At 41.8% G+C, this 122,882-nt stretch overlaps 1 protein-coding gene across 1 annotated transcript; it reads right to left on the reverse strand.

The window, feature by feature from the left end:
- Positions 1-203: 203 nt before the first annotated feature.
- On the reverse strand, positions 204-73,701 carry PGBD5 (piggyBac transposable element derived 5). Its single transcript, XM_048296229.1, has 7 exons — positions 72,948-73,701; positions 42,971-43,398; positions 34,738-34,872; positions 23,556-23,736; positions 16,659-16,856; positions 9,468-9,573; positions 204-7,999 (listed from the first exon to the last, which is right to left on the reverse strand). Exons 1-7 carry the CDS (start codon positions 73,627-73,629, stop codon positions 7,804-7,806), a joined length of 1,926 nt encoding a protein of 641 aa, XP_048152186.1. The 5' UTR covers positions 73,630-73,701; the 3' UTR covers positions 204-7,803.
- Positions 73,702-122,882: the final 49,181 nt, after the last annotated feature.

Genomic DNA, 122,882 nt, shown 5'->3' on the forward strand with positions numbered 1-122,882 from the left:
GTCAATTCTTTCTAAAGAAAATGCCCTTGTCCCCACTGGCTGGATAAAGATGGTAGGTTTATGATTCTAATGGATTCTTAGAGTGTGAACCTATAACATATCTTGCAGTATATTCTCTACATCCTTCCACTTACATACCCAGAGCATGACCAAACATCTTTCCCACCTATTTCAAAAAAGAACAAGACAGGAAAAGCAACCGGTAATATATCTGACTGTATTTCAAAGTTGTTGGTTGTAAACAAACTTTGTTGAAGAAATAAAATCACATGACAAGATATCAGAGTGATACTATAAATCCATTTTGTTATTGTTGCCACACTTCACATTTTTGGAACTCGGAGTTTAGCTTATGGTGTACAAAACTTGTAAAAATTTATTGCAAGCGTGCCTTTGTGTAGAACAAAACTGGTGTCACAAAAGTAGTTCCCTGTCCCATGCAGAAACACAGTTGTGTGTCTCTTACTGTGAAGAGGTCACACACCTGCATTTCCTGAAAGACTTGGCTGTTATAAAATTGCTCTGAGAAGATTTTTAAAAAGAAAATAAAAAGGAAAAAAAAAAGTAATTTGCAGTGTATACTTTACCTCTGGAATTTATGCTTTTGACAGAAATCTTTAAAATTATAAAGAATATGGAACTTTGCAACAGAACCGCAGTTGCTGATGGTGTGAGCACAGCCCAGTGGTCTTGAAAGCACTCAGCTAGCTAGGGCCCATCTTCACTTTTGGAACTGTCACTGCATTTGATGCACACATTGAAAATAAATGAAAACAAAATGTCAAGGGGGAGACTCCTTCTCCGGAATCTCCATTGTTCCTACCGTGGTGCTTCCACAGTTGGTAGCTTCCATGCTGTGCTGACATGCAGCAGTGCTGTGACTCAAGGCTGATGACTACTGAACATGTATAGTCTAAGGAAAGGCATGGAGTGAGGCCAGGGATGTAGCTAAAGCAGGGTTTATGTTACTAAATCAGCTGAGCAGACTGGATATGTTAAACATCAGCCTTTTCTTTTAATCCAAAGGCAGCAGGAGAGAGGGGTTTACATGCTGGAATGATGAGAGTTAGAAGGGATCACCTGGCTCCTCTCCCTCCATGTGTCCAACCTCTGAACTTTCCTCTGCCTTCTCAAACCCACTGTTGCCCTTGAACTCTTCCTTGTGTCAGGCCATGCTGATTAGCTTCACCTTTACAGGATCAGAGTAATCTCTGGCATAAACCTGAGTTTTGTTATCTCTAATATCACCTCCAGACCATGGGATCAAGCTATTTTTTTATTTCAGTACTGAAATGCCAGGCAAAGATTTAGCTTATATCTAGAAGAAAAAAGTAAGTCGGAAAGACCTGCAAACTGTTTTCCACCAAATGAGCAATTATATTTCTAGAGACATGCAAGTTGTTCAGCAGTCACGTTTTGCAAATGCCTTGACACAGATTATTTGAGAACAAGACCACAAAGTTACTTTGACACAAGTGGGTTGGGGTTCTGGACAGCTGAACCTAGTGTACTGTGCTTTGCTTTTCAATTTCTAGGCTTTTCAGGGGGAACTAGTGGAAATAGGTCAAAATGCTCTGAAGTCTAGAGCACGCTGTAAATACTTGAAGCGTGAAAGCATTTGCCAGAGTGTTTATTTTAGAAACACAGTTGCCAGGGCTGGGAGCAAACTGCATAGGCCTGGCATCTTCCCTTCCCTAGAAAAACTTCTGAGACCAGCTTGACTATGAAGTCTGCTTGTCCAAGGAGCTTGGATTGCAAATTGCAGTCTCATATCTCCCCAGCTTCTTTTTACAGTCAGGTCCTGCACATCATGGTCCTACAGCACGGCATGACAGTCCTCTCCCACTGGGTTCCTCACCCAGGGCCTCCAGGCATCCAAGGTTGTTCAGGTACAGCAAATGATGCTTTCGTGGGTAAGGTTTTTGCACTACACATCACATGGACCACCTTGACACCCAATACAAGCAATTATTACTTCAAAAGAGTGATACAAAAGGGATTTACCACTTAAGGCCTTTTTGTGATACCTAACAGCTGTTCACCAAACCCATCAGAGTTAAAGGGCTTCAAAAAACAAAGCAAAACACAAAACAAACCCCCAGACCCTGTCAAAGGTCCCTGTATGCCAGCAATCCAGAGCTGAGGAATCTTACAGCCACTCCCATTGGAGCAGTGGTTGTGGTGCTGCTGAAACCTCTTTGGGGTCCATCTGAATCTGCTAGGGCAGCACTAATTGGGCAAAGCAGACAGCACCTTCACAGTGATTGCAATCAGAACAGGCTTCAGAAACAATACTCTGTTTCATCTGAGATTTGCAAAATAGAAGAAAGGACCAGCAAAGCAATGCTACAAAAGTAAACTGAAGGGCCAACCCTGTGTTGTCAGCTCTTCCAGACTGACCAAGAACCTGCAGGATGCTTTGGATGTGTTCTAAATGCAAGGAATGAGGGAAGCAAAGGAAAAGTGTGGGGCAGGAAGCTTCTCCAGGGCTAGATTTCCAGAGCGACAAAGCTGTCACTCAAAAGAAGAGGAAAAGATTCTTTTTACAAAGCACAACTGTTCTCAACTGTTTCCCAACAGTGAAGTGATGATACAGGCGTGCTTCAAGTTCATGATGCATCTGGAGTAAGGTAAGTTTAGGAAGAATTGTGACAAGAATGAATATATATCAAGTAGCACTGATGACAGGCTTCCTTTTGAGCAGATGATGTGATGTGTTGGTGCAAGTATCCTAGTTAACAGCAGGCCAAATATATACCTGTTTTGAGCTTAGAGTTCCTTGCCTTTATGAAACTGTGAACAGGCCTTTGACACTTGAATGTTTTTCTCAGCCAGAGATGAGCTCATTTTACAAACAACCAATCTTAAATCAATCCGAGCAGGAAGAAAGTGCCATGGCAAACTCCACAACAGAGGTGGATGGAAGACTTCATATTCCATCTAAGCCTCAGTGATTTTTCTCAACTCAGTAATTATTTGTCTGAATTTCAGACTGTTTACTGGACTAGTGCACACCTTCAGATTTTCCATTTATCTTTTCTAAGTTCCTCTAGGCTAGTTGGGCTCCTATGTTTTATCAAATTTTCTCTTACCTTTAGTGCAACTTGGTTTTGACTCGTGCCAGCCTGTATGAAGGAACCTATGCTAAGTCCCACAGCCCTTACTTGGAAATTATATTCTTTCATTTCTAGTGTGGAAAAGTGCTTTTGAACAAGAACCAAATCACTGAAAACACCAAACATGGCCTTAATCAGCAGGAGTGCAAACTCCACAGTTTCGTCACCCTTATTATCTGCGCTGTGCCTTGGTGTCTGGTAGGAAAGGAGAAGCTTTCATAAGCTAATGTCGTCTCATGAGTGCTGAGGTTGTTACAGCACTTTGCAATCCTTGCTTGGAAAGTACCAGAGATGCACAGAATTATCAGAGCAGCATAATCCCCACCTCGTCAGTGGAATCAGCTCTCACACGAGGGGACTAAGGCGTGGAAGAATGAGATACTGGAGGCTGCTTTCACTACTTCCCAGCTAAAGACAGACTTCTAAATAAATATTAGAAAAAAAATAACATCTTCAGAAAAAATAAAAGGTCACAGAAATACAGCTGGAGGTAAAAAATGGGAATGCTGTTTTGAGTTGCTAAATTCAATTTTCTTTAGGAATTACCTGAAGAAAACAAAGTTGTACTTCTATATATTATGTTTCCTAGACTACTTGTAACATAGAAGGGTTGGGGATAGAGAACAGAAACAGAAAATGGAGATGAGATTTCTTTAAATTGTGCCCTATTGTTAAGTGTACAGATGGGCTGAAGTAAAGAGTGGCAGAATTCCTGCAAGCCCTTGAAGTATTTTTCAACTGAGACAACAGTGGAAACCACTTCCCAGTGGCTTCTAAGCTCTAGCGAGTGCTGTATTACTCACTGGGAAAGGAAATGTTTTCCAAGAATGGATCGTGGCATGACAGACATTTCCTGAAAGTACTGTGCATAGAAGGTGGTTGGTATGTCTTACTGATGGTCTTGGTTCTTTGAAACAAAGTTTGCATACCATGAACAAGTAATTACCAGTTTTCAGAAGTACATGTCTCTGAAAATTCAATTCAGCAGGAGAGAAAGGAGCTGTGCTGTGTTCCCTTCACTATTTCAGTGTCAAACTTTTTTCCTGAAAAAGTTTAGAGCCATTCCTCTGTGATCTGGTTGGCATTTTGACTGCATTTTACCTACTGCTGAGTTCTCAGATCTCTTACCCAGATTGTCTTAAGGCTACAAACAACCCAAACTATCATTTCACAAGCTATTGCACAATTAGACACACACACACTATAACGAGCATCCTTGCACTACTTTGAGACTAATGTTTTTCCCCCTTTAATTAGGGAAAAGCTTTAATGTTACAAGCAGGTGGGGAACCAAATCTAAGTAAGCCAGTTTTCAGTAAAGGAAATAATCCTACACAGGCTGAGCTGCAGTTGACAAATTTTAGCCTTCAAAAAATTATTCTCTATCTTCCTTAATTACTTTGCCCTGGTTGTAGTAACAGAAAAAGTGCAAGATGCTTTTTCAACAAGGAGAAATCTTAACTTTCCCCAACCCTATCCACTTCCAGTCAATAAAAGGAAAAGATGAGGGGGAAGAGTCAGCTGTAGATTTAGACTACACTTTGGTGGCTTTTGCTTGTTGGCTTCGAGAGCCAAAATTCAGGCATTTTGTACATATAAATATATATAAATATTTTTGCTTACTTATGGAATGTTCGTGCATGATTAGAATACCAGTTCAAAATGATGAGGGATGGTTAAGGCTAAGAAAATGAAATTCATTGCAAAGCTATAATTTTGTCTTCATTTTTCTCCTTTACAAAGGAGACTAAAGCATCTTCCCTGTAATAGTCAGCCACTGTGTAATCCCCCGTCAACACCAATTCTAGGGAAAACTACTCAGGACCAAGTCCCTGAGGCAAAAAGCTAGGACCTCATGATTTGAGCTCAAGTAATCCACATAATTAACAGCATACATTAGTGAAAAATTAAATATTCTGAGGCCTCAGGCCTACTGTCACCTAAAAAAGAAAAGGCATTTTCTGTATGGGCTGGCCTAGATCCAGGCCTTTAAGCATACGTAGTTGTGTAACAATTGGCCAAGGGCTCCAGATTATCCCAGGGGCCTACAACACAGCTGGAGAGTGGTCTGCCTACTCCTCAGAAATGCCAAGTGGCTCCAAGGTGGTCTGGGAAACCATCCCATGTCTGCTGGGGCCATGGGTATCCCTGCACATACTCCAGCATGGCATGGGAGTGCAAGGAAGCAGCTACTGCTCATTTAAGCCATCCCATCAGCAAAGCTCCAGCCAGTCTTTTCCTTACTGCTCCAGTTTTAACTACCATATAAATTTATGGGATATAATAAGCTAGTAGCTACTCTTCCTGATCCGATATAGGCTGGCATTGTCTGAAGCAATGAGAACACTCTGTGAAATTTCCTGAAAAAAGAAAACTGTATGTTTCTATTGCTGAACATTTATTTTTCATGCTTCAGGCTAGCTGCTCTCTCCCTTTGAGTACTTACAAGACTGACAAGAACCAGCAATCAAACACACTCAGTCAAGAGGGGTGGTATCAGTTCTCTGCAGGGCCAAGAAATTTTGAACTCATCCTTGGGTTCCTGTGCAGATTGGCATTGCCAAGGGCTACATTAATACAAACCCACCCCCTTCTTTTGTGGTTAGGAGGCCTCAGTACACAAAGTTTTGTCCTTTCTCCCATGTTTCCTGGGTGGAGACCTTGTGGACTGAGAAGTGAAAAGGATGCTTAGGAATCCTGCTGCTGTTCACTGTGCAGCTGGCAGGCAGAGCAGGATGTGTGGGACAGGCTCCAGGCTGTAGCACAAGCAGAACCACCATGGAGTTAGCCATCCCCTTCTCTCCTTGCAACCAGGTGAGATCTGCCTCAAGGTCTACTCCAAACAGTAAGACTTTGGTGGAAACAGAAAGGTGTCACTGCAAGGATACTCCATGGGCTACTCATTCATTTACCCCTGCTGGATTCTTCCTCTGTTGTTATTTACATGGTATGCATTTGCATGTCACAGAATGATGAAATCTGAGGAGTTTCCAAATTCATGTTGGTTACCCTCTATTGCCTCTTGTCAGATAGATACATGTAACCTGGTTAGATTTACAGTGGTAAGTCAATCATTCACTACATTCCTCTTGAATCAATTCGAGTCATTCTTTGGGAGTAAAGTAAAAATTTCAGGCTTAGGGTCCTCTAATCAACATGGTTTTCTGCCCTGTAAGTTAATGCAATTCTGTTTGTGTCCATCACTGCTAACTTTCAGAATACAGAGTTTTTGGATGATTGAGTTGAGGACTGAAATCAATAAAGTGTAGAGGGCAGGGTAGTATTTCACCTCAGTATTGATTCCCTTGTTTCAGTCATACCTCTCTCTTGGCATTGTTTTCTGAAACTCTAGCGGCTTTCAGATTCCATGAGCCCCAAAACATGGCCTTGGCCACCAGCTCACGATGATGCTTGTCCTCTACAGTGTCACTCAGAACAGAAGAACTCTTTGGGCTTGCTCTGTTTTAGCAAGGTTTAAGGTTGGTTACAATTGGACTTCTTTCCTTTTGTAAGACACAATGCTACATTATTTTGCTAAACATGTAATCTGCTTAATTGCAACTACTGTGACAAGCCCTGAACTCTACCAAAAAGAAATCCTACAGAACACCCCACAGTGATAATGGGAAACACGTGGCTATTAGTGACTTTTTTTTTCTGCCAACTGTGTGCCAAACATTCTAAAGTGGACCAAAAAGGTCTTGATAGTTACCAAAGAAAAAGCAAGAAATTATTGTTCTTAAAACCTTAACAGTCCATTACATTAGCTTTTTAAGCAACATTTAAGATACAGTTGAAATCAACAAAAAATATAGTTGATATATTCTGATTTCTCACCTGTACACTGACCGTGGCAGTTAAGATATGAGGCAGTATTACTTACTGGTTTACTCACTGTTAATACTTACAGTATTAATCACTGTTTGTGTATAAAATGTTTCATCCTGGTTAAAAAAGAAAATCAGTGTAATATATTTGTCATTTTAAATTCACTAATGTATTTGGTTTCTCCTAATTTTTCTGTGTTCTAACTGGGATCAAATTGTTTTATGTTACATTAATAAAAGCAAAGGGGAAAAAAAACCACAGAAAGAAAAAATCATGACTGGTCCTCAGTTGCTGGCTGCCTGCCTGTGAAGGTCGTGTTTGTCAAGATGCCTGCTGCAGTGTTCTGTGCTGGGCTGCTCCGCCTGTCCCACCAGAGGACAGCAGCGACGCCTCGCGGGATGGCAGCCGTGTTCAGCCACAGCCCACGGTGCAGCCTCATGGTGCTCGTCCCAGAATTGAGTAGCTCCAAGGAAGGTGGAGAGTTTCCTGTAATACCCATCTAGGACTGCTGAGCTGTGCCAGCTTCTGACAAGCTCTTGGCCCAAGAGGAACTTTACAAGATGACCCTGTTCAACAAATAGCACTAAGATGACGGCTAATTTATGTCTGTTTTGGGTGTACAGATTCCCACAGGGCATTCACATATGCAATTTTGGGTCAGCTTTTCCAGTGGCACTTTCTGCACTATATGTTTACATCCAGCTGATACTAGGAACAAAGTTTGCACCTCTCTAGTGGCATCACTTGGCATTTTTGGATGACAGCACTGGTGGTGTCACACGTTCCTTGCTTTGTCGCTCCAGGTGTAGTATCTTCTGCTTTCCCTCCAGCCCCTGCCTATGCCACCAAGAGCAAAGCATCAATGGGAGGGTGAGGTGTCCTCCAAGCCCAGGAGCTCCTTTACAAGTCTTTCACCAAACTGTGCGCGGCTGTACCTTGTCACGTGGTAGGCCTCTGACATTTTGTAGAGGATGTAGGCATTATTTATAGCGATGCTTATGGCAAACCAGAACACTTGTTGCCAGGTCTTGTTTGGTTTGTGAGAAATGAAATACCTAAAAAGCCAAGAAAGGAGAGAAAAACATTGTTCAGCCAAACAATTGCAGCTGGAATGCAAGAAATCACCCCACACAAAGACCCTGCAGTCCCAAAGGAGAAGCAGACATAGGACTGGATGCCTGGTTCAAGTATTATTTTAAGAAATTTTGTACAATGTGTTTGACAGTCATTTACAGCTGATTTGCACATTTCTGGTAGTGTGTAAAAGAACAGACCTCCTGTCTCTCAGATGCAAACTTCAGCAACACTCTCACCTCCGTATCACTCCATGTAAATAAGAGTACTGATAAAGATTCCTCGAGCTCACCCATGACAAATATCCTTGTGATGGGAGATGTAGGTCTGAATCCCTTCAATTTGTCACTAAAAAAAAGCCTCAGTCACATTACATTACAGTTTTGGGAAGCTTGCTGATGCTTCTCCTCATGTTTATTGTGAGCAAAGATGATTGCTGCTGCTGTCAACAGTAGGTGGGAGGATGTGGGGGTAGAGCCATAGCATACACTGCTGGTAGGTGGAGCACAAGGCAGAACTAGAAAGGACTGACATCTTTGTATTTAGGTTCTGACTAATTCTAGGACTGCCAGAATATTCTCTCTTCAGTCATAAGATTTCCCATTTTCCTACTTTCCTACTTTCATTTTTTTAGCAACCATTTAAAACTACTACCTCAGCTCTTTTCTGCATTGATTTCCTCTGATCAGATCCCAATATCGTTCTCCAGCGACCACCTCCTCCTCTTTCATATGTTCTACTGAATTCTTGCAGCCTTGCCCAGAATCGGCTTGAAAAACCTGTGCTGCTTTTTCTCTCTTCTCAATTTTTAGTTCTTGAAATCTTCTGCACCTCATTGCTATTCCCATAGCCAAGCTTCACCGCTGCTATTCTTACTCACTTCTGTTCCTCCCTGCTACATTAAGAGCTAACACTGAGGACACCAACTGGAATTCAGGAGCTAGAAGTTCTGCATTCTGCTCTCTCAAGATCATGTAGATCAGCTTTACATGCACAACTGAAAGTCTTCTTTCTTCTGGCTCCAGGTGATGCAAATATCACCAGGATGGATTATCAACTAAACACCATCTACTGCTACAGGTGAAGAGCTGAGCCAGCCTGAGAGACTTGTGGGGATGGTAGACCCTTGTTGAATTCTCTATCAGTCTGCTGGCTCATCCTCCCATCACTTCTTGAAAGTAATTTATGAGATGCAAAGGACCTGTGTCTCAACATTTCTTTTTTTTTGACTGCTGGATGGGTAGATAGAGCCAAACCAATACCAGCAATGCAGTTCCTGCTTTGTGCAGAGCCAGCATCTGATCTTTGACTTAAACAGAAGTTTTGACAGAGACTCAGTGAAAGCAGCATTGGGCCCTCAGATGGAGCTCAACATGAAGAACTCAAACATTGCAGCAACAGAGAAGGTGTGAAAGAAGTACACACACACATGCACATCTTCTTACTTACTTGCTGTATTTATCATCATATTTGCAGATATAGCTAAGGTGAGCAGCAAAGGCTTCAACTGCCAGTGGGCATGGAATTTCTCCGCTTTTTCTCTTAATTATAACTCCTGCATCAATTAGAAACACAACAGTTTTAAATTGACATCATAAGTCTAGCAATTGAAAAATATGTTTTCTATATATGGCTTATGAAATAAACATTATTGACAATGTTTCCCCTAAAGCTGGAAACTTCTCTGTAACAGAGATGCTAATTTGATTTCTTTTCCCACAGGTAGTACATTGAATAAGTGGAAGGGGAAGAAGAGGGATAATTTTTCAGTTGAAAATGAAAAGACATCTTTGCCATACATTCAAAAAAAAGCACACATTGCTGTAGTCCCACAGTAGCTGCCTACAGACAGTATTAGTCTCTCCTCTTTTGGATCACAAGAAGTTGTGGTCACCTCTAGAGCAGTGACTTGCTGTTATATGCTTTGAATTCTGGAGGTTCCAAATTAGTCCCTTGACATTAAATCCTTTGCTTGTCTCCACCCATGGAGGCCAAGAGCAATATTACCTTCTCTTCACTGGAGGCTGACTGACACTGAGAAGAAAATACAGTAAGGAGGAGCCAAATGTCTGAACTTAGTGAAGACAGAAATGATGCTGGTTGGTGACTGCGGTCTCTCTGAAATGAAAAGCAGCCTGGTTCCTGCTGTGGGGAGCCAGAGCTCAGAAGTACTCTTAGGTTGCTCACTGGAGCTTAGTATACATTTCTCTGCCTGCAAGTGCTGCTTCCTGTCTTGCTTGGTCATCTGGCTTGGTAACTCAGCTCATCATGGGGGATGGCCACCCTGCCTACTGCAGAAATCTGTGGTAAGGCAACAGGCATCATGCTGCAGCCACCTACCAACCACTCTTTGCACAGACAAAGATGTGGTGCTAGAGCAGGTAACTCCAAAACCAGGCCCCATTCCCTCATGTGGTCTATCTTTGACCTGGCTTTATCCAACACTACAGCAGTATTTGTAAGTCAAATGATCTCCTAAGAAACTCCCCTAGCTCTTTTCTCATTTATTGCTCCTATCCTTCTTCCCCCTTCCTGGGGAAAGCTCCATGTAGGAAGGAAGGGTGAGTAAAACAAACTTATAGCATAGGAGTCTGTTCCCTAACTTTTGACCTTTTACCCCCACAGGTTTCAATCGCCGGCTCTCCAGGGTATGGACCACCACTTACTCCACGGCTGTGGCACCCTGACTAGTGTAGTGCCCTTCTCTCTGGTACAGCACTATTTCCTCCACGTCTAGAGAAGCACAGGCTTGTTTGCATCCTTTCTCAGTACAATTCTGGTGTTGGGGTTTTAGTTTAGTCTTAGGTTTTTTTCCATCCGTGGGGTTGTTTTTGCTCAGGGACCAGGTTGCACCTGGTGGGTGATGCAAAAGGATGGAGAGACCCGATGCTTACCTCAAGGGGACCTTGTTTTAGGGTGAACTACCCATGGCTCTGTACTTGTATCAGTATCAGCATGTATATTTGTATATAATTTGGGTAATGCATAGAGTTATATGGTTAAAAAAGTTAAGTTTCATGTAACATGTTAGTATGGGAAAAAATTCGGGGTGGATAATGTTGGGGTTTTAGTTTAGTCTTAGGTTTTTTTCCTGTTAAAGGAATTTTCTCCCATATGCATGTTGCTAGGGGACAAATAGCTGTACTTAAGAAAGACAAAAAGGGGAGTGGGGCGGGCCTGGCTACTCCTTTGTCTACACCTGGGTGTGGGGTCAGTTCGCTCTGAGCGTCCGGAGAGAGAAGCTGCAGAGAAAGGAGCTGCTGCTTCTTTCTTTTTGGCCGTTCTTTCTTCCTGCTGGAAGCAACGCCGGGACCCCAAAAGCCGCTTTCCCTGCCCTGCTGGAGACCGAGCTGTGGCTGCCCTGCCCCGCTGCTGCTTCGAGCTTTCGCTACGCTGTAGCCCTGCTCGCCCTGCCTGCCTGGGCCTCCGCGGGGTTCTCCCCATCTGGATACATCTCGCCTGCCACCCGGGATTTGCGTTCGTCCCTGCCATTCCAGCCTGCTGTTCCTGAGAGCCCGGGATCAGCTGCCCAGGGGTTTGTGAAGCCTTTGTTCCATCCCTTCCCGGGATCCCAGGGCACCAGAGCCGCGGGTTTCCCGAGCTCGCTCCGGAGCGCCCCCTGCAGCCGCGGGGGAACCATCGCACCTGCCCTGCTCACCGGGAGCCGCCAGCGCCCCTGCCGGCTGCGAGCAGAACTGCACCCGAGGGGAAAGGGCCCGACAGCCGAGAAGGCTGGCACTGGGTTTGTGATTGCTGTTACTGCCATAGTTGTTGTTGTTTTGTTTGACTGGTTATATACATATATATATAGAGTAAAGAACTGTTATTCCTATTTCCCACATCTTCGCCTAAAGGCTCTTGATTTCAAAATATAATAACTTGGAGGGAAAAGGGGTTATATCTGCCACTTCAAGGGGGGCCTCTGCCTTCCTTAGCAGACACCTGTCTTTCAAAACCGAGACATCTGGGCTTTCTCATTTCTCAAGCTTTCAAGAGAACTTTCTTTGCCTTCCTTCTGCCAACTCTTTTACAATCAGCCCTAAAATGCTACTCACGTTTTGATTACAGACTTCACCATTTCATTCCTCCAGCTGGAAGTCTCATTCCATCCATTATCTCTGTCAAGCCCCCTGTGCTGTCCTAGCTGGCAGGCTCTATTTTGAAGCAAGTATGCAACACATACTAAATGTCATGTTACAGCTGAGCCATGCAGAAATTTATCTGGGGTGTTTAAAGTCTGATTTTTCCAGAGTCCAAAATTATATCACCTCTGAATTGTCCAATACACTCTCCTTTCATCTCTGCCGCCTCAAGCTTGGTGTAAATGTAGCCCAAGGGGGGGGGGGGGGGAAACCAATTGAACAAATAAATTCTTCATTACATTCATGTAATTATTATAGTGTGATTTTGATTCTTTTAATGAGTCCTACAAATATCTGGCCAGCATGAGGTAAAAAGGACTGATACACCACCAGCCTGCTGCATTAGTGCTGCAAAATCACTTGCCATCTCATCAGGGCAGGCCAGGGAAGGGCTATGTTCCTGGTACAAGTGTTATACAAAAAAAAAATCCCCTTTCTCCTCTTCCTCTCTTCTCTTTCTTCCCCTTCTCTTCCTTTGGAGGATTTGTATGTCCTTTGCAATTTGCTTTGTATTCATAATCTTTAAAAGAATGCATTGAGGTGGCAGAACCATATACTCCCTATCACTTTCTATTATATTCCCCATAACATTCCCCTGTTTTGAGAATATAAATAGCTTTATAGGCATATTATTTTTAGCCTTTCCAAGCTTGTTTCGTAGCCATAACCCACCTTCCCCGGAAAGACAACTGCCAGAGCTGGGTCATTCCTAGCTGCAGGTCTCTGTGGCATGTGGTCCCGAGCCAGCTGACTCATCAGTACATCCGATGAGCCACTTCCCCTCCTGGTCCTCCCCCAGCACTGCTGTGTTCCCATCCCTGGCAGCACTCCAGGGAACACACCACCTGCACTGCAGCCACAGCTTGCCTTTGCTTCCATGTTGGAAAGCGTGCTGACTGTTAGCCTCCATCCTGTCACCATAGAAAGGCATCAGCTTTTGGGTTTGGGGTTCTTTTAAACCTTTTTCCTTTTTAATTTAAATTTTTAAGCTGTATGCTCATCGAGCAAAGCTTGGGAAATACTACCTTAAATGAAACAAGCCAAAAGACAAAGGTTTACATGTTTGTTTCCTCAAAACACTTATTCTAAACCTATCAAGAATCATGCTTTTTTAAAAATGGGAGTCTCATTAATACAAGCACTTGCATCCATCTTGGCAAACCCTGAGATTTCATAACAATATAAAAGAAGGGGCATTGCATGATCCAAGTGCTATATGGCTTTTTATCAGGACTTTGATTTCTTACAGTTCTTTGTCAGAATTTCCAATATTCAGCATTGTGCAAGGTCTGATGATTGAGGTCTTACCATCGGGGTCCTCTGGCCCCATCCCCAATCTCACCATACTTGGACACAACCTCCTCGCTGTAGTCTCAAAAAGGACATATGGAAATGGTAAGTTGAAACCCTAAGCTTACCCATCCTGAAACATGCTTTTTAACATTATGCTTCTTTCCCCAGACTTTCCAATTTTGGGCCAATCTCACAAGCTTTTTCAGGAAACTAGACTGTCACCCGTCACCCATCACTGCAGCTTCTCCTGGAGTAAGAACCACACAGGGACTCTTACAACTGCTCCATACAATTATGATGGTTCCACAACACCTTCCACCTTCTCACAAGTCACTTATGAGATGCTAACATGCCATTTGCAGCTCTTTATTCCTTGCATATGTGGCCCAAGGTTTGTTTTCTACTCTTAGTTATTGACTGTTTAGCTTCTACGTAGAGCTAGTGAAGAGCACCTGTGAAAGTTCTTCTCAGAAAGAAGCTACTTCTTAAAAAGATCTTGGGTTCAATAGTTTTTTGCTGAAGATGTTATTCTGGTCTTCCTACTGTGCAGCAAGTGAGGTTGCTGCCTGCTCCATCCTGCTACATATGAAAGGTAGTAAAGACTGCGGTTATTTCTGGAACACAATAATGGAGATGCTGGGGAAGTGGGCATCAGATCTAGAGTGAAAAAAACAAAATGCAGCCTTGTCCCACAGATGGAGAGATTTGGGCCAGCACATAGATGACCTGCTTTAGAATAAGGTAACTTTTTATTCTATGGGTGTCCCAATCTCTTTTGAATTCTCAGTTCCTCTGTAATACAAGCACAAGGAAAAATTAAAGCTTAAGGGCAATTAAAAATCCAACTGGATTTTGTTCCAGGCAGAAACTACATACTTGATAGATAAGTAAGCAGGACACTTTTACAAGACTAAAGAAATGAGACCCATCCTTGAATATCTGAGATGATGCATTATGACATGCTGGTTTAAAACATCCATAATGAATAACCTGCTACATCTAAGAACAGTATTCACAGATCTGCTCTGACAAGTGTATTGCCCTCCTGCTGCCTCTGGCCTGGGATTTGCACTCCAAGTACAGGCAAGATTTCCCTTCTTGACTTTCCTTTAAATTGCAATAAATAGCTAATGATTAGCTATGTCCAACTCTTTTCTCATCCTAAGTGTTCTTCTGACCATCTCTTACCTTATGTTTTTACTGTTTTCTCTTCGTGGCCTCCTCCAGCCCGTACACATTTACACTCAGCCAAGTGCAAACACACACTGTGCATCACCAGACAATCCCACTGGCAGCAGTCTCTGTTCAACTACCCCGCGTGGGTTTTAACTCCCTTTGTCCCTACCTCCTCTCCCATCTAACATGTGCTCAGCAGATCTGTGCTCCAGGCCTGCCTCAAGGAACATTTCTTGAGGTTTCTCCTCTTCCTCCTCTATATTTACATGCCTTAGAGGAGACTGGTGGTCCAGCTTCTCTCAAGTTGGTTTGAACTATCTTTGCTGCACTGACTTTACAAGTGCCAAATCAGAGGCAAGCAATCTGGTCTCTTGCCTTCCCACCGAGCTTCCATCTGTTCCCAGGTCCCTGCTAGAGACTCTTTGCCCAGCATCACTCTTTAGGAAGCCAGTCTCTGTTTTCTGCTGTGATTCACAGTGAACTATGTCAACTGTCCCAGCCAGCATTTGGTGAGCAACGAGCTGGGAAAGTCTTGTCCATCACACACAGAAGTCATAATCAGTGGACGTTAAACTACCTCACACACACCATCCACAATCCCATCTATGCCAAAACAGACCCAAGGTCAATCACAAGCACAACAGCTCACAACTCCATGTGCTGCTTTTAAAGGAGGCTGCCAGCACAGTCTGCTTTTGCTCCCCTTTTTAACAGGGCAGTTAACACTGATGTTTACAAACAGAGTAGTTTTCTAATATTTATGAATTATAACCATATTCTCTATGCTAGTCTAAAGGAAACAAGTAGTAGTTTGTAGTGATAACTCTTGTCCAGTTAGTGCTGCCAAATAATCTAAATCCACCAACAACCACAAGGAAAATAGCACAAATCCTGATGGTGAAAGCCCCTCATGGGGAACTACACTGCTCCAGAGACTGGCTTCAGCAGGGTCTCCAAAGTGTCATACTTCCTTCACATACGTATTTTCAGCATTTGTGCTCAGACATCAATCCATCTGAATCACCAAGTCCTCACTCTGCTGGGATGCCCAGCACAATTCCTCAGGATCAGCCATGCTTTGCTAAGGCAATGAGCCTTCTGGCAAGGCACTGAACACACTAAGTCAGCTTTCTCAGTTTACCATACAGTAATTCTAAGCCTTAAATTTGCTTCTGTAATCCGCACACACATGTGAGAGTAGCTTGGGATTCAGAAAATGAGTGTAGAAGTTGCCTTTGAATTGATGGCATTATATTTAAATGTTTCTTTTATTTTCATTTTTCTCTGGCAGTTATACATAAATCTGAATAATAAAAATTGTAAGAAACTGAAAAAAAACATTCTCACAAAAAAACTAATTTCAAGAAGTTAGTTAGTCATATTGCATTTTATAGAAGTTTCCAAAGATTCTTCAAACCACCTGGATACCTTCAAAAAAGAAAATATTTCATTAACAAGAAGCTCTCTGTAATTATTTGAACTATCCAGATTATCTGTTTTGCTTTCTTCTCATCGACTGGTAAAAATCAATTTAACATACAACAGGAAACCTTAATCATATTTACCTTCTGGCAAAAAGATACTTGTTTGTGACTAAGTTTTTACTAGGTAAGAAAAATTAATTGTAGGATCTGCTTGGAGTTCAAAGTACATTATTATTAATTTTTCTGTAGCCGCAATCCTACAAGATGCTTTGCAAATGGGGCTAATATTGTCTTCTGCAATAATTATCTTCCCTTCTCTGACCATCAGCAAAGATATAATCTTTATACCTGAAAGGATAGTGCCTCCACCAGCTCAGGCAAGGAGGCTGCATTAGCAGTAGGCTTTTAACCTTTGTATGGGAAAAAAGAATAGCTGTACGAAGACACAAAAGGGAAGTAATCACTACAGCTACTGTTTATCTAGTATGTATGATCAGTTACAATCAAGCTCTTTGTTCAGGCTTAATATCAATCTCAGTGACTCATTTTGGCTTGTGATATAAAGCATGTGCACTTTTGAGATGAGAACTAGGAATATTGCTTACCTTGTTGAACTGGAGAATAGGCGTTGGTCAGAAAACGAAAGTGCCCTTTATTGTACCAGCAGATCAATGACATGTTTCCCTTCATTCTTATTCTGTACTGTCCTCTGGACTGTGGAGTTTCAGAATTGTTCAGCATGGATGGAGGTAGGCCTGTGCAGTCACTCTTCCTGGTGCTCAGCAACCCACAGCAGTAAATCTCTGCAAGTGAACAAACACATCCCCTATCAGCAAGCCATTGCATGGACCCAGACAGCAAAACCAGCAGAGCAAGCCTGAATGACCTCTGAAAGAACTTGCCCTACAACCTTCTAGTCCAACAGATATGGCAGCCAACCGGTTTTATTTTGTAATACCAAAGATTTGTGTCCTACATTAATGTCTCTGGAAACAGACAAGTGCAGAAAGTCTGCTCTCTTGTTGAAATATACTGACGCCTCCTGCACCATCATGATGAAACAACAGGAAAAATAATCCTGGGTATTTTCCAAGCTATAACACCTACGATCTGTGTTTAACATTACAACATGTTTAAAATTGGTCTCAAAAACCTCCCAGTGGTGATATGCATTATGGGACAAATCAGAATTTATGATCCAAGAGAGTCTTTGATGTTTAACTAAAAGAATAAATTGTGGAGGGAATAGGGAGGTAGGGAAGGCTATAGCATCTCTGATGTTAACCAAAATAAATTCTCCTACATGACTCCTATGATGCTTTTAGACACATTAGTTTAATCTACTGTTTCACTGTGCTGCCACATTCTTCATTTTTAGCTCAATATTCCTTGCACATGCATCATCTGCTAAGGAAATGCTGCTTAAGCAACTAAAAACCACTGAAACCACTGGTTGATTTAAAAAATGCGTATGCCAGAAGGATGGAGAAGATAGAAATACAAGTTCACTGAAAACTGATTTTAGGGCAAGGAGAAAAACCACACAGTGCCCTACCTGAGTGAGCACTGATCTTGTCCTGCACAGACACCAGAGGCTCTGCAGGAGACAGTCTGCTGCTCAGAGCCTCTTGGCCTTTTCATATGTGAAAGAGGCAATGAATAAAATCTAACACCACAAAACGCATCTCAATACAGCCAGGTGGGCACAAACAAGGTTTGGAAACAACAGTAATAACAATGCTTGAATTTTTCATGAGGCTGTGAAATAGCAGCAGCCTGTTTCTGTTAGTCCAAGAGAAGCAGATCTTCTCAATCCAATTTTTCTGTGACTCAAAGAAATCTTGGATGGAAAATTCCATGGTCTCCCTTAGTTTTGTGTTAACCCATCTGAGTGGAAAAAACCAGTGGGCATGGAAGCAGCTGACATCTGTGCACATTTTGTGGGGGTTTAAAGCTCATCTGTCAGCTAAGTCTGCTTGATCAAATTTTTCATCGTGCTGAATTTTGCATGATATCCTTACAGTGAAAATGCAAAGTCAGAATGCAGTGTCTGGCCTCCCCTAAACATGTTACCTCTGTTCTTGGGTTTCCATAAACATGTTACCTCTGTTCTTGGGTTTCCGTTTAAGTGGCTCTTCTGTCTCTGTCTTTCTGGAAGCACCTAAGCTCTTGAGTGCAGGTGCAGCCTTTGTCCTTGGTTCATATAGTGACTGGCATGCTGAGCATCCCCTCAACAGCTCACAGACACTACAGGAATACTAATAAATTAATTTCATATACTCATGCATTGGTCCAGTTGCTGTGGGCAGATCTACAAGGAGCTACGGCTCTTCCATCAGAAATTTCAGCCACTGATGGGAGAAGAAGGGTCAACCAACACAGTAATGGGAAAACTTCATTCTCAAGGGGGATACTTTACTTACTGTACTGAACTCTGTACTCCACTGGTTATTTCTAATGAATTAATCAGTCCCTGGAAATCCATAAGTTCCTTCCACAAAAGACAATGAGAAAAGCCTGATGGTAACAGGCTTACAATCACTATAGAGGGAACTGCACCTCCAGTGGAAAGCTGATTTTTTATTTTTTCTTTTTAAAAATTTCTTCTGTTGCTAAGAGGTACCCAAACTGTGTAGGTCATGTAGCTGAAAACTTTGCCATTAACATAGCAAACTTTCATAAAGCTTTCTTCTAGCGAATATTAAGATCTTCCTGCTTTGATAACAAGCAAACCTGTGAAGATTTTTCTTAGCCACCCAGAGTTTATTATTCATTGAAATGTGATACATTTTCCAGGAGGCTGCAATGGAATAAAACCAAGCTAATAACTACATTGTTGTGCTAGAGCTTCAAAACAGCAACAGCCATCTCTGAGATCCCATAATAATTAGTTGTAGCCTTTCCTTTTATTGTAGCAATAAGCCTGCAGAAAGCTTCCAGCAGATGTTCCACTCCTCATGCAGAATAATGGGAACCATTTTTTCTCTAAGGAACACAACATGTTGCCTTCCTGCTGTACAGCCTAGAAAAGTGCAGCACTTCTGCAGATTTACTAGCATCTCTCATCATGGATGACACCCTTAATCTACTGTAGAGGTTTTTAAAACCACCCAGTTACTATAGCAATAGAAGCAATAAAAATTACACCCATCTGGCTCAATGAAGTTTTTGTGTGTAATTAAATCAGAATCACAACAGGTGTTTGCTACACACACAGGAGTCAGTGGAAACAGCTTGTTCACTGGTCTTCTTAAACTGTAGGTGCAATATAAACAAATACACCTAAGGTAGTTTAGCAAAGAAGAGGAAATGTAGTGTAGTCACCCAAAACTCATTCCCAGAGTCTCCAGCCTCCAGACAGCTTGTGCTGAAGCCTGTTTCACCACATCTTCGCTAGCACAGTTTGCAAAGGCCATCAGGCTCGAGCTAATTCAGGCAAAAATACACATTCTGCAATCACGTATTCTGCATGAAACACTGGGTCAAGTCAGAGCCAGGAAACGGGGCAGGGGAGGGGGCAAGGCGGCTGTTGTGGGGAGAAGTGAGCTTGCTTTGGTCATTGTGCTGGAATTGCAGGATCCTGCAAACCTTGTGGGAATGCCATGGTCAACCAGGCTGGCAGCTCTTGCAGCTTTGCCAACACCAGCCCCTCTGCAGAGCAGAGCCAGCTGCTCCTGCTGGTTCACAACATGCAGAAGGGACTTTCAGGGATCATGTTTAAGGCAAGCATGGAACACAGGGCTTTAGGAGGTTTTGTCCTCTATAAAGGACAATACTAATGCTTAGAGAGGGAAAAAGGGATGTGCACTATGAATGAATGTCACAGCAAATAGCAGTGATAGCTGTCTGCTCACAGAACAGAGAATCTGGGGCATTTCAGTGCAGGTTCCCAGTTCTATTCAGAGGCCAGAGAAAGAAATTCTTTATATGTCCTCTGAAAAATAAAAAAGAGATCTATTCAGGGTTTTGATTTTGAAAAAGATCAAAGTGTTCTATCTTATTTTCTGAAGTTTTCTCAGTTCTTGGTATCCTCATATAAGCCTTAGAATTATGTTCACCAACATCCCTTTGTATTACAAGGCACATCATTGTCTGCTGTGGTACAGTGAAGGTGCTACACCACAGGCTCCCAATAAAGAGCATTGTGTTTTTAACAATAATGCATGTGTGGGCTAGGGTGAGGAAAAGTGAATGATAGTTAAGATTCCACAAAATTTTTTATAGGATCACAGGATTCTATTGATTAAAGCCTAGTTCAGGCTGAAAAACAACTCAGGAGGTCTCTAGTCCCATCCCCTGTCAGAGCAGGGTCAGCTCTGAGGCCAGACAGTGCTGCTCAGGGCTTTAGGCCATCTGGGCTTGAAAACTCCCAAGGACAGAGACTGCACCACCTGTCTGGGCATCCTCCTTCACTGCCCTCAGGAAAAATCCTGCATCTAGTCTGAACATCTTTTGTTTCAGCCTACATCTGTTGGTTTTTGTCCTTCCACAATGCACCACTGTAAAGAGCCAGCTCCATTCTCATGACAGGGTAGAGTAAGGCTGCTGTTGCATGCCCCCATAGCCTCTTCTCAGCCTGAACAAGAACAGTTCCCTCCCCATGGCAGACTATATTTGTATACAGAGTATTCTTGTACTGAGGGCCTGTTGTCTAAAATTGTAGGAGGCTGTAATCACCTCCCTTGATCTACAGGCTACACTCCTGTTGACACAGCCCAGGACAGTGTTAACCAGCTTGGCATGCTGCTGACTTAGGTTCAGTACACTGGCTACCAAGACCCCAGGTCCTCTTCATCAAGAATTTTGAAAGGAACTGATAGAGTTTTAGTGGGTGACTTTCCAGATTTTCCAGAATTCCCTTTAGTTCCCTTTAAACTTTTTTGTTCCCAGTAAGTTTATGGCTTCCAAGCATGAACTTATTTAAATCTTTCCCTATTTCTCTGTTGATAGTCATGAAACCCCCAAACAAAATAAAGCAGTTAAGATCAATACCAATTTATTTTTGTTTTCAGCTCTCAATGGGATCTTTCTACTGCTGGTCCTGCTCTAGCCCACAAATTAAATTTTCTTGAACATAAAAAGGTAAATTTATCAGTTTAAGAATGGGTCTTAAACTGCTATGAGCACCTGAGCATAGATGCTTTTGAACAGGCTCTCATGACACTTTGTGGCCATGGTATAGGTCTGTTCAGGTTTAGCTGGCTAAGCCACACATCAAAAAATCCCAACATTGACTTCATTGCTGAAGGAGACTCTGTGGTACATCAGAAGAGATCTCTCTGTCAAGTCCAGGTTTCTTTGCTTGCCTCTCTCCAAATGTACTGCTAATGCAGTAGGATCCCAGCAGGTGCTGGCAGTACACTATCTGCTTTGCAGCAGTCAATAAACACTATCTCCTCCAAGGCTCTTACTGACTTCACCACAGCTTGACATCTCACCTCTCCATGTCTCACAGTCCTTTCAGCTCAACCTCTCCCTGCAAAACCTGAGCTAGCCCCTAGTAGCTCATGGCAAATGCAGACAATCCCATTGCCTTATTAAACAGAAACACTTTTCTCCCCATGATCTTCTTTATGTAGGAGCGCCATGCTGTTTTGCGAAGTCAATAAACCTGCTCTCTTAGTGTCCACCCCCCACCTACCTCATAGCTTCACCCCTAGCAAGGTGATAGTATGTACCAGATATGAAATTTAATTTTGGAGGCAACCGTCAGAGATTATAAAATCTCAAGAAGCTACATAACAAATCATGAACCAAACTGAAATCTCAGTATTGCATTAGCATATTTGATCAGACAGTAAGTCAAAACTACATGTTTTAAAAAGACATTACTGAATTTCTTACCTGCTAGAAACCATTAATTTGAATGATCTGTGCAGGGTAAAGCCTATGAATAATTCAACCCTGTGAACAATTTGAATTATCTGCAAGTATAAACACTCAACTGGTTTAGTAGCCATGTATCTTTTTCAACCAGGGTTACTAACCAAATGGATCATGCCAGATCATCTTTATCCTTCTCTAGCTAAGCGTAAAGGATGAACTCAGTCAAGTTGTCAGTCTTTACATTTAAACCTTAACATTTCACCTCAGGTACTAAGAGCACATGTGTTATCCTCTACATTCTTTTAAACTCACATTTTGCATCATTGGTTTGGTAGTCTTACAAATTTAATGCTTATAATCAGCTGTGAAAAGCCATCTAGCAAAGATCAGTCTCTGCTCAGAGGAAAAACTCCAGTGCACTATAAATACACCTGACTCCTTACCCATTTGGCTGTTCACAGCATTTGGGAAACCATGGCTCTTTTATGAGAATATGCAGCTATTCCACTGTAGTCAGTGAGCTTCCAGCTTGCCTAAATTAATGTAGGAGACAAGTCCTGCATGGAGCTCAACAGATGCAGCTCTCAGTGCCAGCACCATCTGTAGTGCTAAACTACAGCAGTGGTGCAGCTCACTGACATTCTCATTTTAAATGAGAATCAACATATTGTCTCAATTCCCACACTTTCCTCCTGCTTTGGGCAGTGTTTCATTAATATAATGGTTTACGTGGGTTAATTTTCTGCAATGACAAAAAAGACCCCGACTAGGACAGCAGTGGTGTGTCAGCAAATGGCCTTGTAGCTGTGACGCGTAATGGCAGCCTCCATGCTCACTGCTGGGAAGGATCTATTCTATGCACCACATCACTCTGAAGGGCTGTGCTGACTGAAGAACGAGACCAGAGTTACATGAAATTATTTAGAACTGACTGGCAAGAGTGCAGGATCCTGTAATTGAGGGGGAGTTACGAGTCCTCAGCATGGCTGAAAGCAAAGCAACATGTGGCTCTACCACGCTCAAGGTGAGGGGGCATTTGACAGAAAGGATGACCTGGGATTGCTCTTTGCACTAGCAAGAGACTTGCTTGGGAGAGCTGTATCAATGGACATTCTGCTAGAAGTGGGTTTTTGCTAATGGAGAGTGGTATGTTGATAAAAGCAAAAAACCCCCGAAAACACAACAAAGCAAACTTCCCTAGAGCTTTTGCAAAGGCATAAAATGTCCTCTAGAGAAAACACATCTTTAACAGATATTAAACCAAAAAAAGACTTCTAAGGCGCATCTCTGAGGATTCATCCCATCCTTCATCTTTCACAAGAGGAACAGAAAAATCACAGGCAGACAGGAAATTCCTTGAAATGTCTCCCAGGTCACATAGGAGATTTGACCTCACACTTCTAAGTCAAAGAACAAAAGGAAGCTCTTTAAATAACCGTATTTAAATTGTTTTTGCACCCTCATTTTGAATCTTTAAAAAGGAAGATAGAAACAGCAACTTAGAACATCTTCTGCATAGTACCTTCTCATGAATGAGAAGTTTTCTTAGAGATAAACAATTGATCTATACAAGGAATTGAAGTATCAGTGAAGACTTTTGGAAGTTTTTTTAATTCAGTGGCAGGAGGCCCCTAGGTCTGTCACCATTAAAACCCAGTGAGTCACCAGATACACACCTTGCTTCTCAAATTCTTCAAAGAGATTCAGGCTGGTAATGCTTGGGCCTGTGAAGATGATGTAGTTCTTCCCAGAGGCGTTCTGACAAAGGCTTTTGGCCACCATACTGTGAAGCTGTGGTTTGTTCTTCAAAGCATCCAGCCCATCAGCACCACTCCCTTCTTTGAGATGGACATAAATCTTAAATGAGAAATGGTAAGAAAAGTCAGAAGGTTATAAAGAACCCAGAGCGAGCAGATGCAGTTCCCGACATACCTGCACAGCTCAACTTGAGACAAGCTGAGAAAGCAGCAGATACTTGTTATAAAATGCTAATTAAAGGTCCTTTCAAGAGGCTGTTGCTTTTAAACCAACTCAGGTTAGCTGGCACAGCTACCAATAAATACAGCATCCTTCACCTCACTTCTGAGGCTCCTGTCATTGTTGTGCAGTTTGAACATTGTTTGTTTGGCAGGAAAAGACTCCAGCCATAACTGGGATTACATGTTGTACTGAATCTGCATAGGCTTCACTGCTGCCAGCAAAAGGAGAGCATGGGAACTTCAGTTTCAAGAAAGGCCAGTGTAAGATGACCAGAAGGAAATGGCCCATTAGCCTTCTCAGCATTAATATTCAGATTCAGGTTGGCAGTAACCGTTGGGCTGTGACACAAGTGTGTGTGCACCTCCAAAAATGAGCAAAATGCACTCCCAACCAGCCAGAACACCCTCATCAAACTCTCCAGGCACAGTGCTAACACTTACATCCTTTATGTAGATGCTGATTTGGATACAACCCACCAAAACAGCTTGAACCATGTAGAGGAAGAAAACGTGTAACCCTTAGTTTGTACACAAGCCTTCTATTTTATTTCACTGACAGTATTTTACAAGCACAACTTTCACCCAAGTTCAACACTTAATAAGCCAACTAAGCATCCAACCCTCATCTTGTTCTAAGAGCTAGCAGAAATAACCTGCTGGAAAGAGAAATGGGAAGAAGCAAACACTGTACTCAGTTACTCAAACACTACTGTAACACCATGGAACTTGCAAAGATTTAATACACAAACAAATGCAAATTTTCAGAAAAACTTGCCCTGGCCTGCCTTTGTAACTTTGGCTCTGAAATACTCAAAACTTTTATGAATTACAGAAAATATTTCCTGTCAAAGAAAAAGCTGAAACTTGTTCAGTATTCAGGGGCATGAAGATGTAATTTTACCTTGGTTTTTTGGAGTGATGTATCCACAACAACTTCGTTAAATTTGTTTGGGAGTTCAACCATGCAAAACATACAGTATTACTTTTCTATATAGCTTATTTCTCTTACCAACGGACACTGTTACAAATGAAAATTCATAGCAATCCTCAGAGAATAAAAATGCTCATGTTTGCAGTAGTGCTCCCAGTAATTTGTAACTCAGTGATCTTGGAGAAGGACAAAATTCAATTAAACAGCTTCTCCCTATTTTAGATGGTGCATGCCCCAGCACTGGTATTCTGTGTAATAATCCCTAGCAATTCATTCATCATGAAGAGACCTCAACAGTGTGTGTTACACATGAAATTTCTGGGAAATTAGACATAATTTTGAAGGAACTGACATGCTGAAAACAAAGTTGGTGCAAGGAAAAATGCACACTAATTACAAAAAGTAGAGTGTATATTAAATGGAAGTCTTAAATACATCATTTATCACAAAAAAAAATTAAAACCCCTTTTATTGATAGAAACAGCTTCCAGATGAGGACAAAAGCAGCAATGTTTGCAGACTCCCTGATTCTGCTCCACTTGTTTTTGAAAGCTGTCAAACTTCTCCAATTCTAAGGCTGAGGACTAGCTAATTATGATAAGTCATTTAGGTTATTAATCAGAGCTCCAGAGAGCCAGTGGAATGCATTCAAAGAACAGATTGTTCCAAATTTACAGCAAAGGTATTTCATGATTATTGGCAACAAAATTAAGATTAGGTTACTAGTATGTCAGCACAGACACCACAGATCAAATCCTCAAAATCTACAGACAGGGCAGTGGAGACAGAAGATGCAGACAGATTAGTTTTGACCTTGGATTAGCAGATGAGCTGAAAACAAAGCAGGAATCTCTCTAAGTCTATAAAAGTGTCTTACACCTTACCTCCCCGAATCCAGTAAATCTTAGAATCTCTCCTGCTCCATGCTCACTCCGTGTTCCTTGTAGAGTGCTGCCCCTCCAAGGGACAGTCCTCTGGCACTGCTGGTCCCTCACTGTGGGCTGCTTTGTGTCTGGAAGCAGCTACTTTTAACAGCATGCCCACCAGGCACCTGTCCACTGAGGTAGCACTACTTTCATATGAGGATGCTACACACTTCAAAGGTTTGGTTAGCAGAATTCCCTGTGCACTTGGCTTTGAATCTCAACCCCCCTTGCTCTGTTCACTTTCCCAGCACCCTTTACTCAAATGTTCATACCCACTGCTGAACCTTTCCTCCTCCAATGTTAAATATAACCCCTTTTTTTTCTCTCCTTGGGCACTTCCTTGCCTATCCAACAACAGCTTTTGTTCTTGGCACAGTGTTTCTTGTTTTGGAGAAGCATCATTCAAAGCTTTATCGTGCCCAGCTCTATTGGGATGACGGGTGACAGCAGCACAATGTTGGAAGGCATTAAGGCTGCTGTGAAGGCATAAAGTGGCTGTGTACATGTAACTGGCAAACACATAGCTTCAAATATTTTTGCAAATACCTAGGATCCCATATGACCTTTATTTTCCCCATCCAGCTTATTTCATTCTACCTCAACCCATTAAGATCCTCCCTACTGAAGCCCACAGCATTCCCTCCCTTTCTGTAATGCATTAGAAGTGGTATTTAAGAGTCAGGAATCTGCAGAAACAGCACACATTGCCAGATTGGCTGTTAGACCTTCACAGGCACAGTCAGAAACTGCTCCCCCAAAATGTTTGTTAAACCATTCACTAGACCTTCTGTTTTGTCCTGGGACATTAGAGTTTTGTGCCCTTTCCATATGCACCAACAGCAAAATATCATCAGAAGTACAGGCTCAACCACTGTTGCTGGATAACAGATGGGAGATGCTGGCAGCAAACATCCTCTGCTTCTGTGCATGACAGCCAAACCAGTGCTTCTTGAATATCTGCAGAGATCTCTTTCACTGTATCTTTTCTAATGGCTTCTGGTACATTTGATCTACAGCACTAATTGGGATAACCTGTGTAGATGTGACAGCAGCTGTCTTGGGAGGCGACTATGGGCTGAAGACATTTAACATGCAGTGCTTTCTGTATTCATTCCTCAATTATTTGTTGAATATCTGTTGTTTCTCAGAACAGTGACACACTCAATTCTGCCATCTCTCTATCTGTGGCTGCCCTACTGCACCAGATACTTTGAATCCAGTATGTTTTCATTACCTTCTTGTGGAAAGTTCATAAGGTCTCACAGAAACTGAGTAAAAAATGGAATGCTTAGGAACAAAAGCTACATCTTGACTGCACATTTAAGAGAATGTGCCCTAGAAACACAAATATTGGTGATTCTGCTCATATTCAAAGCTCAGATGGCATATTGAAAGCACTTGTGAATAGCACATCCCAAATATTCCACCTTCATACATAATTGAAGCACCCCAGGGTACAATTCTCAAATGAAATAGATGACATTTGGAAGAAAAAAAAGGGCAGAGGTAGTAATAAACAGAAGGAAGATTTTGAAAGATATATTGTGCAAAAATGTTTCACAAAGGGCAGATCCTAAACAACCACAAAACAGAAGCCATGTTTTTAGATGACACAGTTATAAAAGCAAGAGAACAAAGTAAAGTAGTCATAATTTTTCGATCCTCAATAGCTATTGAAAAAATAACTTTATTTTTTTCTACAGCCAACCCACAACTGCACATTCCTAGCACTACTTTCTAGATCCTGCCTCAATCCCCTCTCATCTTAAACCCTACCTCTAACTGTTGCCATTACCAACACTGTTGGGAGATTCTCCTCTCCAGTTTCACCCTAAACCTGCTGCACATCATACTCCCTCCTTCTTTAATGATCTCTTCCCAGGCAGCTCTTTTCCAGCAGATGTTGGCACCAGTGGTGGTGCTCTTACCAAGACCAGATCTTTTCATTTGTTTGAGCCTCTCTTCATTTTCTTCCTGCTACTCTAAAGTCTGCTTTCTAAAGGGTATGCAAGAACATGCAGTTTTCCCAACCTGCTCCCAGGTAGTTCCTGGTGTTCCTTACAAAGTTCTTTACTCGGTCCCCTTCTTTTCTCCCTCTGCATTTTCTTTTGAATGATTTCAATCTGCATGAACACACACAGATGCAGCTAACATCTCTGTGCTGAGGACTGACAAAAGTCTGTTTTACCTGCACATGTTCTTCAAAGTTTCTAAAAAGATCTTTGTGAGACTGGCAAAAAGATGCTGGCAGAGTTGACAATGCAAGTCATTGTCAACTTAAAGCTCTTTGCTTTTCTTTCCATGATTTCTTGTTGTTTCTTTGTCACTGTGGGTACTACAACATCTTACCTGCATGGCGGACCAACAACTCATGGACCAACGAATGCAGATTTTGCTCTGTACCTTCTCCCAGGCAGCCACATCTAGGTTAGGCAGACTCATTATCTCTAACAGCTCCACATAAATCATTTCCTATTCTTTCAAATACCTAAGAACTGCCTGGCTTTCCTCCCAATTACTGCAATCATCCTTCTTCTCTTTGGCCTTGCTGAAATGTATTTTGACATCCAGACAGTGCTCCACCCCTTGGATCACTTGTCTAATCCTTTGCTTTGACCATGTCAGCCTTCTGCCAGTTCCCTATTCTTTGCAGCATCAAATGGAAATGGGGCTGGAAAACAGAGACAGGCCTTCATGGTTTAGGCTTCCCTGTTGATCTCTTCCTATACCATGTCAGTATAGTGACTCCTCCCCGCATTTGCCCTGTGAAGCCAAGCATCCAACAACCAGTGTCAAACAAGCCCACATTTGCACTTTTCCATGCTGCCCTTCTGACTGGTTGGAAATCACCACCATCTCAGCAGACCTCTTTCCTTTTGCTCTTCAAAACCTTTCCGAGAAAGGATGCAATCCCCACAAGGCAATTGCTAATCAATGCATCGGTCCTGCTGCTTCTTAATGCTGCTTTTCCAGGCTCCCTCTGTGTAGCCCAGCTCAGGTCCATGACTGAGGCTTCACTCTGGTGCCACATAATTGCACAACATTGGCTCAGATTTTCTATGAAAATTATTGTTGAGCTGTGAGAAGGTGTGTAAGTGAGGAGGTGTAAGTGAGAAGGTATATAAGTGACGCAAGGCAAGAACAGTATAAACTATCAGAAATGCTGTAACTGTTGAGAGGATAACACATAGCAGCTCAAGGAGGAAAATACTTACATAAAAAGGGCATAAAATCTTAAGATAAACCCAAGAGATGACAAAACACTGACATTGAGGACCCAGTTCATTTCTAAGGAGGAACCACAAGGCTGATGACAGCCTGGCCTGTGCAGGCTCACCAGGAGTAGGGTGTATACTGGTACCTAGTAGTGTGTTAGTCCCAGATCTCTGCCATGTGCATTAGCCAAGAAACACTGCTGCACTCAGCCTGCTTCCACAGTTCTCTGGGCAGCCAAAATGTGTCTGAACTAAAGAGATTTGCTGTGGGAAGCTTAAGCCTCCTTCTTGCACTTAGATCCCAAACTTTCTAGGGCAAAGATTTTTGTTCTGCTCTCCACACCCAGCACAAAGGGATGGGATCCATGAGGGGCACTCCTATGGCAAACCTATGAGGTGCATAAGAGAGGAGGCTCTGGTGCTTTTAGTCTGCTTCCCCAGGCAGAGTTGCACTGAGTGAGAACAGCTGCAGAAAGGACACAACTACACAGGTAGTTTTATTGTCATAAACTCCAAGCAGCTCAGATGGGAACTAAAAAATAACTTTCATTCACACCTGAAAATAGACACTAAGACTGTATGCAAACTCTGACAGAGATCTTTGCATTAGATCACATTTAGGTCTGGTTTTCCTATTCATTTAGAAACATGGAAAGATTGTAAACTCCATAAAAATGAATAGGTCTGGCCCAACACACATCTGCAAGAATACCTTTCCATTTAACACTGGTGAGCAAGAGGATAATTGACTTTCAACTGAGATCTGGGATTCTCACATGCTGACATTACAGAACCACATGCATTAAAAAGCTGGAGCCAGATGGAAGCCAGAGGAAGAAAGTAGATAGGATTTTCCAGCCACCAGTGATTGACAAATGAAGGTGATCAGATTTCCTGGGATCCCCTCCCAGACAAAGCCTGACCTTGAGAACCTCCTCAAAGCACCTGCTACATCTGTGTGTTCCAGATGCAACTGTTCCAGCAATAGAGGAATTATCAGGACATGGTTTAAAGAAATGCAAGGGCTCAGACTAATCTCTAAACAGAACTTAAACAGGCCGAAACACCAACATTTCTGAGCAGCTTATTAAACAAGTGCACAGATGGCTAATTCTTCTGCAACTCTGACCTTGAAAACAAAACTGACTCCAGGTTTTTTACCCCTCCCTTTCCCATTGACTGAATGCACTTATGTGGTGTGTTGTAAAATTATAAATTCTTTGGGGCACAACCTCAGTTTCTCTAAATTCTGGAAGTTCTTACTCTGTAAAGTCAATAGGGTTATGAAGTACTTAAGCTAGCTGTAGCTACCCTGTCTAAAATTAACTACAGCATTTACTGTAGAAGCATGGTGTTTACACTGTTCGGGGTTTTTTTCCTGTCACTGAGAGCTCTGCCAATGATCTGTGGAGCAACCTCAGACATCTCCCCTCAGTGAGACTGCTGCTCTTTGGGGAGAGAGCCCTTTCTTACCCTCTCAGGCAGGGGCCACCCCGCTCCAGGTTTCACTCTTTAAACGCGGCTATCATGCAAACTGCTGTTTCTTCAGGACCAAGACTCAAGCTGCTGAGACACAGTAGTTTTCCTTACTCTGTTCTGACTCATCACTTCATGGGAAGCAGTGGAAGGTGGAAACTCAAAGTCAGTCCCAGCACAAGGACCTAAAGGACTTCATAAATCTGAGTAACATTGCACAGGGATATTAATGAAAATGAAATGCATTATTGCAAGAATTTTCTGCCAGGGAATAAAAGCAAGTGCAGAGCCCATATATTTTGGGGGGCAGGGAGGAGGTGTGGGAAGTGAAAAGTGTCCAGTATAGCCTCAGAAAATAAAATTCATCTCAATGACTAGGAAAGTATATATGCATGCATGAAGTAATTTCTTCCTCACCATGATACCAGCTTTTTTAAGCAAATAATTACGTTGATGAGCTAATTCTATTACTGCCTATCAGAGTGATTAATATTGTCTGATTGTCTCTTTGTAGTGCTCTTTACCATCTGCTACTGCCTTCCATCTTGTTGATTGATGGCTCTTTGGGTCAGGGACTGTCTTAGGGTTACATCTGGACTATGGGTCTGCGCTTCAGGATGAGGCACTATGGGAATACCTTATTCTGTCAGCTCTCCATGTGCTGGGGTTCACCAGAACCCTGTGCTTTCTTCACCTGCAAATGATCAGAACACCTTCTTGTGCAGAAGGAGCTATGCAAGGACTAGGCATCACTTAGTTACTCATAACCATGCTCATTCCTTTTGAGCCACACAAGAAATGCAGAGAGCACATGATATGTCCCACCAGGACAAAATAAATAGCCCTGATAAGGTATTTGGGAATTCTCTTCATCATTTTTTGATGAGCTATATTGCTATATCTAAAATAAGAAAGAGCCCTACCAATCATATTCATGAACAATTTTTATAATCAACTATTCCAGATTTTCAGAGAAAAAGAAATAAGAACTGACAAAAAAACTGACACAGCTGGAGATTTGATTTACATAGTATGACTTAATATTTAAATATACGCTAAGCAAATAGTCTAAGAAAGATTTCTAATCTACTTCAATAATTTAAACTGCAATCAAGACATTAAAATATTGGTTTTAAAAGTGTCTCGGTGTTAAGTAGGGAAATAGAAGTGCTAAGCAGTATATAGCGAAATAGATTGGAAAGAAACAAGAAAAGCAAAGAGAAGATGGAACAGAGAGGGACACCTGAAGTCCTGCAAGCTGTGTTTGTTGTCCTCCCTGAATTAGAAAGAAAGAAATTAGAAGGCCCAAGCCCTCTCCCCCAGCAGCTGCTGCCACCTTGATGTCCAGCGTCAAAGGCAGATGAAAAAGGCAACAGTATCAGGGCAGTTTTGCCATCCACTTTGCCAAAGTCAGATCTCCTGAAGCCCTTCTGAACTCTCTGAGAGGTTTTGTTCGTGTTCCCAACTGCAGCAGATGTGTATTTACATTGTTTGAATGATGTGTCCTTCCTGCATGTTCCCACTTGGCCAGCTGACCGTGAAGAGATGCTCAGCAACAAAGCTATTCACTGCAACGAGATGCTCTGCTTGAGATTTTCTGAAGCAGAGATATAATCTGAAATTGTGCATCCATCTTAAAACAAAGACTTAACTGTCAGGGTGCAGTCAAGTTACCTGGAGTACAGAAGACAGAAAAGTAGTCTAATATTCATACATTGTTTCTATTATGAATATATAAGCCTATGCACCTTATGTCCACAAGCAGCACTTGGGTTTTATGCCACTTCTGTTCCATGAATGGCTTATTGGGCTAGATTTTTAACCAAACACCATTTCCTTAAAAAAAGTAAATGATGAGCCATCAAACAGAAGTGTTTACTCATACCCAAAAATGTGATTCAGAGTTTTGTTCACAGAACAAGCAGGAACAGGAATTTGAGCAGACAAACAGCTGAAACTCCTAACATTAACAGCTGACCTGTGAGCTGAGTTCACAAAGTAACTCATCATGTGGCATATCCATTCTACATTAGGAAAACAAACCAACCAATCCCTTTCATTGTAGGAAAAGCAGCACACTGGGAAAACTAAGGTGTTTCCTCAAATGGAGATTTTTTTTAACATCAGGCTTATGATTCAGGATTGGAGGACCTTGTTTTTGGCCAGGAGCATCACAATCTTCTTGAGGTTCCTTCCACTCCTGAAAACCAGTCATACATAGCTCTGTCCTCTCTTCTGTCTGGGCTGGCTCACCTTTTTATAGATACATATTATTCAGATTTTTGAAACTGAATTATGCTGATTTATGAAGTGTTGATTGTCCTATTTTATCTTGACTAAAAGGACCTCAATGCCATCACATGGAAGCAGTGAGGGAGGGAATTCACCTGGACAGTATTACAGAATGTCTACATGTTTTGAGGTAAGTGCTGCAAGGTTTTTCCAACGGTTGGCAGGTGATAGACAGGTCAGTCCTTAACTATCAGACAACAAGTCTTTTCTTCACGATGGCAGCTTCACAAGAGATGGAAAGGAAAATGTGTACATGAAGAGAAAACACTGGATTTTCTTCTGGTTTAGATCAATTCTCTCCATTTGTTAAACATAGGGAAAGAAACAAAACCTCTGTTTTAAAACCCTAAATAAACCAAATAACCACTGAAAAAGTGCTTTGGATTCTGCAAGACCACTTGTAAGCATGACACATAAATGAACATAGCATTTCAAGCATATCATAATTGAAGATGCCCATCCTCCCCAGATTAGGTTTTTCCATTTTAGCATGAAGGCATATTCTTTTTCACAGTTCCCTAAAGTCCCTTTCACCCAGTCATTTCAGCACGTTGATAACGACAGCCAAGTCATGGAATGAATATAGAAGGCAGCTGGCAAGATAATCCTGGACGTCATCCGGATGCAAGCGAAGCATGAGTATCTAATTCATTAAGGGAGTGGGAGGATTAGGGTGGTGCTGAGCATCTATTCTGTTTAATTTGACATTCCATTAATTTAGTCTCTCAGTGGACAGGACGGGAGGTGCAACATAATTAAAGCTCAGAATCTGAAACCTCTGGTTTGTCTGAAGACTTATTAGTTTTGTGGCAGTTGGCTGGGGGGAGCATGGCAAGAGAGATGAGCAGACTTTGTGCTCGCTGTACCCAATACGCTTCAGTAATAAACTGCGTGTGGGACTGGTGAAGTTCTCCTTGGAGATCAAAGACACTGCCTCTATATAGCAAATGACTTTCTAAGAGCCTTGAGAGCAGAAACTTCCAAGGATGCTTCACAAGGTGAATCTATTTTGTATCAGAGAAAACAGCTGCTTTAAAATTTAGATGGAAGATGCAGGATCCTAAGTTTCTTCTCAGAGTGAAGAGCATTGCTGAAAACACAAACCTCTGTTCCCAGTGAGCCTCTTTTCCTGCACAGCTAGTCAAACAGTCATAATGATTCACCAACTAAATTCTGCTCTGAACAAATGTTCAACTGCAGCAAATCCACAGGCCCTGTTCTGACATGCATTCAGTTTGAGCAAGCAGTGTGCACATCCTACCTCTGAACCACCACTCTGGAACATGCGGGGGACAGCCTTCTCACAGGAGCTCTTGGGAAAAAGAAATATTAGAAAACATCTGCCCCCTCATCTCTAAGTAACAAAATAAATGACCAGATTTTTCAAGGGCTCTCAAAATACATCAGCAATTGAGGAAGCTGAGAATTTGAAAAGAAGTTCCCAATGCCTTATGATAATAAAAACAAACCCTTCAACATGTCTCTCACTCCAGCTTACATCTCACCTTGAAGTCACACCAGATTTTATTTCTTTGATAGAGAGGTAGATGTGTGAAAAGATAGGTAATAGGAACCCCCACAAATATATTTCTCACAGAAAAATTGACATCTTGATACCATATTGATTTAGTCTATTGGACACCGTTGGCTATCACAGTTGCAGTGTCATACTTAGGGAGAGAGAAAAGCTGATTCATAAAAAATGACATAAGTCACAGTACTCAGACATTCAGATAAACTTAGGATATACAAACAGACAGACCTTTTAACTGCATTTCAATGTAATTAGCTGAGGGCTGGCAGCCAGATGGACATTATCAGAGACAGAAACTCTCAGTTAAATCATACAGCAAACAAAGTATCAGGAACTTGTCATCACTGTCCGTTGGGTCTCGTATCCACAGGAGTCAGAGGCCTCCTGCACACAGATTGTAGCCCCCGGCAGGGTAACGAAGAGAAGTGACTGTTACCCTTGGTCCTGCAATACATTTAAGGGCCTGCTGGAACTGAATCATGACATTTGAAGAGGTAAAACCCACCTGGCAGATGAAACCAGTGGACGAGCACTGCCGAACCCAAAGACTGAATTTCCTCTTTTTCCTCTTGCGCAGCTCCCTCTCTGTGCAGGTAGCAATGAAAACTGGATCCTCATCAATCAGGGGCTCATGTAGTACCTGCAAGTGGCAAGAAAAGAGGCAGGGAAAGAAATAGAAGAATACAAGATTGCTAAAAAAAAGGTGCTTTAACTTCTTTCAAGGAAATACAACCCTTGCACTGTGCTTGTGTGCATCACTCCAAACAAAGAAGCAAACTCACTTCTGTTTGATGCTACCACCCAACAAAAACCAAAGCCTGGCCAAGCACACTCCCTTATGGATAGCTGCTCTACATGTGGTTTGGAAACATTTCAAGGCACAGCTCTCATTTCTTAGTATCAGCTACAGTTCAGCATCCCTCCAAAACGATGCAGGGGATGGGGCAGGGAGAGTGGATTGTTGGCAGCATCCTTCTCCAAGCTTCATCATAAGCTTCATCTTGTTTGGCAGAATGTCTTCCACCCAAACATCCCCTACAATATGTTGTAAAGTATGTTCCTTGGTTACAGCAAAGGAAAACACATAATAAAGAGAAAGAGAAGTTAAGGGAGAAAAATGCTGCCATTTAAAGAGGTGGTGAAGAGACAGAAAATATTTTTCCTGGCAGCAGCAGCAGCTTCAGGGAAGTCTCTCTTGCCTCAGGAGCTGAAAAATTTGACAAAAGGAGACAAGTATAAAGCACCAGAGGCAGGAATAGAAAAAGGTAAGGCAGACTGGAGCAAGTAACGAAGACCTGTGAAAGTGAAGCAGTTTCTGCATTCTGCATCCAGATGCTGTAAGTGGTTCTTGTAACTGTTTCGTTACACTTCTCTCCATTAATTCACCAGCAAAACTGTTAGGTATCACACTGTGGAACTCATCTACAGAAAAGTACTAGCAGATGCCCACAGCTCACAGGCAGCTGTGCATAACATAGCTGACTGCATGATGTGTAAGTTGCCTAGCAAGCCACTTGTGAAAGTACAAAGACTTGCTAACTGTTGAAAGGTCACAGCTGATAAATGCTGACCAAATTCAGACATGTACATCTAAATCAGAGCAAGTTACTGCAGGCTCCCCTCCTTGTACACGAGGGGAAAGCAGTCCCAGCAGGCCATAATTCATACCCTTGTAAAGATGTGCAAAATAGTCAGATGGGTTATAATCTAAAGGAGTCTGTTCTTTTCCAGTGACCATCCCTCCAGGAAGCGGGCTCAGATACAGGTATGAAGAGGCTCCCATCCTCAGATGAAGCATTTCCACGCCTGCACGTGTGCTACTTTTGTGCACATCCATGCAGTCAGTGGCAGAATGAGAACAAAGCTGCACTAAACCTGGGAGCGATGCTTGTAGGAGAGATGTGGTGGGTGAGCAGTTAAGCAGCAGAGATGAACAGCTGCCGGCCTCATGAATACAAGATGTTTGTTGAACATCACTCTGTCAGCCCAAAATAGGCACCCATGCCCTCCCCACACAGTGATGGCTGCACACTGTCATTTATACACACTCCACTTCTTAACAACTCATGAAACATTCACAGGACCATCTGAAAGCACTCTTGTGAAATGTTCAAATTATATACCAAAACACAGATGTGAGCAAGGAGAGCTGCACACAAAGATATTTGTTCTTCCAGCTGCAGCTGCCCTGAAGCCAAATCTTCCTCTCTCAAGGTCCACACAGAACACAGCCCTTCCTATCTAAAGACCATCTGGGGCATTTCCCACTTCCGCCTCAGAGGATTCTGACAGTATTTTGCAAATATTAAACATGCCCTCATTCACTTTTGCCTTTCTGCCTCTCATGTGCAGAGGGAAGGAACACATCCTTTGGGATAGGGTTGGATACATGGTTAAGAATTTCTCAGCTTCTGGAAAGGCTCTCTTACCTGCCAGATCCCACTGAGTGGTGTGGTTCCACTGTTATAATCTCCCCTGCTGTAGGATGGAGAGCAGCAGAAAGAAAAGACTGTATAAGCATCACCTTAGGACATCTTTTACCCTCTGTCATTAGCTCCTTTCCCTCTGCACCACAGCATCAACTCTCCTCACAGCAGCTCTACTGCGTCCTGTTTACCCTTCACACTCTTTCTGCCTCCTATGACACAGTAAGGCCTGTCAGCCTTACATTTAGAAAGCAAATCTGAATATTTAAAACCTCTCTCCATCTTCCTTTTCTCCCTGCCCATGCTCAGCCCTGCCTTCCCCTAGTAACCAGAGCTTCCCCTCCTTTGTTCCCCTGTACTGAATGTAAATAATTTCTCTGTAAGTTCCTACTCAACTTCTGTGAAGAGGGAATAAAAATGTGAACAGACTAGGGCTGTTTGCTGCTGCTGCAAAGAAAAAATGTGGACAGGCAAGGAAAATGAACTGAAAACCCTAGAGCTTGTTCTTCCTGCTTCCTTCAGAGAGTGGGGGACAAGTGTTGTCACCCCTCCAAATGCAACCACTGCTTCAACAGCTGTAAAGAACTTTGCAAACGGGGCACTGTACGGGCCGTGCCTGCTGGTGGAACAGCTGATCCCCACCTTGTTTTCAAAGCAAGCAATTTGTTGCTCCTGGCACTGACATGGTGTTTTTAGGACAAAAGTTAGCCCTGGTGCTACTGGCCCACCCTATTAGTTTGTTCACCCTCCTGCATTCTCAGTCTCCTTGCTGTTCCTGTATCTCAAATCCATCTATTTGCCAAATCCTCATGCAAAGTGGTATTTCCTCCCTCCCTATTCCCCATTCTTGCTGTTGCTGCAATATTCGCTTTTACAGGACTGAGCTTACTGCCTCCATGGCATATTCTTTCCTGCTTCTCATCTTCCTTGATAAAAATCTACTTTCAGGCTTAACTGACTACTACACATATTCCTGGCCGCCTCTTCACAATCTTTTTCTCAGTCTCAAGTGCTGCCCTCTTCCTACTCTGACTTCCTTTGATGCAAGATAGCTTGTGGATTTCTTCATAGAAACCATCCCCATTCTTTTCTCTCGGGGTCTAAGAAGCTCCTCATCTAGTTGCTTTGCTCCCCCACTGCCATCACACTGCTTTCTCTTTTCCTCTTCTCTTCTCTTCTCTTCTCTTCTCTTCTCTTCTCTTCTCTTCTCTTCTCTTCTCTTCTCTTCTCTTCTCTTCTCTTCTCTTCTCTTCTCTTCTCTTCTCTTCTCTTCTCCTTTCCTTTCATTTCCTTTTCTTTAATTTCCTTTTCCTTTTCTTTTCCTTTCCTTTTTCCTTATAGTAATCCTTATCCCTGTGACATCGACCTGCCAAACTTTCACTCTTTTTCACACACATTTGCTTTCCTCTCAACATGTATTTGCACTCCAAATGTTGCAGAGGCAGGACTCCAAGATGGGACTCTATCAACTGCTCCATCACACAATATCTTTCACTCACAGAACAAAACAGATAGCCACTGCCAGGAGTGCCTTTCTTTCTTCTCCATTTTAGATCATTTCCAATGCTTTTTCCATGCCAGAATTCCACCCATCCTGCTTTCACCAGAGCCCAAACAGGCTTGTAGACAAATCCCCGAATCACTATGTCTTTTGTACATGGAATTTCTGGACTCCATACACTTAGATAATGAATCAACATATCCATGAGACATCTCCCCCTTAGATCCATGGCCATCCACAACACAGGCTGTCTCTTCAGCCTGTCTCCTGGAGAAGCTCCCTCAGCTTGCCTTGTCTCTGGCTTTTGGCGGGTACCACCCAGTTGCAGAGTCCCCGGGTAACTGCACCTTTATGCACACAGTCATTCCTCCAGCTCATGCTTCTGCCTCTTTGCTCCAAAGCTCCTCCTGTCTAATCTAAATTCTCTTGCTGGTGTCTGACATCTCTGCTTGCATATCTAGCTGTCAGTTCTGATTACATTACGCTGCATTTGAGAGCATCTCCCTTCTCTTAAGAAACCCTTAGTATCTCCTTTTTTGGTCATTGCAGACGTCCCTGTCCTCCTGCTGCAGATATCACTGGCTAGTGAATCTGAATGTCAGTCTTTACCTCCTACTTGCAAAATCTTCTCAGCTAGGCAATGCCTGCATTTTCCATGCTTTCTGAGTAAGAGCTCTAAAATGGCACTCATTTTAGAGTAACAACCCACCCACCCAGACAAGTTTACATCCAAAACCCACAACCATCCTGCAACAGTTTTACTTCTACTCAGCATAAGGCAATCTTGTCCTACAGACTACTGCTGGAAAGCCATTTTCCAAGTCTATCACACTGACCACATCACTTTACTTCTCTCTGATAGTTTTTCTCCACTATATCAGACAGATTCTTTCTCTTCTCATTTTCAAAGTCCTGATTGGCCTATCCACATTTTACAGATCCTCTTTGCCATCATTCAAAGGTTAACTCCGACCTCCAATGGAGCCATGATTCCACGCTCCTCTGCCCAATCAATCCTCTTAAAAACAAAAAGCCAGTACTTACAGCACTCCATTGCCATTAGGTAATTTAAAAATACCAATGAAGTTCCATCATTTTCTGTTGCCAAACTCTCCCTAAAATCTGGCTTCACCAAAGGATCAACTGGCCAAGAGTTACAGGACATCAGAAATTTACCTTGCTGCTCAATATTCTTATTGCTCCTCTGTCTGTCTTTCTCTTGCTCGATGTCTTATACTTGGCCAGTGTTCTCTCAATATTTATGTATTTGTGTCACACTCAAAGAAGTCCTAAGACAGAACGGTTCTGGTTTGGGACCAGCACCCTTAACTCCTAAAGAATAATTTTGAGAACAGGAAGTCTGAAATACAGAGGTAAAACACGACTAAGATCTTATAATTTGGAAATACCCTATATCAAATGAATATTTAATCATGAGGACACAAAAGCAAGTTGACCAGCCTGTTTTTGTCCCTCTGTGTTTTCAAAGAGGCTGCCATCTAAAGCTGTGAGCTGGTTTGTAAGAGCTATGTGGAAACTGCCTAGCTGTACCCTACGATACCACCAAGAGTGAAACACAAACAAGTTGCCTAGTAATTGGCCAAAGTTTAACACTGTGCCCTTGGAGCAAGAGATTGGACTTACATCTGTCTTTTTGTCAGGGGGTTCACTCCTGCTGGAGATAAGAAGACAACTGTTCCCAGCTGACATTCCACTGGGCAGATGCAAAATTGTTTGGTTCCAAGACACCAAAGAGAAGGTACTTTAGAGGCAGAGGGAAGCAGAGAGTACCTGGAGTTATGCTCCTGACCTCTCCCACACCAGTCAGGGGCAGCCAGTCACAGCAATGCTGTCTAGTCACATCCTGCTGACAAGCATATAAATGCTCAGCAGGCACAGAAGGGTATTTGAGCAGTGATGTTATTTTCACTGAACTCCTCAGGTTTCTGGAATTCAGTGCATATCCTTGGCAGGTGAGTACCCTTGAATTTGTCGCTCTATACCTCCTGAGCGCAGGCAGGGCATCCTCCCTGCCTTCAGGCTTGCAGACAGTAGCACAGCTACAAAGCTAAGTAGCGAAGAAACAACACTGCTTCCAAGAACAGACCCAAACCTCCACCTCTTGTTGCTCAGGTAGAGGCAGTGCTTATTTATACAGATGATGCTGAGGAGGGATAAGATGCAGAGAATATTCCTGTCTTTTTTTTTTTAACTGATCTAGGTCAGAACACCATTTTTTTAACTTCAGAAACTACAGCTAGCACTGCTGATACACAAAATGTTCTGGGCTTTCAAATCCTTCATAAGCTGGAGAGTAATTATTTCCTTTTGTTTGCTCAGTATATTTAGCAAAATAGTTATAATTCACTAGATTGTTTTCTCTGGTTTGGTATATTGGCATAGTTCTTTCTCCCTGTTTCCTTTCATAGCAACTGTGGTGTTATTTTTACAGGCAAATTTGGGCAGGGGGAGGGGTCACAGATGAGAAAAAAAACCTCTAAGTATTTTCTGACAGAAGTTCCACTTGAAGAATCTTTTCTAGCTCTCCAAAAAGAAAAGATCAGATCTATAAAAGAAATAACTGTAATGGCAGATGTACCGCCTGCTGGATGCAGATTGTCCCTGCTTGGTCCATAGGGGTGAATTAAATATGGCATCTTCCTAATCCGTGTTCTGTGAGTCCACACTGCCAGAGGAAGAAAGTCAGTAACGAGCCTACCCATAAGCCCAAACAGCCCTGCTGCATCCAACAGGAGCTGTGATTCAGCTGTTTGATGCCACTTACAAGAAGGGAGCATAAAGCTCATGGGTCAGCCACAAGCCACCCAGGTACCACAAGTCTCATGTTTAAGATACAGATGTACCTCAAGCAACAAATCTAGTTTGAACTTGGGATTTCAGGTATCCCTGACTACAGAAACCTGGCCCCCCCTTTCCAACTGGCTTTCACAGGCAGAACTTCCAAAAGCCCATCTAAATGGCTCTTTCCCCTCATCTTTTAATTTGTTTCTGTGCAACTGAGTTATTATTTTCAATTATTTCTAGTATTTTTCACTGGGCATTCTGGGTTTGATGTTTACTGCAGTCTGCACTCAAGACAATTTGCAGGGAGAGTTCTTTCCTCCTGTTTTGAGCAGATGGGGTCCTCATCTCTTGAGACAGGTAGTGTTCAGCCCTGACTGATGGCACTCAGGAGGATGTTATGCACAAGGCTCCTTTCAGGAGGAGGCCTGGAACAGTAGGTTACCAGAGGTACACTAAGGTATTTTTAACAACAGATTCAAAACCTTATTCTTTCTCACAGAGTTATTTTTGAAGCTGTATTTTAGTGCTTTTTGTTCCATGCAAAATCACTGAAACATGCCGCATAGAAATCACTGACGTAAACACTGACAAAGGAGCAGAGAAGTGGAGGGGGAGGGAAGAGAATTGGGCTGTGTCTACTTCTTCCCCCCTATTTTTTTTAAGTAGCATCCCCTTACCAAGCTCAGAATAAGAATGTGTTTTGCTTGTGAAGATTTAGATGTTTTGCCACTGCAAACAGGGTGCTGTGATTTTGTCAGTTCAGTTCTCAAGCCTTGCTCAGGATGGAGAATGGGAGAAGGGATATACATGCAAATCAAATTTTATCCTTTAATGGACTTGCACTCAGAGTGTGTGCCACAGCACACCATTATAAGCATTCACATTAGACAGAGTGATCACATTTCTGAAGCCTTTATCTTCTGCCCATTGAACTCAGCAGCCATAAGGACTAGATTTCATACCTTAGTAAGAGCTCAGTCCCAACAATTCTGTGTTTCTCACTGCCTGTTTTGTCTTAATGGAAACACACTTTGCATGGCTTAGTGAGAACACTCCTCCCTTCTCCACCTTAACAGCTTTTTAGGCAGCTGTGTTCTCATGAGTTATATAGGTATGATTTTTATTGTCAATAAAATAGAAGAAACTGTAATCACTCGCCATTTATTTTAGGCACACTTCAATGGATGTGATGCATCTATGTCTTCATTAATTTTGTGCAGAAGGCAAAAATGTGATGCTTCAGAAGGGAAACAGGAAGAAAAAGAGGACTATGGGCACAACACCCTTTCCAAATGCCTAAGTGAAATATTTATATTCTGGAAACAGAGAATTGATTGAAAAGTTATGCCAAGTAGTAACATATTTCATGCTTACTCTTTTTTCTTTCCAGAGTTCTGAACACGACCAGTAGCAACAGCTTCAAAAGCAGATCATTTATTTTGAACAAAGTTTAAATAGAGTATGATGAATATTAAAAGATTTTCACCTGTACCCTTTTCCAGTTGTGAGGAAGCAGCTGTGTTACTGGACCATAAAACAAGCACCCATCGCTAAGGTCAGGGACAGTCACTCAGCAAACTCAACTCCTCCATTCAACTCAGTCTGCAGTGGGAGCAGCTACTGGTCTTCCCTCCAGCCCAGCAGCACCAGCTCTGCCTTTTCTGCCCTTGCACAACCTGCAACCTCCCATCCTCAGGACAGCAAAACCTACTGGTGCCAGCCTCACTGAGAAGACTCCAGGTGTTTTTAGGCCACTAAAGCAAACAGCTCCAGCTCGGAGAGCACCATTTCCACTGAAACAGGCTTGGTGCCTGCACTGACAGACACTGATGAGCACTCGCACAGGACAGTGCTGCTTTCTCTCGTTTCATGGAGGCACCACAGCAGAGCTTCACACTGTGAAGCCCCAGCTCTTTCCCCAGGCAGCTGTGCTGTGCACTTTTTGTCACAGTGAGACAACCAGAGCGCACAGGTCAGATGTTCCCTGCCGACAGATTAATTCTTACCTGGGCTTGTGAAGGTCTGAAAGCAGAGTCAAAGCCATTCTGCAGAGAGTCCAGAAAAGGCTGAATTTTGTAGAGGCTATGCGTTGTCTGGCTCGAGCGGAAGGCCACAATGTGGAAGTACTTCAGAATCTTCTCAAACCGTGATTGTGTCATGATAAGTGCAATGCTCTTGTTGCTGTAGAAGCCACTGCTCCAGATGCTGAGAACAGACTCACAGTGGTGGATACTGGTTGATATCATGTAGCCTAAAAAGGCCTTCATTTCTGTCAAGGTGACGTCAATCCAGGCATCGTCACTACCAAACCTCTCCTGGTATTTCTTGGCATACATGTTGGTTTGGACCACCATATTCTTTAGTACATTGTCAGGGACAAAGAGCTGAAAAAAGTCCATGGCACTGGCAGTCAGGGGCATTTTTCGTGTTGGACCTAGGATAAAAGTGAGAAGGGAAGATAGGCACACTCCTGATCACCACAAGGCATGTCCAACACCAGAAATTAAAAGCATGATTAATTTTTCTAATGCAAATGACGGCACGTACCCACTGTCTGACAGACTTCATCAGGAAACTTCCCCTCCCTCCCCCATATTCTTCCTCCTATATGATACTATACACTCTGAAAAGTTTCTTCCTCTGCTCTGCACACTCATTAGTTTGCAGCATGCAGGCCTGTGAGACAAGCATGTATTTTATTTCTCCACTTACACATTATCTGCAACTTTTATCCTCAGCAGCTGTTTTGGCCTTTTTCTGGATTGTCTTTTATTTGTCCCTACGTGCGTCAAAGCAGTACCTCCCTCCAAACAGCCCAGAAGGACAGTGTGAGTCCTCCAAAGACAGTGCTGCCCTCATTCCAGATGACATGATTCCTAGGCTCTAGAACCTGATCCTACCATTTCTCTTGTACCTCTAATTCCTGCCTAGTTCATTGTCATAAATTCTATGACTTTCAAATCTGCCTCTGCTCCACACAGAATCACATACAGGTCATGTCTATGTGTTTTTGAGTTTTGTGTCTCTGCCACCACACTGGAGTTTTATCCTGCACTCTGACATCCCCAAGGAAGCACATTACCAGAACAAGTCACAGTTACCATGTGGCTAGTGTCACTGTCCCACGTCACAGGGAATATTTTTAGCACTACAATGCATGCAGTGGTCCTCTTCCTCCCATAATGTAATAAGCCTTGCAGTCCCATGCTGTCATTACTCTAGCATTTCACTCATCTTGCACCTTCTCTGCCAGTTTCAACTATTCCATAAGAGGAGGGCAAAAAAACCCCAGAAAGGAGGCTCTAAGGGCTCAGTGTTACAAGGTTAGCCAGTCAGACACCAGATGACATTAAGCCAAATTAGGAACGTCAAACCCACAATTACAGGGATGCAGACACCAGTCTTCAGAGCCCCCTCTCCTCTAATCCCGCCCACAAACTAACCAAGCTCCATTCTAAAACTAGTAGTTTTCATGCTTGCACCTCGTGGTAGTGTTTTAGTCACCAGGTAAGGGCAGGGGACACTCTCTATTCTACAGAAGCAGTGAAAACCAATACCCTGAGGAGCAGCCTCTCCAAACCCAGCACACAGGGGAGCGCTTAAAAGCAGCTCTACACCCCTGTGATAAAGACTGTCACAAGTATAATCCCAAACCAAGAGTTGGATCCAAGAAATACTGCACCTTAGTCCAGCAGCCTTCAGCCTTGGGACTGTCTGAAACACTCTTCCTAATCAAAAGGAAACAGCACACAGCTTCTCATTTGGAGTTCTGCCTAACAAGAGCGAGTCTTTCTCGCACAACAAGGCTGCTTGGATCTCAGCTTCAGCTCTCCCAGCTAGATCAGAGCATGAGACTGACCATTCCACAACCAGGCTCTGCAAAGATCCACAACCATGTTGGTCATGTCGCATTCTCCAGGCCCCTGTATCTCAGTTCGCATTCCTAGTTACAGCAATAACTACAGCTTGCAGAAATTTTCCATGAAACAGAACTACAAGGAATTATGCAAATACTGTGGTTGGACTTGCTCTTAAGCCTTAAAGTTTGGGTGAACTCAAGCTACTGAAAGGACAGCAAAAATAGCATCAAGACTTTGAAACAGTAAACCTTCAGATTGCAAAGAATGCCAAAAACCCAAACAAAACTGGATTTTTTTATAAGTGCACTGGGAAAAAAACATCTATTTAAAGATTACTTTCCAGTTTTAATTTGTGAGATTGAGAAACTTTCAATTGAAAGCACATTCCTCTATTGTAACGCCAGAGGAAAGAGCCCCACACAAACCATGTTTTGGTAAGGACAGAAGAGAAAATTTCAGTTTAAATGATAAAAGGTTTCCATTATCAAGTGGAAACTATGGGGCTAGAATAGATATATTTACTTAACCTTAACTGCTAGTGCAATAATAAAGCCATTTAACAAAAAGTTTACTTCTTTTGATCAGGAAGTTTATTTTTGCTAGCACTGGCTTGACTGTTACAGCTCACAAAAGATGCTCTACTCTACAGCAGGTATGGTTTTCTGATAACAACACATGGACAGAGTGTATTCCTAGTTATATATGAAATCTTGAGTAGCTATTGAACTCAACTCCAGTGCTCAGGCAACCTTCCAGGTAGCACACAGAGACAGTTTTTAAATTCTTGTCTTCAGAAGCAGAAGCTGGGAGTAGGGGTAATATTTTAAATCTTGTCTACAGCAAACAAGAATTCATAAAGCATTATGTCATACAAAGTGAAATAGGTTTGTCTTGAGACTTGTGGATATGGACAACAGGTACACACTGGACTCCATCGTTATGGAGGTGAGAGCAGTCAGAAGCACAAAAATATAATTTTGGTGTAATGAAATTTTCAGTATTTGCATAAGTTTACCTTGGTAAGTGATTATGGAAACCTGACAGGTATACTGGAATTGGCAATTCTTTCTTACCCAATAGTCCTCCTCCAGCCACAGAGAACCTGCTACCTCCTCTCCTTCCTGAAATAAATATGCAAGCTTTGTATCTCATTGGTCATACAGAACCCACACAGCTCTAAAAAAGCAAGCTTAATCACTTTCTGACTCAAACACCAACATAATTGTTGATTAAATAAAATTATGAAAGCTCCTGTATAATCTCATTGTCTTAAAAAACAGCCTTTATTAGCAAAGTGAGCACAACTGATTCATAATTTACTGATACACAATATAACAAGAGCAACATCGAATTTCAGTAGGAAAAGAACTGAATTCTTAATATGAATTGAGTTTTGCATAGTTAATGACCAGCCTAAAATATTTAAATATTACTTTCTAAGTACACAAATATATCCCATAGAGAGAGCCAACTGTCTGCATAAGGAACTTAAATAGCTAATTTGTACTTTTTAAGGATTTTTACATTGACTTAAATGGCACTTACCCAGAAAATACTGATACGAAAAGTGTTCAGTGCTTCATACATACACTGTTTACCTTTCAAAGCTTTACTCACTCAGATGAAAGAATGGCTTTGCCCAGTTGTCCATTCTCAGAATGATTATACAATTAGGACTGGTATGTAAAATTCAGATTGTTCTCTCTCCTCTGCTATAGAGTGTTTGCATGGAGAATGTATTTACTTTCACAGGGTTTTTTGCTTTAAAAGCTAATCAGGGCTTCCAATACAAATTGCAGAGACAGAGCGCAAAAGCACTCTTGGAGTGTCCAAACATGCAGCCAGATCCAGTATTCCATGCACAGTCAGGACAGGGACAGAGCTCTACTGAGTGAAGTTCTGACTGGGCAGCACAGATGCCAGCAGCAGAACTTTGGGCTTGCTCTGAGTGACCTTGTAGGATGTGGAAAATAACAAACAACTTCCATTATGGTACAACATACACACACAAGCTCTTCTTCCTTCTCACCCTGTCTGCCAGAAAAAACTTGCACGTGCTCTCCACAGCAACTGCCTTGCAAGTCATTACTGCTGTTTTGACTAGTTGGTTCCATTTTCTATTTTGCACTCAGAGGGAATGTCTCCCACAGAGAGACATTTCCATTTGTAAGAATAGACTCAAAATAAATGAAAAAAAACTAAGCAGGAACAGCCATTTGTGTGTCCGTACTGGGGATCCGATTGTGAAGCAGAGGCAAGAGGCTGGCACCTCGCCCTCAGGAGTGTGTGCATTGCAGAGCCCATTTTGGCTCAACTCGGCTCAGGGCAAACTGCAGCTGTCTCGCTGGCTCTGATGGCTAGCAAGAGAGCAGGCTGCACACTCAACTTCTCAGCAAATATATCCACTGCAGAACACCCAGAAAGATTTAAGAAAAAGTTCAGGTGGAACTTCAGGCAGCCTCTGCATGTCCTCCTACAATCTCTGGTTTTCTCTCTTGGATGGATCCCCACCGGTCACATTCTTCCCCCTGCCTCATTCCCTTTCTAGTACTCCTCACTGAGCAACACATTAGGAAAAAAAAAAGAACTCCAAGTAAATTAAATGCTTTTTCCTTACTTAACTGGTTTGCAGAATTAAGTAATTTGAGAGCATTTTTAACAGGTTCATGCATCCTTTCCCATTTTTTCTGTTCTGATCACCAACCTGTAATTTAGTAGCTCAGAGTTCACAGACTCAGAATGAAGTTTGAAACACAAACTAAGAATAAATTGGCAAAAGATTGAAAGTTTCAAAACATACTGTAACCTATCAGTGCTTACAATATAGCATCCAAATCTTAAGAAGGTCAGTCATTTTGGGCAGGATAAATCAGATATGTAAGAAGAAAATGCAGTCAAGGAAAGTTCTTTTGCTCTGCGGTGCAAACGACTCTGTTCTCATTCAAAGTGCAATCGAGGTCCATGATAAAATATCCCATTACGCTGACAGGCCCAGGTGTCACCATACGCATGATAACCCAAATTATGTGGTTTGTAACCAAACCTTGTGCAGAGCCAATCATGGCTGACTTTGGAATTAATGCAACTTCATTAACAGTTTGGCAAACAGTACTCCCAAATCAGGAATAGGAGTGGTAGAAGTATCAGTTCAAGAATTTAGAAGTAATTTTATTGTCTTGAGGAGAAATCTAACAATTTATAGCCACCCATGAGAATAGCACATGAACTGTATTATATACAGATACCTACCTACAAAAAATCAATCCAGAAACTACTTTTTTTGGCCGCTGGGAAGTACTTTCTCCTCCAACATATGGTACAGCCTTCAAAAACCAGGGTTTGAAAAGCCAATTAATTCCCTTTTCCTAAGTCTAAGCAGTTAGAGACTCTTATATTCCTGACAAGTTACCTTTGCAAAAGTGCACAACATGATTTCTGGGTCTTATTTAGAGAACATCAAAAAATGCTGACAAAAGCCTTTTGTCAGAAAATATACATCCATCAAAAAAATCATGATGTCTTCATGGAAGGTGTCAATTCATAAAATATGAAAGACAGTTAAAACAATTTCTCACCTTTTTCAATGTGTAGAGAGCAATACAAAGAGATTTTTAAAAAGGCAAGGAAACAAAAAATGATGTTTTAATATTTCCCAAGTGAGATTTTTCAGAATTTCTGTTTACACTAAGTTTCCTCATGTAACCTCTGGAAGCATTGGAGCTTATCTGGCTTGCCAGAATATCCGTTTTCATTTCAGCTCTATTCTTAATGGCCTGGAAATGTACATCAGACCATCCTCAAACCATAGCGAGTTTGACGGCCTTACGACAAGCCTGTCAAGACAGCTTGAACTAAGTTCACGTACCACTTCTTTTCTGAAGTTTATTTCAGAGACCGCTCTCCTGTAGGAATTGGGCAGCAAATATCCAGGTCTTTAGGATATTATGCTGCATGTTTTTATTCATCTTCATTAGAAAAAGCTACCAACGCTTCAGTGACAGGCCTCCTTTGCTAAGCCAAAGGCATCATCCTAATTTATACCAGCTGTGGTTCTGACCAGTATTTTGGGCAAGTAGATGTCTGCATCTGTTATTTTGGTAAACAAATCTTAGTTTCCTTTAATGACTGCCTTGCAGAAGAATTCAACATAAATGATGAAAACATGATCCATACTGTGGCATTGCTTGGAGCTGAGAGCCAGCCTAGGAGGAGGCAGTTAAAAAAAGTCAACAACTCCCAAGCAGACACTCTTGGTTTAGAAAGAAGAAACTGGACACAGTCCTTCCAAAGATGGTCTCTTCTTAGACTATAAGGGCTCGCTCTCAGCAGTCCAGGCTTCTGGGTAAGTTTTTGCAAGGTCACCTTCACAGAAACTTACTTTATACCCTTGCACAGGCGCTAAGTGGCCGTACTTCTGCTCTACATTTAGTTTCAGTAAGTTTATTCCAAGCTATTTAGCAAAGATTTGACTGCACTCTTCCAACCTTATAAATAAGCCTTTGACAATGCCTCCACGCCTGCACATAATAACCGTAGTCAAAAAATTGTTCCAAACAGCTTCAGTGAAAGGCCACTTTCTCTTCCCTCCCCGGCATTAAAAAGGATTGTTTTCTTCAGAGCGTCAGCAATAAAGCGATCCACAGACTGCAGTCTGACTTCTATCCATAGAGAGCACTAAGAACTGTGTCTAGAAGCAATCCAAGGACAAATGAAAGTGGACTGAAAACCAGCACAGAGCTGCTCCATGCTGACTCTGGTCCTAAGAGTCCCTGGCCTCCACAGCAAGCAGCACTGAGTTAATGATAAATTAAATAAAGAACTTATTTAGTAAATAAAATAGTAAAATTTAAATTAACCAGTAAAATTAATGAAGTATTTAGCAAACTAAGGAAATTCCTGCAATTTAGCTTGTTTCCATGCTGTGTACTGGATCCAGACTCTCATTCAGTTTTTTTAAGTATTATAGCAAAACCCTTGAGCATTAAGTGTAGCAGGGCAAGCTGGCATAGGTCAGGGACAAGTAATGCACCTGTTTCACCAAACACAAGACAGTCTCCTCCCCTGATGTGATGGTGACTGACCTTGCAAAGACCGGGGTGATAACCAAGGCACCCTGTCCATTCCTCCTCCATACTGTGTGCTGGCAGTTCAGCCTGGAAAAGGTGAAGAACTTCAGTGGGGCATCGAGACTGGGATACCAAGGGTAAATAATTTTGACTGTCACTCAGTAAATTACCTTGTGTGATAAGACACTGTAGAAGAACAATTAAATTTCAGGGCATTTTCAAGAGACCAATCGTGCAGGTCTTACACCTTTCCCATTGACTAAATGTATGTTGTACCACCAACAGCACTGGTCTGAAAATGAGAACATGCCAGACATGTTGTGGCAGTCTTCCATGGAAGTGTGCCTTGCTGTAGATTTAAGCCATGGCAAAAAATTGTTTAATTAAGAGAGTATTTCTTTGTGTTTGCCACCATGTTTTAAAGCTACAAAGTTTTCAAGCTGTGACAAGTACAAAGAATAAAAAGCCCACTGCAGCTGATGTTGACACCTTTAATTATACACTTAATTTCTGTGGTGAGATCTTGCAACCTGCCAATCACCATTTTCCCAACACCCAAAAGAACCTCCCAAAACACTGGTACAAGGTCTCATGGTTAAAATAATTTCCAAAAGCCAAAGACCTTAAAGCAGAAGAGTCAATGCTGAAGCAGTACCATATTGTGTCAGTTTACATAATTCTTTGCACATTATTTAGCTGTGGGACTGCATATACTCCTCCTCAGGGGAATTCCTGCTGCAGCAGCTTCCATGGCAATAGTCCATTGCACTCTTTTGCCACTGTAGTTTTCTATTAGCATTTTACTGCACTGCTCCTGGCAGCCCAGATGACACTGGGCATATCTAGCAGATTAGAGACAACCATCGATATGCTGACTTCATACACTATCTGTAATACAGCTTTTAGTAGATCACATAGTAGCTACACATCTGTCTGTAGGCACAGCTGTGCACATTTATGAAATAACTGTACAAAGCAGCATGGATAGTTTTATGTCAGCACAACTTCCATTACCAGCAGGGTGACCTACATAACTCTATCCCAAAAGACTGCTTTGGGATGGTTCCATGCGGGGACCCCTCCTCTGCACAGGCAACTCTTGCAGGTGCAATCCCACCACCCCATCTTTCTGTCCCAGGCTCCTGGTCTGTTCTAGTGCACACTGTTCACAAATACCACTGCCCACATGCAACTTGCTCCTTTCCAGAAATTTGAAATAAAAATCCACCTGTATAAGCATCAGCAATATTGGATGTGAGAACCCTGCCTTGAAAGGTAGGGCTTTTGTGTTTGAAGGAGGAAAAAACAGCCTGTTATGTTTTCCAAGCAAACCATCAGAATATTTACTTTATCTTTTGTAAATAGAAGTCAATAAGCAAATGACCCAACTAATGAGATGCTGAAAGCCTTCACATCAACTCCTGCCATTTACACACAACACACACAAGCCATTTAAAAATGAACCTCCAGTTTTTGAGCAAGTCTCACAAAGAAATGGCTTTCAGGTTTGTTCAAATATTAGTTATCAAAAAAAAAAAAAAGGAAAAAAAAGAATAAAAAAAAGAATATAGCAACCAGAAATCCAGACAGTTCACTAAAGCATTAGAGATAACCTTATCACATGCTAACATTAATTTCAGTACAGAACTTCCTAATGATTCATCTCCATCCCACATGAGCTAAGGTAGCTACAGTACTGGTCTCTGCAATTGCTTCCCAGCAGCAACAAGCTCTTCCTGGAGAAGACAGAGAGTAGTTGTTAGGGTAAGCACATAGTCCCCAAAGTATTCAGTGCTACTTCTCACAAACAGAAGTAAGCACCTACTGCAGCACCCACTTGGGAGAGGGTGATGAGCAGGGTGATGCTGCAGCTCTGCTAGAAGAGCTCAAAAACTGGAATCTGCCAAAGAGGCTGGTGACAGGAGCTGCAGGGGGACAATACTCAGGCTTTTTCAAACCTGTTTTAGGTTGTACCAGCCTTCCTTGGATTTTACTGCTCTCTGTAGAAAAGTGTGCACTTGCATTTGTAGGTGACTTTCATCAACTGCCCAGTAAGAAAACTTTTCTCTACTGTCGTCACCGCAGACTAGGAGGCAAAGGAGCTCTCATCACTCCATATTGCATCTGCACTTACACACCTGCTTTTAAACTTGTAATTCCTTCACTTTATATTCTCCATGTTCCTCCCCAATACCCTTAAAAATCTTGGGACAAGCCACATGTTCTCTGCTGGTGCATTAGGCTTAGAGGCAGATGAAAGTCTTAATGTTTTCTTAGGACACCTAAGATGCAAAGTGGAGGTCATGTATTTTCAATCCTTACTAGGGTCAGGACTCCTTTACACATGCACAGTATCACTTTGTGTGCTTTTTGTTTCTTTTTGCTCTTCTAGTCCTGCCCCTGTTGTTAGACTGGCTTTTTCCATCCTTGTTCTGCCTGCCCTAAGAAGTGACCAGTGCTGCAGGCTGTCTGAACATCTCAACTCAAAACAGGCAAGCAGCTGGAAAGTTCAATAAATGACTTCTATACACCATGTACATCAACATCCCTAATCCTCTTACCACATGCAGGATACATGACACACTCCACAGCATTGCAAGTGCTTAGGCTTCCTAATAACTCTTATAAACCCACAACTTGCCAGTTTTAAGAAGTCAGTACACTTCTTCAACAATCAAGAGTGGAAAAAAAAAGACAGTCACTTGTGAAAAATATGGGATTTATTACTTGTACTGCCTGTGTTAACTTCAGGGTGACACAAATGTATTTACAAGCCACTGTACCCCAGGGGAAAGTTTTCAGGGAGTTGCATCTGCAGAGAGCAAGCCAGAAACACAACTCGGAGCTAAACAGTGCATAAAGTCCGAGTGGGATCCTCAGTGGCACAGCACCGCTCACCCTCAGCAGCAGTCCCTCAGCAACACAGCACCACTCCCGCAACCTCTGCTCAGCTCCTGCGCGCAGCCTGCGGAACTGCTTGGCTCCGGGCAGCCAGCTCCGACCACAGCCCACGCCGTGCTGTGCGGAGCAGGAACCAACCCACGGAACTAGGTTTGCAGAGAAAAGCATTGTGTACTTTTCCCCCACAGCCTTTCAGGTGAGATGCTTTGTCACTCTGGAGCCAGTGTCCACCTCTTCAAACACAGGCTTAGTGTGCTGTATTTTGAGATCAGGCAGAGAAAAGACTGGAGGTCACCAGACAGGCATTGCTTCCTAGTAGCCACCCAGAACACCAGATCACAGCTACACTTAGAGGTCAACTTGTCCAGGCTTCTTGGGGACTGCCAACATACGAAACAGTAAAAGATGAAAGATCTCATAAGAATGAATCACTCTAAGAACATACTTTAGATTATAAAAGGAGAAAGTAGCTTGTATTTCTCATGATGGACCTAGCAGCAACAGAGATTTCAAACAGCAGAGATTGTCAAAGAAGTTCATGGTGTGTTCACATTAAAAAAAAAAAAAAAAGGTTGTTGGTGATGAAATCTGGGTCATACTAAGTAGTGGAGTGGAAGACAAAGCAAATAAATCTCTCTGGTATAAAAAATCCCACACTCAAACACCAGTTTTTTGAATCTGCAGGTATAATGATACAAGATGCACCTGCAGGGTAAATTTAAATTAGGAACACGGGAATAACTACTGCAAAGCGTGTCCTTCTGTTTGCAAAGTGTCAAGCACTTCACATTACGGATTTCTACAGAAGCTTCTGGGCATTATCGTAACAGAAGTAACAGCTTCCCACTCTGTAACCACAGATTAGGACATTTATAGCTGGAGACCTCAGTGACTGGAGCTTCACATTTGCTAGCTATAGCCTTCTTCTTATAGAAGCATGCAGTCTTCACAGCAGGGTTCAGAACAGATCTTTAGATGACTATACCAGAGCAAAATCCTTCACAATTTGAAAAAATCTGCCTGGAACAAAAGCCAATGACCGATCAGAGCCCCTAGGCAAAGTCAATTTGCATGCTTAAGGTAAAGTTTTACTAACCTAGTAATATGGAAGTTTCCATTATGGTTTTTTTTGCTGTGTAAACCCTAGCCCCATGTCCTGTCCTGCATGCTCTTACATACTTTCAGACTAATTTTCTTAAAGTGAAAATATGTAAGCTGCTGTTTTCATATCAGGCTGGCTTACAATTTAATATGATGGAGTGTATTTACTTGGTGACAAGTAACCGGAAAAGTTTTCATTTAAAGAAGGGCTTGTGGTTTTTGACTGCTGCTCAGAGAGAAGTGGTACTTCCCTTCCAAACTGTCTGCCCATCAAGCTATAGCAATTATTTCCTGAGTTCAGGAACTGAAAGTCAGCCTCCCTGAATATTTGACTCTGTGACTGATACGCTCTACTATCTCCAGCTAACCATATCATCAGTTTTTCTGGTGTATCATGTCTCAGGCTGTCACTAGGACCTATGGCCAGCTCTCCTTTGCTCCATTCTGCAAATTCTCAGCCTTCCCCAACTGCTCACTCTTATCTGACCTCAACCTTCCCTAGGGTCCACTTTTCTGCTACTTTCCCCACCCTTCCTCCTGCGTATTTGAGACAGTGTCATACCTCAGTTTCCCATTCCACTGGCAATTCACTGAAGTGATGAGATGAGGCATATGTTAGTATGAATTTTTCAAGTCTACAACTGCTGTTTCCAAGGTCACATGTTCTGAGACAAGGAATAGCTGTCAGATAGCACAAGCAGCTGGGCCAGCACTGGTTAGCAGTGTGTCCATCTGTATGGTATTCAGCTGTAAGTCACAGAATAAAGATCTGCACCTATGCTTGGCCAGCCTGTGGCTGTTCAAAAAGCAAAATTAGATGTTCCAACCCCCTCTGGGTCCTGTTCCACTTCTCTCCCTTGCTCCCAAGCACTGACTCATGTGAATTAACACAGTATTGGCATCTACAGTCACACTTTCTCCTTTTGTCAAGGAATACCTAATTAGCAGGTAAATACAGATCAAATGCCATAACCACTGGGGAGGGAGGTCTGCTGCTCTTCTCTTTCATTTTGAAGACAGTGTAATGTTACATGAAAGTGTTGGAACTTGTATTCCCTGCTCTTTTCGTACAATCTACAGGTATGAGCATGCCACACCTACACCTTCCTCAATCATTATCAACATAATGGAAGAGGCATTCAAAATCTTAAAGTATGGATTCAAATCTATGGGCTTAAAATCAAAACACCAGTAAGGAGACATACACATTTCTGTAAGTGTGCAAAAGGCAGAAATGGAACCTTCCGTACAGCCCAGTCAGCCAGGCCATCAAAATCAACTGAATTACACAGCAGATGTGTAACAATTCACATAGAGATGCTCTTACAAGTTGCTTTCTTGCCTTGGACACTCCCCATTGGCAAGGAAGTGCCCAACATCTGTGTGAGGTACACTGGTGTTTATCCAGTACCACAACGTTTTCTACAAGGAAAATTCAATTCTCTAGATGTCTTACAGTCTCCAGTTACATAACAACTGAGAGTTATTTAAGCAAGTCACTGTTCTCACAAGGCAAAATTCTTTTTCCTTTCATTGTTACTGACATCCAAGCATCTCTGCCTCTTTACCAACGTGTTTTATAGAAAGCTGAGATCTTCCTTCATGCCCTTACTGAGATGATGCCTCAGCCAGAGTTCATCCATCAGAAATCCTAGTGTCAACTTGCTTTCTGGGAGAAATCAGCACATGGTGCTGCTCCAGTCAGGGTAACAGCATTGCAGCTCCAGTATCAAGTATGCTTATCTGTTTCCAAAACTTCTTTCATTTTCTGATTTGGTTTTTAAGCACTCTTTGAGTATGGAATCCCCCACGGAAAGGGGTATCTGAGAGCCTCCAGTTTTCACTGCTGTCTTGCACTGCTCTCTTGGCTCTGTGAGCAGAAAAAGTAAGGCAAATATAGAAGAACATACATCTCCACAGGGAGCCTCCCACTTCCTATGCTTTCTGGACCTAACTGCTAAAGCTGGTTTTACATTATAGATGGATTTGCTCCTTTACATGGCCCTTCCAGTTCCTCAGCCATTTGTTGCTATGTTCACAGAGCTCTCATTTAAACAACATTTATTTCCATTCATTCTTTATGTTGGCTGCCTCATAAAATAAAATTAAGAAAAGTAAAAGACCTACTGTGAAACTCCATCAGCTTCTTCCATCATCGTTGATGGAGCTCCTTTCCTGCTCACTGTGAATGGCCCTGAATAGGTAGCAGTCTACCTTCCATATCAAGAATTTATTACATGCCGCCCTTAAGGTCCAAATTCTACTAGGCCTGAAATGCTATAACCCCCATTGATGTTTTGCTGGGAGGGGCGTGGGGAAGCCTTCAGATTATTACTCTGGTGTGATCAAAACCCCGAGCCTACTAGGCAAATCAGAGTGTTATTTATTTGGGGAGGAGAGAGAATACAGAGAAAGCAGGCTTTTCATCACAGCTACATCTGGGTCTGGTAGCATCCCTGGCAGGGAGATTCAAACCACTTTACAAAAATTCTCTTTCTGGGCCTGGACTGAAGCAGTTTGGCTGGACACAAATGACCACAGTCCACCTTGCCGAGATCCAGGCACCATCTGCTTAGTCATACATGAACTTAGCACAGCGCTTTCCAACATGGGGTGCTGCACAAGACAATCTACTGGGGTGCTGGAAGAAAACATTTTTCTGTATTGTTAACAAAGTAAAAAAATTAAATAGTGTTAGTTTTGTCTTTATCTCATCCTGGTTTTAATTATGGTTTTGTGTATGCTTTATAATGTACATAGTATATTAGTACAGAAGTGCAAATATATAATCTATAAATAAATATACATGGATTGAGATTTTCTGTTGAAAAAGCTTCTACTGATAGGGGTGAATGATCAAAAATGATTGGGGAACACTGCCCTCGAGTTCTCCAGTAACTGCATTCAGGACTAAAGCAGCCTAGCAGATACAGTTCATGTTCTCTTTAGCAGAGAGCTGAATGTGTGCTCAAATCCTATAAGCTTCAGCAGATCTACTCATAGGTTTTATACCAATATAAAAAGGAGTCATTTCCCTTTGTCCTCCTAGAAAACTGTCTTCTTGTAAGAACAGGGGAGTGGTGGTATCAGTGAGAGGTCCTTCGGCATTGGTATAACACTTTTCATGCCACTAAAGAAATACATCTCATTCAAGTCATATGTCATGTATCATTAAAGTAGTCCACCTATGTACATGCTTACATGCATTTCTGGATTCAAAGAATAATGCCCTATATTTACATCCCTTGACACTTCCCTTTGAATTTCAATTTGTGTCACTCACAAATCAAAAGGACGTGTAAGAGCCTTGTGTTTTTCTCTAGCAGAAATAGGTTTCCAGAGCAGACACTCATTTTGCAGTCAGCCACGCAAATTATTAATCCTAAAAGCAAGACTGAGGTTGCAATATGTGCAGTGGTAGGAAAAAAGGGGAATGTCTTTTGACTGTGAAAATTCTCTGCAGTCTATCCTGCAGCCCCTTTGTCCTCCCTCCTAGGCCTTATGACCGCTACAGATTTTGGTCACTCTTCGCAAACCTTAGCAAGCAAATTGGAAACCATGTTCTTCAGGAAGCATGGATTTTTCCTTTTGATCAGGGGATTTCATGTTGTTCCTACCACTCAGAGCTGATACCAAACTTTCTGTTGTTGTCAGGATATGAAGCAAACAGGTTGTACTTTCAATAAACTTCAAAAGGGATCTCTTTTAAGAAATTTTCGAGGCTACAGTTTGACAACAGTAACCTCTTCTAGGGTCTTTTCAGCTCCAGCCCAGCAGAAAGCATTTGAGGCAGATACTTAACCTTAAGTTACAGTGACTAAATTATTCTTAGGTATCACTGCAACACTACACTGATGTGCATGTTTTTGAAGTGAGATTAAACATATTTCTTCTAGCCTAGGAATGCTCCAAACAAATGACTTAGTGGTATAAGTATTACAATATCAAGTGACACAGTCCATAATAAAACACAAAAATAACTGCAAAACAGTAAGTATTGGCAAGTATAGTACACAGTCCTTGAAGACACAGCAAATGAGGTGCTTAAAACTCTGCTTAGAAAAAAATCTTTTTTTTTTTACTTCAGTTTAAAAGCTTGCTTCCTTTCTCCTCCCTCTTCTAAATTACAAACAAGGCAACTAACAATGACTCTCTACAGCAGTAGTCAGAGAAAGCAAAACTTAAAAGAAATCTTTGTGTCTCCTTTCTTTAGGAAGCATTTAAGCTCCACGAGCATGCAGAACATTGAGTTCAGCTAGTCTCAAAGACGAAAAGAAAAGCAATAGCTACACCAAAACTGTTTATAAAAACCATAATATTTTGCTTTCTTTATAGAAATTATTGCTTGATTTTGGTCACATCCTCCTGCCTCTAGAACCAATGTCTGGCAGACGAGGGACTACAGGGTACACTTCGCAAAGTGAGGGAAGAACCAGACAGGAGACGCAATTCCCACTCCTGCCAATACAGGTGAGGGAGAAGGGAGACTATTCCTTAAATCCTTGCTATAAAGAATTGGGCCTGTTACTCAGTGCATTAGCCTGTAGAACTGCACCGGTCTCTTCTGTTAGGCAGCAGGAGCACAGATGCATTCAAAACTCAGACAAAATAAAACGCTAATTCAAAACTCCATGCGGGGGCAGTTGACACTCCTGAAGTGCAACCTTCATCCAAAAAGATTGAATAATCATGGGATAACCAAACCCATAAATAAACATCACTATTAGATCTGAACTCAAATTTTGTTGAGCTGCATACAGCATTCCTCCCAGCTTTTTAATGCTACGTTTGATGTTGTGGTGGGTGTGACAGTTCACATTTTGTATCTCCCACAAAGGCAGATCTGGAACATCAGCTACACCAGGCTGGGTGAGCAATGTGGTCAGGAGCACCTGGCCATAATTTTGGTATGTTCGAAGTACCAGCTGTTACCTTTATGATACACTGTGTGAGGCAAGAACAGGCAGAGACTTGTTTCATATGACCTCACTTCTCAACACCAACCTGCTTTTTCATCGCAGGAGATGCTGTTGGAGCCTACAGGCTCTTCTCACTGCAAATGTGCTGTACAATAAGGATTGTACTCAAGCAAGCCATCTTTCAGCAAGGGCAATTCAAAAGGCTGTCATCCTATCAGCTATCTTCCCGTAAGTTAGGTGAGAATTCGGTATCTGGAAGACCTTTACCTTCTCCTCCCACAAGAATGGACTTGGGCACATGGAGCAGAGCAAAATCACACAAAGCCTGACTTACTAAGAAGCAAAATTTGATGAACTCTCGCCCCTGACTACCTACAATTTTAATAGGAACAATGGAGCCATGGCATCCAGCAGAGCCCAGAGAATAAAAAAAAAGGAAGTTTCATAATGACTAAGAACAAGATGTTAAAATGTGAAGTATTGGAATATTAAGATATAAGAGTAACGTCATTTTTATGACAGGAAAAGATTCTAGGAAGCAAAATACAATTAGAGAAACTAAATGCTGTAGCACAGAAGGGCAGGTTAGAAAGAGGTTATAGTACAGATTAAAAGGATTCAGTAGAAACTGAAAGCTTGAAAGTAAAGTTTTGAGCAGCTTTTGTTATACTTATTTCTTGTTCCTTTTCTGATTAAAGTATTGTGCTGAAGGAGTCTCCCTTTAGCTGCCCATTTCAGCTTAAAAAAAAAAAAGAATTCCACTGCCCTTTTATCTTAGGAAGAAAGCTGACCTTCGAACAATTGGCAGTGCGCTGCTCTATGTCAAGCTGCTCCAGGTCAATACTCAGACCCCTCCCTTCTGAGTCAACCTTTCAGCAAAAGACCTGAAGAAAAGGCACGGGTTTTATTTTAACACCTCGCTCACTCTACTGCAATATATGTCCATAAAATGCTATCAAGCATTTCTGCTTCATCATATGATACAAATGGCTGCTTTTAGAAAAAAACTGATGTTCACTTAGCTTCTTTTATTGATTCAGGGAGAGATAGCCAGCAGCCAAAAAAAAAAAAAAAAAAAAAAAAAAAAGAGAAAAGAGAGTTGCAAACTGGTACAATCTCAACAACAGCATTAACAGTGTCAAGTCCATTTCATACTTCTAGAACCATTTTATATTCAATTGGTACTTTGACGGTACCGATTCAAAAATATCCATAGCTGAATACTTTACACCCACCATCTGTCCCAGAAAGCAGTTAGGTGCCTGCACTACTATTTGAACTTAACATCCTTCAATGTATTTTGAATTTACCTGAGTCTAGTGGGATTATCGGTCCTGATACTGCTGGCTGTACTCACACCCACAGAAGTGTGTGTACTCACACTTAACCCAAAACAGCCATGTCTTGTATAGAAAGATCGAAAATGCTCTTCAGTAAAATAAAAGGGGGATGAAGGGGAAGAAGGAGGAAGTGAAGCCAGAGCAATTTTCATGACACAGAGATTCATGACAACCTAGGCGTGTTTCAGCTGTTAGGGCAAGGATTTTGGCTTCATTCTCAAGGCAATTAATGAGGTTTATAGCAGAGTAAGTTTCAAGAGTCTGAGGACAGGACACCAGAAACTGCAATACCTGTGACAAAGACAAAAAATTTTGAATCTTGCCATTTAGTACATATTTTTGTTTCTAATCTTCAAATACTCAAATAGGAGCCCCATAGGAAGAACCTAAGTGAATCCAAGTTCAAGGTAAGATGTTAAGCTGGGAAAACAAAGACTGCCAAAAAGAAGTAAGAGCCTTGGCGACTTTAGCTTGTTGCTCTGATCCCAATACTCATTAAACACTGAATAGATTTTGAAGGAAAGACTAATTAAAGACATCAAGACAAATGCAGACATTTGTATCATAGACAGGTCACCTTAAAATCATTTTCAGTGGGTAAGCTTCTAAGATGTTACTTACAGGAAAGTTGAATTTATCTGTTCTGTTTCAAGCTAGATACTTGTTAATTGGCAGCAGCACAGATAAGTAAGAGTATTAACGTGTCCTCCTTACCCAGATCCTTGACTGAGAAAGAAATTGTCTGGATGAAGGGAGGTGACTTTGGGAAAGACATTATTTTGTTTTTTACCAGGACATCAAACTAGAACCAATTTTATGCTCAAAACACTATCAGAAAATACTGGGCTGATCATCCCACTAGATAGTATCTGAATTTATTGGCCAAAATAAATCTCAAAAACCCATATTGAAAGTTTTTTCTCTAATTATCAGACACAATCTCTTATTCTGCAGAAAAGTGATACACAACTGACTTCTAGAACAGTCATTTTTTGGGTAGCATAAAGCAGGTTATCTTTAGTGGAGATAGTGATGCATTAGTACCGTTGAACAAGGAACTGTAAGACCTTACTTGGACACCTGTGCAATTTGTCAACAAAGAGTTGATCCTACACTGGAAAAGGCAGAGAACTACTACTAGAAGTAGGGGTGTATTCTTGCAAGGAAAGATTGTGAAGAAATATGACACTTTCTTATTTTTAGCCTAGCAGGAAAAAAAAAAGACAGAAAAAGAAAAAAGAGGGAAAAAAGAGCAAGAGAAAAAAACACAAGAAAACTAAACAGCAAATCTCTTTAAATATACTTGAGGTAAATATCAGGAAAAAAGAAAACCTAAGTGCCAAAAAGTAGTCTTTGAAGATGAAACAATATTGCAATGCTCACAAAAAAAGTGAAAAAACAACCTTCTGATACCCAGTCCACAAACTGAAAAATCATGGAGTAGACATTCTGTTGTTCTTTCTTGCCAGGACACTTGTTACATGATTATCAGTTATTGCAAGTGTCTGCACTATGACTTAGCTGGGCCTCTTCCAGACCTGCGCTCATCTTCCTCCATGTATCCATCCTTAACACCTACAGAGCATTGTGTTGGGATTCAGTTGCAAGGAAGCTCTTTATACCTCAAAAAGTGTCATGAACAAAGGCAAGTACAAACCCAGGCACCACTGGATGATGCACTGCCTCCAGAGTGTAGCACCACTAATCTCACAAGTATTTGGGTAGTGTCATATCAGATGTCCCTAACATAAGCAGATTAGTGCTTTGAACATAAAGGAGTCTCAGAGTAAGTCATTTGAGTAGAGATACAAGATTCATGGACACAACTCATTACCATAGAAGTGAGCGTGGAAACAACACCCTAAGTAACCATCAAGTGTGCCTGGGCCACTTTCCGGGACAAAGGGAAGGAGGGAGTTTCACCTTAACAGATCAGGCAGCCTTCTAAGAGCACACAGCTCTTTCCCACAAGCTGCACTGCCTTCTCCCTGCTCCAAAAGTTGACATGGGAGATGAAAGTAGCAAGTCCTTTGCATAACACTCCAACATTTAACTTGCCACTAAGCAGCTTGCTACTTTATCTTAACCAATCTAAAACAAAGGAAAAGAGTGCTGGAAGGAACCTCAGGAAGTCCTTCAGTCCAAGGCCTCTATCCCCATTCAGCACACATACTGGGTGTCAGTCTGTTACAACAGATGTAACAGGTTAATGACACTTGTTCTTAGGTTTTCAGTGACACATTTGTCTTCTGCACCACTGCACTGTCTGAGAGTTTCTATCATGTCTGATTAAATTATCCATCAATTTATACCCATTATTCCTCATATTTAGTTTTCAGAGCAGGTAAGGCAGATAATTCCCTTTCCTACAATAGCTCTTTTACTTACCCATATGGCCCTTTGGCTTAAAACCGGAATACTAAAAGGCAGCCAAGTTAGTAGATTTTCCGGTTCTGTCCTTTATCTTCATATTTAATTACGTGCTTCTCACCTGGGCTGGCAACCCAGACTCTCTCTCCTAAGTGGCAAAACGGTCTCATTTCAAGTCTTGTACACTCTGTTTGGATGTTTGCCTTTTCACAACAGTATGACACTGAGTCGCACTTGTCTGGTGTTCAGCTTCAACCACCAGTTCCTTTTCCACCCAGACAGTTCTTCCATTTTCCACTTCTGCTGTTAGTCAGTGCTGCCTTCACACTAAGCTTTTCCCTCTTGCACCATGCCATTGTGTTCCCTGCACCAGACTATTTCAGGCTATCAAGAACCTTGGAAATTCTCAGCTTGCTCTTCAGTGTACATGGAATCACTCCCAACTTCACATTATCTAAAGGTTTAATAAACAAATTCAAGAAGTCCAGCTCCATTCAGGAATGCGCTTTCAAGTTCTTATTAAATTAAAAATAAAAAATAAAATTAAATGAAATTAAATAAAAATAAAAGTAAAAATGTCCCATCAGAACATTTAAGCTTTTGACAGATCTTTATGCTACACATTTTTGGAGATGCTGGGCCAGACCTATCCAATTCAAATGGAGACAAACAGGCATTTTCACTAATGACAATTTTAGTGAGAATACCTTGGGGATTAGATGATATTTATCCAATCAGATATTTCTGCATCTGTCTGCTTCACCCTGCTACATATTTTAATGTCTGTAAGATTTGTTGCAACAGATGTAGTGTAACACAAAGCACAAAGTGAAACTCAGAGCCAGTACTGTGGAGATGGTTCCAATCTCCATCGCTTGCCTCCAATTCACTGCAGAAAACAAGGCAGTAAGTCTGTCATGGAACACAGTGACCATGGTGGGCCTCCACAAGGACCAGCTAACTCCTAACTTCACACAACTGCTCTGTGCACCAAAACCCCCACAGGGTTTGTTTCATACACAAGACATATACACTGAAGGTAATCTGAACCAAAAGAACTTGCAGGGCACCCATGAAACAAAGGTAATGACAAGACAGCACTACCTCCCAGTCACTCTGTGGCAGCAGCCAGGCTCTCCATGGCTGACAGGAGGGCTGTCTACCAACAGCCTGGGCTGTAGGGATAGGGTGCAGAGAACCACAGCTATTGGGAAGTGGGCTGAAACAATGGTTCAGCTGAGCACTGACAAATTCCTTCTGAACACTTTTTTGTGGAAGAGCCATTACAGAAAGTCATGGCTTTTGCCAAGGAGCTTGTTTCAAGGAGCTGCTGCCAGTGCCCCACGATCACCACCATGCCTGACCCTCCTGGCCCAGGGCTCCACATCAGCCACCCAGAGCCATCAGCCCCCAACCCAGCAGGGCCAGGCTCCAGCTTGGCACAGCCCTGTCCTGCCACGGGCCCACCCACACGCCCACATCCTGACCCAGCCTCAGCCTGTCCCCCCAGTGCCCAGGGCTGCCTCAGGGTCCTCGGCTGCAACTCTCCTGGCTGGGGTGGCAGGACAGCCCTGGCTGCCAAGCCCTGCTTTGACAGACCCCCAGGGGCCCAATGGCAGGGGGCTGCTGTAGAGATTGGACAATCTCTTAGACCATCTCTGATGTCATTTTAAGTGTGAGTCATTACCCTGTAGTACAGAAGCAGATGAAGAAAGGCCTTTTTTGAGAGGTCATTCTTTATTCATCAACTACAACCTCATCAAGTGGAAAGACTAAGATGTCATTTACTCTAAAACCCCATCACTCTTTTCCCAATGGGACAGGTTTGTGATACACTTAAAGCCATACCCTTAAAAGAAAGAACTGAAACTACTTGCAACAATGTTAGCACCATGAAAATAGCTACAGATAACTCAACCGCACTCCTAGTCTTGCAGCGTAATTTCTTTTCATCTCAGAGTCAGTGACAAAAGAGAACTAATGTAGATCTCCATGTATAAACCTTCAAACATTGTATTTTTCTTCATCTCAAAACAACCACTAACTACATAAAAGGACAAGTTTATGAGTAAGGAAGAACTATAATGGCCAAAAAATGAGAAAGTGTTCAGTTTAAGAAGGTCTTCTCATCTAGTGATCCTTTTCAAGAATACAGTCCAGAAAGCTAGAAGCCCTTTGAAAGGCTAAAAAAGAATTTATATCCACATATGTATTTATATCCATAATGCAACATATCGAGCGAGATAGATGTAAGAGCATCTTACATTTTTCAAGATCATCCTGGGAATCCCTTACCCCAAACCCAAGGTGGTTCATTTTCAGTTGGCTGCTGCAGCAAAAGGTTTATGAACCGCCATCCTGCCCTCTGGGGAGGGCTGGCCACCTCTTGTGTTGTAGTCCACTTGATCTATTTACCCTGTACTGGGGCAGAATAAGTAAAACTAGACCCCATATTCCAAATGCCATAAGCCACATGGATTTACGAAAAGCAGGTCCTGCTTGACCAACCTGATCTCCTCATATCACGAGGTGATATGTGCTTAGTGAATGAGAGAAAGGCTCTGGATGTAATCTACCTAGATTTAGTAAATCCTTTACAACTGTTTCCCACTGCATTCTCCTGGAGAAATTGTCTTCCAATGGTGTGGATGCCTGTACTCTTTGCTGGGGAGAAACCTGGCTGAATGACAGGGCCAGGGAATGGTGTTCCCTGGGACTCAGTACTGGAGCCAGGCCTGTTCAGTATCTTCACTGATAACCTGGATGAGGAGATTGAGTGCACCCTCAGCAAATTCACAGATGACACCAAGCAGGGTGGGAGTGTTGTTCTGCTGGAGGGTAGGAAGGCTCTGCAGAGGGATCTGGACAGGCTGGATCCATGGGCTGAGGCCAACTGTGTGAGGTTCATGAAAGCAAGTGCTGGGTCCTGCCCTTGGGTCACAACAACCCCATGCAGTCCTACAGGCTGGGGGCAGAGTGGCTGGAAATCTATCCTGCATCCTTTCTCCAGAAGAAAAGGGGTGCTGATCAACAGCAGCTGAACATAAGCCAGTGTGAGCAGGGGTGGACAAGAAGTCCAGTGGCATCCCAGCCTGTATCAGCAATAGCGTGGCAAGCAGGACCAAGGCAGTGATTGTACTTGGCAATGGCAAGGCCACCCTTCAAATCCTGTGTTCAGTTTTATGCTCCTGACAACAAGAAAGACATCGAGGTTCTGGAGGGAGTCCAGAAAAGAACAGTGGAGTCTGTGAAGTGCCTGGAGCACAAGTCTTATGAGGAGCAGCTGAGAGAGCTGGAGTTGTCTAGCCTGGAGAAAAGGAGGCTCAAGGCAGACAGTACTGCTCTCTACAACTACCTGACAGGGTTGGCTTCTTCTCTCAAGTAACAAGTGACAGGACAAGAAGAAACAGCCTCAAGTAGTGCCAGGGGAGGTTTGGATTGGATATAAGAAATTTTTTTTTCACCGAAAGTGTTTGAAAGCATTGGAATAGATGGCCCAGGGAAGCGGTGGAGCCACCATCCTTGTTAGTGTTCAAAACACCTATGAATATGGCACTTGAGAACGTGGCTTAGTCATGAACATTGTGGTGGTGCTGGGTTGACATTTGGACTTGATGATCTTAAATGTCTTTTCCAACCTTAATGATTCTATGATTCTGAATGTGTAAGTGCACACATGTATGAGTTTCAATACATGTAGCCTCTTCCAAGCAGTGTCCCTGGGCACGAACTGACAAGATTACCATTTTCCAAGCCCTCTGTCAACAGGGTGCATCTGGCAGCAGGCAGTACCATGACATCAATGGGAACAGCCACGCCCACAGCTACACGCTGACCCCTAGCACTGCACAACTACAGGTGCTCCCCACTCAGAAGTTAACCAGCATCTACCTTTCCAAAAAAAGCAGAGATGACTACAGGCACTGGATAGTCAGACTTTCCACAACAGTGAATTTTGTAACTAAAAAAGATATTCTCATTTTTGCTTGAATTTAATCTTTCATACACACCCACCTCCCTGCCATATGTAATCAGAAATGAATCACAGCTATAACAGCAGCTGCTTTAGGTCTTTTTCTGCTTTTTCTTCACTAGAAATAACACCTTCATTTGTGCCCACTGATGGGCTTGCTGTATCTTTTATGTCAGTCCAATAATCTTCCTGTCCAACACACAGCTAATTGCCCCCATCCATACAGATACATACACAGTATTCTTCTTCTGTGTCTCCTGTGTATCCCTCTCCAACATGATTTTGGCATCCTTACAATGTGCCTCATCAACTACACTTCAACTTGCCCAGTTTGCAGCTGCATAGTTACAGCTTTTTATTGCTTGCTGAATAGAAGTTGCTTGGTTTTGTTCTTTGTCCTTAACACTATGTGTGGTTTGTTCATACAGGTCATGTGAATCCCTCATGATATCCAAGAAAGCAGAATCAAAAGCATGTTCTCTACCATGTTACATGAATACCAGTTGTTTTCATAGAAAATAAGAAGATAGTCCAGGAGTAACTTGGAGACAAAATCAGCTGTGGAGCTTTCCCAGCCTGTTTTCCTGCAGTCTGTCAATCAAGGAACTGGCTTAATTTTTAAATGACCTACTCAGGTATGAGTTCATTCATTTTCACCCAGGGCCGGTGACTGGTTAACATCCTGTTCTTTAAAGAATATGAAGGGGGAGCTTGGATAAGCTCCTAGAAACGATGGCTTGCTACAAGAAAGTAAGACGTCAAATGATAGTATCCTCATGCATTTGTTCTAGCCATGCATTCCTTTTGAGTCCATCTGTTCTGTTTTCTAGTAACATGCCCAATTTTTGGCAGTACTTGAAAGAATGAGGTATTTCAGTGATTATACCCCACTGACCTCTAGTCAGGATGTGTAACTATATCCATGATTACCTTCCCTTTGGGAAATATCTCGTATTTCCAAACTGCTAAATCCATCTACTCCAAAAATTCTGAAGCTTGAGCACAGGAGGGAAGCAAAACCCTTATATGAACATGAACATCTAAGAGGCATTTCCAGTTTCTTTTAAGTCTATGGCATCCAGGACAACCTCCTGTGACCTAGCAGTCAATACAGAGTTTGCAAGTCAACTCCACCATTAGCATCCTCATTAGACTGAACAGAGAGGCTGATTTCCTCTCTAGGCTGACTTAAAAGGTATGCAGACATGGAAACTGTTTGCTGTACTGTTTTTGAGATGTTGACTAAAGGACATGAGTAGCTGTAGGAACTGATCTACTTTAAATGACCCCATCAATAGCTGCAAGGAGAAAAGATTCATTTTATGCAGTAACAGATCTAGGAGCAAATATGCTTTTTCTCTGTAAAAGGCTAGATAGAGTCTATGGAGAAGACCTTAATCTGCAGTGCTTATAGACTTGTCTCGAGTACTGACCAAAACAGATTCTTTTTATAAAAGCAGAAAAAAAACAGTGGTTTTTTTTCCCCTGTAAAGTCTATCTAAATACTAGGTTGTTCCTCAAATGCATGTTTAAGGCAGAGGTATGGGCAAAAGAGGCAAGGGAACACAGATAGCTAAGGTGCACTAAATTTTTTAATCAATAAGGCTGTCATATGCACTTTGTTCTCTTCAGTGACGATGGAAGCAGGAAAATGTGCTCTAAAGCCATTAAAACCTCCTGAAAAAGCACATCTAGATTTTGTAATATGTATGAGATACTAAGCCTTTGCACAATTCACTTATTTAGCAAAACTTCAAGACTTTAAGTCATCCTATAAAGGCTTTGCAAAGTAGTAATGTACGTCTTTGAGATGTATTGATCATATCTTCCTGAAAGTGTTGTGATACTGTCATTATAAGTAATTTCTACCTAGAATGCAAGAACAGATTATATAAATACACATTTTTCCCAATATTGTCCATGGTTATGAAAGTCAAAAGCAGCTAAGTTCTCTGATGACATAAATAAGAACAAATCATATCAACATCACTTTATCCACTTACAGCCAGAAAATTTGGGCCAGATATTTCTGAAGCAGAATCTGACATAAGTGACTAAGTAGCTTTCATACTTTTGTTACTCTAGCATCTTTAAATATTGACATCAATCTAGTAAGCCTAAAGTCTTCAGATTCTATTATTGAACTTGACCCAAGAGCTCCTGCACTGTTAGGTGGTAGCATGCATATGGCCCTCTTTTATGGCCCAGCCTGACCCAAGAGCTCTTCTTCCAGACTCCCTGCTGCTGGAATGCTGCCTTCCCATCTGCCTGTCCACACTCTTGGGAACAGAAAATACTAAAAATTACTTTAAATATTTGCTTAAACTTCTTCAAGGCAACAAGATTGCTAAACATGGTCCTAGCAGCTTCTTCCTGAGAGCATGCTGTTATACAGCAGCATGTTCTTCAAAGATGGCAACTTACGGCACATTAAGTGTTTCAGAGAAACACTCTGGAAATCCATAAAAGATATTTTCACTGTCTAAATGCAACTCAAAGAGGACCTGCTATGCTCTTTCAGCAAGGAACATTCTTAATATTTTGTCCTTAGAAAATGAAGAAAACAGTAGCACTAACTGCCCATATCTTTGAAGACTTCAGCATCAACTTTTGCTTACATTTCCCTGCTATTGCTGCCACCCTAAAACATAACCATAACATAGCATCCTAACAGTAAGAAGTGCTCTTACATCTGAGGTCAAATTTTCTGGTTGCTGAACTACACTGATATAGGACGCATTGGATCCTAGGAAGAAAATGCCAGCTACCCCAAATCAGGAACATCAAGCTGCAGCAATACCAGGATATTCGCACCTCCAAAGACCCCAAAAGAACCAAGAGCAGAAGCAATAGTGCCTCAATATATCACAGAACAGTTGCTGGCTACATTACTGAGCTAACAAGGGAAAGCACCATTCAGAGCCACCCCACTCCTAAAGAAAGGAAGAGCACATCAATCAAGTCTGAGGCAGGAGCAACCAAAAATGAAGGGCTTATGTTGAGTTACTGGCACATACTGGCTTGTAATAGTAGTTGCTTGCTCTCTCTCTCCTTTTCAATTATTCTTTCCCTATCCTAGCAGCAATTTGTTCTCTTATTCTTTCCACACTCTACAACTAGGTCAAAAAGCTTTTGACCAGCATTTGACCATGGATGACATCATCCTTTTAAACACAGATGTTGACCTACCCATGGACCTGCTGTAGCCAGGTGCTCTTCGTGAAGCAAAGGCATTTCAGCAACTTCCCCAAGACCTCCTATCCATTACTCACATCCCAGTACCTCAGAACTTACATTACTGCTTTAATATTTGTGGCAGACACTTGTTTCCTCAACCTGATTTAATTAGAACTACACAGTGCCACAAGTTACCAGTTTATAAATGAGGGTATCAAATCATATGGTTGGGAATTTTCTCACCAACTAAAAGAGTGATTTGCAAAATAGTTTAACAGGAAGTAACACAAAGTGCCAGCAAGCCATCTGTTCTAACCTCTATGTTAAAGTTAACAGCTATTTTGGATTTCAACAAAGGAAGTCAGCTAAAGCTATTAACGTTGGCTTTTTTTTCCCCCAGGGAATCTAAGCACCCACTATTTTTATTATATGGAACAGGAACAACAGGAACTGGAGATCCCTGAAGAAGGGGCAGAAAACAAAAATCTGGGACACAAACAGCACCACGTTGCATAGCAATGCACTTATCTCCTCACACATAAGTCAAGCCAGACCTTTCCCAGTTTGTCAGAACCTGCCACACAAGCAAGGCAGGCATCACCAGGCATACATGCGGTGACTGACTGCAGACTGAGGACATACTCAACCATCTAACACACTGCCAGCAGCCCCCAGCACATCTGGGTCTTGAGTGTATTTCTGGGATGAAGTATCAGCCTGTCTGTGCTCAAGATTAATTCTAGGGATGGGTACAATACTTTTTAAAGACGTAAGGTCAATATTGAGGCTGGGAAGGGAAAAGTAGTAATAAGTAATTTATTCAAAAGAAAAAAGGGAAGCAATAGTATTTTCTACTTGTAGTTAAAAAGACCACAAGCTTTATAAGTGGCTCTTTATTCTTCCTCTTGGGAGCTCTACCTCATTCTCATTAACTAACTCAAACCTTTTCCTCCTCCACACAATCCCTTTCATGAAGGAGCAGTCTCCCAAACCAAAGAGCTTGACAGTAGGTTTGATCCTAGTCTGATTCAAGAATTTATCTCCAGCATCAATGAGACTGAAGTCTCATGAGACATTTGTCTTCTGACATCAGATGATGTCAAGTACCTGCCCCTAACCAAACCTTGAGATTTTGACCAAAATGCCACACTCTGAAGTTTTGGTGCTAACCAAAGGTAATTTTTATCTCAGTGTCATGTAAACCTACTCCTTTTAATCTCCGAACCTAGAGAGAAAGGATCTTACATCCAATACAGTTGAACCAAGAATACAGTTTTCTTAGTGCTCTGTCTAACCCTGTATTTCTTGCTGTACTCCATAAGGGAGTGAAAGACAAGCTGTCACTGCAAGGGAGCTCAGTGAAGACCTCTTCCTCAGCAGGTATAGATACAAACTTTTGGGTCAGAATGCTGTCCCATGAAGCAACAATGGTGCCAGCACAAGTATGTTTAGCATGACTCGATGATGATACCTGCCTAAAGTCAGTCAATCTACAAACTAGATTTATAAGAGCTTAGTTATATACAATGCAGTAGTTTCCATAGCTTGGAATTTGAGTAGTCAAAAATAAAAATATCACAGATGGTAAATGTTTCCCACATATCAAATCACTACATTACCTGAACTTAGCCAAACCAAATTACCATTCTATGAAGAGCATGCAGCATCTATCATCATCATCACAATCAACAGAATGAAAGGGCAGAAGTATCCTCTTCTGCATCTATTAGTGGAAGGAAATATTCACAGCAATATCCATACACCTTCCTCAAGAGACATCTGCATTGTCCCTGTCAACCATTAATCAGACTCCTTTATATCAAAGGAAATATGAATTAACAGTTCATCAACTCAATTCCTTTCCAAACCAGTATTAAAGCACTAATCCCAGTTCTGTATTAAAAAGGGTATTACTATAAAGTAATGATATGATGAAATAAGCTATCAAAGGCAGAGAAATTAGACGAGAACCAATGCTGAAATACCATCACATCATGAAGCTTATAGTCCAGAATGTCATCTTAGATATGTTTATGAATAAGAACCTTCAATAAAACTCAAGAGTTCTTTATAGAGGCACATAACAGCGATTTTTAAACATTTTACAAGGTTCAGATATTTCTAGAAGCAAACACAGCTTCTATCTGGACATTCGTCAGAAGCAGAACTGAACTTTCTCTGGGCTTCAGTGCTAGCTCCACCTTCCTCCCCAACCATCCCAAGCTGCTTCCTCAGATAGGTTTCTGCCTGCCCCACTGCACAAATTTCAGCACACTACACCGAGTGCAGCAGCATTCTTGGCCATTTACTTTTAGCAGCCAAATGAAGGAATTAAACACTACCGAAAAAAAGCAAAGAGAAGCAACCTTAGGACAGGCAAACTGCCCACTCAATTGACAGCAATCATCCCATCCTAGTCTGAGATGCACATGTTGAATTTCACATCCCAGCTTTTCATAACCATTAATCTTTTTTTGCAATGCCTTGCTGATCTGCTACACAGTCAACTTGGCTGTCGAGGCCTGCAGATATATGTTATAATGGCTCCCTCGGCAAACCAATGGTGCAACTTGCTACACAAGCCATTCCGCGGAGATCTCCGTGCAGCGCACTGCTGCTGTAGGTCGCGCTGTGTCATTTCACCACTCTCTTCGTATGCGCTCTGGCCAAAAGCCACACAAGGAGGGTTAAGTTTAGGGACGGCTGCACAGGAATCCTTGCAGCCAGGGGGAATCCCAGTCCCAATCCCAGAGCCCTACTGCACAGCGCAGGGCAGGTGACCCGCAGTGCCCTGACCAGCGGCTTTCCCCACCTATGAGTGGGGACGAGGAGCCAGCCGCACACCGGAGCGGAGCCACGGCGGGGGCCTAGGCACCCACCCTGTTCGGGGCAGCGCCTGTCCTCATTCCATGGGGAACCTTGCTCCCCGCTGGGGAGGGGATGCCTGTGACTAAGCACACGCGGCCTCTCCTCGCCCTCCCGCTCACCGCCGCGGCCGGGCTCTCCGGCACCGGCGCGCCCGGCCCTGGGCACCTGCGGCCAGACAGCCGGGCCGCTCCCGGGAAGGGGCCTGCCAAGAGGCACCTGCCGTGCCCCCGCCCGTGAGGCCCGGCGCCGGGCAGCAGCCCAAGCGGCAACTGAGCCCGTGTAGGGGTTTCCCTCTCGTGGCTGCGCCGCGACCCGAGCGTGGGGGCCGCGCTCCGGGCACCCCCGCCGGCATCCCCACGGCCGCCCGAACCCGCCGCCCCCGGCCCCGGCAGCCCGCTCTCCTCGTACCGCTGCCATCCTTGAAATGAGGGGGTGGGACGTCTCGCAGCGACCGGGTCCAGCCCCCCTTCTCCGCTTCCTCCTCCTCCTCCTCCATAGGGCCGGGGCCGCCTGGGACGGCGCTGCCGCCGCAGACCTGCCGCTGCCGCCGCCGCTCCGCCGGGGTGGCCGCCGCCCGGGGAGCGCGGCGCCGGGCCGCCCTGCCCCGCGGGCTCGGCACCCCCGGGCGCCCCTCGTCTTCCTCGTCGTCCTCCTCGTCCTGGGAAGAGGCGGCGGAGCGGGAGTCGGCCGAGGTGCTGTAGAAGGGGTTCCCACTGCTGTCCTGGCCCGACTCCCCGAAGACGTCGTCGGAGATCTGCAGGCTCTCATAGCGGGATCGGGCCGCCTCCAGCAGCGATAGTGCCTTCCTGCGCGCCGGCCCGCCGCCGCCCTCCGCCATCATCTCCGCCGCCGCCAGCAGCCGCCCGCGCTCCCCTCCGCCCGGCTCGGCCGGGTCCTGCGGCCGCAGGCAGCAGCCCAGCAGCAGGAGCGGCTCGGGCACGGCAGCGGGCAGGCAGCGAGGAGGGGAAGCCCCGCCGCCGCCGCCACCGGGGCTGAGCCCTGCCTCCCGCTCCCGCCCGCACCACCCGCCCCTGTGTGTGTGCAGGGACATGGGGGGAAGGAGCCAGCTCAACATCTCCAAGTACCACATCCAGCCAATTGCCGCGGCACTCCGCGCTCGGGAGGTGGGGTTATATGGGCGCCGCGAGCCAGCGCGGGCCGCCCACCGCCCGCCCCGCCGCTCGCCGCCGCTCCGCCCATTTAAAATCACAGCGCCGGCTGCCGTGGGGCTGCCGCTGCCTTCCGACGCCGGGAGGGGGGTCCTTGCCCCCACCAGCGCTCCAGCTCCCGGCCCCCGATCCCTACCGGAGCTGTTCCCTGCCGCGGTGCTGGAGCGGCACAGGCGGAGGCAGGAGCGCTGGCCTCGGTGCCTGCGGGTCCCTCAGTACCGCCCGCCGTGCGGGGAGAGGGTGAAGGGCTCCCGCGGACTGGGAGGAGAAAGGCGCCGAGGTGTTAACCCGGTGGGTCCGAGCCCCGACAGCGTGGCCGGGGCCACACAGCTCGTCACGGAGGACAGCGTGAGCAGGGGGGGCTCTCGTGTCGCTGCCCCCTAGTAGGACACAGAGCTCCAGCGCCGGGGCAGCCCTTGAAGGAAAGTGGGGAAGGTGCTGGAGCACAGGGCTGTGGGACACCTGGCACTTGGCAGGCCCTACCACCCGGCTTGGGCTCCGTGCAGGCTTGGCACTGGCCGTGGGACATACACGCGCTCCTGCCTGTCCAGCTCTCTTCAGGGTGTGGGGCTCAGCGCCTCCAGTGCATGGTTTGGTTTCTTATGTGAAGTAACCATTCTTCCAAAATTGCCGCTGATTTAAAAGCAATATCGTGGCACAAGAAAAACGAGGCAAGTGAAAACACCCGTGCCGTGACCGGGTTAGTTAAACATGACTCAGAAGTATCCCTGGAGTAATCTAAGGATTTCATACAGCAGCTGATGTCCCTGGTTGTGCAGCAGTCAGAATGGTCTGTCTGATGTTACAGGAATGTTTGAAATCTCTGATCAGGGTTTATTATTTGTGATTTGGCATACTGCTGTGCTGGTTACTGTACTCATTAGGACGACAGTCCTTCACTCCCTTGTCAACAGCAATAGCAGCTATCAAGCCTACCCTTTCACAGCAGTGCTTTCAAAATGAACAGTAATCGGGTTCTGTGGACTGATCGTATGGAACTAGGGGGGGGGGGGGCATATTATTTGCATTTTTTGATGCAAACTTTCAGTTTAGGTTGGTCTGAAGATCTGTTAGTGCTACAGATTTAACAAATTTTATAACACTGAATGTTTCTGTCTTTAAAAAAGGAAGATTAATGGCCTTCTGATGATTCTCAAGGACTATAGCACAACATGGAAAATTATAAAAGCTGGATTGTGTAGGTATTTAAAAGATTAATCTTACATCCTATTCAGTTTTTTTTAAATTGCAATGGCTTCATTAAAACTTTAAAGTTCTATATAATGTATACAGGCAAATCCAGAGAAAAGAATCCATCTTCTGTGCATCTTTAAGTAAACAGGAAAGCCCAGTGTATTTTGAAGGCTGAGATTTAAGTTGCATTTCTACTTTCAAAAATGTCAAGTGTCTTATTGATGATATTAAAAAATTACTAAGTTGATATACAAATGGATTTTTTTTTTTTTAGTTGCAATCTCTGCCGATGTAGCCTGTCAGTTGAGCATTGCACTGGCTTCCTTTCATCTCACTGGTCACCAGAAATCAGAGCTCTGTAGGCCAGGGTATCATTTTAATCTATCTTTGTCACCCTGTGTCTTCAGAGTACCGTGATGGGAAGGCATGACTTTTCTTGCTGGTAGTGAGTGACCAGCTTGAACATCATGAATCCAGTTTGCTGGGATGGCATGTAGAAAACCACAGACTCTTCTTCACAAATGTTGTCTGTTTTATATGCTGTTCTCATGAAACAAAAAAATAGGGATGCCCTGTGTTGATCTTCTCACACAATGGTTAAGACTGAAAAAAGCCACTTCAAATATGTTGACAGGTTCTTTGTATAGGGACATTGAAATACACTTTTGATTTTTTGGAAGGATGGAGGTGTCCATCCAGGTGATGTAGAATTCACCTCAGCACCCAGCTTCTATGAAAGTGTCCATGGACACTCAAATGTCTTCAATTTGCTGCTTCTTTTCTGTGAAACACAACAGCTACAAGGACTGCTCCGAAGCCCAGGACAGAAAGAGAAGTTTATCAGAATGGGCTCCCAGTAAAAGAACTCATGGGAACAGTCCAGAGACTGAAGAAACCCACAGAGCCCTCTCTGTCCGTGGGTTGCAGCAAAGACAATGTCTCCCAACTCTTGCATGCTTTGTGCCAAAAACAGGCTCCCATCACAGCTGGCTGATGCACACTGCCAGGACCCTCCCTCCTAATGGCCAAAACTTCAGTTTTCATTTTTTTAAGAGAGTGATGGACACGAGAGCTCTGGGAGGAGATCACTGCATTGATGGAGAGAGATGGGACTGATCCTTTCACCTACCAATCCAACATGACATTTTAATGACGGAGTCTGCTGCCATAGACACACATGCAGTTTATTTTGATGGAAATTTCACCTCTTTCAGCTTAGTGTATAAAATGACAAGTCCCTCTTCTGCCTGTCCCACAAGCAGAGAAACGGCTTTAGTCTCTCATGCGTGTATGGGAAGATTACTTTTAGGAGGCAGGACTGTAGAGGCTCCCACACAGGGCTGCATGCCTAAGGTTTTGGCTTGCCTTATGGTCTAAGAATTAGCTTTTCTTGTGTACCCCTCCAACCATCCACAGAAGCTGCCAATTGGATTACTGTAACCCAAAAGGAGTGTTCTGGATTGTGAAAATTGCCATGTATGACATGCTAGTAGTCATTTGATCCCAAATGATTGCAGAGGTGCAGAAATACAATGGATGGTTCTAAAAATGGTTACATCAGTCCACTGGGCTTTTATGAACAGTCAAGAAAACCGTCACCAGCGGTGGTTTGCAGTTGAAAGATCTAATTATGTAAACCTAATGGAATGTTATAAACATAGCTGTGTTTTCTCCTTAATCACTTAAACTTGTGTTTAGCTGCTAGAAAACACTACTAGAGTAAATGGACTTTTGTAGCCATGGTAACCTGTGGATTCACTTTTAATTTGTCTACAGAGAAAATGTTTGGTGTTTTTTTCCTTTAAGTTTTCTGGTTTTATTGCAACAGAAAAGATGCCTTTGGTACACTCCTTCTGACCATGAAAAGCTTCATGGTTAAGACTATGATAGTGGGAAATCTCTTGTTTCTCACTTCTCAGTAACTTATTTTTCATAGTTATCTCTTTGTGGAAGGATCTTGTGCCATCTTTCACCATATTTACACTGTCAAGCCTTGGCCTAGATCCAACAGAATATTGACATTTCTGTCTCAGCTTCTTCACTTCCTATTGATTTCATGGAGTTTGTAGAACTAAGCCCTGGTGTGTGCCTTCCATAGCACAAATACACTGAGATGGAATAATATCTAATTAGATTACAAAATTCTTCTTTTCTAATCACTTGTTCTGAAAGTGCACCCTGGAATCTGAATTTCAAACTGTCTTCCATCTCAGTGCCTCACTAAAAAGAGTCTGTAAAGTCAGTCGAGTTGTTTATCCAGTGTTATGCCAATAGGCTTCAGTTCCCTCTTCCATTATTGCATGGCCTCAGAGGAACAGACGAACTTGGGGAAAAATCTTCATCAAGACTGAAAACAATAATGAATTGGAGCCAGTGGACTGTTTCCTCCCAAGCCCTTGGGAAGAGCTACGGTAGGGAGGGACTGTCCCATCCCTGGGAAAGCTCATGGCTCAGGCTGGTTCTCAAGCACATCACCATTTGATGTCCCTACTTTGCAGGGTTGAAATCTATATGACCACAACCTGTCCTGTTACAGTGCTCTGCACACCCTTCCACAGAGGCTTCTGTTACATGTCTTGCTGCACGGCACAGGGAAAAGCATCTCAGTAGGGATTGATTTGCCACTGTTCTGCCCTGCATAATATAGTGCTCTATGCAGGTTGTTGTGGAGCTCTTTCTCATCCTCCCTGCAACTCTCCTGTTGGAAGTAACATTGATAATATATGTGGGTTGTTGTCTTTCTTTTAAATTCGTGAAGTATTTACAGCATGTGGCAAGTTGGGTACAATAAAAATGCTTGTCTAGGTATTTCCTTTTTGCTTTCTGTTTTCCAACTGCTTTGTATTGTTTGAACCCTGTATTTCTTGGTTTGATGTTTAACATTTCCCAAGTATGATCTTGACCCAAAAATCAAGGGAAAAAGCAAGGTGCTCTTTTCAAATGTGAGATATGGAACAAGTATGGTTTTTTTCTTATAACATGAGCGGGAGAGGTGATTTTTGATTCTTCTAATACTGAAGCAAAAGTGGACTGCAATTTAAAATCTAGGAGAGAAATTTCAGTGCTTCAGTGATGAACACTTGATTTTCAGATTAAGAGCCCTTGGAAATCATGTTTCATGCATGCCCAGTACATTTTTAGCAAAAGCTGTATTATGAACAAGTCTCACCTAAGCTCCAAAGGGAAAGATAAGGTGTGTTTCTCATGCATGCATGGAAAATCAGCTATTTAATCAATAATTTATGGAGGGTCCATAGGGTGCCCTGCAATGGTCTGCAAAAGCCCTTCCTTCCTCTCTGGTATGGGTGTGAAGCAGAAGCTAAGTGCAGTAGGCTAGAAGCACAGAGCTGTGCTGTCACTCAAAAATCAGAGTGCTGTAGGGCTGCACTTACTTTTCCATTGAAAACCATGCAGTTTTGAAATGGACTTTTAGAAGGGCTGACCCCACGCACGCACTTCACAGTAAGACCTGAGCCAGTAAGGCGGAGCCTCAGGGGAGCCCTGTTAAAGGCTGCAGTCCTTAAGGCAATGCTCTACAACAGCCTGTGTGCCCTGCAGTGTAGATCAAGTTTCACTTTTGATCAATATGGGAGTTGAACATAGAAAGTCCCTGGGACTGGTAGTGTGGTACCATCTGGAAGCTCTTTGTTTAGCTAGTTAATTCTATTAAAACACGCTACGGGATTATTAAGTTTGCAGGGCTTGATGCCCAGTTAGAGATAGGAACTTTGCTCCTTGTGACCTACAACTCACAGTCAGGTCTGTGAGAACACTCCTTATCATGCAAATCACACATGCAAACCTACCTGTATTTCTACCATCTGGAAACCTGTTTGCTGCAAATTACAATTTCAGATCTTATCCTATATTTGTTCATTAGCTCGGTAAAAACATAATAGGATTTTCAGGGAAAGCTGTGTTGTGGCAACACATGAAGGAGGTGACTAGAGAATGGGATCCCAGCCAGGCTGGTTCCCAGTTTGCTGTCTTGCATAGCATTTGCTTTGCCATGGCCATCCTTGCTTTACCACCACTGGTCTGCAGATTCCCAAGTTCGCTTTCTTGAGATCTTTCTTGAAGGATGCCTCAGCTGCCAAGTCAGGTGTCTGCCTGCCTGAGTGCATGGGTACAGCCATATTCTATTTGCTCCACAGATTACACTGTCGTCTTCCCATTGCAGCTCAAACTGGAGGGTTCTCCAGCTGCAGAATGTGCTCATTCTTTCTGCGTATCAGCTTGTTAATTTACCTTTCCAACTCAGAAGTAAAGTGATAAAATCATTAAATAGTGCAAACATTCATCTTCTATAATAAATATTTAATAATTAATTATTTATTTTAAATTACCATATGTATACTATTATTATTAAACCATTAATGTTTAGAATAATAATATAATAAAATTAGGATATGATGTTATTGAAAAGAGGCCCCAAGTATACACTAACATTATGAAGGCCTCTTCTTGGAGACAGAAAACATAATCCATGAGTAGGTAGATGAGCCATAATGCCCAAAACCAGTTCCTCAAGTTGCTAATCTTTGTCATCTACCATCACTTTCATTTTCTACAGGGAAATGCATTCTGGTTTCTAGCATGTTTTTGTAATATGCCCTTTAAAGCCACCAGGATTTGCAGTTGCCAAGATGCATTGATTAGCGTTATCTAAATAGGCTCCAACCCATTGATAACCTGTGCTAAACCTTCTCATAACTTGACAGACAATTTTAAACCTATTGAAACGGGTAGTCCTTGCAAAGCAGTACAGGTTGGCAAAGTGAGATTAGACTTATGTTCTGTTGCATTTCATCAGACACCAAACAGATTAATTTATGTTTTGGTTAAGAGCAGCCCCCTTCATCACATTTTTATGGGATCCAGTTTCTTTCCAGAGAGGAAAAAAAAGGCTGAAAAGGCAAAATATCTTCTGTATAGGGTGATTTGAATCGCTTAAAGATCTGAAATGGAATCACATCTTCCCACAAAAGCAGAGTAGTATTAGTCATAGACTGTGGCAGATGTCTGTTAGTCACCATTAAATTAGGAGAGTTTACCCACTCTGTTCAATTAGTGCAAACAGGAAGTAGATCAGGTCCCAATTAGCTGTAGCAAAAGGAGGCTTTCAGAAGTCAAATTTTGATCATAAAAGGGGGCAATACTGAAAATGTGTGAGGGAGCAGCGAAGAAGAGTGACACTCTATTTTCATTAACAAAAATAATTGTTAATCTCAAAAATACCTTCTGTTTGACATCTGCCCCCACCATGGGAGATATTTTCTTTTTCCAAGCAAAGGGTGAATGTTCAGCCATCACAAAATAAGTGGGTTTTGATCTTGAGGGTAATTGAACAGCTGCAGCAGTGAATGAAATGTACAAACACTTCCCAGCTCTCAGGATTTGGCCCATCAAGTGGTCCTTTCAGGGCATGGAACTGGCTGCTGGCTCAGCACACTCGGAATTTCTATTCTGAGATGCACCACTGAAAGCTACCAATTCCAGAAGCTGAGGTCTCTAAATAGCTTGTAATGTTGTTAGAAATAGGATATTTAAAAGACATCTGGAAAAAAAATGTTTGTGATCTTCTGTCAGAAATGGCTTATTTGCATGCCAGTTTTTCTCCAGATTTGCAGTTGCGATTCAAAAGAGGAACATTTCCAAAGAGTGTTGTCAAGATAAAAATCAGATTTTTTGGTACTGCAAGATGGAGAAAATTATTAATTGAAATGCATTTTTAGAAGTTCCCTCCAAGTAACGCTGAAAATAATTTTACAAAACCAAAAGAAATAATGCAAATTGGCTTTTGTGTCAGATTTATGTTCTCCCTTCGGCATTTGTGTAGCTTAGTTTGGTGAATGACTGTCACTTTCATTCAGATGGGCATGCCCTGGCAAACTCCCTTGTTTCTTCATCGTTCGGTGACCTTGTTGTGTGTTGGGTTGATTAGATTTCAAAAGAAGCCTAACATTTTGTTTAAAACGCCTGTTCCAGCTGACTTAAGAAAATGTGAGAACATTGTTATGTGATGGAATCCTACTCTGACCCCTTTTTTTTTTGCAGGGAAACTATGTAGTCTGAGAGGCATTAAAGCAGTGCTGGTGACCAGATGCAGCAACCTCAAGCTGGAAGGCCACTCTTCCATGTGTGCCGTGTCACTGCTACATGGTGGATCACTGAATGGATCGCCATTGCAGAGAGCTGCCAGCAATGCCTCAGGTACTGCATTGTCTTCTTCCTGACAGTACCAACCTAGAGGTTAAATCCAACATATGAGCTAGAAAGCCACTCTTTCTTGTTGTATCTCAGTCGTCCCATGGTGGGGAGCTACTTCCTGCTCACTGAGGCTTCACGGCAGAGCAGTCCATTTCTCAGATCTTGGAACATCTCCTAGTGGCTTTGCTTGGGAGTTGCTCTTCTTGAATAATCAGAGACTACTTGTAGAGATCAATTCTGTCTTTGTACTTATTATTGTACTTTGTCACCGGTCAAACACTCAAGTTGTAGTTTGTCTGGAGATTTACCATGGTTTTTCCATCAGGGCATTGTCCAGCTATCAGAAATCTACAAAAATCAGGCAGAGCACATTGGCCTGGATTGAAATAGGCACCTTTTATGTCATCAGGGTATCAGCCTTCCCCATTGCTTTCTCCAAAAAGGGACAAAGAAAACACAACTTTTTTCATTTTCTTTTTTATATATATGCAAAAAAAGTCCTGCTAGGAGACTACTTTTTTCCTGAGATTGTTTTTTTTGGCAAAGCTGTGTATGCTTAAAGCAGCAGAATCTTCATGGAAATTCAGCTATGGCTATAAATCTGTCAGTGCTTCATGTGTCATGTCCTAGTCTGCTTAATTTCATGAGGTAGATGAAAAACCACAGTGGGTAAAGGCTTTACTAAATTTTGGAGGGAATTTTACTAAATTTTGGAGGGACATTGATATTTGTCTGGTACTTAATTATTACTCCTTCAAAGTTACTCTGTAACATGGAGTCTAGTATAAAAGAAAGAGAAAGAAGAGAAACACTTCTGAATGCCAGTTGAGTTATTGAAGCTTAAGATAGGTATTACACAAAATATTCCGTCTGCTCGCTGTCAAACTGTTCATTTGTGCACTGCAGTGTCTGCTTAACTTTTCCTCACCTGGGCCACCTGCCTTTTCAAAGTGTTTTATGTATAAGATAAGTCCCTAGAGAAGATTGCACAAACAACCTGAGGAAATATGGTGTTATTCTCCTGATTTATACCACATCTTCATTTTCCTTCATCTTCTCCATTTTGCACAGCTATTGTCTGGGAAATCTGCTGTCATGGATGAGAGCTTCCTTTGCTGACTGTAGGCTGAGGACACACTGGTTCCCTGCATTTCCTTTACACGCAGCCCTGAATTATTTTGTCTCCCATTTGGCCCACCTGTCTCATCCAGACCAGTATGGGTTTTTGTCACTAATTCAACTAAGCACAGGCTCATGGACTTAATCTTCCTTGTAAGGTTTCCCTGGTAGGATATTTGATTTTAGGAGTCTTTTCTCGTGGTGGCTTGCTCTTTCTGTTTTGTTTTGTTGGAGTTTTTTTTAAATCCTCTTCCCCCTGCCATGCTCAAAATATAGAAAAATATTGCCAATCAATATCACTCCCTGGTGTGTGTTTGTGGAGCAATGAGGAATCATGAACTGACCGACTTAGATGACACGAAAATATCTTGTAGGTTTTTGGATTTATAGTAATTACTCTTAAAAAAAAGTATTGCATGGCGTGATTTCCCCTCTGGTCATCCTTATTAGTGGGTTGCTACAATTGCAGTGGGAACATTCTCTTCTGACTGTGATTCCTTACCCATTAAAGAGGGGAAATCACATTGCTCTGTAAACTCAGCCTTCCTTCTCAAGCTGTACTGTGCTTACAGGCATGGTCTGAATAGCCATTGAAACACCAAGGAATGTCCCTGGGTAACTCTGTACCTGTCATTCCTGGGGCTCCATTTTCCTATGTAACCCAGGTCATTGCCTTCTAGAAAGAAGGCAAAATCGGGTTCATAATTTTGTCCCATCCTCAGTTACTGCTACTAGGTGTCTGACAATTGTCTTCCCTGGGAAAACTTCCCATCCACTTTGGCATCCTGGATATCTTCAACCACTTCAGCACCTACTAACAAGGTGATACCTTGGGAACACACTGACAGTATTATACCCCTCTCCCAAAGACAATTAGTCTTAGCAGTACTTAAAGACTGGTATGTAAATTACATTACTCTGGAGTCTTGAACTTCTTTGTAAAGTAGGTATTTGCTGCAGGCAGCTGCAGTACAAGTCAAACCAATTTATTAAATGTAGATTAATAATTTGATACAATTATTTTCCAAGGACACTTACTAGGGTTATTTTTGAATGTTCAGTAATTTTGTAGTCCCAAATATACTGTATGATGAAAGTAGCTGGATTTATACTTTTTAGCCATCTTTGTTTAATTTCAACTCCTCTTTTTCCAAGCAGAGACTCTACAAAGATGAGCAGAGGTCAAATCATCAGCTGTTGGCTGTAACACTGTCCCCTTTCTTCTAGTTCAGCAAGCTCAAATCCCATAAATCTCCTTGATCTTGAAATACACAAAAGCACACTGAAAGCTAAAAGAAAAACTTGAGCATTTAGCTGTCTTGGAAATGTACTTCCAAATATATATTCTGCAAGATTTATCTTACAAAGCTTGTTAAACAGATGTGTTCAGTACTGGGCACCTTTTGTCCGGTTGTTTAAGTAAAGAGACATTGGTTCTGCTGAGAAAAAATAATAAGTAAAGACTATGGACAAAATAGCTGACTGTATATATGTACTTCTTTAGGAATAAGGGCATATATATTAATTTCTGTAACTGTGGAAAATCACAGAATCACAGAATAGTTAGGGTTGGAAGGCACCTCTGGAGATCATCCAGTCCAACCCCCCTGTCAAGGCAGGGTCACCTCGAGCAGGTGACACAGGAACACTTCCAGGTGGGTTTTGAATGTCTCCAGAGAGAGAGACTCCACGAGCTCTCTGGGCAGCCTGTTCCATTGCTCTGCCACCCTCAATGTGAAGAAGTTCTTCCTCATGTTGAGGTGAAACTTCTTGAGTTTTAGTTTATGGCCATTGCTCCTCACCCTGTCGCAGGGCACCACTGAAAAGAGTCTGGCACCAATGTATTCATATATTAAGGAAAATCTGCCTACTTCTTCATCACATAAACATATTTATAATTTGCCACATCAGTGAATGGTTGCTTGTTCATGAGGATACATGTTTGCAACAGGTACTGAGATCAATCAATAGGTTAGGCCAGATAATCTGGGGTGGTAAGAGTGATTCAATAATATTCAGTCCTATTAGCCTTATCTGGCCATAAAATATGTACTGAGCATGTTGGAGAAGCCTCCATTTGTCAGTGCTCTCCTCTGCCTTGTGCACAGAATGGGAAGCAGCACAAAAATGCAGGCTCACCAGGCTCACAGCCTGGATCCCGTGAGACACTGACAAGATCCACTTTATCTGTTCCCCTTTTCCTTTCACAAAGGCTCTGCCACATTCTTGCAGAAAGACACTTCAGACACAGCAGAGAGCCAGCTGCTGGCTGGATGGTTTGTTCCAGCAGTGGCAGCTGGCTTGGAGTGGCTAGATGTACGCCCATGACGTTAATTAAGAGATCAGTGCTGTCACTGGGTGATGGGTGTGTCAGGCTGCTTGACAGAGAGTGCCAGGTGCCATGCTCAGTTGCCACATGATTGTCCTGTCACCAGATAGATGTTGGGCCATATTTTTGCACCCTCCATCAGAAGCATCCCTCTCTGGCATGAGCATGGAGCCTCTTTTCCATGAAAGCTCTTCTGATCAGGATTTCAGAAATCTCCATCATTGTCATACCTGTTCTGCATTAACTCAGAAGCAAAACTCATTCTCTTGATCAATGCTGAATGCAGAGGGCACCCATCCATCTCTTATTTCTTTCTCCTGTTTTTGTTTTCATATTGATCTCTGCTGCTACAAGAAAGCGAGATGTAGGCATGATATTATGAAGCTGGAAGATACAGTCACATTTCTTCATCCCTGGAGGCATTCTTACCAGTGTGCAAATGTTAAAAAATGATGAAACCTTCAGAAAACCAGTTGATGTTTCAGTTCAGGTCATGACATATACACTAAAAGTATAAGTCTTATCATGATGTGTTTTCAGGACAAATCAGTACCCAGGAATTCCTATAAAGAGGTGAAGGATGGGGAGGATTGCAGTAGGAATAGTGGCCTGTAGGAGGGGAAGAGGAGAAGAAAAGCAGTCCCAGCAAGAGGGAAGGAAAGAAAATAAGAATGATAATGTTTAGGAATTTTCACAAACAAATGTAACTATATCTTTCTGTCTAATGGTCTTAGTAGGCTTTATTTCGAATCACTTTTCTAATTCCTTTTTGAGCAAACTTGTACTTTCAGCTTTCTCAACACCCTTTGCAGCATGCTGTGGCAATGAATTCCACAAGTTAAAAACAGCTTGTGAAGTATTTCCTTTTTTTTAACCTGTCACCTGATCATTTCATTTGATGTCCCTCAGTCCTGTGAGATGTACTGAGAGACATTTGATGTCTCTCAGTACTGTGAAAAACAGTCAATAATTATTCGTCATTCATCTTCTCTGTGGCAATCATAAATTTATGTATTTTAAAAATATTATTTTATGTAATTTTGTATTTGTTCTAGTTTCACTGTATCCTTTTAAACATTGATTTATCAAAACTCCTTGCAGTTTTCTAGGTGTGTGTGCATTGCAGACTTTGGCAAAGACTTACTGATGTTTTCTATTTCCTACTCCTTTCTTACTAGTTTTTAGCCTTCTGCTTTCCTATTTCATGGATGCTGAATAGCGAACTGATGTTTTCTGGAATTAGTCAGAAAAATAATCAGTTTCTCTTTCATGGATAATAGTTGCTGATTAGAGCATAATGAGGTGGAGAACTTCAGAACTGAGGTGCTTTAATCTCATGCAAAAACAGAGACAAAAATATGGAAAAGGCCACGAGGGTGCATACATTCATAGGAAAATATGCAATGCAGACTTTTTCTTCCCCAGCTCCTCTTCAGAAAGAACAGGTAGCTGTATGAGAGGAAGCTACAGAGAACCAAGTTGCAGTGAGAGGTAAGAGATGACCAAGATGTGGGCCATACAGCCTCTCTTTTCACATTTGGATCAAGCAGACATTATCAGTGAGGAATAACAGCATTTAGTGTAATTCTTGATGAGGACAGAAAATAATCGAAATGCCACCATTGTGAAAATGGTGGCATTTCAGTCAAGACAGGAGGAGATGGAAAGGTGAGAGAAGAAATGATGTAGCTATTCAGCATGCAACTACACCAGGGACCAGTTATCAGAGGGGCCCAGGTGCAGCCTAAGAAGATGGGGGAAGCACGGGGCGAATGTCAGCAGCTGGCAGGATAAACAGGCTCATTCTGATTACTGCACTGCTGCCTGTATTGAGCACACAGTACCACTAACAACAAATACAAAACTAGAAGACAAGTCCCCAGTTTCCTTTCTGTTATTTTTTAAGTTGGGAAAAGATTAAAATAATTATTGTGATTAAAAATTTCCCTGTGTTTGTTGACAGCAAGGTTATTTACATGTAATATACGAATTTATAGCCATTGTTGCCTTAAGAGGCTTCCAGCAGCTCTGTCTTAGAATATTTCATGTGAAAATTCATGTGCTCCAAGCATTATTACCCGTTCTTGCCCTTATGGGATTATGATGCACACATTTGCTTTATGCAATCTGAACAGTTTAATCTTTTCAGTCCCTTAGAAGGAGATGACCGTTGGTCAAAGAGATATTTATATTTTCCTGTTCACCCCAAGAATGTCTAAATTCACCTGTTTTAGCCTGATTATATTACTAAAAATGTTACTAGACAGAATGAAAGCTAGGTGGTTTCTCCCTTTTTAGTGATAAATCTTATTTTCCTCATTTATTATTTTTAATTAAATTATTGATTTAGTTTCGGTTAGTTACTCTTGGCTACTTTGAGCTCTAAGGAAAAAAAATAAATCTTGAAAGCCTGAAGAAAAAGGAACAGTCCTATGAAAATAAATGTCTTTTTTCCCTCCCCACCCCAGATATCTTCGCCTTAAAAGAATTGTTTAGTTTAATGTGGCAGTTTCCAGAACAGTTTCAAGTCAGTGAATTACAAAAGAAATATTTGGGAAATGTGATAAATGTACTCATTAGTGGACTTAAAAGGCGTATTCAAAGCAGGCTTAAATGGAGGAAGGGAGCCAGCATCGAAGAAAATAAGAGCATCTTTGGAAACTGGTTTATCCTGTCCTCTTATATAAACAGGTCACAGTGGAAAGAAGCAGCTTCTTCCAAACAAAAGCAAACACCACAGTGTTTTCCAGAAAAATGCAGAATTACAGCAGGTTTCTCCAGGGTTTGGAGAGTGTCTGATTTGTCCCAATACTTCATTGGACATCTTGCAGAGAGATAATGAATGGCCCTCACAGTCCCCTGGTGGTGTCCTCTGGGCACCAGAGACAGAAAATTTTAGAAGAGGGAAACCTATTGTGTCTTGCTGGCTATTTTCCCCCTTTCCTCTGGTGAGAACAACAAAGACAACTCAGTGGATCTTGTCCCTAAGCATTGAGAAGCACTAGTCTGCTCTGCTGCAGCAGGACATGCTCGGGCCTCAGCAGAGCTCCATGCAGGACAGCTGGACTGGGCTGCTGTGTGCTCAGCCCTGACAGTCCTAGGCAGCACAGTCCACCCGAGGTAGATGTTTGGTACAGGCTAAAGCATCCAGCAAACCTGAGTTTTCCTGCTTCCCATGTATATATATCTGTGTTGGATGAGTCTGATCTGGTAACCCAGCTAGCTTCCATATTTAACAGGTGTTGTAGACAAACTTTTTGATACCTTGGAGCACTAGTCACATGCACACTATTACAAATGGCAGTGAAACAGCAGAAAAAGTCTGCCTCCAATTCCCCCAGCGCCTGAGGTCAGACTCTCTCTGTGTCCAGATCAAGAGGCTGTTATGCTTGCAGAAGCTCCCCTATACAGGCAGAGACTCTGGAGAAATTATGAAGTCTCCTGGGCCTCCATGAATTGGAGTGCAGAAAATAAAATGATAGGGAAAATCTAAAGTTCAATGCTTTCTTTTCCTTAAGACAGCTCTGTTTCCACTTCACTTGTTATTTGAATCATTCCTTGACTACTTTTAAAATCACCTCTTGCACAGCAACCTCATCTCATATTCTGATTTCAGTCATCTTCTAAGTCAACTAAAAGCTAGTGGCTGCTCTTTCAGGAACTCACAACCCTAATTGCTGTCCCTGCTAGTGTGGAGTTGGCCTTTTTTTCCACATGGATACACTTGCAAATCACAGCACACTTACATAAAATAGTTATTATCTTCAAAAGACATGATCCCTCAAGAAGTCATGTCAAAGACTTAGTCAGTGTAAGGAATCACATCATCCTGAATTGCTCTTCAGGGTGGCAAAAGTTTCTTCTAGGCCAACCCAGCAAAAAATGTCAAATCAGACATGGGTTGTATTAATTTTATTTGGCAGTTCTCAGCAGAACATAAGGAGGTAGACCTCAGCTCTATATTTATTTTATTGGAAGGAATAGGAAGCTTGTCACAGATCAAAGTCTTCCAGCTGCGCTCTTGGGAAGGCACCACTCCTTCTGCTGGGTCTGTGTAGCTGTAAGAGCACTGGGCATACAAGTAAGAATAAATAATATATAATAATTACTTGTGAGTACTTTCAGTATTCATCTGTTTGTACAGTATAAGCTGAACTTTCAATTGTCATCAGACAGTAAGTAGAGTGTTTTTTTTAAATGTCTGCTGGAAACGTGGCTGCAAAACCAACTATATACCCATTTTCCCTAAAAATGAGATTTCCCTCTCCATATATTTCACAGAAATATGCCATTTTTTTCACATGTTCAATAGAGAACAGACTTAAATAGCTTGGGTTTGTCTTGTTTTGATAATTTAGTTTAGGTTGCATTGTTGTCATTCACATAATTCTGACTCATTAAAATATTAATAATATGTTATATTTATCAGTACATGTACTAAATATATTTGTATTTTATGTTTAGACTTTATTAAGTGTTTCACTAGAAGCAGAATACAGTATTTAACATATAAACTAATTTAAATTCAGAATTTTAGCTTTTATTATTTTAAGCAAATTTCATTTTTTGATACAAAATACAACCTCTTTTTGCAGCTTTTTACTACCCACCAAAATATATGGAAGACCAGGCCAATTTTTATCATGCATCCTTTCTGCAAATATTTGGAACTTTCTGAAAAACTGCTTCTTCCAAACTAAGTCTTTACATTTAGGACCCTCATCTTCTGAGGAGCCTCTGCCTGTGGCTGAGAGGCCCCATCTAGGCTAAAGCCACTTACAGTCACAAAAAGCGGCTAGTATTTATTTTTTATTTGTTCATTGCAAATCTCTTTGACTTGCATGTCTGTCATTCTGGAGATGGGGCTCAGATACATCTAATAATAAAGAGAAGTACAATCCCTTACACCTACAGTTGTCTGTTTCCCTCTCCAACATTGGTGATGTTTTCCACATTCCAAAAGTTATCATACACCACAGAATAAAATATTGAATTTCCAGTCCCCATGCCCCCTATACCATCTCTGTTAGTCCATTTATTTTTAAAATTATTTCCACTTCTATTCAATTTCAGATTTGAATACAACTGGAGCCTTTATTTCCTGTTCTTTTCTATGCTTATAACTGAAAATCAGAACTCACTTCTTTGTTCAACTCCAGGAATTCTGTAGCCTGAAAGAATGGAAATTAAACTGCAAAGAAGTTTCTGCATATGGTCACCTTATTTAACAGGGATTCAGCTTTTTAATGATCCATAGTATGATTAGATAATTAAGGAGCAAGGAAAATGTGAAAGAGCAAACAAAAAATGATAGAGACCAATTACCAAAATGAAAGAGACAAATGCACCCTAAGATGAATGATGCTCACTTAAAAATGGTATTTTATTGAATCAGGCAGAACTTGACCTATATTGGAAACAGAAGGAATTATAGTGATTATGTTGGGATAATGTCAGAAAGCAGCTAGGCTGCATTATTAAGCTTGGAAGAATCGGCTGCCACTATAAAATGCATCACTAAACAGACAAGGACAGTAACAAATTATCCAAAGGAAAGTGAGGGAGTAGAGAGGCCATTTTGTCACTGCACTGTCATTGTGCAGGCATTGATCATCCGTCTTGCTGAGGACAGTCCAGGGAGGTGGGGAATACCTGTACTCTCAGGACACCAGACCAAGCCTTGGCACAAGGACAGTGTGGAAGGATCGTATCTGATCCTATTGAAACCCAGGCAGCAGCTCAAAAATCAATGCAGGTAACAGGATACTGCAGCTGGATCAAGGTCCTTTGGGAAGAGGCAAGTCCTTTTCACCTGCAGGGATGGTCTTGTGTTGTGCTGTTTGCTGTCTTGCTGTTTCTAACAAAGCAAACAGTTGAATGCAGATGTTGTTTGTTAAACATGCTGAGATTACAAATATACAAATATACTCATAATACAAAATATACTTGCATAAGGTGCCAGGGTGAGAAGGGCAATTACAAATGAAGATCGTTTCAGTCTTGGTTATGTCTTTCTTACCCCTGCAATGCTAGTGGAGCTGCTCAGTTGTGACTAAAATTAGTTTTTAAGCTAAGGGAAATGAAGGTCGTAGCAGGAGCATATATGTATGTCACTGTCATCTATGCTTGCCATATACGTGTCTGTATTTTAAAAGTTAGTATTCTCAGGACCAAGAGATGCTAAACTAATAAACAACAATGGAAGAACATGTCCCAGGCCACTTTTTGCTTCAGGAAGACAGATGCAAATTATGATAACTAGTTCATGGGGGATTTAATGTGCCAGTGTGCATGAGGGGGTGAAAGTGACCTGATGGTACCTTGGAACAGAAGATGTTGAACGACACAAACTTGTCCCCTAATTACCCAGATGAGGCTGCAGGTCAACATAAAAAATAACTTGTTATTGATGGATCATATTTATTCAGTGAGAGATCTTCTGGAGGTACTACACAATATAAGCACAGATGCTAACATTTAATAGTAGAACTTGAGCTTGGTCTTGAGGCTTTCAACTGCAGAAATTTCCCTGGTGCTAATTTTTGCTGGAGGGCTGAGAACAGCCTATGGAAGTCACACTGGAATTTTTAGACCTTTTTTGTGTTTTCATAACTACAGGCCCATTCCCTTCTGTTAGTGAGGCTCTCATGGGCTTGATGCACCATCTGTAATTTCCTCATGGTGCTGAACTTTAAGACATTCGTTTCTTTCACAACTTAATCAGGGTCTTTTGGAAAAAAAAAAGAAACAGTACAAATATTAGTCAGTGTTTTGAAATGAACTTATGTGCTGAATGTAGATATATTGACCCAGATTTTTTAGGAAAAACCAAGCAAATAAAATAATTTATCTAGGGACCAAGAGGTGAAATCCTGGGGTTTGGTGGGCTTTGGGGGTTGCTTATTTACTTCTTTTGGCTTTTTAAGAAAGAAATTTTAAAAAGAAATTTAATTTCTGCCAGTTTTTTGTTTCAAAACCTTTGAAATATTTCACCAATTTTCACAATTATATTACTCAAACCATGGACAGTGTTTCAACATGGGGAAATTCTGTAAACATGATAGAAATATGCTGTGATTAGAAAAATAGTTTCATTGAAACTTTTTATCACATTTGAAAATTTTTAAGGGTAAAAGTAAATGTCAGAACTGACACTTTCCTACAAAAAGTTTTATCTTGAATGAATCAGCCTTATTCCTTAAGAAACCAGCTTGCTGAAAATTACCTTCATGGTCCAAAGCTTCATTCAAAGCTGATGATTATGTATCACAGGTGTCATCCACCATGACTCTTTGATGCAAAATAGTTTTATCATCTTCAATAATGAGTAAATTTGGCCTGAGAACTCTTTAGGAGAGTTTACTTCCACGTAGTCCCTTACCTAAATACGTATATTTTCACTGATAAAAAACTTTCTAAGGAACTCCATTATATGTTGCAAATTTATTTTTCTTACTTAATTCAAGCAAGCACAATTTGGATCAACTAATTTGATGGGGGAAGAGGTGTTGAAATCTGATTTCTCAATCTCATCCCAATTTGACTTTTTGATTGTAAACAAACAGAATTTCTTTGTCTCGCTGACTTCCTCAGCTGTATGTAATTCAAGAGAAATCAATTTAGAAAGTAGATGCATTAATTACTCAGCAGTGGTAAGAAAAGGACTTGCTTTTTTATAGTTGCTTGAGTCCAAATATCTGTCTTAAGTACTAAAGCATTCATTCTACTTGGAGGTGAATTATATCAGTTTTTAGAAAATGCCAGTAGTTTTCAGTGGAAACATTCCAATTGAAAAAAGCTGTTTTTAATGATTTTAGCTTGATCCAAATCTGGACTGATCAGGCACTCAGCTCTGTGAAATGCTAGACATGAAGGTGATCCCTCTTTTGATGAAAAATGTCCCTGGGATCACAGCAGCATGCTGGAAGACAAATAGGAAGGAACCCCTCCTCCAGAGGAAAGGGAGGCAGTCAGGAATCACAACCAGAGCTGCTCCTTCCACTGACTCTGGCACATTCAGGATCCAGAAACACAGAATGATTCTTCTGTTCTTTGGGTAAGTGCTGAGGTTAGTTTATGTGCATTTATTAAACATTTAGAGTTGTCCAGTGGAGGGACTGCTATAGTTCAATGTTCTATAAAATCTACAGACAAGGGTTGCTGCAAGGTAACATAATCTTCATCAGTGGCAGTATTTTAAGAAAAACAATTCATTAATATAAAGAGTCAAAATCAAGAAAAAGAATCCTTTAATTTTGCACGTCAGTGGGCTTTACACTTTACTAGTGTTTTGCTAGATAATATATCCGAAAGTGGAACATTTGAAACTCGCTAACCAGAACTTTGCCTGTGTTGACTTTTTTGTTCATCTCTTTGAAGGGGTACGTGGCATATTGTAAAGTGTTAGGTCAAAGCTGTAATGGAAGCTGTAGTCTGTGATAGTCTCTAGTGCATTACTCAAAAATGTGTGGGAAAGTGAGTTGGCCATGTCCTGTAAGCAAACACACCAGTGTTGTCCGTGGGTTACAGTGAAATTAGTTTGATCATTTGCAGATGTGGCCCTTTGTTTTGAATCACATGCTAGCCAGGAGAGTGAGCTCTGCACCTCTGCACACCTTTAACACTCCTTACCAACTGCTTTAGCTGGCCCCTGCCCTGTCTGTACTTGTTAAAGCGCCCGAGTCATTCAGTGTAGGGTAAGATGTCCTTCAGTCATTTTAAGATCAGAAATCTCTTCCTCCCTTCAAGATGCAATACAGAGGCAAAGCTGATTTCATCTCAGTTTGAAGTCAGGCATATTTGACGTGTCTGTCAAGCGTACCTGTCCTATTTCATTACTTTGCTCCTTCAGCTTCTCCCTTAACTGTGCATGTTTAAGGAGAACAAGGAGGACAACTCAGTTCACTAGGTCTTATAAATTCTTTGCTTCTAAGCAATTTTGAGGACTGTAAGAAAACTGATCATGCTGAGCTATAGATCTACGTTTTTTTCATTTGAGGAACCAAGAAAAGATGTTCATACCAGAAGCCTCTGAAACAAACCGCCCCTGGATCAACTGTTTGGTATCTGTCTGAAAAGACACTGATGCTGTGAATGGATGAAAGGCATTACAGCATGAGGTGCACACGAGGTGGGTTTGTATTGCATAGCTTGGAGCTGTTTGTCAATAATTTCCTGCATGACAGAGATAGTGCTAGAAAATGTTAGGAATGGTATCATGTTTGGCACACAGAGGGAGCTTAGGCATTTTTGCTTCAAACGAGGATTCAGAGATCACTGTTGCTCCCCATCAGTCTGCCGACCTAGTATGATTATGCTCAGGTTCCGTTCAAGAGCTGATCCCAAGAACCACACCCCTCCTGTACCAGCCATGCACGGGCAATACAGCACATAACCTAACCCAGAGCCTGCTTCCTTTGGGAAACAGTAGCTTGGGAATGGCTGGCAGTATGGCTGTTTGTGGGTGGAGCTGTTAGTCCCAATGTCAGTGATGGTCGCAAAGTCTCCCCTGGAAGTTTGTTATTGAAAACTGGGCAAGGCACTTCCAAAAATGACACCAATTAATTGTGTTCCCAGGGGCACAGAGAAGGCTGGGTCCTGCAGTGAGTTCTGTGCCAGTGGCAGAGTAAGAGGCTCCTACAGAGTAAGAGGCCCTGCCAACAGGCTCTCAGCCAGCCTTGGGGATGGGCAGGGGCCTTTTCAGGCTGCTCTTGTAGCTCTCGGCCTTTTCTTCTCCAACTGCTTCGCATGAATCAGACCCAGAGCATCAAACAGAGCAGCAGCTTTTTCCTTCCCAGCTAGATGATGACAGTTTCCACCCCTCAGTGGCCTCTATGGGGGCAGGAGCATACCTACATTTTTAACAGATAACAAGAAAAATGCCTGAGAAATATTCCATGAGAAGTGTTCAGAATATTTGTCTGCATATAGGGACCAAAATGATGACTGAGTTATGATTACCAAAATCTGGATGGCTTTTTTACCTTCTTACATGGCTAACTTTTGCTCCTAGTCCCTTGTATTCTTAGGAGATGTTGCTGCAGAAACATTAATACCAAAGCAAATGCTAGCTATAAATGTTGGACAATATCCCTGGGTGCAGCAACTAAGGCAGGGAGAAAGGGGCTTTTACAACCTTCACCCACTGTTTCCCTGGTGCTGAAGTGGCCATGGGTGTGCTCAGTCCCCCACATAATTCAGAGCAGCTGATGGGCTGCCCCACCTTTCCCCATCTTTGGATCATCCCTGTGGCATCACTCCTTCACTGACCAGCCCTGGCAGAGGCATCCTTTGCTGAGAGCCACCCCCTGGCCATCACAAGGGGAATGGCTTGGCTCCCTCCAGTCCGAAAGGCAAGACCCCAGCTCAGCTGCAGTGGCTGCAGCCCCCAGGATGCCATTATTGGCCTGTCTGTCATGCTGCTATTAGTGTGACTAAGAGGAACGATTCCAGCCAGTAAAAAGCATTTACAGAGGTCATTAATGAAAGGTTCTGGGTATTCTTAGAAAATTGCAGCATTACTGGGATGATTTGAAATATTTATTAACGTGGGGAATTATTTCAGTTTGCAGATTTCTCTCATTATCTTACATTTATTTTTTTTTAGCTTGTGCTACCAAGCGGCCTTGTGAGGAATCCAGCAGTGGTCTCTTCAATCATGGAAAGTGCTTTTAGAAAACATTATGGTAATACTCAGCTAAATGCTGTTTGTCCCCCCCAAAAAAGGAAAAATAACCATGAAGAAAACGAGAAAGTAGCACAGAGAGAAGAGTGTTCACTGCAGGAAACAGTCTTCTTCACTCCATCTGTGAATGTTTTTCAAATACAAGATCAAGATGGCTTTGAGCAACAAAATTCTGATGGTGAGCACTCCCCAGGCTTGAAAATAAGTATGGGCTAGGCACACGAGAAGGCAAAATCATTGTTTTCATCGGGTTTCCTATTACTTGCCAGGGATGTTTCAAAAGAAAGCATGAAATCATAGTTAAGGAACTGTTATTTGGGGCAAATTTTGACCTAGTTTTCAAGATAAATATCTAATATTCGTTTGCAGTTCCTTTGTAGTTGCTGATGAGTGGATGTCACAACATTTGAATACTCTCTTTAGAGACAGTAAACTGATTTTCAAATGCTCTTCCTAACTACTTTATCTCACATCATTTGGAGTCATGACATCCTCTGTAGACACTAATGATGCCTGCCTACAACTGTAGGCTGGAAAAGTACAGAAGATATACAGAACCAAGTTAGAGGAGGGGTTTTCCATCTGTGTCTCATAGTCCATGTAGAATCTGACTCACAGAGGAGAACTGCTACCAGAAAAATCATCTTTGAGACTTACATACCCACTCACTCCTCCAGCTGAGCACTAGCTCACGCAAAGTGAATCTGAGCACTGATGGGTGAGCATTCGTGTTTAAATTGTTGTTGCAGCAGTGGAGAGGTTGTTAAAGTTACCTGATGAAAGGGAAAATGATTATAGCCTTCAAACTGGTGAGAAGAACATAAGTGATTGACATAAACAGGCAAAAGAGCATTTGTCATTTGTGTACTATGGCCGGCAGAAATTGCTGCGTGGGTGTGTAGCTTTGCATACGCTTGTTGTGGTTGGCTTAAGCTAAGTCAATGATTCTGCTGAGATAAGTATACCTGAAATGAGAGAGGCAAATCAATGAAGGAAAAGGCAGGTATATAAACTCCAGAATGGAAATAAATCCCCAGTGTAATACCTCACAGTTACAATCTAGAAAGAAACTTGCAGTTAGTTTTGAACAGAATGTGACTTACACTGAAAAAAACATAAAAATGAAAGAATTTACTGCACAATAAAAACAATCAAAGGATTTTGATGTAATTGTTGTTTTTAGCAATCAACTTTATGATTGTTTACTTTTCCTCTATCTGAGAAAAGAAAGGGTGAGAGGGAGTGAAGAGAGATGTGAATAATTCTATAAGCATGGACTTTAGAAATTTTCTCTTAAACCTGACACATTCATTCTTTTTGTCAATGGGGGAACTCATTGAAGAAGGAAATATATCTGGTAATAATAACAACAATAATATTTTAAAAAATTAAATTAAGGGACACAGAATCTAAAACGTATATTGACCATTTGAATCATTAAGGGAACTCTAAGGGGCTCAAAGCCAGAGGAAAAATGTAGACTCAGGATTATACCATGCAAATCTGATACTACATGGCAGCTTCCCACTAGTGCAAGGGAAAGCATTTCATTATTGATAAGCAGAATGCATACTATGTTAGTAGCTGGAGTCAACACAAGGACTTAATTAACATTCATGTTTACCATGCACATCCCAAAATTGGACCAAAACAAATAGCAAGTGACTTTAAAACCTTAATTTCAGGCACTGTTTACAAATCTGTATATGTGACTTATAAATGTTTTGCTCAGCCACCCCCTTCAGTTAGAGAAGGAACAAAGACAGCATTGATAAGATTTCTTCCCAAAGTTATGTGTAATTATCTACAGAGGTGCAGAAGTTTCACACTATTCTCTCGTTCATTTAACTAGGATTCCTCGTGTGACTAAGGGCTCCTTGGCAGGAAAAAACATTAATAAAACCTGCCCCTGAAAGATCTTCATGCTATTGACAGATGGATTTTATTCTTGCACAGCTTATTAAAAATATCAGATACATGAAACTGAAGCATGGTTGCCTAGATTCCATTAGATATATATGTAACATGATAAGTGCATGTCCCTTGAAGAATATCACTTTAGGAAGCAAATTTCTAGATAAATTATTCCTTTGTATAAATGCAAAATGTATATCTTCTTTTTTTGCTATCGTTATTATTATTACTTTTCTTCTTGTTAATGAAAATGCTCTCCAGAGAGTTTCTTGCTGAAGTATTCATAAGTATTCATGCACAAGGAAACTATTACACTTTTATCCTTTTTATTTTTTTAATTATACATTTTTGTGCTATTGTCCCACTGCAGACTTTTACAGGGTATGAGGAATTAGGGAGTTTTTTGATGCTAAAGAAATTAGTCATAGGGTTCCTTGCTTTCATATTGAAGGGAGAGCTGAGAGACACCACTGTGGAAAATGCAGAGTAAAAGTGAAGCTCACTGTAGGAACCCAAAATGCCGAGAATATTTCTCTGCCTGTTTTGAAGGGTTCTTACCCCCCTGAACAACACTATTTTAACCTCCAACCTTGGAAAAAACTGCCTACGATCAGACAAAAACTAGAAAGTACAGTGGTGTGAATTAGGTGATAGACTACTATGTAAGATTGTCACAGGGTGAAAAATTTAGAGGTTTTGGGCTTCTCTTTGTAGTAAATAGATGAGAGCAAAAAACATCAAAATGGAGGATTGTTGTTGTTCTCCAAACCTTCTTCTTCTTCTTCTACCACTCCATATTTTGCAGTAAAAGTAGTTTGGAATGATTGGATAGAGAATTCCGCAGTTCCTGCCCATGATACTGAATAATTGGTAGGAAAGTGAATATAATATATGTTTTTAGTAACCATTGGTTAAAATATCTTTAAAAGGCTGTGTAAGTCTTGATAATTAGACTTTTCTCCTGCATTCTCTGCTCTGTGTTATGCCTGGGTCACACTAGTGACTCTGTTTCTCTGATAAGACTTAATAAACAACTATCTGGCAGCAGTGAAACTCCAGGAAAGTCTCTGTTTGTCTCTTGAACTCCTTGCAAGGACTTTTAAAACACCTTCTCCCATCAGGAGAGATTTGATTTACGGCACGGTTCAGTGTCAGCTCACCACTTCTTTCAGGGAGTTCTGGAAATGGGTTCTTATGCTTTCTTCGGCTGGAAATGTGAAAGGTTTCTCAGGTTTCTCCTTTCTTTGGTTAAAATTTTATTTTTATTCCTTATGCCAAAAAAGATATTTCAAAACCGCTGTTTCTCTTGTCCTTCTGTTGTCCTATGGCCTTAGGAGGACCTTTCTCTGAGTGGTCTCTGGGAACAACACTCAGGTGTCTAAATGGAGTTCGACTGAAATTAATCTTAAAATGCCCACAACTTTCAAGGAAAAATGATGCCTTCCTCACCATTTTAAAATGCTACAGAAAGCACACCAACTCATCTGAAAAACTGTACATTTCCACCTCTTAAAGGGCTAGACAGCAACAACAAACATTCCCCCAAATGAATGTTTTCTGAAGCCCCAGACAGCAACAATGCTATTTTGAGGAAGTGTGAGCAGTTGCAAAGGTGAAGCTGGACCCTGACAGTCAGGTTACTGCTCTGAGGAACGTGTGGGTGCTGAAGAAGCTCTGTCTAAAGGCAGCTGCTGCCTGTCCTGCCTTGGACGGCCCCTGCGGCTTTTCATGCGTGTCCAGTTAAACGCTGGTGACATGGAAGATCATGGTTCCCAGAATTCCAGCTAGAGAAAAGAGACTTACAGCTGTGCTCCTAAAATGAAACTGCAGCTGAGGCAAGAGGAAAAGTGCAGTGAGAAATGAGGACAAGTTATAAGCTCTCAGAAGCTAATTGGCACCACAGCCAACTTCATTCACTAAGGCATGGGCATAAAACCAAATTGCTTTCTCACCATGAAAATACTGAGGGCTTTTAAATACCATTCTTCTAGGCTTTCATCCCTTCTATTACTTTTCCTCTGCAGGTCTATTCTTTCCTTCTGTCTGATCATTGGCTTTCTGTTCCCTCTTTCTGTCTTAGTTCAAGAATTTTTTGCTTTTCTCTGCTCCTTTTTTCAAACAAACACTTCAACTCAACATTTATTTTCCTCCCTTTAAATAGTCACTATTTCAAGCATCCTTTCTCCCTCAGCTAGTTTGACTCTCTCACCTTCTGCCTTCTCCACTAATTCACACCCTCCTACACTCACCCAAACAAAAAGATTTTGCCTGGAAATTGTGAATGAATGGGTGATGGGTGGGAATGAAAGGGTATTCCCAGAATGGGTGTCTTCAACTTCAGCCATCAAATTCCCAATGAAAACTGACCAGCAAATAAATACATAAAGGCACAGAAGGTGGCAAGAAGGTTTATGGAGGTCTGTTTACCAAACTGGAAAGATGGGGACAAAGATGTTCAAGACAAAGGTTTTGCATTGGAAATACAACTAACTTTTCCAGTGTCTAACTTTTCAAGCTAATAACCCTCTGGGAGTTTAAAACAGTCTGAGCAGAAGACAGACAGACATGTGCTGTACTCTCTCTGACATGGAATTTTTTTCTGTCTTTGTTATCTGAAATTTTAATTAAAGTCATCCAAACTGAAAGAGTTTTTGGCTCTGTGCACAGCATAACAAAAGCTACCACTAGCACAGCATAGCAATGCATCATAACTAACTCTGTCTTTTCATGCAGCAAGAACATTCCTTCAGTGATGAACCAGGTGCATTTCTGTGATGAAACACAAGAAGACTCTACAAAGAAATGCAATCTCTTTTCCCCTGTAATTCTGTTGGTCACATAACTACACATACAGAAAGAATTTTCTGATATGTGGTTAAAGCCCTGTCTCAGTCAACCAAAACATGTATATTTTTTAATAAACTCAAGTTCCTAGTTAGCCAGTGCTTTGCTTCAAATAGATCATGTAGTATTTTTGCTTCCTTGCGTTTTTAAATATATATATATTAACACTGCAGAAGGAGCAGCTGGAAATGTAAGTTGGGAGAATAAAAATACATTTGATAAAATACCACAATTCTATAACTGAGAAGGAGAACTTGGTGATGGATTGGGCATGCAGCACATACAAAAAGACAAGGCTGGGGAATAAAGAAGCAACTCCTAATATTTTTCAAAACAAATTTTCAACCTCTTTCTCAAAATGATGTAATGTATAAATCTGCTGGATCAGAGGTAAGCAGTGGCATAAAGAGAAAATAGGGTAGGCTGAGTGAAAGATCTGACCAAGCAAAATAATGTGTCTTCAGTCGTCAGTGTAAGCCCATTGGAAATGGGTTTGCTGGTGGACTGTGAATGATATTTTCTCCCCTACCCAGTCAGTCTTTGGCTTCTCTGCTGGCACCTTTCATCACTAACAGACTGAAGCAAAACCAGTTTCATGCTCTGTCTTCTCAAAATTTATTGTGGGACAAACTAAGAGCTATTCCTCCTCTGAATTAATTGCCACCCGAAGAAGAACAGTTTCTAATATGATATTTTAGGACAAAATGCTATCCATACACACTAGCAGGCTTGGTCATGAGAACTGGCCCATGCATGGAGCAGCCATCCAGAGGAAATTCTGTGTTCTACTGCTTGAATGACTGTTTGTAAATAGAGGTTCATACTGTGATCAGATGGGCCATGAGATGCTAGCAAGTCTTAAGGAGCACAGCCCTGATCTGGATTTGAAATGACAGTCAAATAGGAATGAGGCATACAGCATCTTCCTCAAGTAATCTAATCCTTTTTCTGTGACATGATTTTAATATAATTCTTCGCATTCACATTGCATGACTTAATCTGAATTAGCTTTCTGAGCAAGACCTGACATGGGCTGATCATTTAGACTCTGCAACTGATTTTCTCTCAGACAGACCTCATTTTAGGTTTCCTTAGCATTTCTGCAGCTCTTTTGTTATGACCTTCAGCAGCTCTAGCTCCCTCCAGCTGACCCAGATGCTTTGCTTCTGTAATCTGAATCCCCATTTTCCAGAGGCTGCTGTTGCTCCTCTTCTCCTTTCTGTGCTTTCAGTAAGCTTTCACAGAAAGCTCTTAGACAAATATAATCATCATGGCATGGAAGAGAAGTCATTCTTGCATTTAAAATCTGCTAATGACATAGGGAAAAGAAGATACGAACAAATGGTCACTTTTCATAAAGAAGGGAAATTACCCCTAAAAATCCAAAGATTATGTGCTCAGACTTGGGAAGAAGTTACTGACAGGCAAGGAAGGTACAAGTGCAGGTGAAAAACCTTTTGTAATGATTAAAAATGGTTTAGTAAAATCAATTCTAAAGTTGACTGCAAAAAGTGTCTCAGGGATTTTGCAATGTTGAATAGCTGTGAGATAAAATAGCAGGTGAAACATAAGTTTAAGACCATTGTATCACATACAGGAAAAACACTTCTAAGTATACATGAAAGTGAATGGGCTCTAATTTAGCTACTTACTGACGCTGGGGGAAAAAAAGAATGGGAATCACAAATAGAAACCATCATTAATTGGATTAGGACAGTGTGCCCATGCTTTTTATGAGAATTTCTTTTCCCATAAAAGATGTGGACAAAGGAAAGTCTGTTCAAAGCTAATGGAAATAGCTCAGAGCATTTTAACTTGGAAAAGAGATGACTGAGGGAAAATTTGATCAAGGTTTATGAAATGATAATGGTTTGGAAAAGGACAACAGATCTTCACTGCTTCTTATAATGAAAGAATTAAAGTGCACAAAACCAAAATAGCCAGTAGCAAATATAAATAATAAAAATGTGAGTGTTTTTTTACACAGCATGTAGTTAAACCATGTAACACTTTGCCATAGGTGTTAGGGAGACAAAAGCAAGAATGGGTTAAAAAACGCTGCTAGGTAATATTCATTAATGTGGAAGTAGGACATGGGATATTTAACATAAGCCCAGTTAAATCATGGACGTGAAAAAAACCTCCCAGTCCATAACCCTGCAGCTCTTGATGCTGAGGCATCAATAAATAGAAGAAAGATTATTTCGTATTTGCCCTTTTTCTCAATTTCTTCTTCTAAATAGCTGGTATTAGCCAGTATCAGAGACATGATGTCGAGTTAGAGTTGTCTTTATTCTGACTCAGTAGAAGCACCCTCCTGTAATTAAAGTAAAAAGGTTATACAGAAACTGTTGATCAAAAGCATCTTTATGCTGAGAATGGAGACAAGTAAACAAAATCTCCAGCTCACGTACTTTCAGTATGCAATTAAAGCAGCCTCCAAAGAGACAATGATATTTTTAAGTGCATAAATTGCATGTCTAGTGCAGAACCACCCAAAAAAAAAAAAAATCTAGGCAAGGAAGAGTCTTGTTTAGATCTTTTGTTGCCCAGGTATCTGGATGTGGACTTAACATAAGCACCTCTGTGAGCCATCCTGCTCAAGGCAATTTTGTGAACCAGCTTTCATGGTCAAATACTCTGCTGCATGAGGGAGGAGCTGCTGATGATTTCAAATGAGCTATAAATAAACTGAAGGACATTAAATAAACAAGTCACATAGAATCATAGAACAGTTTGGGTTGGAAGGGACCTTTAAAGGTCATCTAGTCCAACCCTCCTGCAATGAGCAGGGACATCTTCAACTAGATCATGTTGTTCAGAACCACATACAATCTGACCTTGAATGTTTCCAGATATGGGGAATCTACGAGCTCTCTGGGGAAACTTTTCCAGTGCTTTACCACCCTCATTGTAAAAAGTGTTCCTTATATCTAATTTAAACTGACCCTCTTTTAGTTTTAAACCATTTCCCCTTGCTCTATCACAACAGGCCCTGCTAAAAAGTCCCTATCCAGCTCTCTTGTAGGCCATCTCTAGAGACTGTCAGGTTGCTATATGGTATCCCCAGAGCCTTCTCTTCACCAGGCTGAACAGCCTCAACTCTCTCAGCCCTTCTCCACAACAGGGGTTCTCCAGCCCTAGGACTGTTTTTGTTGCCCTCCTCTGGACCTGCTCCACCAGGCCCATGTCCTGTGCTGAGGATCCCAGAGCAGGATGCAGCACTCCGGTGAGTTCTCATAAGAATGGAGCAGAGGGGCAGAATCCCCTCCCTCACCCTGCTGGCCACGCTGCTTTGGATGCACCCCAGGATACAACTGGCTTTTCTGGGCTACAAGAACACATTGCTGGGCCATGTCCAGCCTCTCATCCACCAGCACCTCCAAGTCCTTGATGGATGTGACTGAGATTAGCAATTCTGAGGAACAATAACAGCTTCTTGTGGAGGAAAAATAGAGCACACACAATGATGATTTTGCAAACAGGCCAGGCTTTGTATCAGGTGTAGAAAGCAGATGGCAACAGAAGAAAATCTGAGCTACATGTAGTTAGTTGTTGCCACAGGCAGGCTCTGAATGCAATGAGCCAAAACTGCCATAAGAGACAGGCCAAAAGCTGTTTATATAACTACATGGAAAAGAAAAAGGAAGCAAAAGATGATCTGAACAGGATGCTGCATTTCAGGACATAAGGTGGGAAGTGTTAGTCACAGCATTAGGCATGCATGTGTTTAATCCAACAAGAGGAACTGTCTGTGTAAATGCATTGGCTTTACTTTCTAAAACTGTCTGGTACACTGTGTTTTGAAAGGGTGCAGGGAAAGTTCATTAAATGAGACTTTGAATGGTGGGGTATGTCATGTCAGATGGAAATGTTAATCATTCCCTTTGCTACTGAATCACAGTGAACAATCTCTGTGAAGTTCTGCAGTGTGGAAATTTCATCAACTACCCTCTTATGAAAACAACATCCAGTTCAATTTTATTCACCCAAAGTGGTAGGAAGCCACAACTTTTCCTAGTAGCAATGCTACCAGAAGCTTGGAAATTGATGAGGTTTGCAAGTGCTCAATAATAATAATAAAAAAACATCTAACAAAATGCAAAAGTATGTGACAGGTAAATTCAGACAATCAAAGTAACAGATTCATGATTTTAAGTCATCTATTTAAAATATTTTATTTCCCAAATTCAAGTAGGAAATCAAGATTTGAAGGCAAGAACTACAAAAATTGTTCATAATCTGACAACTCTTACCAATCCTATTGCTAACAAAAATTTCATCTTGGGTGTATTTATAGACCAGCATTCTGAATCCAGCTACAACTGACTAATTTTTCAGCTTTCTTTAGCTGATTGGTAGAACTGGCAATGGCATGTATACAACCAATGACCTGCTGCAAGTCATATTAAAAATGTGCCTTTGACCAGGATATCAGAACTCAAAAAGAGAATATTTTCTACCTCATACAAGGACAAACCTGAGGGTTTTTGACTTCCAATTGTTGCAGAAGAATGCCCACAGAATGCAAAAAAAAAAAAAAAGAGAGAAAAGCTCAGCACCTCTTCAGCTTCAGAAGTCATATTTAGAAAAAGTATTGCTTTAGTGAGTTTGTTTGTGTATGTGTTGACTATTTTCCTCGATTTTTAATAAAATTGAGACGTGACTGTCCCTTCCAAAGGCAGTGTGCCCTTTACCCACTTATATAATTCATTGTGCTGGTTCTGACTGTGGTAGAGTTAATTTTCTTCACAGCAGCTAGTACAGGGCTGTGTTTTGGATTTGTGCAGAACACAGGGTTCATAATACAGAGATGTTTTTGTTATTGCAGAGCAGGGCTTACACAGAGCCAAGGCCTTCTCTGCTTTTTCTGTTGCTGTGCTGTCAAGGAAGCTGGGGGTGAATGGGAGGCTGGGAGGAGACACAGGTGGGACTGGTGACCCTAACTGACCAAAGGGATATTCCAGACTATATGCTCAGTATATAAAGTGGGAGAAGAATGAGAAGGAGGATCCAGGAGATGGCTGAACACCTGCCTGCCCATGCGAAGCAGTGAATTAATTCCTTGCTTTGCTCTGCTTGCATGCATGGCTTTTGCTTTTCGTATTAAACTGTCTTCATCTCAACCCACAATTTTTTAGCTTTTACCCTTCCTGTTCTCTCCCCAGTCCCACTGGTGGGGGAGTGAGTGAGTGAGTGAGTGGCCTCATGGGGCTTAGTGGCTGGCTGGAGTTAAACCATGGCACCCGTAAACACTTCAGAGAAGTGAGGACCAGTCCCTAAAACTGTTGTGGCTTTTCTCTGGGTTGTGTGCCTCAGACTGATCCATCAGGTGCTCTCTGTTCACTGGAAATGAGGTCTAAGTCTGTCATAAGTTGCAGAGCTGAAGTTACCCAGCTAAAGAAGGTCACTGATCACAGACCCCAGGGGAAGGTATTGTTATTTACTTTCTGCAGAGGGAGCTGAGGCTAAAGGATGTGGGCAGCATTTAGAGAAGCAGGAGTCATCCATCCTTCACAACAAACCAAGAGTGGACACGACTGAACTGAAGGATGAGCATGAGCCTCAATGAACTTAAACACACGTAGGGTTGACGGCTGAGGAAAGGAATGGAGAGGCTCAGGGTAGAGAGATAGTTTTTACACAACTCGTCCTTTTACACAGGAGAGATGGGATCTGAGCCATTGACAGGTGAAGTCATAAGGCACTTTTGGAGCACTGGTCTCAAAGCACAAAGGAACAGTCATCTTGTGAAGTTAACATGCAAAGACTGGCTGCCTCCTCACTGAAGGATGTGCCACTGCATTTGCAGCTCCCAACATTGACTACAGCTGCCTCTTGCAAGAATCAAAATACATACAGAGGTTTAGTCTCTCCTCTTCATTACCAGCAAAGCTGTTCACCTTTGCTGTCCTCAGTTTCAGAAAAATAGATCTGATGTATTGCACTGCCTTGCAAAATGGAGTTGTCACATCCTATCACAGAAGCACTGGGCTCTCAAAACAGATAGGTCACTGAATAAGACTGAGGTTTCCAAGGACGGAGAATTGCTACCTAGGTTAAAGAAGCAGGCAGAGGCTTTAATTTGTTTATGTCAATAGCAACATATATCATAATCCATTAAAAAGTCTTTTCTGGATGGCCCTGGTTTGTAAGATGCCATTCTGGAATTTACTGTTCCAGATGGTGAACATCAGAGAAAGCTTCCCTGGGGTTTCTTTTCTGTTATTGAGTATTTGGCTGGCTTAAAAAAAAATAAAGAAATCTATTTGTGGAAGTCACCCAGCAAGGCATGTTTCATCCTAAACAGCTAAAGAGTTATATAATTACAGTCAACAGAAAGCAGTCTTATCTGGGAAGTGTCAGGCAGACTTACTTACAGGCAGTGATAGGAACTCAGTCCCTGCCACAATATGCTTTTTCATGTTTCTTCTCCTTTTCATTGTTTTTTCTGTGTAACTTTGTGCCCTGATTTTACACGGGTTGGATTAGTTCAGCATTAGTCTTCTGTAAAATCAGTGTAGCTTCTGAATTAAAAACACAGATTAAAAGGAAAAAGAAGAGGTTTGCCAACATAATATCAATGACTTGTCAAGACAGCTAAGCTTGGCATATGAAGGCAGCTTTCTTTGGCTATTCAAAATAATTTCTACAGTAATTGGCTTCTTTCTCACATTTTTGAAGGCTGTATCCCCAGTACAGTGCTATACAACTGATGATTTATGCTTCTCATAAAAGAGAGGTAACTACAGGAAAAATAGCGCCTAAGCCACACTGGGGGAAAAAATGGCTATAACACAGCTACCAGAACTTTCCTAGGTCACTTCATTAAAAATAAAGATGTGTGGATACTGTAACAAATCATTCAAATCAGTAAAGCCTAGGTCTCTCACAAACTGCAAAGTCATTGCAATAGGCAATGAATGAAAAATATATTTCCCTAGGTGAGTGTAAAATAACTTACACAATACAATCTTTAGCCATCGTGGAGGAGATGTTTGTAGCAGCTACATTGTCCCAAAGGGACACCACAGCTCTGGATTTTGGCATGCTACCTTTTGGACTTGGGCCTGTGTATGTGTTGACTTGGAAGGTTATACCCTCTGCCTTTGAGAAGAGCGGGAAATTCTAACAACCAGAACAGGGGTTCTGGTATTTCTTCAGCTCTTTTTCTATGTGGCTTTGTGAGGGATTACTCGATTAGACAGGGCAGAGCATGGCTGGTGGAAGTGCCTGTGCAAGTGAGCTTGGCCCAGGCAGCTGCTGGTGTCATCTGAACCTCTGCACACCTTCACTGTTGAGTCCTGGGTATGGAGCAGCCATTCAAGGCAGAAACACCTGCACATGCAAAAGTTATGCCCTTACCCACCTCCCATGCAATGAGAGGAGCCGTGCAGGTCCTAGGAAATAGAGGAACTATAAGGCAAACAATCATACACCTTTTCCTCTCTGTGAAACAGAATGAAGTTCATACCATTTTCTATTCTGGTGGTCAAAGATACCACCTCTAAGGACTTATAGCTAAAGCACAGAATCTGTATCATAGATAAGAAGACATGGTTTTTCCATCACAGCACAGTTTATCACATAAAAGAGAGGAAAAAATAAAAGAAATAGTACTGGGTAATGATTTCTTGTAGTAACAAAATTATGCTAAGACAATAGAAGATACAGGTGTAAGAAAATGCTGTCTTAGCAATGAATGGATGAATAATCCCCATAGCTGTGCTTTCAAAAAACTCCCTATCCATTTATTTTACAAAAGCCTTTATAAGGACACAGAAACCTGTTCTGGGTGATGTAGCGGTCCTAGGGTAGTATGACAGCTTACAACAGCCACAGGACCAAAGCTACCACCAAAATAACAGGGCAGTCACACTTACATGTCTGTGATACTCTTCTGGGGTCAGCTTATGGGCCCTGCTTTCCTCAACATCTATCGGCGTTGTGCCTTGCTATTCTGCTCAGAGCTGCTAGACATTAAGCCTTAGTTTAAGGAGAAGAGAGAAGGAAAGACCACAGCCTTTATCATCCAGAGATGAACAGTGTTCTCCATGGAACTGCCTCATGTTGGGAATAAATTAAAAGTTTGTGATTTTGAGGAATGTGGTGAAAGAAGAGATTGAGAAAGTGGACAAGCCAATCAACCTCTCACATTCCCTCACATCTGGTGGGATCTCCAATCCCTTTCATGCCTGCAGAAGTCCTTGTGACTTGTGCTGACACCTCGGAGTGGTATCTCCCAATGGTCTGTTGTTGGCAGACTTCTTCAGAGTGGCTTGAGTGTCCTCCTAGCTTGTTGACTGGCTTCTACATTGTGCTCTCTGCAGCTTAATCACATGCTGTCAGACACTAATGGGGATGCTAATGAACTAATTATCATCTATTGGTAGCTGATCTTCCTGGGAATGCAAGTGGAGCTGCTCTTCACATAATGTCACTAGAACAGTCTCTGCTCCCAACCTAACCAGAGATTTTCACCTGTTGTTTTTTTCTTTTTGGCAAAAATGAAACTGGGAAGAGATACACTACACAGTCCTTCTCACATCACAGATCCCAAGAACGTGCATCCATCAGTGGGACAGGCACCTGTTCGGAAGAGAAACAGAGGATCAACCACTTGAGTACAGCCATGCATATTCCATAAATCATTCTAAGAAGTTGGGCTTGATCCCTGTGGTAACAAGATTTAGAGGAATTCCTCTTGCCTACTGGCCACAGCAAGAATAAGGAACTAAATGCCTCATACATTAGATACAACAGACAAATCAATTGAGTGTTAAAGGACATTTTTAAAAATTGATACTGGGTTTTAGGTTTTAGGCAAGATGCAGCTTGTCCAAAAAAGCAAAAATGGAAATGGATATTATCTTCAAGGCAATACTGGTACTGCTGTAATAAGACATGTTTACGAGAGAGTCTGGATGTTAAAATTAAAAGAGCTCTGGCTAATTCAGAAATTAAAAAACATGCACAAGGCCTACGAATGAACTGTATCATTGCAAAGATAAAAATCAGCATATGGGACAGAGCAGCCAAATTCCAATGTGTAATCTGTGCTGTGGAAGAAGACACCAGATATGCCAGCCTCCAGTTCCTGATATGCTATTTCTTTCCACAGCAGAAATGGAGATATTTCCCTTGGTTAAAATGGATTTTAAATCTGTCCCAGGATCCATTGGGATATCTAGGATATTCTCCTATGAATGTTAAAATGAAGAATTGGAATGGAAGAGCAGAGAGAACAGGGAGAAAAAATGGTCGGAAAACACATGAAAGGGGAGGCGGGAAGAGACAGTTAGTGCATCTCACAATATGTATGTAGGCAAGAGATACAATACAAAAAAATACTTGAAAAAAGGCTACATAAGAAAAGAAGAGAACATTTCTATTCACCTCTCTCTCTGCTTTCTGAGACTATCAGAGGGACAAGGCATTAGTCCTATTAAAACTGTCTTCTGGTTGTAGAATGGAAGCATGTTGTATGTATGTCCCCGCTTCAGGGAACAGTCAAAGAATGACTGTGTGGGCTTTGCACGGTTTGAACAACTGATGGTTTGATAAGAAACACTGGAGATACCCATCCAGCTATGTGTTAGCTTTCAGGTCAGGGGAGACAGAAAAAAAGTGATGAGTTTTGGTGTAGCTGCCACTTCTTTTGAGTGTTATGCAGTTCTGCATAACAGTCCTGGACAGGAGTACAATTTGTTAAAAATGCGCTCCTGTCTCCTGTGTTGCAGTGTCCTATCAATCTTCACGGCAGTTTGGATTTCTGTGTGCAGGTACAACACTGCCATGTCAGAGGTTTGCCATATGACTTTGAGGAAAGGACAGTCCCAAAACAAGGATATTTTTGAGATTTTACATAAACTTCAGGAACTGTTACTTTAAAATCAACCCTACTTATCTGCAAAGAAGGGGTGCAAATAAAATGAAAATAGTAAATAATATTTTAAACAGTAGATTTCAATATTATTAAATAAAATTCTATTTTTTCCATGTGATTAGATTTTTTACTGAATTACTTTTTTACTGGAATAAAATGGGGAGGTAGGGAATTGGTAAAGCTGCATGATACTAGAGGTCAGTTCTTCAGTCTATCATTTACTTTACGCACAGCCATACACAAACAACATTACAATTTCTGTGCTCTGGTTTCCCTATTGGGTAAGTAATAGGTATTTCTATTAATAACATCATTATTTCTTTACAGGAGTGAGGTGAGGCTTAAATAAAACTAAGAATTTTAAGATCTACTGAGAGTAAAGGCTAAAAAAATTTCAAGGGTTGTTTTTACAGTAAATGGGTTTTCAGAAAAGACAGTAAACAAGCTGAGAGAAAACAGTAAATTATAAGCCTCTTGAAGGAATGGCCTGACTTCTCTAGATACAATTCCATCCAAATAAGTTGGGACTATTTATTTGCTTTCTCTTGAGTTAGGATCACATCTCATCTTTGCTGCTGCACATGTCGTACCCAGAGTCCATTAGCTGCACGGACAAAAGGGTGGGGGGAGCAGGGGAGCGGGGGAGCTGCGCTGCCTCATCCCATGTCACACAAGCCAGCTACATGCCAGCTGAGCTATCTGAGCAGCTGATGTCCTTTCACCTGCAATGGGAAATCTGTGTTTCCTCTCTGCGTTGAAGCTGTGGGGAGAAACAACTGGGGAAAAGTTCTAAAGGGCAGGATTGTGTAGCCTTTATTCCCTTGTTGCATAACACGTTATGTGAGCATCTGAAATACTAAGTTAAGACTTATCTTGAATTTAATGATGCAATTGCCCCATTCCATAGCAAACTGCAGGAATCACTAATTGCATCTCTTAGAGGCCAAGCTATTCAGCTTACATCAAAAGAGAGACTGGAAAAAATAATTACTGTTAACAAGCGGACTGAAACTATTATGCAAACTTCCCCAGTGAGCAAAAGCTGCAAGCCATAATCTGAATGAGATGGAGGATAATAAACAGCAAATGTTGTTAGAGCATGTGGAACTTCCTGTGCCCTCTTTTAAAAACAACAACAAAACAACAACCAAAAAAAAATCTGAGAGGTCAGTGCAAGAAATGCAAGCACAGATTTCTGTCCCAGGGTCACGAAGATAAATTGGGATGCTGATGAGACACTGCTCTCTGCAAAACCTCTGAGTTGAAGGAACAAATTACATTATTGCCATCATCCAAGCTGGTTGAAGACCAGTTCAAAGTCTGCTTATGCTTTTCCACTCTATCTGCTTCCAGCTGGCCCTGTCAGCTCAGATGTTGTGAAGAAAATTCTCCTCATTCTCTGGTGAGGAGTGAATGTGTGCTGTAAAGACTGGCCTGAAATAAAACTGGGCCATCTGCCAAACTTGAATTCAGAGCTGTAAGTTGTCCTAAAATAAGCACATTTACCTTTACCCACATGGTGAGAGCCCATCCCATGACTGTTTTCATCCTTTCCACCTCACCCATGTTCTCTTTACTCACCTCCAGTGCCTCACTCCCCCCTGTACCCTGCTTCCCAAGCCTCACCAGGACTTTTGCAGGGCAGTGCTGATCCTAACATGGGCTCAGTGTTTGCATAGGGCACTGCAGAAGAGATCTGGGAGCTGCAAACCCATCACCTCCCACAAGAACACATCTGTTGCTCCAGCATCACTGCTAACTTGTGCTACAGTACATATCAAGCTGTCTTTCCTTCAAAGGGGAGGAGATCTTCAATCACCTTCAGTTAAATCCTCCAAGCAGTGGTTGCTGCAGAGGGCCGGCTTGATGGGATGCAGGGTCTGGCATATGGCAGGGTCCTTACAAGCACAAGGCTATGACAGTCACTGGATCTGGCTGAGGCTGGATCTAACTGTAAGCATAAGTCTTGGTCTTTTGTTTCCTTAATGAGGATACTGCAATCAATTTTTGGGATAAGAAGAGATTTTTTTGACATCTCAGGTTGCTAATTTGCTTTGAGGCATCTGAGTCCCTTTGAGTATTATCCAGGGAGAGATTTCAGTGGAGTATCTTGCAGGGATTTAATAAATATTCTTATTTTTTTTTAGGTACCATCAAAGACAAAATGTGAGGCCAGCTGAGCTGTCAATCAGACTTTCTGTAGAAACGGCTATCATCTTAAAAACCCCCAAAATTTGAATTAGAAACATTTTTAATTTAAAGAGGGAACTAGAGAAAACATTTAAGGAGATGAATGTTGCAGAATGGGAGAGAGCTGGAACAGCAAAGCAGAACTGAAATTTCACCTGCCATACTTTATGAGACAATGGGAGAAAATAGTAGTGAGTTTTATTTGCAGCAAGGTGACCCACGGTGCTTTCACAGCTGAACTCACAACTTGCACGAAATAGTCATGGTTTAGGGTCTATGAGGCAGAAATAAATTTAAACCCTGTATTTTTTATACTGCCAGCAGCACTCGTTTCTTTCTTCTGTATTCTCCTGTCCTTGCTGAGTGTGACACTTAGAGCTTGTGATCTGCAGGACTTTAGAGAAGAGCGGCAGGTGTGATGATAGCTTTAGTCTATTTATATCTACTCAAAATGTACCTCAACCTTGAAAATTCTCCTGGGCTCTTTTTTCTCTTTATCAAACAATGTCGTTGCTGTGGATGGCAACATACCCAGTTGGGAATCACTTACTATAGCCATGTGAAATGCAGCTTATGAGACTTCAGCTGTGTACAAAACCAATCAGGGAACGGAGGTAGATCTAGAGGTACCTGGTCAAGCAGAATCAAGCTGTGAACAGCGAGGGAAATTGTCATCGAAGAGCACCAGATGACTCAGCACTGCCAAGAATTTTGAAGGCAACAATTTAGAGGTGAGCTTCAGAAAGACTTAAAGCATTACAGCCTCATTGTTTTCCTCATGAGTATCTCCCATAACTGAAGCAGGAGCTATTCCTTCCGTTGAGTTCAATCCACTTTCTTTGGCATTTCCAGATATCCTGTAATTCTTCCAGGTTCATTTCCTGTGATTCCATTACTTCAAATGTTTCAGACAGCACTCTTGGACATCTTAGCAGCATCTGTATACATTTATTTAGTAAGATCAGACTACTCTGGCCCCTTCATTATTTTTCTTCCTCTGTTTTTGCTCTCTTGCTCTCCTTACCTGAGATGCAAGTATTCCAAAATGCAAAGTAGCACTTTGTACACTCTGGGGCTTTCCTCAATGCCACAACCTTTTAAAGACAGCAACCCAGAGAACACTCTCAAAAACACCTGTCAGCCAATCTCTGGGTTGCACTCTGTATCTGGGAGGTGTGAAACTCTGATCTCAGCCTGAGAAGTTCTCCTAATTTCTCTAACTGTCAATTAAATACATATGCCTCATCCCCTGTACGTGGCCCCAAGGATTCATCCATCTACTGAAAAACAGTTGTTGTCCACTCTGCCATTTGGCTATGACAAAGAGAAATGAAAGAGGAACTCAAGGAAACAAGTGCTGCATTGTGAGACTTTTAATGAAAATAACCAGCAAGCAGCACATGTGAGCACAGCTGACATAAATGCCTCCCTCACAGTGGCAGTCCCCCCCACAGTGGGGTGACCCAGGGGTAGTTGGCTCTGTCAGTTCAGAGAAAGGCCACGGGTAATATTATGGGCACCCCAGAACCCTGCCTTCCATCTTTACATTTAGCGTGGGTCTGGGGAACCCCAGCAGAAAACTCCATATATCCAGTGTCCCTCATGCAAGGTTTGCAGAATAGGACCACACGTATTTTCTCAGAAAGCGAAGAATGCCAGGAACTTTGATCAGTAAGGGAGGAATAGGAGTTCCTCACAGCAAAAGATATTTATCACTCCCATTTCTAATCAATCTCCATTGCATATCTTTTCCATATCTCACAGGAACTGTATACTCAAAGACATTGGAAAAGATGAAAGCACAATTTTTGCATTTGAAGAACTGGGTCAGGCTGGGAATTGCCTTTCTGGCACAAAGATTTTTCTTTTTTACAACAAATGATGATGATTTCATCAAGACAAGTCCTTTTAATCTGTATAAAGAAGTCATATCTTGCCTTTAGTCTTCCCCATGACAAATTTAAGCTTACTGGAGCAATTTGTGTTCTTTATAGCACAGCAATTACCCTGCTGTGAAGGGATGGACTTAACGACCAATCAGGTAATTTCTGTTGCTAATTTCTTTGCTCGTATCTTGAGAGGGTTCATGCTAAAAATTCTTTTTAATAAAAAGAACTTTCTTAACCTAGTGCATATAATTACACCACTGGTAAAGCACAGATACGTCCTACTTTTTAAATAAATGACTCGTGATTGTGCCTGCCTTGCTTTTCAGATGCTGAATGTGGTCCATTTTGTAGGGATCTGATTCATAAGAAGCCTCAAGCATGGCTTTTAAATATGCAGTCCCTTCAAAATGTTATAAGTTATCTAAACCAAAAGCTCCATAAAACTAGTTGATTGAAAATTTCATCTGCAATTACAATATCTTTCTGTATTGCAGCTGAGGCCAGAGGAAAACTTTTTTTATCAAAGGCACTTGGCTGCACAAGTGTCCTGACAAGAGCCATTTGTTAAGATTAGATGGCAGAGGACAAGCAGAAAATGGTGGAATCAACAGAAAATAAGAGCTCATGTCCAATCATTTATTGCTGTGTGTAAATTATTTGGTAGCCTAAGTGAGAGTCTGACAAAACTAGCCTAAGGGCAGAATGAGGATTGAAAATCATAATCTTGTGGTTTGAGTTTTTCCCCCTCTCTATCTGTCCAGCATTAGACAAAGGCAGTGACTCACAGCCCTATGTGTAGTTCAGGGTACTGTATGTCTCAGGTATGGTCTCTTTCCCCTCAACATTTTTTCTTGGGTAGAATTAATGAAAGGATCTCTCACATTTGCTTATGACTTCTGGGCAGCTGGCATTATTTCTCACTAGCTCCAACTAGCCTACTGTATGTCTAGAACACAGGGATATTTCCTCAGAGCATCAGTAGATGCTCTGTAGAGCTTGGCCTGCAGGACCAACACGTGGCCATGTGGATGGTGTAGCATGTGTGCTCGTGACCTGTGTCCTTCTCAGGAGCACCAGCTGATGAGCACATCTATACACACTAAGGAGTGCGTGATGTATCACAGAAGCATTGAATATTCTATATGGCTTTCAGTATTTATCTGAGTCTTAAAACTTAAAGAGCATCACCAGTGTTAATTTACCAAATCCAATACAGAGCCAGTAAAATTTTGTGAGCAGATTAAAAAAGGTTGGGTCCCCGTGAGTAATCATGCTAACACTCACCTACCTGCACATTAGCTGGAAACCATAGTATGACAAATACAAAAAAGGAATGACACAAACATTATTTCTATGAGCTCTTGAAACTGTCAAGACGTGCAGGTTTTTCCACAAAATTTTGAATAAAGAGCAGAGAGAACTTTCCCCTGGTAATGAGTCAAACTTGAGTCCTTTAACTACAAGTGTATTTTTGGTGACTTGAGGGCAAATATAACATCTCCTTATATAGTTGCATCAGAAAGATGCTTTAAATGACTTTGAAAGACCATGAATTTTTATCTTCTAGGAGTGCATATGAATCTGTGATCTGCACAGTACTTGAATTAACAGCTGCCTGAACCTGGTCAAGACACTGTGAACATTACTAACAGACAAAGTCCATCAGACACAGTGTAAAATAATGGAAAAAACCAGACCATTCTCTTTCAAAATCACCTTGTCGTGGTACAGGAGAGCTTTGTGTGGAGAGATGTCATGCCAAGTTAATGAGAAGTGTCTGCTCCAACACCCACTGTTCTAAACAAGTTGACATGGTGTAATCATGGAGCAGTCCTGGGGTGGAGCTGGGGAGAAGAAGGCTGACAGCTGGCTGGGGAGGCAAACAACACCCATGGGACAGCCGAGTCAGGGAACAGGTTCTGCCAGGGGAAGCCAGGTAGAGTGTTTCATTGGCCCTCTTCCCTGTGAGCTCTGCCAGCAGCAGGCAGCTTTAAATCCACTCTCAGCTGATACACAGCCCTCCCCTGCTGATCCTATTTACTTCTTGGGCTGGCTCCCAGCACCTAGCAGTCATGAGAGATTGCCAGTGGTTCATGATACTGCTCCCACTCCCACAGGAGAAGCTGGGAGCCAGAGGGAGATGGGGTGATGAGCAGATCTTGGCCTCTTTAGCATACAGCAATAAAACTGCGGCGTTGTCAAGGACAGGAAGGATCTTTCCAGGAGGGGACCAAGAAAGGTTTTTAATTTCTTATTTCCACTTTGTTTCTGATCACTTGCTCTGTTACAGGCTGAAGTGCCAGTGTGTACTTCAACACTGAAAATGGGAGGCTGAGACACAGCCTGATCTCACTCGTTGCTAAGAGAGTAACCTAATTTGCAGCAGATGGTGTTTATTGTTACTTCCCATCTGCATGAGGATTAAGAATTCTTCTCAGAAAAAAATGATGCAGCCTGACAGCATCCTGGTAAGAACAGGCAAACTTAATTCCAATCAAATACAACTTTTCTCCCAAAAGACAGGTTTTTCTGAACCTTTGGGTAATCTTAATTTAAATAAATCTTAGGATTATTATTTTTTAGATTTTTTTTTTTACTTAATTTCCTTTTTTATTTTTAGTTTAGGATTTTTTTTAAAAATAATGTCACAAAGTTGTGCAGTCATTTTAAAGAATGTAAAGGAATAGAGACAAGTAAAGAATAAGTACATTGTTTCTGATCAAAAAATGACTTAATGTCAGAGCTGAGATTTTAAGTTTCAGCTCCCCAAGCCCTTAAACCAGGATACAGTCCCACAAAGGAACTCATAGCACATCTTGTAGTATCTGTCTTTGGCCTCTAGCACTGATAAAAGAGAGCTGGGGGTATGCTGTCTGCGAATGATCAGTCCCTTAAAAGCACAGATGTCTCTCTTATGTTCAGGGCCCATTGACTGATCGTGCCTCATGGCTCAGAATGTCGTTTTGTACACACTAAGAGAGGAAAATTTTATTCAGTTCATATAATCCATCTGAAGTCATAAGAGTTGTACCAAGGTGGTTAGTACATTGAGCCTCATTAAAGTCTGTCTGAGGTTTTTTTGTAACCCATACTATAAAACTGTCACCTTGAATATACTGCTACCATCACTTTCAATTGTGCCTGGGCTTTAATAAGCACAAAAACATTCACATGACTGCAGCTTAGAAACCAGGATGAAACTTTAAAATGGAAATGGAAGGAACTGATAATGGACAAACCAAAAAATAATAGTATTCAAAACAGAGATAGAAAAAAAAAAAAAAAAGACTGAAATGACAAATTTGGTCAAGTATGTGTTTATGAATAAGGGCAACTTGCTTTAACGTGTGGGTCACGCCCCAGACTGAAATGGTTCTACTGTGTTTGTAGTATTGTTGCCTAAATGTATAGTAAAATCTCTCTGAATTCTTGCTCATAAATTCATTTTTGATCAGCATGCCCTCTTTTCCTTCCTGCATTTTATGTCCTAGAAGAAAAAGCAGAGTCTGGTTATTTTTCTGCAATTTCTAGAAATCAGGCATCCCTAGCAGACGGCTGGTGGTGCATGAGAAGATTGACTGTGTATGTCAGGAAATTCGTGGCATTCTAGTCAAAAGGAATGTGTCTGAGGCCAGTGGACCTGACCAAACACCTGCCTGGACTACAGCAGAGAGTGTCCCTTGCACAGCAGCTGCACAGTTGATCTGTACATTCACAGCAAGTCTGAAGCAGCCGGGATATGTCTGATATCTGGCATGAGTGCTGCATAAATAGAAATCGCTCTCTAGGATTTCTTGAAGAGAAGTCTAGAAGCCCTAGTTTAGAAGCCTCTCAAGTACTCCTGAGACTTGCAGTGCAAAAGGCACAGCAGTGGTGGCACTTACATGGGGATGTTGGCCAGAAGATGGTTTGCCATCCTAAAGCACATTTATTAAAATCCTCAGATGTGTATTTTTCCTCTTAATTGGTTTATACAGTAATGGCACATCTGAGTCTTTTTCATAATTTCCTCATTTGTGGTGTTGCTAGGTGGGCTCCATGTGTGTAAGTACACGGTTACATGGAATATCTGTGATATATGCACCGCAACTCACACATACATTTTCCCATGCAGAGTTTTTCTTCCAGCTTGGTTAGCTCATGCCTCTTAAATGAGCTGTGCAAAAGACTTTGCAGGCTTTGTTCCTCAGAATCTTATAACAGAGGATCTGTTTGCCACCTAAAAGGTCATCAAGTTCAACAGAACTTGGCAAGCCCAACCAGATCTCTGCTTATTGCACGCTAATAAAGTTTGCTCCCATTTCAGAGAGAAATGCTTCTCCTCCAAATCTTGTGCTCTTTAAATAATTTTTTACCCTTTGGAAAAAGTGCACAGATTTCTATGTTTCTGTGAATCATTAGTGACATCCAGTGGCTAAAATGCTAAAAATTCATAATTCCTATTGTCAAGGGACACCTAAATTTCCATCTCTTTCTCTAAGAGATACCTATTAGAAAAAGGAGAAAGGTGAAAAATTGTGTTCCCCAGCTCTTCCACAACACTTTGTGGACTTAATTAAATCTCACTGAACTTGCAACATACAACTGTTATCTTTCCTTTGTGATAACTGTAAGAAACTATAAAGGTCCCCTAAAGAACCATAGAGCTCCCTTAAGAAATCAAATGGCTGAAACCATGCCACCTCCAATCAGAACTCATACACATTACAATGCAAAACAAACAAACAAACAAACATATGAAAATGCTGAGAAATATAAACCAAATATAGATAAGGGTTTCACTAGGTAGTGTTCCAGGCAGGTATGTGCCTGGCAGAATGAGACATGCTGAAGAAACAATACAGAATGAAACAAAAGGAACAGCAGTGATCTTCTGGACAGTCACAGCATTGCAGAACCACAGCACTAAAGAATGGTTTGGGTTGGAAAGGACCTTTAAAGACCACCTAATTCAACTTCCCTGCCATAGGCGGGGACATCTTTTACTAGCCCAGGTTGCTCAAAGCCTCATCCAGCCTGACCTTGAACACTTCCAATGCTGGGGCATCCACACCTTATCTGGACAGCCTGTTCCGGTATCTCACCACCCTCACTGTAAAAATTTTCTTTATATCCAATCTAAATCAACCTTCTTTCAGTTTAAAATCTTTGCTCCTTGTCCTGAAACTACAGGCCTTGATAAAAAGTCCCTCTCCATCTTTCTTGTAAGCCCTCTTTGCATACCAAAAGGCTGAAATAAGGTATCACTGACCTTTCTTTTCTTCAGGCTGAAAATTCTCGATTCTCTTCAGCCTTCATAGGAGAGGTGTCCAAGCCCTATGATGATTTCATGGCCCTTGTGAATAATGCTTGTGAATAATGTATCCTTGATCAAAAGTTTAACAGATATTTTTGGGCAAAGCACTGACTAAAGGAGATCTGGCTGTATAAACCAACACATTCAGCTGTTGTTTGAATGTTCATATCTTTAAGAGGTAGCCTTTTGTAATTTCTTGTAGTAAGCACATTATCAAAGTAATAAACAACTCTGCCATTTGTTTCCTCTCCTGATGGAAATAAATTGATAATACCGGAATTTTGGGTAAGAGTCTGCTGAATCAGGTATATACAGTTATCTCAGCTCCAGTCTTGCTACTTCTATAATGCCTGGGATATCACTGAACTCCAATTAGCCAGCTAACTCAACAACTGAGAAGAAATTTTCAGGTTAACTCAAAAGAATTAAGTTCCACTTTGAGAGCTTTCCTGTCATTGAGAGCATGTCAGGAGGAGCTGAAAGTAGAAAATCACAGCTGGCTTCCAAGACCCATCACGTGAGGAATTTCCAAACGTCTTCTTTAGCTTGTTTATTTAGGACCAAGCCTTTTTTAATCTACTTACTGACATTAAGCATGACCAGACCCTCACCAGCTCAGTAGGATTATTAACACCTCTGGAATTGGGTGACTGACAGTTAACCACAGAAATCAGCAGGATTCACTCACTGACTTTGGTGTTCAGAACTGGAGTCAGGTATATAAACTTTTCTAGACTTTTTCATATATTTAATTCAATTTCCAAAATTGAACAAAATAAAGGCACTTAGTAAGATGTCAATATTAGGAAAATATCCTTTTTTGCCTTCTGAGCTTCTGTTTATTAACTAATGCTCTTTGTTTTTAACATCTACTGAAAGCATCTAACACAGAATATTTCTTACACAGTTTTGCTGGAGGCCCAAAAGATACATTGGTGGAGGTGTTCTTGTAGGAAGGCAAGATACTCAAAATAACACATTAACACTGGCACCTCAGTTTGCCTAATACTACCACCTAAACTTTTGAAGGTTCTTAGTACCTGGAGTGTTGTACCACATACTAGCTGTAGTATATTTGTCCCTACATGTTGTACACAGTCACACTTTTCCCATTTATCATAAATGGTAGGTGATGCCTTCAGCTTTTTTAAAGAATAAAACCAGAGATGACTTTCAAGAATGTGATGAAAGGTAAATCTAACTGCTTTCCTTCCCAATTTAACTGGTATATACTGATATTTCCAAGATAGTGGATTAGTCATTGGCAGCCTTCAGTATAATGATGATACAATTATCCTAAACATAATTTGTCATATCATTATTCCTCCCTTGAAATGTTCTTTATTTGAGAATAAGAAAGGGTCCTGGAATCTTTAAAATTCAGCACCCACACAACAGCTAAAAGTAGCTCTTCTACTCTCAGGCACCTACATCATCCTTATTCAGATAATAGCAATAATACTGAGACAGAGTTTCAGGTGCTCTTTCTTCATTCATCTAATGGATCCATTAATGACATGTTATTCAAAAACTGCAGATTAAATGGTGATTAAAAGTTTTCAATAAATTTTTAGGTGTCATATCTTTGTGGTTGGGAAAAAGTGTTTAAAACTGTGTTTTCTAAGCCAAGAAGTGTTGGAATTGCAGTAACAAGAGTCAGAACAGGAAAGGATGAAGGGGCTTTTAGTGCAAATGGACTAAGTAACCTTAGCACAAAAATGATAGAAGTAAAGGGAGCTTTCTATGACTCTTTGGAATTGCTAGCTCCCTATCTGCTCTGCCTGTCTCTTCCGCCTTGCAGAAACTTCACTTCATGTACCACTACCTCAGCTGAAGACATCTGTATGGGGACACAGGGCATGTGGAAATAACCTATGACTCCTAATTCTGGTTTTAGCATTTACTTACTGAAGGTGCCATATTGCAGTCCGTGCTGGTAAATTATTAAATTCCACAAACTTCATATTTGAATTTACAATTACATCAATAAATATGAACAGTGTAAGAGCCCATCCATAAACAAATTCAAGTTTTAAGCATATTTTTTATTTCCTCAAAGCACTTCATAATTAGAGCTTTGTGAACAAAACCATAAATGGCAACAGCAATTCTTTTTGGAGAAAGATTTGTCCTAGCTAGTATGTAAGACCTTAGAAGAGGTAGGTGTAACTCCTTGTTAAGAAGTTAACATTAAAAGCTGGTTAGAATTTTAATTTCAAGCATCCAATTCATTAAATTAAAATATGGCTAAGCAAAAATGTGGCTTTGTTCCTGTACCAGAATGTAGACATTTAAATATCACAATGTAAGAAACCTGACACACGCAGTCATAGCTATTGCAAAAAAGTGCGGTGTAGATTTGTCTGGTGGGTGTATTTTTTTCTGCTCTCTAGCTGACAACACATGACAGTTACAGATCATGCCTGCCAACCTCTGAGATCTCTGAGAGGGTTGGACACTGTGAAATATGTCAGTCTTGAAGAGCTTTCCAAAGGGACAGGGTGAAAGCAAGTAGGGACAGTGAGCACACAAGGAGCCAGCCAGCAGGTGCACATGTCCACCATGTTCACCACTGACCCGCTTGGCTCTTCATATTCCTAGTAACACAGGGAAGTCCTGAGAAACTCAGTGCCAGCCATGAATCACCAGCATGAATCGTTGCTGGTTACAGGCCAGCCAGGCTCTGTGGCAGTGCTGAAGGAGTTAGGAGGGTAGGTACGTGTTGATGTATCAACATGTTGGCTGCCCAAGAGGTCTGGGGTTTTCCAGCCCAGTGTACCACTGAGCCCACATTCATCCAGGCCTGGGGAGTCTTCCCTATTGTTATCCACAGAGCAACAGGCAGAGAAACCATTGTACAGGATGCACCTTTACAACTCTGGTAAGGCACTGGGCTAGCTCCTCATTTGAGCTCACTGAGACAAAATTAAATCCATAAAATGCTCATGCAAGGAACGAGATCATTTGCTGTCTTCCATCCTGAGGCGCAAACAGAAATGCAAGTGACAGCAGGGAGGCTTTCTAGAGCTAAATTTGTCTTCGCTAAGGCATCAGCGACCTTGAACAAAAGATTTTGAAGGAAACAAGAGCCTAAGAGGAAAGTTTGCTGAAAAGAAGGATGGGGGAAGTAAATTATGCTCTGACTCAGTTCCTGTTACTCAGGATCACATGGGCACAGACTACAATAAATTTAAGGATGAGAAAAAGCTTATTTTGCTTTAAAGAATGGTAAAACCCTGGCATATTCTTGCCTGTAGAGGCTGGGGGTTCTCCACCCCTGGTAATACCCAAACCCTGAGGGAACGTGGCTGTGGGCTACCAGATCTGGGTGACCTTGCTCAGGTTCCATCCCCTGATGGAACCCTTTCCTCCTCTGCAGCCCTGGGACTCCATGCCTTGTGCCGTGGGCCCTGATGGCTGGGCTCTGCAACTTTACATGACTGGGTCAGTTTGATGCAGTCAGTGCCCACTGTGGGGCACACACCAGGCACCCACACCAGGAGCACAGCTCAGCTACCCTGACATTTCAGGGTGGCAAGAACCATAGGTTTAGATTACATATCAGGAAGAAAGTCTTTACTGTCAGGGTCGTGAAGCACTGGAACAGATTGCCCAGACA

The sequence above is a fragment of the Corvus hawaiiensis genome, chromosome 3 (assembly GCF_020740725.1).
Source record: "Corvus hawaiiensis isolate bCorHaw1 chromosome 3, bCorHaw1.pri.cur, whole genome shotgun sequence".
In the NCBI taxonomy this organism is placed as follows: domain Eukaryota; kingdom Metazoa; phylum Chordata; class Aves; order Passeriformes; family Corvidae; genus Corvus; species Corvus hawaiiensis.

Coding starts and splice junctions, on each gene's coding strand:
- PGBD5 (XM_048296229.1), bottom strand. CDS start 73,629: ATGTGGTACTTGGAGATGTTGAGCTGGCTCCTTCCCCCCATGTCCCTG. Junction 23,737..34,737: donor CCACTGGTTTCATCTGCCAG/GTGGGTTTTACC, acceptor TTCTCATTTAAG/ATTTATGTCCATCTCAAAGA. Junction 9,574..16,658: donor CTATTCTCCAGTTCAACAAG/GTAAGCAATATT, acceptor TAATTGATGCAG/GAGTTATAATTAAGAGAAAA.